Source organism: Prosopis cineraria, unplaced genomic scaffold (assembly GCF_029017545.1).
Source record: "Prosopis cineraria cultivar Desert tree isolate PC_DT_omini unplaced genomic scaffold, ASM2901754v1 PC6, whole genome shotgun sequence".
Classification (NCBI taxonomy): Eukaryota; Viridiplantae; Streptophyta; class Magnoliopsida; order Fabales; family Fabaceae; genus Prosopis; species Prosopis cineraria.
In genome coordinates this window covers 5885766-6027047 of record NW_026555337.1, presented here as the reverse complement: position 1 = coordinate 6027047, position 141282 = coordinate 5885766, and the positions used below count along the sequence as shown (strand labels likewise).

The following is a 141282-nucleotide window of genomic DNA, read 5'->3' as shown; positions in this document are numbered from 1 at the left end:
TTGTTATTATTCTTGAATCATACATTTGATTTTCAGAACATCTATATTAGTATAGAATTTAATGTTGAAATGCATGTGATTTTAAAAATTCGACGTATGTGAAAATCAGAATAAAAGTCTTCCTTTTCTTTTCTTTTACCGACACTTATTTTCAACCCATAATAGCTATTTGCATCAATCCATAATAATAATGTCCGGATCAAAGGAATCTGGTAGGAAATTGGAAAGGTAGTTTTGCAGGAGGGAAAAAAAAAAAGGAAATTCGAAGAAGGACAAAGTCGTAAATTTGGTTGGCAAACAAAGAATGGTTGCCGCGTAATTATTTGACAATTTAATTTAATGTTTTTAACTCCTCGCAATAAATCATAGGCGCCTCCAACTTTTTATATGCCGTCAAAGCCCCAAAACTCTCTCGTGCTTGCTCCTAGATTTTCCTTCTCTTTCTCATCGTTTCTTGCGAGAGAAAATTAGAATAAAGGCTCCATACTCAGTCAAACTCCTCCAATTGCAACCTTCCTCTTCCTCTCAGAGACCAAAGATGAAGAAATCTGGACTCCTTGCAGCCTACGTGGCAGCTGCTTCCGCCACAGCAGTCTCTGTTTCATCACCCTCTTCCTCCGCTTCTCTGCAGACTCTGCATCAGGTATTGAACTCGGCGAAGGGTTTTGATTTTCTTTCCCCGAAAATTTCACCCTATCTTGGTTAAAATTGAGGTTCAGAACATTGCGATCTGACATATCTTTGATGGATCTTTTCATTGATCTGCGATTTCTTCTTCTTCCTCTCGTTGTAGGATGCGACGGTTCAGAGGAACCAAGAGAACTCATCATCGGCGAGTTCGTCCTCTGCAGACAAATTTGCGCCGAGATTTGACGGTTTGCGATTCATTGAGACATTGGTGACTGCCCACAGATGAATGAAGCGTTGTTTCAGCGCAAGGCTTGTTCTTGATTTTTCTTTTCCTCCTCCTCGCACTTGATCTTCTGGGTCATGGGGTGTCTGGGAAATTGATCCAGGGGAAAGATTTCAGCCTTTTACTTGTATTTTTCCCGTGGGATTATTATTATCAGTAAGATTAGCGAAGCAGAGAAACTGTATCATGACGGGTTATGGTGTGGTGGCATTCTTCTGACGAACTTGTGACTCCTCGTTTCTCATATGAAATGAAAATTTTCCTTACTAAAGCATAGATTTTCTCCTCTCTTCCTTGATTTCAAACTCAATCTTTAAGGTGGAAAAATTCTATTTATTAAAGTTATTGTTTTGCGTTCAAAGGAGAGGTATGTTACATGAGTCTGGGTAGCTAAGCTAGCTAACGGTTACCCAGAAGCTGTTGATTGCGACTTCCAGGCTGCACTACACTTAGGCCCATAAGAAGCTCCGAATTTGGATGTGACAAATGGAATAGCGAATATTGAAGGTTATACAATTATGGATATGAAATTTCGCTGTTATTTTTTTTGGACCCGGGGGAACGAATGATGGAGATACGTCGCAGTTTTAATTTAATTTTACGCCAAGGAGATGTGTTATAGTTTGGGAATTAACATTGGAGGGAATAATATAGTGGTAGGATATTCAGATTGCAGGTCAATTAGAGAGGGAGTTTCATCTGTGGGTAATATTCTGTGGGGTTCAAAGGAATATTCGGTGTGATGTAATGTGCAAGCTCCTGGCTCAAGATTTTCCGTTTTCCCTCCCCACGGTACCATCTCTCGCGTTCTTCCAGATTAACTGTGGCGCATCTGATTCCAGAAAAAAATGACCATATTTTGGTAATTAATTTTTGAACCAGTACTGTTTGCAATACTTTAGTTTGTATTGCTCATTTTGAACTCCGTTGAAAATAGAAATGCAAGTGGGTTCACAATTTTTTTTTTAATAAAGAAACACGTGGGAAATGAAGGATAGCGTGGGGAGGAGGCAATTATCGTTGGCTAATGAATTAACTTGGTGATCATGCAATGCTTTTTCGTGAGAAGGACGCAGGAAAGGAATCTGAAGACCAAATTCATTTGCATTTGAGACCCAACAATCTTTATCTAACCAAGCATCTCCCCTGCTTTCAGGGTATTGTCCTCTCTTTTGTTGTGCAACATGACATCAAGATTTAGTACTTCTAACTTAAATTATTAAGATTATCTAAAAATAAAATAAATTTTTAAATTTACTTCGCAAAGGGCAATTTTGGAGTATATTGGCATGGCCCATGACAATTAAAAACATGTGAAAATAACCTGAAACTTTTCAAATAAGATCAAGAATTAGGATTTCTTAAGAGGTAAAAAAACAAGTTAAGTGCCCGTTTGCATAAGGTCCATAATCAATTATATAAATCAAAATTATGGTTTTGATAAAAATTATCCAGCACCTTTTTTGAATAATCGATTATTTATGTCAGAATCACGTTTTGCTTTAACCCAGAGAAAGTAGCTTATCATATTCGATTTTATCGTGCTCATTTATTTCTTGTCAGAAATTTTTTAGTTGCCAAATATACCCTCCAGTGAGTTTCAATACCCTTTGAGCCTCAATGTATCTTCACTCCTGCGGGGCATCGTACTCCAGTCTTCAAACATAACATCAATATTTTGATAGAATGCTTTCAGAAAGTCGACCAGATATTGCGTTTTTGGTTCCTTCAAATTTCAAAAAGATGATTAAGCATTTCTATTGTGCTATAGTGAACTTAGATAGTTATTGTTGCTATTTTTTACTTACATTAAATTATTAATATCATGAAATAAAATAATTTAATTTTTATAATTAATCAAGTATAGATATAAATATTAAATGGACTACTATTATACATGTTTTATTTATCGAATAGAGTTCAACAAATTAAAAAATATTATATATAAATTTATTAATATTTGTATTTTAAAAAAATAATGTCTTTTATGGTAATTTGTTTTCTAAAATTAATTTTGATTAAATCATTCAAACATATTCAATTTCATCAAGATCAATTTTAAAAAATATTATTCAAACACGATCACGTTATAATATAATTAATTATAATTATAATCTAATATGTCAATTAATTTTTTTCATAATTAATTATACCCAATTAAAATTCAAACACACTCTTAAGATATTTACTCTATCTAATCCTATTTATAGGGCAAAAATAAAATTTTTTTATCCTATTTATAAATTACATCATTAAATTATCATTACAAATTATCTATTTTTTTTCCATTAAATATTGGAGAGGTAAAATATTTTGTTAGAATATATATATTTAATAGAGATAAAATTAAAAACTTCTTAAATTTTTAAATAGAATTAGTAAATTTTAAATTTTTTTTAATTTTAATAAAATATATTAAAAATAATTTATAAATAAAATAAGAGGATTAATAATACTTGAATTTGGATGAAAGGATAATAACAAATATCACATTGGTCAAAAAGTAAAGCAAAGACAAATTTCTGAATTAGGGTGAAACGGTCCAATGAATCCCACGCATGCCCCGGGTGAGATTGAATAATGTTAAAAGCTTTCGGTCGTTGATTCTGAAAAAAAAAAAAAAAATCCAAGAGCACTTTATTTTGTGAGGAGACTGTGTCTCACGTATTCACCTTCCAAAGTGCGAATTGTCCACTTGCAGGGTATTTGATTGAATTGGGAATCATCACAAAGTTCACAACAATAATGAACAGAACCAAACTTTCTTCCATTTTAATTCTGTCTTCCCCTCCCTCTCCTTAATTCGCTTTCTGTTTTCTGTTCCTTTTCTTACACACAATCTGGTTTTCCCAAATATAATCAATCCAACACGGGAACTTCCTTGTAGCCCCCACTATTCATAGACTCTAATATTTGACTCTTAACATCAACTTAGTGAGGCTTTGTCCAATTGGATGAAATCAAGCCATGAAACTTGCAGAAATAAAGGTACGTGATTGTACGCCTCACACGACTGGCTTGTTTTGTTTCGCTCGTGTCACGGCACGTGAATCTTCCTTCTAGTATGCAACAAGGAACAGACTTGTTCATGTTTTCTGGACCAAGACATGTGAAGCTTCTTTTCTTGGCTTGCATACTAAAACTCTTAAATATTTTAAATTTGTTTCAGTTATTTATTTTCTTTTTGAGTTTAATATTTATAAATTTGATCACTTACAATTTTCTAAATTATCATATTATTTTTTTAAGTTTTATAACATAAATTAACTTTTAAATTAATTTGACATGTAAAGTATATTAATGACTTGATATATATATGTGTAGCTAAATATGAACACTTTAGCTGCAGATTAATTCTAATCCGTTACATTGCATTTTGTTCTTTTATTTTTAAAAATTTGAGTCTATTTTTTCTCACCTAAAAAATTATATTCTTTTTTATTAATTTACATAGTTATCATCAGCATATCGTTATCCATGTCAGCATATTTTAATAGCATTACTTCTTCTTTAAACAATAAAAGGTCAAATTAATAATTGGAGCAAACAAAATCAAGGGAGCAAACTGATAAAAATTAAACTTAAATGACTAAATCAATAATTGAGATAAAATTAAGAGATTAAAAGTTTTATTATTTCTTTTTTTATTATATGACGAAATAAACCACTTGATTGATTTTTTTTTTTTTTGACAAAGTTCAGTGACGAAAGAAAACTTGTAGGCCAGATGATCACGGTGAAGGTGGTCCAGGAATTTTCCTCTATCAAGCAATGTGCATTTTTATGAAATAACGGTACATGCAGGTTTCAATAATCTTCGGTGACTTCATTTTCTAGTAGAGCACCCAAGGGTGGACATTTTTGCTTCAGAATTTAAATTTGAACGCTTCAGTTCATTAATTAAAAGGAATAATTAATGATGCATGCATGTTGAATTATTAATTTATCTATTTTGCAGAACAAGTGGACAATTTTATCCAATCTTCCAATAACTTCCTTTTTTCATACTTATCCTATGGGAGAATACCCGAGTGTTCCGGTCAAACCGGAAGTGGTTAATGACGATACCAGGAAGATTTAACCAAAATGCCATTCGATTTGCTTTCTTTTGAGTCGTCCATGCTACATCAGCCATTGACAAGTCCGTACCTGGATCATGATTTCTGATAGTTTCAAACTCTGTTTCTCAGTTTTTGGGGTCAAGGAAAAGGGGGGGGGGGGGGGGAAAACCCTGTTTCTCTGCTAAATGCTAATACTAATGAAGATTCTATAATGAATGAATAAATATACCTTAGAGTTTAACTCTTCAATATGACTACCTGTTTTCAAAATAAACATCTAAGAATATCAAATTTACTTAAAAATATGTCTAATATGTTTACATATCTATTTGTAATTGGTATGATCTAATTTCTCCAAGAATCAATTCAACAAAGCATAAACTATATTGTAATATACTATTCCAAGCAATCTTGATTTGAAAACATCAACCCCAGCAACAAAGAAACTTGCCTTTGCAATGAGACTTGTACAAGAAAAAATGGCATCAATAAGTAGTAGTACAGGGGTTATTTTTCCATTTCAGCCATTCATATTCAGACCAAGTGGAAGAGGAAGAACATGGCCATGAAACAAGAAGCGAGCATAAGCAACAGAGAGTGCTTAGGAGCAACCAAGTTACTACCATTGCTAGAAGGAGTAGGACTGGCTGCATCAACTGATCGACAATCAAGACCTTCGTTGCCTTCTTTGCACTCGTTAGCAAAGAGGCCAGGAGGGTATTTTCCATAGATGTTTATGTAACTGAACATCACTGTAGCACAATCTGTCGTCATGTCGCTTATCTGATCCGCGAAAGGGCAGGCAAATTGCTTGAAAGCATTGCAGCAAACAGTGGGTGGATACAGAGGTCCCTTGCATTGACTTGTAAGGATTGTGTAGTTCTGGTTTTGAAAGTCCACGGTACAAGCTGCAAGACCACGGTGTATCATCATGGGATAGCTCATTTATTAGAAAATGTCTCAAGAGAAAAGTGCGAGTGGTCATTCAAGTGCTATGCTTGACTTGCAAGTAAACTTCAAACTATATGTCGTCTTTTGTTTTTGGTATTGCAGGGGTGTCCAGGAGAGTTTACGCTCGCTTTGGAAAAACCCCTGTGACCTAAACACCTAAACTAATATACCTCTTCGGGCTGTTGTTCTAATGTAAATTAAACTGTAACAACAATGCGTCAAACCACAGATTGCTTGTTGTTTTTGCCATACGTGTTCTCATCACCAAACTGTTCTAGTTCTTCCCTTTACGTTGGATTTCAACCTACATGCTTCAGGCTCATACACACAAAATATCGAAGCAGCATGTCTAAATTTAGAAAATCAATAAGAGCTTGAATGAAGAAAAAAACAGAGAAATGCTTTCGCTGTAACTGAAGCAAAATTGACATCATAGAATGTTGCTTCCTGCAATATTCCAGAAGAAGAAGAAGAAAAGAAAAAGATCCTACATTGTGATGAAAAGTAATATTCAATCAGAAGAAGCGGAAACGATATCGGAACAACAAGCCACGTTAAAAACTATTCCATAAGAACTAGCATGCTCAGACTGATTTGTGTTTGGCAAGAACAACGTCACTATAGGTTCCTGAAAAAAACGTCAATATTCAAAACACATTGCTACATCTCGATTGTCTGCATCTAAGCTAAGCGTAAACCAAATTAGAATTCAACAAACCACAAAGAGCTCAAGGGAAACAGAAAGCCCCAAAGAAAAAAACATGAAAAGGCATTACCTTTCTTAGCCTGGAGGAGAGAACGACCTGTGTATGCCCCAGACTCAAATATATCCTCTGTAAACATAAAAATTGCCCAAACAAAAATTACTCACTAGTTACTGAAAAAGATATCAAGTTCGACAAAAAGCACTAGAAAATGGAGTCACCCGAAAGAAATGGAGCAGCAGAGGCTAAGGCGATGAAAAGAAAGGAAGAGAGAATGAAAGAGAATGCAGCATCGGAAGCCATTTTCTCTTTGTTGGTTGGCTTCAAATATGGACGACGAGGGTGGGGCCGAAATCCGCAAAGGGATAGTCGGGTCACTCTCCCCTCCCTTTTGGGTGAAGGTTCAAAGGAATGAGAAAATGGCTTTCTGTGAATTGAAGGTTCAAAGGCATTGATGTGATGGTAAGGATCAAAGAAAGAAAGCGCTTTTCGTGAGGCTGCCAAAAACTTGAATGGCTGTCCTTGCCTCTTAATATTAGCATTTGGTTGTTATCAGTCAAATTTTAGTTCTTGTTTTGCCCCAAATCAAACTAGAAGCGTCCCGCTTATTGGACTCTAATATCCATCATTCTTTAATGGCTCCAACTTCCAGGATATTCACATTCACCTAAAGGAACATGCAAATATGATATCTGTAAATTATAAAATACTTGTTATCTTTTGTTTTGGTTGATCCATCTTGTGCCTCGTCAATATTATTGTGGATATATAAACTTTACAACTTATAAGTCAAATAATATTATATATATATATATATATATATGATACGCTAGAAAATATGTCCAGTTATTTTTATTTTTGTGTTTTTTTAAAATTATCAATACAAAAGTTTAGATTAGATAAGTTTAAATCAACTTTCTTTTTCTAATATGAGTCGCCAATTATTGTGACCTATATTATGAAGTTTGAGGTATTCAGTATTTAAAGCCATATTATTTCATATACCATTCAACTTTAAAAGGAAATGCTCTGAAAATCCCACGCTGCATTCCAGCCTTGCGCTTCTCGACAAACAGAGGGTGGTGTTAACTATTACCCTTTTTGAGTTTAGGAGGGTAGAATACTGTTTTTAAATATATTTAATCACTATCTTTGATAAAAATAAATATTCAATCTTGAACTCAAGACTTGGCTAATTAGATTTCCATAACATTGGCTAGAATAATTTATCATGTGGATGCAGTGACCATATGAACTTTGAATTTCATTGGTTCCATATTGGTTATCATCTGGTGTTATTTGTCGCTTGAATGTCTATTATGCTTACAATTAAGTTCGAAAAATAAATTTAAGCATGCAACCCTGTCCCGTAAAAAGCTACAAACAACTGAAGCTTCACTTGTAATAATGCAAAGCACGCAGATCCTGGAGAGCTTTATCAAACTTGTATTTCGCACGCAATAGAAGCAAATGATGGTACACGCTTAAAGTGATTTTTGCAGGTCGTAACTAATATCATAACACAGTCGTATAGTTCTATCAAGGAATGGCAAGTGTAGGGAAGATTTAGTGGGAGATTCTTTGAGCTGAAATTGAAGGCTTCAATTTAAAACCTGTATCAGATTTAGATATGGAAAAACTGGAAGATTCCTGTCATTCATAACATTCATTAACCACCACTTCCAACATGTCCCTTCCTTGTTCCTACATGTACATGATTAACAATTTCCTCATTTCCAAAATTGCAAGAGGGCATGTTGCCCAAGTTGGTAGAGAAACCTGGTTAGATCTTTTATCTAATGTTACTGGTATGTCTTACTTTCCGGGTTATGGACCTGCCCATGCGAAGGCGACGCGTTGTTAGGGCTTCTAACAGGACTGTTAAAGTATCTTCCACTGCTCCAGCCTGTTTATCCAATCCAATAGAGTTAAACTGTGGAAGAGATTGAAGCTCAGAGAGAAGGCCAGCAGCAGCACCTGCAGTGCAGGTACGATCCCAGGATGGTTGGGGCCTGCAATTGAATTGAAATACCTTAGATAGTCATGAATTACAATAAGTAAAGAGATTATAACTAAGATAGGAGAGAAACATTTGGGGGGGGGGATTATTAACACTTTCTCACCGAAGTTTATGCATGGAAGAAGCACCCGGAGTCAAGGATATACAAGGAAGGTCGTCATCTCCCCATATAGACTTTGCTCGGTCCTGATGAGAATAAAAATTCACAACGTAACATTTCAGCATCAAAAGGGCTACTTGGTTAAAGGTAATCCAACTTGAAGTCATTCTATCAATTAGAAAAGCACATCTATACAACAACAACAACAACAAGCCTTTAATCCACCTAGGTGGGGTCGGCTACATGGATTGCAAGACGCCATTGTGCTTTATCATTTATCAAGCTTTTAAGAATATTATTAATTAAGAGATCGCGTTCAACAACTTCCAAGAGTGTTCTCTTAAGCCTTCCTCTACCCCTCTTAATCGGACTCAAAGTTATATGTTCCACTCTTCTCACTGGTGCCTCCCTTGGTCTTCTTTGTACATGCCCAAACCATCTCAACCGATTTTCTACCATTTTTTCCTCAATAGGCGCTACCCTCACTTTTTCGCGTACGTGCTCATTTCGAATTTTATCTTTACGTGTATGTCCGCACATCCATCGTAACATTCTCATCTCTGCTACTCCAACTTTATACTTTTGCTGTCCCGTTAGAGCCCAGCATTCACTACTATATAACATTGCCGGTCTGATAGCAGTGCAATAAAACTTTCCTTTAAGTTTATTAGGCACCTTACGGTCGCAAATAACTCCTTTAGCTTTTTTCCAATTAAACCACCCAGCTTGAATCCTATGTGAAATATCTCCACTGATTTCGTCATCATTTTGAATAATGGCTCCCAAATATCTAAACTTTTCCACTTGAGGTATAATTTGATCTCCCAATTTTACTTCCAAATTATTGTCGAATAGTCTCTTACCAAATTTACAATATAAATATTCCGTCTTACTCCTACTCAAACGGAAACCTTTCGACTCCAATGTCCTCCTCCATAACTCAAGTTTGCAATTAACCTCTTCTCTTGTCTCTGCTATAAGAACTATATCATCTACGAAGAGCATACATTTGAAAATTTACCATTGAATGTGTTCCGTCAAAACATTTCAAATCAAGTTGAACAGATAAGGACTCAGAGATGATCCCTGATGTGATCCAATCTTTATAAGAAAATCTTTTGTTTGACCACTAGGCGTTCTTATACTAGTTTTTACCCCCTCATACATATCTTGTATGGCTTTAATATAAGCAATCCGTACTCCCTTTTTTTTTCAACGCTTTCCAAAGCACTTCTCTTGGTATACGGTCATAAGCTTTTTCCAAATCAATAAAAACCATATGTAAATCTTTATTTTTACAATGATACTTTTCCATTAATCCCTTTAGTAGATAAATCGCCTCTGTAGTTGATTTACCTGGCATAAAACCAAACTGATTCTCAGAAATATTTATCTCCAATCTCAACCTGTGCTCAATTACTTTCTCCCACAATTTCATTGTGTGGTTCATGAGTTTAATCCCTCTATAGTTAGTACAATTCTGAATATCTCTTTTATTTTTATAAATAGGAATTAATGTATTTCTCCTTCACTCATCAGGCATTTTCTTGGACCGTAAGATCACATTAAATAACTTGGTTAACCATCTCACCCCTTCTTCACCTAAACATTTCCACACTTCAATAGATATACAATCAGGTTCGTTGGCTCTACCATCAGATCTATATCACTGACAAATCCAACAGATCTCTCGTCAATGGAGTGTGAATTCTACGCTCCACAGCTTTTAGATTACAATCAGGATAGTAAGAAAGCTTCTTGAACAATTTTTTGCAGTAGCAATTTGTGCATAACGGACGAATATGTGATAACTAACTACATAACAAATGAGTACAAGCCTAGCCAGATTTTAACAGACATGATCTCGAATGCAGTCTGTAAGAATAATCTTGGATTTAATACATATTTGAAAGGAATGCATGTGTTCTTAAATACAAAGGATATTATTGCGCATGGATAGCATAAAATGAAGCGGCTATTCTGCTTGCACATTCTTCAAGTTAACCTGCTAACTTTTAAATTCCTGGAAACTCTGGCCAACTACAAACTTTCATTTGCCATTCAACAATTATAGAACTTACAGTAGCATGAAGTTTTATCCTATCTCAGTACCTAACAAACAGGAAAAAGATAATGGTCCTATTCGGCTAGGACTCAGTCAAGAAATCCTTGTAAACAAAACAAAATGATTGCTAAATTTACCTGGAGACGCCTGAACATTGCTGCTGAATTGCTCCATGTGCCATCAATTAAAATGAAATTCAGAGTTTTATCTTTTGTCTGCTTTGAAGCAAAAATAAATTCATTACCGGCTGCAGTCTATTAAAAGTAACAATAATTTTTTTTCCAATTAATTAAAATTAAACTTTACCTTATTACAGTCCTATGCCACACACTATATAGAAAAGATATTCCCTTCACATAACCATCCACCTACCAGTTGTAACTGTAATGCCAGGCGTCCACTTTATTTGAATTTTTAGTTTTCCCAGGCCTTAAGGCAGCGTAACTCTATTCTTAAATTATGAATCATCTGTAAATTCTTCATCATGCCTTCCTAGAAAATCTTCAAGGGGCGCATCCGAGTGCAACTTAATATCAAATGATTTCATTATATACTGAAGTAACTTATTTTTTAGCATGGAATCTGCCAAGGAGGGTGCAGCTAAGGTGCTAGGAGGAGTTTCAAGCACCAATAGATCAAATTTCATATTTTCTCATTTGCAAGAACCTGATAATATGATATTCTATTTGATAGGTTGAACAGAGTTACAAAAGGCGGGTTGACAACTTGACATTCAATATACCAAATACTGAAATGAATTTGACCAGATTAAAATAGAGTAAACTACTTCATGGTGCACTCCAACACACCACTCAACGGCAGATATAATCAATACTCTACCTAGAACATAATTCTGGAAAAAAAAAATGTATACATAACCTTTGCAAGTGTGACTTCATAATTTCCATTTAGTTCCTGACGAAATGCATCTTGAACTGATTTTACTACTGCACTCTTGTTGGGATAGAGGCACCAAACATTGTCTTTTCCTGAATTGATAATAAAGCAAACGCCAAAGCAACTAAACATAAATCACCAGAGTTGGACAATGACAAGGCAGAACAACAAAATTTAATCACCTACTTGTATCCAAATGAATATAATAATCAAGTTTAACCTACTACCACAAGAGATATTAGACACAAGAAATTGTATATGAACAAATATTAGTTCAACATATCATTTGACTATATCATAAAACAGCTACCATAAGCATTGTTCAATGATTACTTCAAATTGAGAGACCTGCCAGTTTCAATGAATTCCACATGATTTCTTCATGTTCAGGAATACCAAAAAGGCACAAAGTTGCTGCTTCAACGCCAAAGACTTGCCACAATATCTTTCCAGTGTTGTTTTGTCGCAAGAAATCCTGCAAATGATGACAAAAATGTAAATGTTTCTAAGAAAAATGAACATAAAAGATAATGGTAAGAAAATGACCAGGTATAGTTAAACCTTTGGATGCATATACAACCAAAATCTTATTCCAGGCCACAAAGAACGAGATGTGACTTTTGAACACATACAATCCTCCATAGGAAGCCAGCACTGCGTCAATTAATAAATAGCCAGTAAGTGAAAATTTTAAAAAGAAAAGGACGATGCTTGATGCATCATCATTCATCAATATCATGTTCTAGCCACTGTCACGTTTAAACCTTCTGACATAGGTAACCCCTGCTTCCAAGCAAGCGACATGCTATTTGTCGAGCTGCGTAGAATTGAAGCTTTTTTTCCGAATCACCTAGTGCTTGATAGGTCGCTCGATGTTTCTTATCTTCTTGAGTTCCAATATTTCCCTGAATTACAACAGAGCTTCCAGAAGTAAGAAGTTATTCACAAAAGGGAGGCATTCTTGAATTGAAACAGAGTTGATATTTCCTTTTCACTCCCAGAGTTTCAGTAATACGTCATACTGAAAAACAAAGATAATAGATACCATCCTGCATTACCCTTTCAATTAGTGGAGACTAACATCAATGAAATAAGTCCAAGTTGTGGGGTCTTCCTAAGCTGACATACTCATTACCGCTAATTTTAGTTCTCCTACTGAAAGGCCAAAAACAATAAGCTACAAAATCCATACTGGTAGAAACTTCATGTGAAATAGACTTAGATAGCATCCACTAAGAGAAAATCAGGGAGAAGTATATAATCGCAATGCTTCAATTGCAATACCTGAAGTTTCCCACCAACACCACCAAAGCTCATGTTGGCGTCAACTTCTTTCTCTAAAGCCTTCAAATCCCCAACGATCTCCATAACCATGGAGGGCAAAGGGGAAGTGGTGCCCCATCCCTGCCACTCCTGCAATGTGATAGCCCCTTCAGTTACATCTCCCATGCGAGAACGAGCAGCAGAAGAGAACGTTGAACGCGATTTTCTTCGTCGGGGGTCAAAGTGGGTTCTGCTCCAAACAGGGAATTTTAGAGCTGTTGGACATTTGACGAGTACGAAGGCCCTGGTGGCTCGGCCAGAGGCGGATAGCATCATGAAAGAGAGAAAGCCAACACACTCTTCCTTCCTGGTTCCCTTTTTTTTTTTTCAGCATTTCGTTTTGTCCACATATATTGGGCTACGTGGCCCAATTGTTGGGCTTCATCTGGGCTCAGTTGTGTCAAACACAACGTTGAAAAAACCAAAAAAAGAAAAAAGGAATCACCATCCTAGGCTCCGAGCATGGAGAAAATTTGTCTAATATACAAATCATTTTGGAATCTCAGTAGAACAAATGTTTATATTTAGTACATGATAGTGTCTCAAAAAATAATAATTTTTTATAATTCATTTGTATAATAGGATAATTTGTTAATTACTTTCTTTCAATTTTATTGTTTCACAATTTTCTATTAGTAAAGTGTTACACGTGAAAGAGAAAATATTTTATAAAGATAAAAATTTAATAAGCTTAAATTGAAAAACTTTATCCTTTTCATATTACATGGATAATTTAACTACATCTCCTAGATTTCGGCAAGACAATTAGAAAATTGGAAAAATATATTAGATCACATAGAATCTCAAGAATTTGTCAGATAGAGTAAATTTTATATTTATACATTCACGCTGATATGTAAATTGGAAAACTCATCTATATAATTCTTGATGCAATACATGTTGTTATGTGATTTTTTTTTTGAGAAAATATCAACCATGGACCACCAAAGGAAATTTATACCATTCAAGGATTAAAAGATTTAAAATTTTCACTACACTTTATTACTTCTTGAATGAAATTAATTTTTTACATAAAATCACTAAATATTGCCACCTAAATTTAAAATAAAAAAAAAAAGTTACCCACATTGTTACTAGAGCTCTAGCACCAATGACACTTTTATTCAAGGATAATTGATAAAAATTGTCAATGGAGATTTGATCTTATAACCCCTTAGTCATAAAAAATGTTAGGTGGTTATCGAACCACCAAACCCATTTTATTATATATGGCAAGAAAAATATAAGTAGCAACCCAATTCTAAATCACTTACATATTATAACATAATGGTGTTTTATTAATTCCTAAATGGTACTTGTTAGTTTAGTAATGTTACATATTAATTTGACATAATCAATTATAAATTGAGAGTTTTAAAACTTCATTCATTTTAATTGTTAAAAATTCAAATGTATTATCATTTATCATGAATGGGTTGTTGTCAAAATACAAATAAAATTTATTGATGAATAACTAACACATATAATTAAACTTATCTCGTTAGTTTTTCTAACTTGTTAAAAGTTTAAATGTATTATTGTTAATCATAAATAGTTTGTTGTCAAAACGTAAATAGATGTTTGTTGATAAATAACTAACACTTGTACAATTAAATTTTTCATATTTTTTTTAATTTGTTAAAATATGAATGAATTATTGATTAATTTTAAATGAGTTGTTGTTAAGGAAAATGTATTACATAAAAACAGAATAAAAAGGAATGGGACAATAATTGGGCGAAGAAAAAAATAAAAAGGAGCGATAGGTACAACCAAATTTGTTGACTCTAAAAAGAATTGAGAAGAAATGAAGATGGAATGACGAGTCAGTTATGACTTTGTTGCAATTGAGAAGAAAATTTGCTGATTATTCCGAAGGCTCAACATCTGAAAGCCTACTTTGGTTGAAAGATTGGTAAAATATCTTTCAATAGGATGACAGCTTGATCAATTTAATCTCAAACCACATGCATGTTCATGGACGGTAATGGGAAAGAATGCCGCAGATATTTGATAAAAGAGAAAGAGACTTGGCTTTTTTTCACTACCTCCCCTCTTCACTTCTTCTCCAGTTTCCATCTCAATCGTTGGATTTTTTTTAAATAAAAAAATAAATATAATAATAATTTTATAAAATATTAAATTTTAACCGTTTAAAAATAAATTCAGTAGTGGGATATAAAATAAAGAAAAAGTAAAGAATAGAAGAAGCGGAGAGAAGCTGAGTCCCAGAGAAATTACAAGCAATATGATGATGTTCCCAACACGATTAAACGACATGATCACCGCCCTCCGACTGATTATCGTTAATGATAAAAAGCAGTCGTACGACGATTCGTTCGGGTAGGTTTACAATTCCAACATCAACCACGAGCGCTTGATATTTTAATTATATTATCGAGTTTGTCAGACTTTTCTTAGTTGATCAAGTTTGAATTTGTGGTTGTGCCATGTGTTTCATTCTTGTTAGCATTTTCTAAGAAGCTTGAATAAATAAATGATGGGGGGCCCTTGAATTCTGGTATATCAATTAGAAGATGCGAAATCAGGGTCACTTTTAGAAGTTAGATTGGTTGCATTTTCTACAGCTGTAACTACAACACGCACCTTTCGTGGCTCTCGTATCGTATCGTATCAATCAATCATGGGGACCCAAAGTTCAGTCGTGGGAGCCCCCGAGAAACTCATCACGATAATCTATTTGGTAATTGTGGCATAGTTATTCATTCTGGTAATTCAATAATTTGGTAAGATTTTGTTTTTGTTGGAATTACGCAACCGTCCTTAGTGGGAACCGGCTAATTACATCAAATTAATGAGTAACAATTCTGTATATTCCAGTTTAATGAAATTTGATCAAAAATCAAGAATTCATTTTGAATTAATTACTAATTGAATCTAATTTAGGAAGTTTATCTCTACATTATTAATGTGAAATACTCTCCTTATTTTAAATTATAAAATATTTTAGACTAAATTTTACGTATCAATAAATTTCATTAAATACTATTGATAATATTATCTTTTTAAAATAAAAATATATTGAAAAGAGAAGTGATGAAAATTAATTATAGAGAGAGAAAGAATAATATTAAAATTGATGTATTTAATAAAACTTTAATCTACTTAAAATATTTTATATTTTGAGATAAAAAAATTTCTTAAAAATGTTCTATAATTTAAAATGGAGGGAGTCTTTCATTACAATAATTCTCTTCATTACGAGAGAAATTTATGATGATTGAAATTTTTCATTTTATAAGAGACTCATAGCAATGGTTGTTTGAGTGGATTAGGGAAAAACTTTTTTCGATGTTCGCTCTTCTCTCCCTCTTTTTCTCCCTCAAAGGTGCATTTGTCGTGCATTTTAGAAAGAATCTACGCCCAGCTTTGGCATGACTCTTGCTAACCCGAATTCATTTATGTTTTGGATATTTGTTCTATGTCCTTCAGTTTTTTGACACATCCTTCAATTTTTTATCTTCTGGATAGCTATTAAAAATAATATTGATGCGCCCATAAAAAATAAATTTGAAATTACACTGTCGGATCATTGCTGTGTCATGGTCATCCGATGGAATTTTATTCCCTCGTTTTTTGTCTTGTTCCTAAATATTGTCGCCCAAGAATCATTCTGGTCGGAGAGACACGTGTCTCCTATACATATATATAGATCCTTGACAATCATGCAAAAAATCATATACATTTGCACAGGTTATAATTAAAATTGGGTTTTTGCGATTGTTATTGGACTTCCTTTTATATACACGCAGGGTAAAATTACGCATGCATCGTATTCTATGTTCTGTTATATTTATTTATTCAAAAAGCTTTCAGATTCTAAAATTTTCGCTAGTGATTGTAATTTTAATTTAGACGCAAACACGCACGTGTCAAGACTCATTTTAGATGTGACGATTCTGACATGCGTGCATATTTGCTGGTAATTTTGATGAGTATTGTATGTATAGATAATCAAGAATTGAGAATAAGGATAAGACTTGAGAGTGTTTAAAAGGGAAACTTAAAGTGAAGGGGAAGAAAGGAACAAAAGAAAGTGTTAGCTTTGGGGACCACCTGCCGACCTTTTTGATGATTTCTGGGTTAAGAGGATAAGATTTGGTGATTAATTACTTTATTTATATGTGAACACTAACTAAATAATGCATCTGCGTAATGTAATAGCTTGGAACCCAAATGATTCTAATCGTGCCTCATGATCGATGGATATTCTAAAATTATCAATCTTTTTTGCCAGATAAAATTATCAACTAAATATTGCAAAATCGGCACTAATTATTTATTCATAAATTAATTGTCTGCATGATAGTATGTTTGTTTGTTTGTTTCTTTTTTAATTTTTTGGTTTTGTCTCTTCCTTTTGCTAATGATAATTAACTTCCCCCACATTAAGAATGTTGTTGAATCCATTCACAAAGTAAATATAAAAAACATAAGAAATGTAGTTATGTATAAAATCTACCGCACACAAATCCAAACCCTCGATACTTTCATACTATAAAAAAATTGAAAGAATATTTTTCTTTTTTGATGGCAGAAGAATATTTTTCTCCTGCTTGCCTATTTTGTTTTTATTTAAGAAAGTATTCCTTGTAATTAATTAATTATATTTTTCAAATTTGAGATTTATATTTTAAAAATTATTTTTAATACGTGGGTCTTATCCTATAAAAATTCCTCTACGTGACATGAGCTGGGCCCTCGTGTACTCGCCGGTTGCAAAGGTCAGATTAATTACACTAATTGAAAAAAATCAATATCACAATTGAAATCCTCTCAATAATCAATAATGGAGCATGCTGAATAATAGTAGGAGTATTGGTAGTAATAATTCAGAAGAAAAGATAGATGCCTCAATTTGTTTAAATGAAACAGAAAAAGGATTGAATGAAAAAAAAAAAACAGAAGTGATATATTGTTGGTAAATGAGCAAATTATTTTTTAAATTTTATGTCAACATGTCTAATAAAATCATAGGCGTACAAATTATTCTTTTAATTTTTAAAAACTATGCAATCTTATCCTAGCCATTAATAAAAACTAACTTTAATTGTTAATCGAATAAAAAAATGGCAGAAAATAATCAATTTTTGTCCCTTTTTATAATTATTGGGTCATTTTTTTATAATTTTTATATTATTTTCTGTCACTTTTTAATAAACTAATAGTTAAAGTTATCTAATGTTAACAAGAAGGGCTAAATTATATCATTTTCAAATGTTGAGAAGATAAATTGGACAATAAACCAGTTTATGGCTTACGGTGTTAATGAATTTAAAGTTTAGATAATAGTTTACTCATTTGTCTTGGTTTATTTACATCCCAATGTAAAAATTAATAACATAAATAATAATCATAAGTCATATCCTCTTAATAACCAATAATAATTGAGAAGGACAAAAGGACTGAAGACACGCTAGTTTCCCTTGAGTTTCGTCAAAGTTTCCGAGATCTAGCTTCTATTTTTTAAAAAATTATAATTTAATTTAATTTTTAAATTATTTTGGGATTTATATGAAAATAATTTTAAATTATTAATCTATCCCGGTACCATAAAATTCTTAATTTTTTTAATCAAGTTTCGGTTAAACGAATTCGGTTCAAATATGTTGAAATTTTGACTTGTTCTGGAACTTATCACTTTCTCGGTTCTTAATAGTGCTTCTAAATATAAGCCATTTTATATACGTCTTTTTGGGTATTTACTATGTCATTCTGGAAGGATAAATATTAGAACCTATTCAATTCGAAAACCATTTTAATATATAACAACTAACCTTGCTTGTCAGTTTATAATAACATGGTTAAAAATGAAAATAACTTTTATTTATTAGCATCATGTGAGTTAGTTTATAATATCTTTAAACATAGCCACATCAATCTACAAAAGCAGTTTAAAATTAATGACGGCACGTCATAATATACAAAAATAATAGAAAGAGATAGTTTGAGAAGGCTAGATGCCAGAGCCAGGCTTAGCTAGGTTCCAAATATGAATGGTGCAAACAAGAAGAATTTTTAACAACACAGGGCTAAACTTCCCAAGAATGGCAACGTTATTAAATTTTGAATAAAACTGATTTGGTGAACAAGTGAACGGAAATTACCAACTCATTTAGCCATTACTTTCAAGCATCTCAAGTAGTGGTGGAGGTTATTGTAGAGTAGGTTCAATGGATGATATCTTTTTAATGCCAGTTCATGTCATGCTAACTTTGCATTTAAGAGAGATTCGTGTAACGCTTCAACAAAGGACCATCCAAGTAATTAAAGGATGATATAATGTCATGTTTTGATCCATGAGAGAATTTAAATTTGAGTTTAAACCAAATCTCTCGTTTAGATATATGAAAGTTTATGAATTTAGCTTCAATTTAGATTTAGATATCCATGTTTTGACATAAATCATTTGTAATTTTAAATTTCTTTTAAATCCTAATCATTTAAAATTTCAACTACTTTATGGATTTAGCTTCAATTTAGATTTAGATTAGATATCCAAGTTTTGTTGTAAATCATTTGTAATTTTAATTTTTTTAAATCCTAATCGTTTAAAATTTCAACTACTTTGATCCTCTTGTTAATTATCTTCATATTTTTATTATCATTATCTCTGTTTCTCACATTTCCTCTCATCTCTTGTTCTCTTCGCTCACTTATTGAAAAATGGATGTTACTTTGAATCTTTCATTTTTGTTTTAAATCTCATTAAATTTTTTTATATAATCCAAATAAAAATTTTTAATATATAAATTTTTAATGTAAGATTTTAAATTTAAAATTCAAATCCAATTCAATCAAACCAAAACCTACTTCAATGTCATGGGATCTAGATTTTGTTTGTGAAGACTCTTCTTTTGATTGCGAAGGCAACGACTGACTTTTAAATTTTAAGAAAAATGACAGTTAAGTTGAAAAAAAATGATAGTTAAATCCTGACAATTTTTTTTTTAAAAAATTATTTGTAAATATCGATTTAAATAGATAAAAATTTAAAATTTTTAATTGTAAATAGGATATTTAAATTTTGAATATAACAAGTACTCATTATGTTAAAAGATGTAAGTTATTTTTAATTGAACACTTCCCAATAAAGCACTCCATTCATCTCAATTTATAAAATATTTTTAAATAAAATTTTACATACTAATAAACATATTTAAATACGTTGCCTCATCTTTTTAAAATAAAAATATAAAATTTTAAAAATACCTATTGTTTAATATATTGAAAAGAAAAGAGATAAAAATTAATTATGAAGAGAGAAAGGATAATATTAAAATTAATGCATTTAATAAAACCTTAATCTACTCAAAGTGTCTTATATTTTAAAACAGAAAAACTCCTTCAAAAGTGTCATATAATTTGGGACGGAGGTTTATCTTTTTATATTTACCCTTATTAAATACTCTATAATAAATATAAAGCCATTCATTAATAGGAGTACTTTTAAAAAAATACAATAATTACACCTCGAAAAATTAAAAATATTTTACATTTTTTTACATATAACTCCTTGAAAAATATCTTACATTTTTGAAAGGGAGAAGCAATTTGCAATTCAAATTCCTTCTTATAACTATTTGAATTGATATTTATGATTTATTTTACAAAATTTTTTATCAAAGACTTAATTATTATTAATTTATATGTTGGAACTTTATCATCATTCTCCCTTAATTTTAATAGGACAAGATTACAAGAAGAGCAACAAATAACTTTTTTTAAGTAGTTTTATTATATATACAAAAATTGAGAATTAAACTCCAAATCTTTTACTTAAGTTATACAACCCCCTTATTATTCACAAAAACTTGTGTTTGTAAATAGATGTTCATTATTAATGAGTCAATTAAGTTAGCATTGAGATGGAAGATACATAAAAATTACAATATATATAAAAAAACAAAATTTTAATAATATCATGTGATCAAAAAGTTAACAACAGGAAAATTTATTTAATCAAATATATCATAATTTCCAATTAACTAATATATTTATTAATTCAAATTAATCTAACTAAAATTAATCTTTTTATCAAACCTTTTCAATAAAAATTAATACACACGTTATCTCAAAAAGATATCTCTTCCCTTGATAGGATAATATTTATCGTTATTTAATTTTTATACAAACATTTTAGGAAATATTAAACGGGTAAAAAGTTGTAAAATTTAGTGAACAGTATAATGTATTCCCTTCAGTTCCATTTATAAGGCACATTTTAAAAAATTTATTTAATTTTGTTTATAAGTCACAGTGCAGCTTAGGTAATATTTAAAAAGTATTTTTAAAATTATTCTTCATAATAGAAAAAAAGTAATATTATATCATTTTTTAATTTGTTATATAGGGGTATATTTATAATTCAACACACTTTTATTCCTTATATTTTTTTTACATTGATATTGATAAGGTTAGTAAAAATGACTTATAAAAAAGACTAGAAGAATAATGGAGTATAAAAAAGAAAGGAAAAATATAACTTTAAGTCTCTCCACTTTACTCGAGTTTTGTTACAGATTCTTGCACTTCTTTTATATTCTAAATTCCTACACTTTTATTTTTTGATATTCTAAGTCTCTATAATACTATTCATAGAGGGATTTAGAACATCAAAAAATAAAAGTATAAGGATCTATAATATTGAAAAAAAGTATAGGGATTTATAACAAAATTTGAATAAAGTGCAGAAACTCAAAGTTATATTTTTTTCAAAAGGAAAATGATAACATAAATAATATAAATAATAGAACTGACTAATAAAAATATTATATTGTTCATTTATGTTCATTATCTTTTTTTTTTTTTATCAAAAGGGAAAAAAATGAAAGTCATCGAAATCGTTTTGCGATGCTTGTTGTCTAACTTCAGTGTATCCACCTCTTTAATTTCGAGTTTCAATTCAACAACAACGAATTTAACTTTGTCACGGCAAGCAAATAAATGTCTGTTGAAGGCATCTTATAATATTATTAATTAACAAATTTGGACTATTGAAAATACTTTTAAAATTAACTAGAGTAATTAGATAGGACGTTTAAAATTAAATTTTGTTTCTTGAAATATCATGATCTCACGGTCAATATTTGAAATGTCTGTTGAAGGCATCTTATAATATTATTAATTAACAAATTTAGACTGTTGAAAATACTTTTAAAATTAACTAGAGTAATTAGATTGGACGTTTAAAATTAAATTTTGTTTCTTGAAATATCATGATCTCACGGTCAATATTTGAGATGTTGATCTTTCGCCTGGATGTGCAACTCTCACTAAATTCAAGGAATAAAATGTGTGACCAGCGAAGGATGATATACATCTTATTGGCCGCCCTAATTATGATTACGATAAATTCATGGTTAAGAAACACAAAATAATTTGATTGCCAACATATAACTCAGTGTTTTATGTAACATGTTCGGTGAATTTAGCTAACACAGGCATGTTGAGAAAAAAATAAAACATTGGAAAGTAACCGATACAAGTAATAGCTTTTATTAAAATTGTTTCATTTTCTGCGTGTATCACGTTGACGTGTTTTTTTTTTTTGGCCGGCGTGTATCATGTTGTTGTTAAAGCAATGGAACCCAGGCACTTTTTTTAAACTGCTTAATTTCTGGAAACAAAACATGATGTTCATGTTTTATATAGTACTATTTTTTTAATAAAATGTTTTATAAAGTACTCAATCTAGTTGTTAATAAAAGGTAATTTTTTGTTGGCCAAAAAAAATAAAATGCAAATTTTGAAAGTTTTTTTTCGGTTTATTTATCATAGTTTGAATTCTTAGATTGCTGGCCAAAACAAATTCCTAAACACTAATTTACTATCAGTATGAGTAATTGTTAAAAAAGGGGGGTAATGCAAATTTTAGCCTCTTATATTTACATGAATTATTAATTTAGTCCCTTACATTTAATTTTAATCATTTCAGTTTTTAATGTTTTCTTTAGTTGTCATGCTAATTATCTAAATTTTAAAACACAAATCAGCTCTCAAAATATGATGATGTGTAAATTATATTGCTAACATGGATTTTGCATGTGGATACATCATAAATGAATACACATTATCTTTTTATATTCTTATTTTTTTAATTTCTATTTTTCCTTCTAATTTCTAATCGGGTTTACAAAAAGTTCCATGGAGACATCCTGTACGACAAAACATTATAGGGGAAAGCACTATCATAAAGCAGTGTGATCATTAATGAAATGGGGGGGGGGTCAAAAAAAAAAAATTTCATTGCCCCTTGATTTTTTTTTATTTTGTTTGTAAAAAATGAAAAAAATTAGCTTTAATATCTCATATTTTAGGTGATTTTAATTTTGGCCCCCCATATATGTATTCCTAGATTCATTATCGAGTGGGATGGTCAAAGGCGTTCGACGACACAAAAGTGAACTACAGCCTTTAACGATCACAATCCTCCTTTATTTCTTGATAAGTAGTTCAAGATCTCCATAATCATCAACACTCATCAAAATTAAAACTCAGTCGTAACAGAACACAATAAGGTGTAATATAACAAAAAAAAATTATGGAGAATTTGTCTGCATATTTGCCTTCATAGTCTCTCGGAGGAATATGAGTGACGCAAATTCAAATGCAAATACTTAGACCCAAAATATTTGCTTTTGGTTGGTCTATGATTTTGAACCAGAAATATTTTCAGTCAAGCTCCGATCCATCCATTAATTTGCTTCTTGGGTAACTCTGCTTGTTGATGAAGACAATCAAAATGATGAAGAAAGACGAGAAAACAGACTTGAAGAAGGATCAAAGGCAATGTTGATTTTCAATAGATAAACAATCTTTCATAAAATCAATGTTTATTTTCACTAGAAAAATTTATTTCGTTAATTACAGGAATAATTTATTTCAAATTTTGTAATTTTAGACATGATTGTTATATTTAATCAACGTTCTTTAATTATTTTCTATCATGTTTAAAATGGGATGGAATACATTAAAGGGGGGCACTGTGCATGAACTGAGCCAAAACAAAAAAATTTATGCGGAGTTGTTAACACGGGGCTGCGCCAGCATTAAATGGTATGCGAGGCACATCTGTCTGCGTGACTCTATCTATTTATAATTCTTACGTACTACACCCTTACCTTCTTTATCCCCTCCCCACGATTTATATTACACTCCTTCTGTTATTAAATACTCCCTTGAAATCAAGGCCATCTCCTTACACCAATTTCAAGAAACATCCATAATCACACAATAAGAAGCTAAAAGATCAATTTTAATCACATTTATAAAAAAACCAATCGATATATTAATTTTTTAGCCTATAAGGTTTTAAGAGATTATTTTAATATTATTTGTTTTGACATCCTGCTTATTGACTGTAGAAACTTTATGACTTTTGATATGATCTGATTTTAGTCTCCTTGTATAATTTTTTACTGCGACCATGTATTAAAAAAAAACTACTCCCTTAAAATAAAATATTGATAACTAATTTATAATTTATGAAAAATGTTAGTTAAACTTTTGAGGATGAATCATGAATCTCAACTCCAAAAGGTGGTTTAAAAAAATGCACAGAGAGCGCGTTAACATTGGCTTAAAGCTAAATCAGATCAGTTTGGCTAAAACACATTGGGAGCATTGGAAACCTACTTAATTTGCTAATCTGCATACATGCTTAGACAAGAGCCAATTTTTTTTCCCAGTGTCTATTTATATCAGTAAATCAAACATATATTTTTTGGCATGTATGCTTGGATGAATCTTTAGATATAATTTTTGGCACGTATGCTCACTTTTATTTGTTATAAAGTTAATATAATTATTTTCTATTCGAAAGTTTCAAAGATATTTTATGAATTCCGTGCATTTCAAATCATTTCAATAATATACAGCTTCTAACACAATAGATATGAAAAAAGTTTGATAATACTCTATTAACCTTTGCCGATATTATTACATCCACTGTATAACATAATTGATAATTTCATTTTTCTTCTTTAAATTAGAAAATGTATCCCTTAAATGGAATCCACGTAGCTCACAATATCTAGTTTTATTGTAATCAAATCTTATAAGACATATAATTATATATGATTTTGACGGAAGAAATTTGTAGGATAATTCTTCTAAAAATACACTATAAACATGAAACCGAAACAAAAAATATAATTATGTTGAATATATTATAAATACCAAAAAAGAACATTATTCCCATTTTCCGCATCAATTTATTTTAAATGAATCTTAACGTTCTTGAATTTATTTAACAAAGGAATGTTACTATTTTTTAAATATACCAAGTGTTAATATTTAATATGCTTCACTCGATTGTCTCATGTATAATCCATACAAAGCATGGGAGTCAATCTAGTTCGTAACTAATTCACAATTTATGAAAAATATTAATTAAAAATTTAATTTCTTAAAAAAATTTATATCTTTCTAATTTTATCATCATTAAATATCATATATATAAGTGCTTTAATAGTGATAATTAAAATTTCAATAATGCATTTTTTTCAAAAATAATAATAAATGAAAGTGGTATAGTTGAAAAATAATTACAAAAATTACTCAATATTTTATATTTTAGACTGAGTAAGATTTTTAAAAAATATCTTATATTACAGTTTAGAGAGAGTGATGAGGTAAAGTAGTTTTGGCTACTTCATAAAATTAGATAAATTGGTTATTTGTATTTATGTGAAAGAAAATTTTGACACTTTTTCAAAAATAAGCTTAACGTTGGCTTAACCCACATTCATATTGATAATTATTTTTTAATCTTAAAATTGATTGTTTATTGAGAGAATGATAGTTAAGTCTTAACAAAAAAATAGTAATAGTTAGGCCTCTGATTTTTTAAAAAAAAAATCAGTTACAAATATCAATTCAAAAGTTGTAAATTTGAAAGTTTCAATTGCCAATATTATATTTAAATTTTAAATATAATAGTTAGTTCGTAATTGATATTTTTGTTTATAACTATTTAAATTGATATTTGTAATTTATTTTACAATTTTTTTTGTCATAAACCTAACTATTATTAATTGATTCTCTTAAGATTTTATTATCATTCTCTCTTGTTTCTTCAAACTTGATTCTCATTATTGATCAAATTTAGAGGTTGAGTTCAAATGTCATTTTAAAATTAAATTTAAAACCATAATATTATATATCCATATTCTATAATACAAAATAAAATATTTTAAAATTTAAAATAAGGCAGAGTCAATGTCTATTCTAATTCTATAGATACCTTATCTCTCATCGACCAAATCTCTACTTATATACACCCCTATTCAAACATTATCAGAAACATCAGAGATCTCACCATGCCCAATTAGGAGATAACTTTTGAGTACGTCTACAGAGAAGTTAATAAATGCACTAACCTAATGGCACACAAGGCTTGAACGAAGAATTTTGATATTTATCTATTTCATAGTCTGCCTACTGATTGTTTAAGTCTTATGGCTTCTGATATTACCTGATTTCAGTTCTTGCACAGTTTTACTGTGGCCTTGTATTAAAAAAATTAAAATAAGGTGTCCAAAATTCTAAGTTCAAAATAAACATGCTGAAGTCTAAATTTAATCTAAAGACATAAAATTGCTCAATTTTTTTGGGATTAAAATGAATATATACAGTAAGTTGTTCAAATCTAAAGCCTTTTTTTTGGTTTTTTGGGGCTCAAACACATTGTTCTGTACCATAATATCTCAATTTTCATAACCCCAATATGAAAAATAAGTTTAAAAAAGCAATTTAATCCCATCAAACTTGACCCGTATTTTTTATTACAGAAACTTAAATTTTATATATTTAATATATTTTTTACTCAATCAAATTAAGACAAATAAATAGTAATATATTAATAATATTAATAATAAGGGTTTTAACTTTCATGGCTACGCCGTTACTCACAATGACGGTTAGATTCTTTCTTTTTTGTTAATCTTATTTTATTAACATATTTTATATTTTAAGGACAACAAATACTTTTAGAGTTAGAAAAATAGCATCCAAGGACTATTGTATAAAATTTATATCCTATAAGGACCGAATGATTTAATAATAGCACTGCAACCTTTTGGTGTTTCTGACATATTAATTTTATAGGTGAAAGACTGAAATATCTCTCATAGTTTTTTTTTTAAATCTCACCGTTGTCGATGCCATCTGTCAGACTATCGCCGGCATTCGAACCACCATCAGTGGCGAGATCGCCGGAGCCCCTCCTACTGTCATGGTTGTTGGCGGCCATTTATTGGAGCTGGCAATATTTTAGTTAATAACTAAGGTTTTTAGGTGGCTAAAGGTGTATTTGATCCCATGACCCTTGGCTACCAAAAAAGTTTGATAGCCAAGCCCTTTAATATATATATGGCAACAAAAAATTATAAGTAGCAAACTAAGTACAAAATCACTTTCATGTAATAACCTAATGTGTGTTGTTAATTTCTAAATAGAACTTGTTATTTTTGAATGTTACTTGTTAATCTGACATGAATAATTATAAATTGAAGGCTTTAAAATTTTACTCATTTTACTTGTTAAATGTCCCAATGTATTATTGTCAATCACGAATAGATTGTTATTAAAATCAAATGGATACTTGTTAGAAAAATTGAAAGGAAGGATTAGTATGTGTTAATCATTCATGAATAAGTATCCATTTGATTTTGATGACAACATATTCATGATTGACGATAACACATGGGAACGTTTAACAAGTAAAATGAGTGAAAAATGAGTGAAATTTTCAAGCCCCTAATTTTTAATTGCCTATGTCAGATCAACAAGTGACATTTGTAAAATAATAACAATTCATTTAAAATTAACAAGAATCTATTATAGTTTTAACAAATTAGAAAAAATGATAGGAAAAATTTAGTTGTATGTGTTATTCATTTATTAACAAGTATCTATCAATCTATTTGTGATTACAATAATACATGGGGGTGTTTGAGTGAAGTTTTAAAGCCTCAAATTATAATTGTCCATGTCAAATTAACAAGTAATATTTGTAAAATAATAATAATTCATTTGAAATTAACATGAATCTATTATGATTTTAACAAGTTAAAAAAATAATAAGAAGGATTTAGTTGTACATGTTAGTCATTCACTGACAAGTATCTGTTTAATTTTGACAACAATCTATTCGTAATTGACAATAATACATTAGACGTTTAACAAGTAAAATGAGTGAAGTTTTTAGGGAGAATGACAATTAAGGACCTCTTAAGAACATTAATCCCAATTATAGATTGTGAAATTTTAAAATCATAGTTAAGGACTATGGTCTTTAATTGTGATAAAAAAATGTAATTTGTGAAGTAGGATTCACTAATGCGATTTGAAAATTCACTAACCCAACTTAAGAAAATTACTAACGTATATTGTAAAAACATGAAACCCCACTTGAAAATGAAATGTTTAACAAAAAAGCGCCACTCGAGAATTTACTAATTAGACTTGAAAAAATTTATAATGTATATTGTGAAAAAATGAAACACTACTTGAGAATCATTAATAAAAAGTGACTTGTCCAAATTGATATTTTTTATTAAACAATTGATTCCTAAGTAAAGTTTTATATTTTCACAATATACGTTAGAAATTTTTTTAAGTCAAGTTAGTGAATTCTCAAATGGTGCTTTTTGTTAAACAATTGATTTCTAAGTGGGGTTTCATGTTTTCACAATATACGTTACAAATTTTTTTAAGTTGAGTTAGTGAATTTTTAAGTGGCAATAATGAATTCCACCTTACAAACTACATTTTTTTTATCACAATTAAGGACCATAGTCCTTAACTGAAATTTTAAAATTTCACGTTCTGTAATTGGAATTAGTGTTCTTAGAAGGTCTTTAATTGTCATTCTCCCAAGTTTTAAAGCCCTCAATTGTAATTGTCTATGTTAGATTAACAAGTAATATTTATAAAATAATAATAATTTATTTAAAATTAACATGAATCTATTATGATTTTAACAAGTTAGAAAAAATGATAGGGAGGGTTTAGTTGTATGTGTTATTTATTCATTGACAAGTATCTGTTTAGTTTTGACAACAACCTATTTGCTATTAACAACAATACATTAGCACGTTTAACAAGTAAAATGAGTGAAGTTGTGAAGCCCTCAATTTATAATTGTTTATGTCAAATTAACAAGTGACATTTAAAAAATAACAATAATTAATTTAAAATTAACAAGAATCTATTATGATTTTAACAAGTTAGAAAAAAATGATAGGAAGGGTTTAGTTGTACGTATTAGTCATTTACTGACAAGTATCCGTTTGATTTTGACAATAATTTATTCGTGATTGACAACAATAATTACACGTTTAACAAGTAAAATGAGTAAAGTTTTGAAGCTCCTAATTTGTAATTGTCCATATCATATTAACAAGTGACATTCGTAAAATAATAATTTTCATTTAAAAATTAACAACACATATTAGGTTATTACATGAAAGTGATTTTATGCTTGGTTTACTATTTATAATTTTTTTGCTATATATATATATATATATTAAAGGGTTTGATGGCTTAGTGGCCATCAAGTTTTTTAAGTGGCTAAGGATCATGAGATCAAACTCACCCTTAGCTATCTGAAAAAACCTCAATTCTCGAAATAAAATGTTGTTGGCATAGGAGCTCTAGAGATAGACCACCAGTAATAGGGGCTTCGGCGACCTCGCTGTTGGTGGTGGTTCAACAGCCGGCAACGATAGGGGTTTCCTTTTTTTCAAACTATGAAGGGCATTTTAGTATTTTTGCCTATGGAGTTAATATTTCACAATGACTAAAGGATTGCAATGAGAGTATGAAAAAATTTAATTCTTGTGTAATATAAATATTGTATAGTGATCTTTGAATGCTATTTTTCCTTTAAAGTTGTCATATATATATATATATATATATTTATTTATTTATTTATTTTGGGTATCTATTTATTCACACCTAATACGTCTCATATCTTCAGCAATAAGTTACAATTTGGCGGCATTCATGGTGGCAGCCACGTTTTGCTCATTTCATGAAAGGAACTTAGGAATCAAGCTTCAATTTTTTTTTTTTGGGCCAAAACAAGACAACTTCAATTAATAATTCATAGTAAGTTACAGTTGACTTGCTCCATTTCTTTTTTATTTTGAACTTCGCCATAAAGGGTTTGAATTCCAATTTCCAATTTATTAAATTATTATTCATAGATTTTTATTAAATCATTATTTTATAATACATACATTTGGAAAACCAGCCTCAATAAAAAATGTCTTAGTTGAAGGAGGATTTGGTTATGATTGATACTTTAAAACACAATATAATACTTAAAAATAATGAGTCATTTGTGGAAGAAAATGGCTTACGAATCAATCTGTGTTTTTTGGGCTAACTATTTTGTCCTTTAAATTTTTTTCTTAATTATTAATCTTGTTCTTAAACTTTAATTCATAACAATTCGATCCATTTTTTTAAGTCCGTATAATTTTTTAACTTGTCTATCTCAACCTCGTAAATCCTTGATTTAATTTTTGCCTAGTTAAAGTTTATACACTAAATCAATATATAAGTGAAAAGAAGTTTAAGTACTAAAAGTTATATTATTTTATTATTACTAATTTTTTTTTGGGCCAGACAGTTTTTTCAATTTTACTATTATTACTATTATACCAATATTTTTATCTATGAAGAGGATGTGATCTCAACAAGTTTTTAGTGAAAAATAAAATAAACATAATTTTTTAAGGGGTGCAACATAAGGATTTTTCAGGAGGCACTCATTCTAATATTATTTTCGCCCAAGCATGCTTAATTGTGGAGTTTTGATGGAATCCTGTACATTTGTATTGGTATGATCACACCCAATAAACATAATTTTTTTTTTTTTTACATCTCATTGTTTCCATCCAAAACCCCAATTCCAAATAGTAAAAATATTTGGATTTTAATTTTTGATGGACTGAAAAGCATCTTGAGCTTTTAATTTCTCATTCTATATTTGCAATTTACATGTACAATAAAACATATGCAAATAATATAATGAATTAAGATTTGAATTTTTGCTAGGAGTAATGCTTACATCTAATATTCAACCATGTTTTGAATATAATTATTTTCAATATGAAAATATTAAAAGAACATGCAAACAAATATATATCCTAAGTTTATCCCTTAGGAAAGAATCATTCAAACAAAAAGTAAAGTACTCTATCTGGGTAGAAAAAATGGAGTTGAGGTATTTCATATAAATCAATAAGTCGACATAATTATTGTTGTTTGGCCAAGTTATAATTCAATACGATTGCCTTTAGCTGATCAGATTTTCTGAAATCATTTCATGAAAAATGTACTAAAATTAAACCCACCTGATACATACCGTCAGAATCAAGTAGACTCCCATTACCCATATGGCCTCATGTCCGTTTCTTTCTCAATCCGTCTGAGTTAGCTTCCCAGCATCCTATCCCGCCCATAACCACGCATTCCATCTCCACTAAAAGATCCAAACATGATAATAATATAAGCCATGTTTAGATAATAAAATAAAAGTATTATTATTATTGAAAATAAAGAGGGTGTAGTTGGGCAGGTAGCCAATTTTGGCCGTCTCCTTTAATTCTTATTTTATTGATCCGCTTCCCTTCTTCACTCATCATCTTCTCTTTTCTCTCATTCCTGCGGTTTCAGTCGTCGAAGCTTCTGCCTTTCTTTTGATTTCAGAGCTTTCAGCCTTCGACTAGACTCCTTCCCCATCAATCTGTAAGTATTCAGAATCCTTTATCTGGCCCTGTCATTGAGATACATAGTAAGAAGTGTAATTTGATGGTAACTTTTCTTCTATTACTTTTCTTTTATGCTTACCCTTTCAGCTCGCCCTTCTGGGTTCATCTGCGTGTCGGAATTTTCAATCAAGGAATTGTTCTTCTTTCGTTATTTTCGTAGAAAGCTTGGCCTTTAATGGAAGGAAACAACCCACTGCATTCTGATCCAGTTTTCTCTTTTTTCCCATTAAAGTCTATAGCTTGCCAAGCTGATAAGTTTGGTCGTGGTTTAATAGGAAAATTTTTCTGGACAAAAAGTTTTGTTTTTTGCTATTTGAGGTTTCCTAGGATTGATGTTTTCTTTTTGGCTTCTTTCCTTTCCGGGGTGTAGTCAAACACTTCTCCGTTCTTGAAGTTTTAAAATCCCTCCGTTAATTTGATTCTGGTTGTGGAAATCTCGAACCGGCCCGGCCCTTCTCCTCCGACATGGAGGTTTCTGGGTTCCCCCTCCTTCTCTTTTCTGTAAAAATGATATTCAGAAGATTATTTTTTGAGGTAATTTAGTTAGGCAATTCTGAGTATCTCTATTATATTCATTTTTCTCAACTCAGATTCGTTTCTTAGCAAAACTTTTCATTTGGCGATATTAAAAAAGATTGTGCAAGTGATGAATAACCGGACATTGATAACTAATGAAGACTGTTAATGTAGTTAACCCGGCAGATAGATAGATAGAAAAAACAGCCTTTTTTATTTGTCAAAAAAAGGTTGGAAGTTTTGTTGGGGTTAATTTTCAAGTTCTCCCTGGAGAGTTTAGATTCAACAGAAAATAACCAGTGTTCCTTTAGCTTATTGTGAGCTTAAATTCCGAAAAAACTGTGGATCTAATTATGGGATTACACTCTATCTTAAAAAATAAGTCACGATGATTGATTAAAGATTGAGTCATGTACACTCCTTGCAGATATCTAGGAACATAATGATCCCGATTGAAATTTATGAACCTTTTATGAAAATTAGTTCAGTGGATGCTATATTCTCTCGCTTATGCATGGAGATGATGAAGCTTGACATTGCTGAGATTGTGGCTTTTGGTTTCTTTTGACATAACCAGTTGCTTTTCTTAGAGAGAGTTGGTATATCATTGTCTAGCTCGTCTTTGTTTGGAAAACTTCTTCTCTTCCACTCATAATTGTTTCTTACATAATATACTGACTTCTAGGTTTTGTAAACTTAACTTTATTAGGTGGATTTTCTCATTATAGCTTCATCCTTGAAACTGTTTTGGTAGTTTTGTTGGGCAGTATGTTTTAGGTGGGTCCTCCCTCCCTTGTTCTGGAAATCAAGTAAATGTAAACCTTGACTAGGCAACTAACATATTTAATATCTGTAATATATCTGGACCGAAACAGATAGCAGGCTCTATTAAATGAAATCCTGCATACACTGCAGTTATTTATTACCAGAAACAGCATAAATTTAGTTAGGCAACCTTGAGATTTGAATTGACTGGCAATTTGATGAGAAATTTGAAGCTCATACTGCTTGTGTCAAAACAATTTAGCACCATTATTGTTAGATCATGTTTGCCAACTCTTCACTTGTCAAGGAACGTTGAAACTCTTCATTTTCTGTGAACGTCAGCAGTGTTGTAATATCGCAATTCAAACATTTAGGTTTCATCGCACAAGGTTTAGTATTTTATATTGAACACCAATTTTATAGAAAGTTTTACTCAAAATGGTCAATTATGAATGTCCAATTCTATAATGGTTGAAAATGAGCAAACGTTGGATGATTGAACTTTGTCCATAAATGTGCTTTGTGAACGGTGTATTCACCAGCTTAAGTTTCTATATGAAGCGATCTTTCTCAGCTAGAAATAAACTAACTGCTATACCTTGGTTCTGATTTTGTAGATGAATTTTTGAACATTTTATCCGACATTGTACTTGTGAATGTATAGTTATTCTGTCATCAGGGACACCCATGATTCTTACATTGTATATATACTTGTGCTTTTCAGATTAGCACCCAAAAGATCACATTGTAAACCCAAATATGGCTGCCCTTGATCAGTATTTTGAGGAGGCTGTGTCCCAAACCGATTCCTTTGGTGAAGATAACTCTTACCCGGAAAAGTGGGAATCTGGGACAGATTCCACTGCAGGTTCTGAGAGAAATGACTCTAATGGCTTTGATTGCAATATCTGCTTGGACTCTGTGCAAGATCCAGTGGTCACTCTTTGTGGTCATCTCTACTGCTGGCCCTGCATTTACAAATGGCTCCATTTTAACAGTATCTCCTCTGAAGAAAACGACGAAGAACAGAGTCCCCAGTGTCCAGTATGCAAAACAGAAGTTTCCCAATCCTCACTCGTTCCACTCTATGGCCGAGGCCAAACCACAAAACCTTCCAAAGGTAAGTCCCACCATGTGGGGAATATGATTCCACAAAGACCACATGGACCTTTGTCCATGGTTGATCCTCGAAGATCATTTAGTGCTACTACTAGTGCAGTTCCCCAACCCTCTTCCCAATTTTATCATGGCCGTTATCCTTATTATCATCCTCAACAGTTCAACTCGATCCCAAGCAGTTCCACCTCAGGAATGCTTGGCATGGATGGTGCGCTCAGAAACGCATTTGATTCATGGATTGGGGTGTTCGGCGAGATGATATATGCGAGAGTGTTTGGGAACCAGGTGACAGACGTATACGCTTACCCTAATGCATATAATCTGGCAGGGAACAGTAATCCAACGATCAGAAGACATTTGATGCAAGCTGATAGGCGACTGAATAGAATCTGCCTTTTCTTGCTTTGTTCTTTAGTTTTGTGTCTTCTTTTATTCTGACGGCCATTTTACTTTCTCCTTGTGTAATGCATACGTTCTTGTAAAGAATACATATTTACATGCATCATTCGAATCCAGTCTTATGATCATATTTTAGAGTTGCATATCAATGCTGAAATAAATTATATATATGTTGGAAATTCTATGTTTTAAGATAAAAAAGAGAACTATTTGTATATCCTTGTATAGGATTTGAATATTTATATTTCAACTTCTTTAAGCTATACAAAAATGGAGAAAAAGAAAAAAGATTGAAGTTCTTCTTACCCAACTTGCATGACAAAGAAAGAAAATGACTTATAATGGTGTGGGGGCAACGCGTGAGAAGACCAAAAACAGATGCATAGATTCTGCTATTGGCTGCTTTGCCTGATTTTCTTTGGTGGTGGACTTTCGTGACCTATCTCTTGAAGTGTGTTTTGGCCCGAATTCTAAGTTACATAAAGATCTTCATTTTCCTTTGGAGAAGATGATGGGATTGGAAAAACAGAAAGCAGCTATCAGGTGAGTCAGATAGAAAGTTAAGAATATTACCGGGAACATATGTTTGGACAAAATTAGGTTGTTGATTGGAGTTGATGATGATGGGGAACCTGCTAGTGAGGATGAGATACCACATGGGCGTTGCTAGTCCAAGAAGATAGGATGATTGATAGATAATGCTTCATGGCTTTTTATTCACTGTTTTTTTTTAATACAAAGCTACAGAAAACTCATGTGAGAGAAGAGTATAAATAGATCATATCAGATTTCAAGTGAGATCTGCATTGCAACAGTAGATAATTAAAAATGATGAGGTTTAAATTATCTTGAGAGGTCTGGTGAGCAAAAAAGTTAGCGCATTTAGTCGCTTCCCTAAATGTGTGGTCGAAAATAATGGTCCAATCTCTTATGACAAATTCTTTAATTTTGTTGATAGTTTCAGAGAGGGAATGATTGTCAGAAAGATTATGTTGAATGAGTGAGAGGGCTTCCATAAAGTCAAAATGTATGTTGATATCTTTACCAAAAAAATAAATGCATGTTGATATTAGAAACTCGCGTGTTTCAACGAAGTTGAAGTCCTTCTAAAATAGCTAAAAGTTTAGCCGTAATGCTGGATTGATAACTAAAATATTTAGGAAAACCTTTGATTCAATTACGTTTATTCACTATCTTCACATTTGATGTAAATTTGGAAGGCGGCAAAAGATTATATTTTAGATTATTTGGATCTTTTTAAATTTTTATCATTACTTTTAAAATTAATGATTTAAAAAATATGTATTTTATGTTTTATTTTAAAATTGAGAAAAATTTCTATGATTGAAATTTACTTTAAGCATCAAGTTCTGAAAAATAAAAATCTGTTCACAAGGAAGTTACTATACCTTGAAATTAAAAGATATTGTAATAAAAATTTGGTTTTAAAATCAATAAATTTATTTTTATTGAATTTTTTACCCTGGCTTTTATTGAACTTTTAAACTCATAATATTTGAATTCATTCTCATCCACACAACCACAAAGTAATGTTGAATTTAAACTGTGGGCACTCGCTAGAGTATGGAACAAGTCTTCAAGCTGATAGAGGACGCTCCGTCGTGCTGTCAAGGAACATTTACACCTTCAACCTGATGCTTGCCGGTTGTTTCCAAAAAAAAAAAAAAAAAAAGAGTAATGCTGAATTTCAATGCATATAAAAAAGTAATATTAAAATTAACTATTATTCCCTCCATTCAAAAATTTAAAACATTCTTAATCGAATCTTACCTCTCAATAAAGTAGTTATCTACTTTTAAACTAAATTTATTTTTTATATTTACCTTTATTAAACACTTTACAATAAATATAAAGTCATTATCAATAAGGATACTTAAAAAAAAAACAATGATTAAACTCCAAAAGACTAAAAATGCCTTACATTTTTAAACATCCAACTCTTTAAAAAATATTTTACATTTTTAAACGAAAAGAGTATTATGTTATCTCATAATTAGATAATTCTTTCCAATAAAATCACTTTTGAAATGTCTTATTAAGAGACTCATTCTAGTATTGATAAAAATAAGTCTAATTATAATTAGTTATGTTTTCTTAATCTATATTTGTATGATAGAGAATAGATATTATAATTAACGGATCTATTAAAATATAAAAATATTAACCTCAGAAAGTATCAGTCACCACTATTTATTAGGTTGATCCCTGGTTTTCTCTCATAATGGCCCATCCTGGTCTACAAGAGTTGAACTACATAATAACAGAATCCATGTTTATCTGAAGCCTTCACAAGTAAGAGCAATGGCCATAACTAGGAGGAACGTTTCAATCTTCAGTTTTATTCATACTTCCAATTGGTCACAGTGGACAAAGGCATACTTCATTAGAACCCTCAATTTGCAAATTGCAAGCAAGGGAACAACTGATGAGAATATTCTATCAAAAAAAACTAAATGTATCAGCTACTTCTAACATATCATACTCCAACCGACAATAGAAGCTTCGTGCTCAAGAATTTCTCTGCATCTTTTGAATGTAAAATTCAGTAGTTGTCGTCTTTCCCTCCGTCTGGAAGTTGATATTTTCTATCTAACAGAAAAAGTTGTTCCATGATAGCATCAGGGTTTTCATTTTGAACATAATCAAATAATCTATCATAGGTACCTACGGAGATAATGCCTTTTTGTCTACATAAATTTATAAGGTCACCAGCATATTCTGAATCGCCCTTCTCTTTCAAGTGCTTAATGCAGGCAGATAAAGTAGAAGGGTTAAGCCTCGATACTGGTCGATCTGCCATTATTGATTTCTTCACCATTTCCACACTTTTTTCCATATCATTCTGTTCCTTGTATCCATTTGCAAAATAAGCCCATGTTGTTCCATCTGGGTTCATCCCAAGCTTCAAATACCTACTTATAAATGCTTCAGCCTTATCCAAAAGACCCTTCTTACAATAAGCACTGATAAGCATATTAGGAATCCTCATATCAGAACAAGTGTTATCAGATTCCCATTCATCCAGAATCCTCTGAGCACCATCAATGTCATCCAGCTTCAATAATGAGCCAATCATAGAGACATAAACTGAGTTACGTGATTGTCCCAAGTTTTTACACATACTCCAAACACGATACACCTCTTGTTTGTTATCGATGGCAGCATACATATTAAGAAGAGTTTCATAAGCAATCCTCCTTGTCCTTGAGCTTTCAGTGATGAGACGCTCCGATCTCTTCAGCATTTGTAAGGCCTTCTCAGAGAGTCCAGCTTTTATATAAGCGTTTGCCGAAAGAGCATAGGTATGCCAGTCCATTGCTGCTCCTTCAGCTTCCATTTGCAACAGAAACTTCTCCATCTCCTCAACGTCTAAGGTTTTTGCAAGTGCATTCAACCTAATACTGTAAGTATATCTGTCGCAGAGACGTTTCTCTTTCATTTCTTGCATCAAAGCATCCAATTCCTCATATTTACCCAACCGACAATAAAGGCTTAACATGACATTATAAGTCAGTGCGCTAATGGAACTGCACTGTTTGATTTTCTGCATGATGGCCTCTGCTTTCTCTACATATCCATGTTCTGCATAGCAGTTCAGAAGAGCACAGTAGACCTTGGAGACTTTTGAAGTTTCTGGAATGCTGGAAAAATATTTCTCTGCTTCATCTAGCCCCTGGACTTTTGATTTCAAATCAAGCTGTATAGCAATATCTGCAGTGCGTAATTGGTTATTCATTTCATTGCTCATCCATTCCGACACCTGAGAATAAAACATGATTCCTTAGTTTTTTTTTTTTTTAATTTTAAAGTGTCAAGCTTGAGCGGATAATTGCCCTCTATCCAAAACAAGGAAGGTTTGAATATCAAAACTTGGAACTGGTGACATGAATGCATGCCATCAGGGTATCACATTTACACACACAAATACTTTTGGATTAGGGAATTTCATTTACCAATATAATCTTGTTAGCATTATATTTTGAAGAGTAAGTAATCAGCACTAGGCAATGACTTCATTTTTTTTGGGTCAAAAAGGCAATGACTTGATTTGAATAAAATATTTTCATAATATTACGTTGCACATGATCCTCTCCCAATTTTGTTTTTCTTTACTCTTCAGAAATTAGCAATTTGCCAGAATCTAACTAACTGAATTACAAATGGGCATTTTAATAATCTCTGAATTAGTTTCAAGGTTTCTCAATCAACAAGTACTACCTGAAGGGCATGAGTGAAGCGACGGTACTTTCGGAGCTGCTTGATGATCTTGTGGAGTTCCGATTGCTTGACCCGTCTGCCTTCTTCAACCCATTGGTCGAGCAAACGAGCCATGGATATTTTGGGGTCTCCAGACCTCGAAATGCGAAGGTGCAGAGAGTCAATATGAGGGGAATAACGAATCACGGGTCGGGTCGAGAAGGATAGAGACCCTGAAACCCAAGTGTTGCGGTAAAGATTCCATTTTGAGCGAATAAGCATAATCGTTCTTTGCTCTCTCAGTGTCTTCTAGGTTTTAGTTTTACTGTTCAAGGATGACGAAGCAAATCGTCGCGCGCTCGGCCGAAGTGACTAGGGGCAAAACACGAAGTTTTCTTCCCACTTAGGGTTGTTCATATTTTTGAATACAAGAAGGCAAGCTGAAAGCTTTGAGAAAGTTCACAAAGTGAGCCTCCAAAGTACTCCAAAATAGGTCTGCACAAAGGGTCGGAAGGCACTACACTTCGGCCTCATTTAAAATCTGATTTCTTTTATAAAAGAATTAAACTAGGTAATTTATAATTTAGTCTTATATAGTGGTAATTTAAAAATTAATATGATCGAACTTGATTTATAAAATTAAAAGACTAATTCTATTAATTCAATATTCATTTAGCTATTTTTTTTTCTCTATGAGGGGCAATGATCTACTTTAACTTAATAAACTAAATTAAGATAATAAAAATACTCACAACCATAATAAATTTATAATAATTTTCAACAAAAAAATATTGTAATTACAGTTTAAATGATTTAAATTTATAATTTCAATAAAAATAATACTTAACAAATTTCAACAACTCTACATTAGAACAACAATTTAAAAACAAACTCAACAAATTTTCATGCAATCATCTCCTTAGCGTCAATTACACTTAAAGTATTTGTAAAAAATAAATTAATTATAAATACATTAAATAAATTAATAGGACTGAACTGAACCAATTGGTGTAAATACCCAGTCTTTTGTCTAGTCTAGCCTGAAGAAATAGTCTAGTACTTTTAGTTTTTTTAGTCTTAAAGGACCAGTGTTTATATGAACGTATAGGATTAGACCATCTTGGGTTGAACCGGACTGTAAAACTTTTACACAACCCTACTCCAAACTAGATTTGGAATATGTTTTTATCAAATTCAATAAATAATTAGATTTTTAAATATATTTTTTGTTAGATAAAAACTGAAATCTAAATAATTATTAAACTTTTTATTTTTGGCCAAGACACAACTAAGATCAAATAAACAAGGGTTGTTTTATTTTTTAACTTTAAATTTGAATAGAAGCTGGAAATTCTATTTGATTTTTTTATTTTTTATAGATATATTTTTAAAATATGGTTTGGGTAGGTATTAAATATGAACATTTTTTTTTTCTTAGAATTCGAAGAAGTTCAACATGGTTACAAAGCAACATCCCTCATCATCTCGATAAAAAGGGGGATTTTTTTTATATACTTTTACATACATATGTGTGTGTATTATATAATAAAATTTATTACACCTCACTCTATAACAATATAATAAAGTGATTCAATAAGCTGTGATTTAATAAAAAACTATACCAGTATATTTTTACAGAAAAAATTTATACACTTAATCTTATATATATGTGTGTGTAAAGTGCTTGTTTTCAATTAAATTAAAACATCTAAATTGTATATAAATTATTTATTCTATAAAATTTTTTATTAATATTATTAATATATTAAAATTCACATGTCTTGATTTGATTGGATAAATACATATTAAATATATAATGTCAAGTATATAAATTTTTTCTTATTTTTATACTTCTTCCAATACTTTTTATAAAATATTGAATTATGTTGGTCAAGGAAATTGGTTAAAGTAAATGAAGTGTCTTAATTTTTTCAAAAAAATTAATTGACATATCTAAAACACTTTTGTACATGTGCAATTTTCTTTTTCTGCAATAAGTATGATTGTAAGTTGTATTATATTTATATGAAGTGAAACCAAGAGAATTGTGCGAGTTTGCTGATTCCCATGCCTTTTATGTGTCTGAAGCTGCTTTCTTGTGTGAATGCGTTTGAAGTTTTCCAACAAGAAGATTCATGTGCATGCTGATGCTGTCATGTCATCTGTGGAAACTCAGGTAAGTCAAGGCGTTCCCACAGTACTTTTCGAATGGGCAGACCATCGTTCTTAAGATGAATCTCTTCACATATGGAAAACAAAACAAATAAATGAACAAATCAAAATAATAACAACTTATATAAACGAACCTGGATAACATTCCAATCACACAAGATTCATCCTAAGCTTGCGTACAGTGTGTGGACACTTGTGAATGACAATGTCTCACCAATCTCATGTTCATCTGAATCTTAAAATTACTAACAATGATTGAGGATGAGCAATCAATTAATGTCAGGGCTGGGCCCAGTTGGGGGAACAGAGCCTTTGGGAAGCATGGCGGCAACGGTGGCCAGTGTCTCCACCTTGGAAAGAGGCCTTCCTTGGGAAACTGAAACCTGCAGAATCAGAAGCAGAAGAATGATCATCACCAACCATAGCAAGCTTCTGAATCTGCAGCTTATTTCTTGCATATCAGAGTTGCCCATCTTTCTGGGTTTACAGAGTTCAGAGGCCTAATGGTTTGTAATATATAAACCGGGGATCGGCAAAGACAGTTGACAAAGCATGGCTACTCCTGGGCCGGCAACAACTGGGATTTCGTCAAATGCTTCTTCTCCATGTCCTCGCCGGCAAGTCATTATTCTGCTTGTTTTGATCACAGCCACATCCCTTTAGATGATAATTCAAATGCATTATTTTATTTCTTCACGTGTTTCTTCAAATCTTGTGCAGTTGTGCTCCAAGTTCAGAGCGCAGACCATGGTCACGTTGGGACTCGGATAGGATGCTTAGTAACGGGAGAAACGTGGGTTGTATAATTAAATTCCGCATCTGGATGAAATAATTCAGTTTATACAGTTGTGAAACTACGGCTTGCCGTTGCCGGTTTGGCACTTTCTTGAAGTATAATTTATTTCATGCAGTTCGGCAGCTAGTAATTTTCCTTGGTTTTGGCGGGTCTTTCTCGGTTAAATTGGCTTTCATTCTTTTGATTTAATCGTTAAGACAGTCTCCAAATTGGTTTTCAATCATCTCCCTCTTTCATTCGTCATTACAATTGTTAGCATGCATAAATTGAACCGAAGATAATTTCCTTTCACCAGGTCTTTATATTCCACGATTTCTGTATACAACCTGGATGTGCTAAACAGAATTTGAACTTATTTTAATTTACCATAAACAAAAATAATTCTTCCGACAGGACAACCACCAATATGAGTTTCTTTCTCTAAATAACACCCCACCTCGATGGATTTGATATAATAATGATACTACTGGCACAAACATTCCCTCGTAAAAAAATTACCCGACATTTACCTGATTCCACTACGGAAGAAAATTGAGTGAATCAAATTAAAACAGAATATAGGGCCACGAATCTCAACGACCCAATAATCAATAACCCAAAGTTTCTGCCGCCGGGCTACAGATTGCCGGAGTATCCAGCAATGACTAGCCAGGAAGTCAGAAAATACTAATCACAAGACTCTAGTACATTGCGAGGTCAATGATCTTTTGCCCTTTGCTTTACCATGTACAAATATGTCAGCAACGTATTTTGACAGATGCCTTGTTAACAACAAACCAACAGGTATACACATTGTCTTATCAGGTAAGGCGAGCCTCTAATCCATCCACCTACCTACATGGCTACATCTATCCAAAGAGCCAATCATAGTTTTTAAGAAATACAGAATATGTGCATGGATGTACAACATATTATGGGTCACAGATCATGCAGGATAAATTTGAAGATGTCAATTGCCAAGATTCCATGGCTCTTGTGCTCGTGTCTAACTTTGCCCATCAGCACGATAGAAAGGCAGCAATTTTATGGGCTTCACTTTTTCCTAAGCAAATCGATCAATATAGATAGATCAATAAATGCAATATTGATTTTCATCTTAATGATACGCACAAACATTGAGTACCTGGCCTATTTCCTCAGATTGCGCAGGGAAGTGAAATCCAGTCGAGCAATTCTGCAAAAGTTCAGGACTTTTCATCCATTCTCTACGTGCATCACAAGCCTTTATTTTAAATTTGAACATCTGCCAAAATACCAAATAGAAATAGTGAAATCATAAATTCCAAACGAACATTTGCCTCGATGCTAACTGGCCTCCCATAAAAATAAAGGAAAGGGCTGAGGCTAAAAGATGATTCCAAAAGCTTCAAAGAAACAGAAGAAAACTAAAAGATAAATGGAGGGTTAAGAAAGGAGGAGTCGTGAAATGAGCAAACCTCAGACAAAGAAAAAGGTGCATGCTCCACCTGATCTCCATCAATGATGATACCTGTACCCTGGCACTCTGGACAGAACACAGAGTTTATTTTCCCCTTAGCAACTTTCACATCATATTCTTTTCCATTTTGACTAACATTTGCTCCCACCTTTCTCTTGGCTCTTTTTTTAACTTTTGGAAAGGCTACACGATTTGTGATCATGTCATATTCACACATCAGTATCCAGTGTACAAGGCAGGATGCATGAAACAAGTGGAACGCCTGCACATGATACTCGTGAAATGAAATTCCTTTTCCAAGTTTAGAGAGATGATGTTTAAATATCAGACTTTTTTGATCAAGCTTGATAATTACAAACATACATAACAAATTAAAGATAGCAAAATCTCTTACCCCAGTCCCATTCCGACTACTGCAAGCTAGTCTTCTGGTCTTCAAATTAAAAAGAGTTGCTACATCTTTACCAGGAAGCATTTTTTGTTTACAGATATCACACATCTTCTCTGCTGCTAAACGCTGCTGTCGTCTCAATTCTTTCCTTATAGCCTTGCTTGAAATGAACCTGGTATGGAGAAGTTGATTGTCAATATGACCCAGGGCTAATCTGGAGGTGGCACTGTTAGAAGCCGAAGAATCTTCAACTGATGAATCATACTGATTGCTCAAAGAATCACTAACATCCTCAGGGTCAGAAAATGATTTCTTTCTCTTTTGGCCGCTGCTGTTCTCAATCTCTGGTTCTGTCACTGAAGTAGATGGTAACAAGAACTTCAACTCCTCAAGCAATCCATTTCGACCCAAATCAGAATTGTAGGAGAAAATAATGACAGCAAAATTGTGCTCTGGAACCACAGAACCAACTTGATGACCATCAGTATCTTTTCCTAACCATTCACACCATATTCTTCTAATCCCATTCAAACCACCATCCTTCTCAAAGAACCTAGCAGCAATCTTTCCCAAACCCACTTCCCTAGCTTGTAAGTCAGAAGTTTTGTCCCTAATCAGTGCATGAGGAATCACAAGAGTATAATCATCACTCACTGCATCATCAGTTGAACTTAGTTGAAGGTCTGAATGAACTGCACCAGATTCTAAGTACTTTATGCTGCAATTAACTTCATCAACCTCCGCATGATTGTCATCACTTGAAATAAGATTTTCACCAAACTTCACAATAGCAAGACTGTTGTCATTGTCAGTATATTCCAACTGCCTCTTTTGCTTAGCATTCATATTTGGCAAGTCATCAACATTTTTAATTGAGGTGTCAAAGAAGACAATGCCATCATTAAAAGGCCACGGATTAGGTCCTAGAAGGGTAACTTTAGCAGTAGATAGCCTCTCCATGTGGAGATTACCTTTCAAGTGATCAAACAGTGCAGTATCACTGTAGCAGGGAGCAAGACACAGGGTGCAGAAATATATGAATTTTTTCCCATTTTCACGGAGGTCAACATAAGGATGCCCTTGGGATCTCACAGTATGTAATATCTTTCTAGCCAGCTGCTCCCTTAGACTACAAGAACTGGTCTTCGGAAACCCTAATTCCAACTTTCCAGCCATGAAAATTTCCAGTCCAAAAGTTCAAATCAAAACCTCAAGACCCAATGGACACGGAAGAAAACGCAAGTACAGCAAAAATTTCACTCAAGCCTAAAGGGATTTCGAGACTGATTTTGCAGACAAATGTTATGCCGGGTTCTAAACCCTAGGGAACCCAAGTTCCGCAGTAGAATTAAATATACTCTAAATTTTCAAAAGCAGACCTCCATTCGACACGGTAGCTACTTACATCCAAGTTTACACAAATATGACGAGACGAACGGCATCAATTGAAGAAAGTAATATACCAAGAAATAGTGGAGGAAGTATCCAACGATCGGAATTCGGAGTAGGAACAGCGAGCAACGACAAAAACTATGGAAAAATAAAGATAGAAGCCTCGGAGATAGAACCTTAACAGGCCACTGCCAAAGCACATATTCGGATCGTACACGGTATTAAATTATCAGGTAATCTCCGGGCTCTTCCATCTCCAGGAAACGCCTGAAAATCCATAGAGAGAACCTCAAGCGAGCGCGAATCCTCCATTGCCATCTCCATTTCCAGCAGGGGAATTCGAAATCGGAAGGCGTCTGGACTTTGGAGGGAGAGAGAACTAGAGAAAGTGAGAGGAAAATTAGAGGGAAGGAGGAAAATGGGAAGCGAGAAAGACAACTAATCTTAACCGAAATTTGAGATTATTTTAGAAGGGACGAGTATAAATGAAAATGAACGAATGGGATTAATTATTGACCTGTGATAGTGTTGAAATTAAGAAATAAAGTAATCATAATGGACGGTGATGATGGACAGAGATTTATCACGTGAAAGGGGAGACGGATAAGACATGAAGATCCGAATTTTGAAGGGAAGATGCTTATCGGCTATGCTCTTCTCGTTGTCGCCCACCAACATGATTTTTTTTTTTTGGGACAAAGTTTTTCTCCCATGAGATTATGTAACCGGCTTAACTTGCCCCCCTAGGACATTTTGGATGTTTATGCCCGTTTGGTAACATTTAATTTGAAGGAAAAATTAATCTTCCAATTCTTATAGTTTTTTTTAGCTTTGAAGCAGTTCCTTGGACTTTTTTCTTTTTTCAATTAACCCTCGTTTTTAAAACCGTTAAATGGATACTAACACTGTTAAGGAGTCTGTTAGAAAGATGTGAGGCGGCAACTAGCAGTGAATCTTTTAACACGATGGACTTTGACCAAAAATCCAAGTGGGAAAATGAAGCCATGTCTTTGGAAAGAAATTAATAAAGTGAATTTGTTGTCTTCTCTCTACCATTAAGCTTTACTGTTGTTATGAGCTTCGGGTGAGACCTTCTATGCTTTATTTTTCTGGGTAATGTGACTTTCTATTGTTTTTCGAAAAGTCCACGCACTTAGCTTAGCAACCTCCTTCAATATTTGATGCATCATTTTCACTCTAGCAATGCTCATAATCTTCGACTAAACACCCAACAAAAAACTTATTTTCAGATGCCAAAACAAGTTGATCAAACACCCAAAAGAAAAAGAAACTAATCAGAAAAACGAAGAACACCCAGCACCTACTTCCACCAACACACATTGCCAGTGAGAAGAAAAATAATAAAAAAAAGCCTTTGGGTGTTTTTCGAAAACCAAAATCTCCTCCTACCCGTTTGTTCGACTTCCACCGCTGCAGACACGGCGGATCAGTTATTAAATCCTTTAATTTCGATTTCCACCCACACAGATCGGCAAAATCCTTTACTTTTCAACTTCCACCCCCAACAAAACGATGATGAATCATAGTTTATGCACGCTGGTTAGAGCCCGTTAATTCATACTAAACAGTTTTATTCTTTTGGGATTAACATTTAACGCCTCAAATGGAGTAAACATAAAGGATCTGACAAAAATAAAAAAAAGTTTAGGGACCTGATTAAAAATTCGAAAAAACTATGAGGGTCTCTGAATTAATTTTCCCTAATTTAAATAACAGCAGCAATAACTTCTCAAAAATAACACCAACACTAAAGACAAACTTAAAATTTATAGGTATATGAAGGGGAAAAATTAAACAATAACATTGTACAATTAAAAATTATAGAAAATAAATACTAAGGACTTGTTTGAAATTGTCTTTGTTTTATTATTTTAGGAATTAGTATTTTGTAAAATATGTTTTAAGAATAAAAAATAATAAAAATATATGTTTTTCTCATTTTACCTTATTCATTGGAATAAAAATCCCAAAACACTTAAAAATATTTTTATTTTTCTATTATTCAGGATAATATTTTGCTTTTTTGTTCTTCAAAACGCTTTTTGAAAATATATTTTCAAACATATTTTTTTCTAAAAAATAAAAAACTATTTATAAAATAGATGACCAAACAGGTTCTAAAATTCTTCGCTTTGATAATTATGGGATATAAAGATATTTAATATGAGATAGAATACCAAAAGTTTCATTTTTGGAAGTTATGAATATTCACATAATTTAAATATTATAATATTTATAAAGTGTAAAAGAAAAGTCTAATAATCATTCACTTTGATTGTTTTTTTGTTTTGGGTCGAAAAAGATGATAAATTACTCCAAATAGAGAGTACAAGCTAAGTGAAAATTGTGTCAACAACCTCTCATCATCCACCACCTTCTTACAAAGAAGGAGTGGTTGATCAGAAGTCAAGAAGTGACTAGTTAACTAAATTCATAACTTTCATGGTAACAATGAGCAAAAAATATTGAGAGATGAGCAAGGGGGTGCGAGGAAGCTTTACCTTAACAGTAGGATAAGCATAGTTCCTGATTGGTAATTCGTAAAAGTTGTTTTTGTCCATTCTTTAAGATAAAATGCCGACCCCAAATATATTTTATCCACGCCAAATCATAAAATGCAATTTTTAGAAACATTATCATCCATGACTTAGTTATTTACCAATATAAAATTATGGACTTATTCTAATTTCCGTGACGACAATTATTATAAGCTTTAAACTATACGTTGATTAAGGGGAGGGTATTAGTTCAAATGCAAGCCTTATAAAACAATCATTAGTTCAAAAAAGTAACAGTTAGGTGGAAAGTTGAACAAAGGAAACAATCATGGTAATTGGTAAGACAATGTAGCAATCTTTATCATTTTGAATTGAAAACAACAAAAAATGAGAACAATGAGATCTGGAGTTTAATACAAATAGGATATTATTAAGGTGAGAGCATTGTACAAAGAATGTATAAGGAGGGAAGACTTTAGATTTCCAGTCCAGCAATAGGAGCAACCAAGGACACAACCAATGATGAACAACTGCAGAAAGCTCTCACCAGAGAAATGAACTGCACTGAATATTGCTGCGCTTACAGCAACTGCTTGTAGCCATTCCATGTTGGAGGAAAGTGACGTTAGCAGAAAGCCTCTATAAATAACTTCTTCCAGAAGGGGACACACAATACAGTAAACAATGACACAGGTCACTCTGGATATGGCACTGCTTAAGAGGATATCCTTCAGTATGGAGTTGTTGACAGGCTGCATGTACGTGGTGGAAGTTGAAGTCCAGAAAATCACAAAAAAAAAAAAAATCTCATAACTTCAAAGAAGAATTATAAGGAAACTTCTGAAGAATGTATCAGTGATGACCAGAAATTTCACACACTGTGGTGTCAAGCAGATAGTATACAATCAGAATGTTTTCGTACACTATGTTGTAATAATTCTTGAACAAGCAAAATACAACTATTTGATACCTCTGAACCCAACCTGAAATGAAATATTTAATATTATGTGAATGCATGAGAATCTTCAAGAATTAGCAACTCAGAAAAGGCAAGGGATCCTGTCACGTGTCATCACCTAGACACTTGTTCAATATTCAGAACTCAGAAACAAGGCTTTCAGTCATTCACAACAAATAGAAATAGAAGATTATAAATATTTATGTTACATGGTTCAACTCTGACATTTGTGATGTCATAGAGATGACAGGAGGATAGTTAACAAATGTGGAAGATAATTAGTAATTGACTCTGCAAAGCAAAAGACGACGACTAACCTTAGAGCCAAATAACCTGCTAGCAACCAGTGATGTTAGAAAAAGCAGGAGGACAAGAACTCCGAATCCCACTGCTGATGCCAAAACCCAGCTTCTGGTTCCAAGTGATCCGTTATTTTTGAAGAAACTTGAAAACTTATACTGTGGCTTAGCTGTGTACTTCAGTAAAAGCAATGCTCCATTAAGCTCGAGAAGTTGAATGAAAAGAATTGCCAAGATCTGCATCCGTGAATTTAAAGGAGCCTTAGAATATCTGTTTAAGGTATGATTCAGATATTTCATATCAAAATTAACGTTCAGATTTTGAAGCTAAATATATCAAGATTGAACCATTTCTAGTATTTTGCATAGAACAATGAACAGAAATTGCATTGAATACTTAAAAAATGAGTCGACCCGATCAAGACACTGGTTCAAGAATTAAATGATAAAAAATGTAGTCGAATCATGATTAAACTAGTCATAAACAAAGTAATTTACTCATTTGGTCCTATTTATAAGGCACTTTCAACAGGTTTCACCAATACTAAAGAAAATATTAAAACTCACTAACTCTGTCTTAAAATTTAATAAGTTCTTAACTTTACCCTTATTAAATACTCATACTTCAATAACAATTTTCTCTCTCTAACATTCAATAGAGGATAAAAAAAAATTTGTCATGAAAGTGTAATGACGTGATTTACAATAACAACAATAACAATAAGCCTTATCTCACTAGGTAGGGAATGACATGACTTATAAAAAGGATAAAAAATTTTTTTCTCTCTCTGCCCTATAAATAGTACCAGAGAGAGAATTAAATTAGACTGGTTTAACAATTTAATGATTCCTATACTATGCTACAACACACGGTAAGAAGTTGAGCAGAGAAAAATCAATCAAATAACTGGTTATGGCCCTATCTATGCGTAGTTGTGAATTCAAACTCTTAGCAACATAAACGGAATATAATACTTTCAAATCAAGAAACGAATGAAGTAACCCAAACAATAGTAGAACAGTGAGTATTAACACTCGCGTTGCGTGATTAGAAGAAAATATAGAAAAAAGTTGATAACATCTCATTTTTCATTGATTTCTTCTTTCTCAATATACATTACGGAAACAATTGCTGATCAGTAGCCAGGAAAGCAACAGACAGAAAAACTAACCTCAGTTTGTGGAACAAGACGATTCTTCCCTATTATCTGGGCAACCACAGATAACCCTCCAAAACTCAAAGGAATATGCAGGTTGAATATGTAGAAAGCAAGAGTGCTCCATAGGTTTCCACCCTCCCATGGACTGTCCCCTTGCAATACTGAGAATCCCTATCACAAATTCACAATATGAAATAACACAGGCCCCACAGCAAATCATAACTATCTAACGCGTTTCAACATAGCCGAGGCATTTTGGCAAGTCTACACATGATAATCCCAAGTAATACCAAAATGCATCACATCCGAATTGGAGCAGCACCGAATGAAGAGTCTGACGAAATAACAAGCTAGACTTTCTTTCTTTTTTTCTTTTTCAATATATTTATTTACCTGATAAAGTCGATTCCCTGGAGTGGTTTTACTCCTTTCGCAGAAGATTTTGAAAGATGGGCGATAGCCGAGAGTGGCACTGCGTCTGATTTGTAATGAACAAGTGAGCCGATTAGAGGCTAACAGAGAGCAGTGAAGCGGTTTAGTGAATTGCCTGCCGAATTTAGTGCTCTCTGAAGACGGCGGTGAAGAATATAAAGGCGGCCATTTCACCGATGACATCTTCCCCTTTTTTGTTTCAAAGACAGGAAACACTGCCCTTTGTGTAGAGGGCAGTAGAGGCAAAGAAGAAGAAATAACTGAAGGATTCCGAGTTTGATATGCTTAAATTGGAGCGGAAGGAAAGGATTAGAGAGGAGACGCAATCGATGGGACCCACACGCCAAATCATTCCGTTCAGGATGAAAAAGGAAGCGAGGCTAACCATCGAAACCAATACCAAAGTAATCCGAGAACCTTTCTTTCTCTTCGAATCGCTCCTCTTCAGGTAGGCCGGCAGAGGGGGGATCTGAAATTTCTCGGAGGTTGGTGACGATGGAGAGAATCCATGTCCAAGACAATCAAGAAGTAGAGAGATTCTCAACGGTTACACCATTTTAACGATGGCATTTGTTTTTGCAGGGGCTTCTGCAGCAGCGGCATAGGGGAGGAGTAATTATTCGTCTTTTATATTTATTACCTCTTCTAAAAAATTATATATTACATACATTTAATTCAATTATTCAATTAATTTTATCAAAGTGGAAGCCTTGAACTTTTTAGCTCATAATACTCGGTGGAGAAGGCTTAAAATGCTTGTTCTGTGGGGAAAAAAAAAAAAACTCACCAACGAGCTGTCATCAAGTGTGTGAACTATTCATGGCGACAGGTGCCATTGTAGAGCTTCATAGAAACTCCGGCGACTGGGATATGATAGTGGCAGAGATTGTGAAATTGGAGAGAGAGATATTTCCAAAACACGAATCACTCGCTACATTCTTTGACCAAGAACTGAGAAAGAAGAACTCTGGATTGCTTTATCTTGACGTAGATGGCGAAGTTGTAGGCTATGCCATGTATTCTTGGCCTTCTTCCTTGTACGCCTCTATCACAAAGCTCGCAGGTTTCAACTTCCTCGTCCTATAATTTATTTGGAATTTTGCATCTAAATTGAGTTTCCTACTTTTCATGTTGGGTCCTGTACTGTTGCTTCAACTTGGGTCACGCCCATAAGCTGTTTGATGAAAATACACAGTAAAAAAGGATTGAATCTTTAGATTGAAGTTATCTTGCTTTCTTGGATTTTTTATGTTATTTGTAACGATAGAGATTCAATTCAACCGGCCTTATCCCCACAGTTTCCTAACCTGGGTATTACATATTGTGGTTTTACTAGTGAAGGAGCAATGGAGGAGGCAAGGCCATGGTGAGACTCTGCTAAAGGCGGCAATTCAGAAATGCAGAACAAGGAAAGTCTCACGCATATTGCTCCATGTTGATCCCACGAGGACTCCAGCCTTGACACTTTACAGGAGGCTAGGCTTCCAGGTTGACGCTTTGATCGAAGGATACTACTCCTCCGATCGAAGCGCCTATAGAATGTACTTAGATTTGGACGCCAATTAATGCACTGGCTAAATAAGCACTTTTTAATGTACTGGAACTAGTTTATGCTAGCTCTGTCGTAATTTTCTGTATGAAGAATTTTTGAGGATTTTAAGGTCAATGTTGAAGAAAAATTTTCTTCCCCAGTTTTTTAAACGTGGATTGTTGTGAGAACATGTGAAAAACAAACTTCTCACTTCTAGGGTCGGGAACCATGCCTTCGTTTGTTCGTACTTCACACTATGATTCCTTTGCTTGAGCGTCCCGGCGGAACAATCTATACAATCTATAATGATAAAAAGGTTTCAAAAATAGAATGGCTGTTGCTGCCCAGGATCGAACTGGGGACCTTTAGTGTGTAAGACTAACGTGATAACCACTACACCACAGCAACTTGGTTGATTCTGTATCTAAGATGTCAGATATTTATTTCATATTTCTTTTGAGATGTTATTAAAAAAGAAAAATCTCAAATTTTTAAATAAAAACTCACATGATGAATTTTATTAAATATATTTAATAATTTTATTTTAAAAAAATAAAAATAAATTTTTTTAAAAATATTGATTATTTAATATATTAAAAAAAGATAAATATTAATTATAAAAAAAAGGATAATATTAAAATTAATATATTTAATAAAATTTTAATTTATTTATTTTATATTTTAAGGTAAAAAATATTTTAAAAAATACTCTATAATTCGAAACGAGGGAGAAAGGACTACATTTCGGACCTTTGTTGGTTGATGGAATTGCAAAAAAGGTCAAAACCTCTTTCGCATTTTATGTTACGCAACGGGCCCTGGATTTGATTAAGGGTTTCTTTAATTGTTTTTTTGTTAAATTATTTTTCAAGCTGGGAAGCCAAGGTTCTTTGCTGATTCTGACGAATTGAATTTCGGGAAGAAAATGGCGAGTATGGTGAGGAGCTGCATTCAATCGTTATTGAAGCTGGTCAACTCGGTCATTGGAATGGCTGGGTTAGCCATGATTCTTTATGCTGTATGGATGATTAGGTATTGGCAGAGAGAGACAGGCGAGCTTCCCTTTGGTGGAGATTCTGATTACCCTTCTCCCTGGTAGGAATTTCGTCTTTTTCGTCTCATTTTTTTCTTGTTCAAGGTTCTTCTAGCGGTGTAAAGAGAAAGTTTAGGCCTCATTCATATATTACCACTGTTTGGTCAAATGATTGGTAATCGGGGGAAATAAAAGAAATTTCCATCCTTGGACCTTAATGATGTTCGAGGCAGAAAAATTAGAAAATAAAAATTCTGATTTAATTAATTCATATAAATTATTTTCCTCAACATTTCGCTCGTTAAAGCAACTATTGATCAACTTGAATCCCATATTCGCTTTTTTATTCACTTCCCGGTGGTAACGGGATGTCAGAGAACTAATAATTTTGCGGTGGTTGCCAATAAGCTTATTTGGTTGAATAGGAATACTGGGACTGGATGGGGTATGAATATTAGATTTCTAGTTCCTATTGACTCATCATGAATGAAATACTCTTTTCAATCAGGTTCATTTACACCTTCCTTGGCCTTGGAGTTGCTTTCTGTGTGATCACTTGCAGTGGTCATGTTGCTGCTGAAACTGCTAATGGATGTTGCCTTTACTTGGTATCCTTTTCGGGAAATTATTAGTCAAAGATGTGACTGCTACTTTCAGCATCCCTACTTTAAAAATTGCTTTAGAGCTTGGGCTTGTCCACCAAAATAAAAATTTCAGTATGTTTTTCTTTCTTGTCATTACGTCTTTTTTTTTTTCCCCGCAAACGCTTCTACTATTTTGGGATAAAAGCTCTTGGTCTCTGTTCGATCACCTTTTCTATTGAGTTCTTAAACAAAACAGATGAGGTGTAGCCGTGGAGGATAAAATGGTTGTTGTCAAATATCAACTCATAATTGTTCCCTTACCTTTCCCTGTCAAATATCAACTTTTCTGTTGATATCACCTTTATGGTTTATGATGCGTTCCAACATTTCACATCTTGGATACTTGAAATTTTAGAGAAGGTGATGCTGAGTTTATAAATGTATAAGGCAGAACATAGGTGCTGTATTTTAGACATATACTATTTGATTCTCCAATAAATGTGTAAGACGTGTGTATTGTTTTAAGCTCTCCACGATATGATTGATTGCTTCAGAAAAAGTTTGTATATTTTGTTTTTTATAGACAACTTGGTAGCAAATACCTAGGGAACTTTTTAGTAAAGAAGAAAATTACTAAGCAACACTTTGTTTAGTTACAAGCAGGAATATTTTTTATCAGTAGTCTTGTTAACTTTTGACTCAGAATGAGCACATGATGCTGTTACTTTCCTCTTCATCTTAACTTATAACAGTATATCTTGTTCATCCTCATGCTCCTCATGCTAGAGGCTGCAGTAACCGTTGATGTACTTCTAAACCGGGACTGGGAGAAGGTTTGTCATGACACAAACATTTCTTGATAGCATGTTTTGTTATTTCAGTAGTTTTGTATTAGTTCTTATTCCGTGGCTGTATTAGTTGATTTATGCTGTGTTATGATCTCTTTTTTTTTTGCCCTTCCTGTGTTGTGATCTCTTTTGACTTCAAAATTGAAAACAGGACTTTCCAAAGGATCCCATGGGAAATTTTGATCGGTTCAAGAATTTTGTTAGGTCAGACTTTGAAATGTGCAAATGGATAGGCCTGTCAATTGTTATTGTACAGGTATATATCTCTCTCCTTGTTTTGCTCACTCTCTTGCCTTTAGATTGTGACACTTCAGTGAATCTCTATTGCGGAATCTTAACTTTGTAGTCAACTTGGTTACTATATAATATATGCTCATTCAACTAGCAGGGGCTTAAAATTGTTGGGTAAATACTTTGTCATTTAAGATAGAGTTGATTTTGCATGTCTTTAAAATTAGAAAATTGAAATCCCACTGTTCTATTGTTCCTTACAGAAGTTATGCTTATCTTTTATTGTGCTTGTTTTGTTCTGCTTAGTTTTTAGTTACTTGGATTCATGTATTCATGATTAAGAAACTGAAGTGGGTTCATTATTACTAAAACAAATGGAAAATAACATCATGTCTCACATTTCTGTGATCTGTATCATTGTCAGTGCTGTTCATGGCCAGCTCTAGTATATTTCATTGTGTACTTGGTTACTTTTGTGTATGATCAACTTTAAAACTTGAGAATTATTATTATTCTTACTACCACCACCACCACCACTATTATTTTGATGATGATCAATCTAACAATAGATAGCTGCCTGTGCCTTCTGCACGCAGGGGCTCTCTTTATTACTGGCAATGATACTCAGAGCTCTTGGACCTCATCAGTATTATGACAGTGATGATGAATATGCTCCAGAAAGAGCTCCACTCCTGAACAATCCTTCCTATCCACCTCCATATGTTGTTGTTGATCCTGGATATGGAGCAAAGAGATGATGGGAAGAATGTAAAGATTAGTGACAAGGTAAAATTAATTTTAGTCTCTTGATTGACCATCATTGATTTTTCAAGGTTCACCAATTCTTCCTTCATATTAGATATGTTAAGAAAGATTTGTTTATATTAGATTTAACTTGGCGCCACTTGTCTCTGAGTCTGGATCAATAGATAAATTACTAGAAGTTTGAAAAAGATTTCATAATCTGATTGTATCTTGAAGTTGCTACTTAGTGCGTGGGAAACTCAACTTCTTAAAAGACTAGAAACTTACTTATAGATGTGACAATATAACCTGTAAAAAAAAATTGAAATTTCTGTTGCTTTTGTCCTAAATAATATAGGAATTACGAGGATGGTTATTGTTGTTGTTATTATATTGTTTGTTAAGTTAAAATATTGTACAAATAACTTTCTGAAGACTGGAGAAATTAGAACACCCAGGAGCTAGTGTGCACATAAAGTATTTGCTACTGCGGGTTTTTACATGTTATTTGCGGGAATTTATAGATCTTGCTGATGAAGCATATTTTCATGACGATCCAATACCCCCCCCCCCGGCCCAGGAAAAAAAAAAAAGGTCCAATGAACAGAAATGAAAATTATATGCAACTCTACTCAGTTGAATTCTACTCATTGGCTGGCAGATTAGACCATTTGGTGTTTACTGCAGTTCCCTTATTTGACTGTTTCCTTCTTTCTTGAGTTGTCGTAATCTTGTTCAGTTGGACCCCCAGCATTTGGAGTTTGTTGCAGGAAGGCAAACCAAGTCTCTTTCAGATCATCAACTGGAAATGGAATAGCTACTGAATTGATTGGAGAAACCAAACTATTAATTACAAATTTCATACACCATACTCGTGGCTTTTTCATTCTCTTTGTTGCATTGTATTGATCCGTGTCTTGTTGTGAATAAAGTCCCGAACCTCTTAAAATCTCCCTGCACCTTCTGCTGAAAGCAATATAGCTAGTAGCTGGATGTCAGACCTACACGTGAACAAATATTCTTTGAATAACTTGTTCGCAATTCCATGTTTTCATTATGACTAGAGAGTTAAGGGCATGATATATGCCCGCAGCACCCATGTGAGTACTCGAGCTAGTGAATCACCTTACAGATGTTTGTTTCATTTTCGAAAAAGTGATAGGAATTATGCCTCGATGCAATTAAGGCTAACCAGCTCAGAAGCGAAAACTCAGAATGTGGTCTGGACAACCCGTAAAGTCAATTGAAAGCTTCCTTTGTGATAGCGAAGGAAGATGACTAGGGAAGCTTATACAATCTGGCGTTTTCTTTTCAACTTAACTTTATTAAAAGCAAGATTCAACTTTGAAACAAATATCAAGCATCATAAGTATCTTTATATCAGGCAATACTGTGATGAGGAAATTGAAGGGACACACAACAGAGGGGATATCTGAATTGAATCTATATGAGAGCACCAAGAAATTTACAGTTAATGCAATTTATCTATTTCTAATAACATCTCCGGAGCGGATTCACAATTACATGCCTTAAAAGCTGCTTTAAGTACCACTTCAATTTTTTTACAGTAATACTGCTTTGGCATGCCGTTCTGTTTCACGAGTATTGGGAATAAAACATGAAGATCACATTGAACTATGTGAACCTCAAGAATTGCATACAAGTGTGAAAGCTTCCATGTTGTCCACCATGGACAGTTAAGCGGGAAAATCATACAAAAGCGACGAGATTGTGCGCGCGCGCGCGCCTGGCTCAAAAGCACATGTTGCAGTCAAACAAAATCTTTTTCCCCATCAAGTTTCGCAGTTTCGCTTACTTTGATGCTACATTTTCAGAAGCTGTGTGCTTCTACACACCAGATTTGCTTATCAACTCACTCCGATAATCAAGGAATCCAAGCAACGATATATATAATCGGGATGGTGAGTTAATTAAGACGTGTTTGTGTCGGTGGGAGTGTTATTTAATCATAATGTAGAAAAAATGTATATTCAATTAAGACCAATACGTTGCTGCTAATTGGAAATAAAATATGAATTAGAAGAAGAATTACTGGTGAAGTCCAGAGAAAAGTTGTCTGCCGGCCACTTAATTGTCTCATCCGTTTAGTGGAAGCTTGCAGAAAACTCAAAACGAATATAATTCTTTTGAAACTTAAGAGAAAATCACGTCTTAGAATTTTATACTAAGTAGTACTTGTTTTACAATTTCCATGACAACATTAACAATAGTGACTTTGCTACATAGCTCGTAGGCCTTGGATGTGTGACAAACGTACTGCGGATTTTCTTTTATTGTATGTTTGGTTAGAATTCGTCTCTCCATTTCTTTCAACCCAGTGAAGAGTGGAAAGCAAAATCACTTCCCTTCCCCTCTAACCAAACATACAATAAGAATTTCATTTCCAACTCACCAATCTACCTCCGTCTTCTCTCCTTCTAAAGCATATTTGATTAATAAGAAACTATCAGATTGAGCAGCGAATGACCGTACACTACAGAAGCACCAAAATTTGACCATGCTAAATTTACTCCATTAATGCCACTCTAGTTCGCATAGTGGCGCGTACATTTTACATATAACATAATAATAAAGGCTCACATAATGCGAATTTGATTTTGTGTCTATAATATGGATACATAGCCCACCAACCATTATGCATAAATACAATAAAAATATAACTGTGAGCGCCTGCGTGATCGATAGATAGATAGATAGGGCCACTATACCCAATAATTCACAAACTCGTCCGTAATTTTCTCAATTATAGACGTCTGAATCAACTCACTTGATGCGTCTGCGTGCCTCTTTTTTATATGCAAGAAAATCTCCCAAGTCTCATGTGTTTTTGTCATATTCTTAATTATTGAACCAAAATTGATTGATTAATAAAAAGCACATGTATATGTCAAAAATGAAAAGCTATCATGGTTTTGCCCCATTGGCCCCTTCGAACAAAAGTATAGCAAAAAAATCAAGAGAAGGAAAATGTATGTCATCTCTAAAGATAAGGAGCAACGAATTAATATACAAAATTGTGGGATAATACATATTCTTTTTACACAAAAACTATATACATTCTTTCATACATCAAATGACTTGTTATAATTTGCTAATACATACATATATATATATATTGATACCGATGAAAAAAAAAATTGAAGGAAACAAACAAGTCAACATAATGAAGTAGTACATTTTTTCATATGAAGGAGTGTGAATCGACGTCGATTTCCAGGAGCGTTTCATTTGTTTATTTATTTCTGGGGATTCGACCGTTCCATTAAAAAATGAGAATAACGGTAGGAGAGATTCTCACCAGCCTGAATTGACAAACACACCCTTCTACCTCAGACGTACAAAGCACACACTCGCGCACATGCGAAATTAACGCCTTAACTACTGGAGGGGCCCAACGTAGTGGTATTTTCTGTAAATAATCCAAAAACCGATGGATGAAGGTGTCATAAGAAGTATCCACCTAGGGACCCTGCTTCGCATTATATATGATACCCCGAAACCCCCTTAACGGTCTAAAACAGCAACAAGCGTCTCTGCCGCCATCAAACTGTCGGCAACCACCCAACTGCCCTTCTTCTTCTTTCTCGTATTCTGCGTTCACCCGAGCTCTGAAACTGTGGTGGCGCGCCACCCCAGTCCGCCCCATTACACAATGCAGCGCCACAGCAGCTCCGACGTGATTTTCATCTCATTGCTGATTCATGTTTTGCTGGTATACGCGGCTCAGGGGCAGCTTCAGCACCGGGTTTTAGACCCGCATTGGTACCCGGGCACTGCCACCTGGTACGGCGACCCCGAAGGAGACGGAAGTAACGGTAAGTCCCTTCATTTCGAACTTTGTCATTTAGTTTCATATTAATGGTTTTTCTTGAGTTGACTCAGCGGGTTGGACTTGAATGTGTGTTTGTGATTGTGAAGGCGGGGCGTGTGGATACGGGTCGTTGGTCGACGTGAAGCCGATGAAGGCGCGAGTTGGGGCTGTGGGTCCCGTGCTGTTCATGACCGGAGAAGGCTGTGGAGCCTGCTACAAGGTGAAATGCTTGGACAAGAGCATATGCTCCAAGCGAGCCGTGACGGTGATAATCACCGACGAGTGCCCTGGCTGCCCCTCCGACCGGACCCACTTTGACCTCAGTGGCGCAGCATTTGGCCGCATGGCTCTGGCTGGCGAGAACTCTCTGCTCCGAGACCGTGGTCAAATCCCAGTCGTTTACCGAAGGTATATTAATATTTCGTTACCAGTTTCTTTTATTTACTTAGCCAACAATTTGATGCTTGTTCCTTGCCATTTAAGACATGTTCTGTAATCTTTAAAAGTTTGTACTTTAGTTCTTAATTCTTATGTAACATCTCTGTATCACTTGAGTTAGTCAACAATTTGATGCTTGTTCCTTGCCATTTAAGACATGTTCTGTAATCTTAAAAAGTTTGTACTTTAGTTCTTAATTCTTATGTAACATCTCTGTATCACTTGAGTTAGTCAATTTTATATGTATATACTTTATATTTTATCACTAATTTACCCGAGTTTTAAGAGAGCTACTTGACTATAGGGCACATTTTCTAGACTTTATGGGAAGCCTGCTTTCTTTTTATAGGGAATACAGTGTATCTCTATTTTTATTGCCCTTTTCTGTTTCTGTTATCAAGATATTAATGGATTCTTTTTTTTCATTTTTAATTTCAGAACACCGTGTAAATATCCTGGTAGAAACATTGCCTTCCATGTTAATGAAGGATCCACACCATTTTGGCTATCTCTTTTGGTAGAGTTTGAGGATGGAGATGGAGACATTGGCTTTTTGCATATTCAAGAAGTGAGAATCTTCATAATCTTCTTCATCACTTACGCAAATTTTTCTTTGGTCTTTAGTTTGTATTTCTTTTCAAAATCCAAAATCACTCAGAGTAAAGAAAAGAACTTCAGCTGCATGTCTCAGAGAGAATCAGATGCCATTACAGCCGAAACTTGATGTCTAACATGACAGATAAGAAAGTGACAACGTTTCTTCTCTTTTCTTTCTCTTTTGTGTGTGTGTGTGTGTGTGGGTATTTTCATAACCAGAATGAGCACTTTATCTCTTAAACTAAAGTGCACAAACGCATAGAATATTCCATCTTCAAGAAACTGCTTGAGAAGTGTTTGCAGATTTGACTCAGAAACTTGCCTGAACGTGCACAAAAGCATTATGGCCACTCATATATTCTATCCACTAAAAAGGCTAAATGAACATGGCTGGTTATCTTATAATGCATGTTGCGATTAAACAATTCCAACTATCGTGGACTTGTCCCCTTACATCACATGCACTGCCCTCCACTTCCATTCCATCTTTCCAAAGATAAAAATAAAAATTAGGCAAATACAGAAGATAGTTGAACATTACATGTAAATATTACAAAAAAGAATGCCTATCTGTCTTTCATTTAAAACGGTAAGTAAAATTTCTCTTTTTGAAGAAACATGCCCTGTTTTTCCTGCATATCTAATGAACTCAAAGCATGCATGTGATCATGGGATCAATATATATATATATATAATTTGTGTTTGGTGGGTCCTGGATATTTATACCTGTGACCAAAACCAAGTATTGCTGGTTTCATATTAAATAATGAGACTGATTGTTTGCTTGTTTGGAATATTGGAATTGGCAGGCAGGGTCTAGTGAGTGGCTTCAGATGAATCATCTATGGGGTGCGAATTGGAATATTATTGGAGGGCCTTTGAAGGGACCATTATCTGTGAAACTAAGCACATCCACTGGGAAAACACTATCTGCCAGAGATGTTATCCCTAGCAACTGGGCTCCAAGAGCCACTTACACATCTCGTCTCAACTTCTTCCACCATTAACAGCACTCAATAAGCTCCTTCCTCAAGGGAATAATAAGCAAATCAAAGAGTTTCTCTTCTTCTATCAATTATTTTTGTCAGGAAAAGTTGCTGTGGAAGTGCACTAGTGTGACAGCGCTTCCGCTGGTGTATCTGCTTTTTCTTGTTTCTCTTTTACCCTTCTGCTGCTTGTGTACTTACCTTTTCAGATGTAGCCCTCTCCAAAGAGGAGAGAGAGCTGTGTAGTAGTGCATGTGTGTGTGCAGTTGTACTTCTGGTCCTAATTAATGAAAGTTGAAGCTTTTAATGTGTGTCATGGACTGTCTTGATGATGAAGGGACAAGCCCTGCATAGTGGGTCTTTGCTTACTGATTATTGTTTGCTTTAATTGTTTTCCTTAAACTGGAATCCCTTCTTTTTAATCGAAGAGTGTTGAGAAAGAAGCTTCAAATAAGCTTAACTAACCATCATATACAGTTAACCCTGCAATTATTTATGCTTGTGACTTCTTAACAACGTAACAAAGCCAACAGAGGAAGTTATTAAGTGACCAGTTTCACTGATTGTTATTTATCAATCAAGCAATAGAGTTAAATGATATGTGCAATTTAATGAGGTATGGGGTAAGCATATGATGCTTGGGGGTTCAGAGCAGTTGAAATTAAACCATCATCAAGAAGGTTGGTAGATGGTGAGTGGTGGACACAGGAATGCTATGACTGTGATAACCACACGTGTGATGTGCATGCTTCTTGAGATGCTTGTTATCATATTACAAGTCTCCCAAGTCTTGATGTCTCGATCCCTCTAGGTAGAAGTATAAAGTAGACCTATCTTGGGTTCACCTGGAGAAAATATGGGTGATTGTGCAGACGGTTCGTGCCTGGAAAAATACTATGGCTGATTCTTTGACACAGAAAAAGAAAGCAGCTGGTTTTGCGTCGAATGGCATTTTAAAAATTTTGCGAGATGTAAAACTTGTAATCATAACTTATCTTTGTTTGGGATGGTTAAGATCATTTGGGGTTTTGGTGGTTTGTGGGATTGGCCTATATTATTGGCCCGAGTGACTGATTTTGTAACTTCATTGTAAAAGCCTTGTTGCGTAATTTTCTCTCTCTCTCTCTCTCTCTCTGTTTTTTTTTTTTTTATCAATTTACTCTCTTGCTTAGTGGCTTTAAATCAAGGGCGTCAGGCTTAAGAAACAGTTTGGCCCAATGACTATGATGAAAGATTATCATCATCCTATGTTTGGCATTAAAGCAGTTTACATGTACATTTTTTTCAGTTTTATTAAGCATAATAGCAGTACTTTCTTTCTTCTTTTTTGCCCGGGGGGTCTGCAGAATTTAGCAAAAATAAGTATGATAATATATTTGGTGAAAAATTCTTGCATGAACTTAACACAATAAGTCATCCATACTATGTTTAATAAAAATATGGCTGGTTGTTGATGTTCCTGTTAAATTAAATAAAATATTATTTGTCATTATTTTTATTGGCTTTATTTTTGAAATAGAATTTCTCTTTAATTTCTTGTCTTTTAAAATTAATTTATATTTACAATCATATGATATGTTGTGTTTTCATTAAATAGAACATGGATGGCATGGTATATGAAATCCATGCAAAAATTCGAATCCACGTGGAGAACAAATATTGCTTTGAGAAAAATCAATATTATCATATTATAAAATTAGAATGCCTAACACTATTCCAGTACGATAACGTTAAGTTTTGTGCTATTTTATTTTTTTTCAATATTTTTCTTTTTTATTATTAAAAATTGACACCCCATTGCAAGGTATAATTATAATACAATCAGAACATAAATATGCTTTAAAAAAAATCCTTGAATTGAGATACAATCAGAACCTGTAAATTTATCATAAAGAAAAAATAAAATAAAATAACAAATTATATAAAATAATAAACCCGCGGACTGCGTGGTCACTAAAAAATATTTTTTCGAAAAAAAAAGATACCAGATATCTCGAACTCGCAAAATCACTTTTTCTATTTATTTTTGAGAAAATAACAGCCAAGGACCACAATTCAAAATTAATATCAATCAATAATCAATTGACTTTAAAATTACATTACAACCTTTTTATCCTTAATTGATATTAATTTATTAGGTCAAAAAATCAAATTACTCTTAAAGTAAAAAAAATTCACCCCCGTTGTCATTGCCACCTAACCCCCTATTAGTAGAGGGGTCATCGACTATAGGTGACTAAAGCTCTGGCATCAGCAACATTTTTATGCAATAATAATTGATTTAGGTGGTTAAAGTAGGGTTTAATCCCATGATTCTTTAACCACTTAAAAAGCCGCTAACCACTTCTATATTTTAACATAATAATGTATTGTTAATTTCTAAATAGCACTTATTATTTTAATAATCTTACTTGTAAATTTGACATGAACAATTATAAATTAAAAATTTTGAAATTTTATGCATTTTATTTGTTAAAAAATTGAATATGTTGTTATTAATCATGAATAGGTTGTTGTTAAGCCTCAATCAAGTACTTGTTGATAAAAGATTAACATATACAATTAAATTCATCCTATCAATTTTTCCTACTTTCTTAAACCTGAATAAATTATTGTTAATTTTGAATGAATTATTGTGAAAAACCTAAATGTATACTTGTTGATAAAGGAATAATAATTGTACAATTAAGCACATTTTATTCATTTTTCTAACTTGTTAAAACTTGAATAAATTACTGTTAATTTAAAATGAGTTTCTGCTAAAATTCAAATAGATACTTGTTGATAAAATACTAATACGTACAATTATATACTTATCTTATATGTTTTTATAACTCATTAAAGTCCGAATGGACTGTTGTTAATTTAGAATGGCTTATTGTTAAAATCCAAACAAATACTTGTTAATGAAAGCCTAAATAAGCAATTGTTAATTTTGGATTAATTATTATCAAAACGTAAATGGATACTTAATATTAATGATTACAAGTATAGGTCTAATAGGACAATTGTATAAACAACAAATCATTTTAAATTAACAATAGTCCATTCAGACTTTAACAAGTTAGAAAAATTGATAGGATAGGCATAATTATTGTAGATGTTAATCTTTTATCAATAAGTATCCATTTAAGTTTTAACACCTTCTCATTTTAAATTAACAATAGTCCATTCATGCTTCTAACAAATAAGAAAAACGAATAAGATAGGTTTAATTTATAAAAGTATTAGTCCTTCATTAACAAGTGTAGATTTCGATTTTCACAACAATTTATTTAAAATTAATAACAATCTATTCAAATTTTAACAAGTTTTAAAAACTTATAGAATATACTTAATTATACGTGTGAGTCCTTCATCAATGAGTATTCTTCTGGACTTTGACAGCAAGTTATTTGTAATTAACAATAATACATTCAAATTTCTAACAAATAAAATATATGAAGTTTTAAAGTTCCTAATTTATAATTATTCATATCAGATTAATAAATAATATTAATAAAATAATAAGTGTCGTGCAAGAATTAATAACACGCCGTTATGTGATAACATGGAAGTGGCTATAAGTTTGATTTGCTACTTATATATATATATATATATATATTGCCATATATAATTAAAGGACTTTTTAGGTAGGCAAGGGATCATGAGATCAAATTATCCTTTAGCCACCTAAACTAATTATTCTCCAACGATCAACTGTAGGTAACTTTGCCGGTGGTAGGGGCTTTGGCGATAGTGGGGGAGGGTTTTTTTTTATTACTTTAAGAGCAATTTAATCTTTTGACCTAATAAATTAATATTAGTTAAAGACTAAGGGATTGTAGCATGATCTTAAAGTCAATTGATCCTTAACTAATACTCCCTTCATTCAAAAAATATAAAGTATTTTTAACCGAATCTCACCTCCCAATAAAATAATTACCTACTTTCAAACTAACCTTATCTTTTCATATTTATCTCTATTAAATCTCTTATAATAAATATAAAGTCTTTATCAATAGAGATACTTTTGAAAAAAGAAATAATGATTACACATCAAAAAATTAAAAATATCTTATAATTTTAAACATTTAACTCTTTAAAAAATATCTTAATTATTAAACGGTGGGAATATTAATTTGGTATTGAGATTTTTGGCTGCTATTTTCCTTTATTTTTTCCCTGTTTCGTTATACTAAAACGGATATGAAAGTGCCGCCCTTCATGTCCTGCGTTGCATCCAAAATTTCTGTTTATATGCTTGCTTCTACGTTCAATAACTGGGCTTGATTACATAAACAAATAGAGATTAGAATTTTATGATTCTGGAAAAGCTAAACCAACATGCTGATTAGTAATCTTAAGTGCCAAGAAATCCAAAAAAAAAAAAGCACACTAACAAAGAAGCCTAGTCCTCAAAACCCCGCATGTCCTGTGAAACAAAATGATTAATAAAGTGCAGCTTTCCGCTTTCTGTGTCCGCCACAAGGACGAAGCCGCAAACCCTTCCCCCTCGAATACATCCAAACAATTCCATGCTCCTAAGTCCTAACCCTCCCTTTGGTCGGTTAAAAATATTGGTAGAATAATTCCCTTGATCCTTGCAATTTGTTTTTGTCTAGATAAATGTCTATACACTTTATTTTTAATTTTTTTTATTTCTACACTTTCTTCCATCTATAAAATTAGTCTTTATATTTTTAAAAAGACATTGACGTGATATAAATATTGTTAATCATACTGATATATCAATTAATATTATTAATTTTATATTTACGTGTCAAAATAATACTAACATAAAATTATTTAATAAAAAAATTAAAAAAAGTTATATTAAATGAAATAAAAAGGCTAACCCAAACTTTTTAAATGATTAGCAAAACGGTCAAATTCCATTGAGACTTGTTTTATAAAAAATTGCTTATTAAAAATTTCATATCAACATTAGTTTGACATGTAAATACAAAATTAATGGTGTTAATTAATATGTCAGCATTATTAATATTATTTGTATCACATCAATGTCTTAAAAATGTAGGAACTAACGTTATTGATGGAGGAAAGTGTAGAGACTTAAAACATAAAAAAATACAAAAATATATATAAAAACTCGAGCAAAATATAGATATTGAAAATAATTTTTTTAAATATATATATATATATATATACACACATACACATTCTTGGATCTCACACATTGTCTACTAACAACTTATATATATCAAGTTGATAATTATTGCTAGTCGCCAATATATTGAGTTATTAATTTGATATTTTTACGCTCGTATTATAGGTAAATTGACGATGGTAGTATACAAAATTTTTTTTCAAATGTTACAAGTTCAAAAATATTTTCTATTATATTACAAATGAAAACTTAATTTCTATCAAATCAAGTTTTAAAATTTTTTTTCCCGACACTTTGTACTAAATTTGATTTTTGTCAAATCTATTTCAATACAACCATGTAAAAAAAAAAAAATTGTTCAAGAACTTTGTCATCTTGTTTTTTTTTTTTTTGCTGGAGAGCATCAAGTATTATGAACTATAGATGGTAATTCAAGCTAACCTGAATTAGCTTGAAAAATCTTGAAATTGAGAGTTTAGATTTTTTTTTTTTAACTTCTGGTTTATTTGGATCACCTAAATAAGAGCAAACCCGAATTGGCTTGATCCAAATACCTAATTTTTTTTTTATTAATATGGAATTAACTTTCACCTCAACTTTCACTTAGTTTTCATGAACCCTCTTCTTGACTTTTAGGTCACTCATTTTGCACTCCTAATTAATTGAAGTATTTATGTTTTAATAATTATAGGTTTTGAATATATTTTGAAAATGTTAAATATTACTTTCATTTGATAGTGCAAAATGTGCGATGGGAAGTCTTGAAGGGTGAGTGAGACAGATTTAGAATACCAAGTGTTTTGTGCCAAAAAAGAAGAAGAAGAAGAAGACAACAACAAAGCTCTTAAACAATTTTTTATTTCATTTTACATGGTTATATTGAAAGCGGCCAGAGATAAACTGATTTTAATACAAAGTGTCAAGAAAAATAAATTTTAAAATTTATTTTGATTTAAGTCAATTTCTCATTTGTAATATAATGAAAAATGTTTTTGAACTTGTAACATTTTAAATATATATATATATATATATATTTTAGTATAGTGTTATGGTCAATTTGCCCATATTATGCAAAAACTTGTAAGATATTTGAGAATGTTGTGTTAATGACAGTAACTCTCCCAACAAAATTCCCCGCCTGAAAAGTAGTGAGAACGAAGAAAAAGTACGAAAGACAACGAGGGAGCTAGCGGCCTCGGAATAAGCAACAAATGGCCTTACATCTCGGCCTCGCAGAATGTCCCACGGTTGAATCTAATCTCTTCACAGATGAAAAATGTCAAAGCTTCTATCTTTATCAAGATCAACATAATTTGCAGCCGGGAAAAAACACGCTTTTCTTCACTGTTTGGTCCACTTTCGGCCCCACATGAAACAAAAGCAGAACACAATTAGAGTTTGAGGATTTCCATTTTAAAGTGATAATCAGATTCATAGTCCTACTGTCTCAGATGGGTACTCTTCAATCTACACTATTCTACTTGATTTTGCTACATTCATGGAAGATTTCAGCTAATAAGGACGGAGAATGGAAGTCTGCTACTGCAACATACTCCAAAGACAAAGATGGGTCGCTCATTACAGGTTCTTCCAAGTTTTCTTGCTCTTTCTAGTCTTATCATCTGTAAAATCAAAACCCTGTTTTGAAAATGTACTAGTGCTTGGATTGCAGAAGGAGCCTGTGGGTATGGAGACCTTCACAAGGCTAGCTATGGGAGATATAGTGCTGGGTTGAGCACCATCTTGTTCAACAGAGGGAGTACCTGTGGAGCTTGCTATGAGATCAGATGTGTAGACCACATCTTGTGGTGCTTGATAGGAAGCCCATCTGTAATTCTTACGGCCACAGATTTCTGCCCTCCAAACTATGGACTTTCAGCAGATTATGGTGGCTGGTGCAATTTTCCAAAGGAGCATTTTGAGATGTCAGAAGCAGCATTTGCTGAGATTGCCAAGAGAAAAGCTGACATAGTGCCGATTCAGTATAGAAGGTAAACCCAAAAAGAAAAGCGATTCAGTAAGGAAGATTGCTGACAATAATTTTCTTATTGTTTGAGAAACCTGCTGGGTTTGAGGGATGACTTGTTCTGTCAATGTTGTGTGCAGAGTGAAGTGTCAAAGAAGTGGTGGCCTAAAATTTACAATGACAGGTAGTTCTCATTTCTACCAAGTCCTGATTACCAATGTAGGGTTGGATGGTGAAGTGGTTGCTGTAAAGGTGAAAGGATCAAGAACAGGGTGGATACCAATGGCCAGGAATTGGGGACAAAACTGGCATTGCAATGTCAATCTTCAACGACAGCCTCTGTCCTTTGAGGTTACAATCATTGGTGGAAGAACACTCACATCTTACAACGTTGCTCCAGCAAACTGGCAATTTGGACAGACATTTGAAGGAAAGCAGTTTCAGCAATAGAAAATTCAGGAGTCTGATTCCTAAGATGGAAAGTCAAGTATGACTCTTGAATCAGTAAACAGAAAAACAAGCTTACTCGTATGTTTTCTTATGAGTAAGAAATCCAAACTCAGATTCACCAAGCATTTCTATAATTTTATGAAACACGGATTCAGCTCCAGTGGTTTTTTTTTTTTTTTTGGGGGGGGGGTTGTGAAAAGGGGTATACCTTCCGAACAAAAGTTGATCTCTTTTGCTTAACCTTCTCGGAATCCATTTTTGTTGCTTGAGCTGATTAATTTTTCTTAACTTGTCCACTTTCTATAGTTTACATTACTTGAGCTGATTAGTTTTTCTTATCATGTCCACTTTCTATAGTTTACATCCTTAGACCCTCCTCCTTCATGATTAAGGCAGAGTTTAGTAGTAAGTGTGTAGTTTCAGGAAAAGAAACTCCATCAGTTGAACCACATGGCACTTTCTGCTTAAATTCTTTTCACAGACTTGTGCTAAAAATTAAGAACCACCCTGATACTGAATATATCCTAAGAAAATGCCAAAAAAATCCTGAAGAGGGAAGAAAGAAGCCTGATGAGTAAACAAATTCAGCGATCACCTATAATCTACACCAAATGGTTTTTCCATACATAACTAGTTTGTTATGAAGTCTTAATTTAGGATTGCCTGTTTGTCCATCGGATACTCTTTCTAACATTTGAACTAAATCTGCAAGTATATAATAGACATTATATAACCGTGGAATTGTTCGAACCCATACTTTCAATAGAAAAATCTTAAATGTGATTCTAGTAATTGGTTTTAACCTTTTATATATTTTTTATGTTTTGTTATGCAAACAATTAAGACACAAAACCTTGTCAAATAACAAAAGCATTTGATTCAAGGACCTTCTAGCTAAAGGAAGGGGGATGCTATACGCAAACAAGGGAAAGTGAAGAAAAAGATTACTTTGCTTATAAATGTCAAAGAAAGAAGACAGAAAAAACAAAATTGCATCTAAAGCCTATGAATCTCCGACCATAGATTGGAATTATGCTCTTTACATGCAATGCTGCAAAGCTTGAAGAATATGCAAATGGCTATGTGCTTATTCTCAATTAACATTAGCACAGAATTTAGCGAATAAAAAAAAATTTGTATATATATGTGTGTGTAAAAAAGGAATTACTAACAAAAATCGAGTTGTTCATCACTGAGCCCCTTCCGGTTCAGAACCAATGATGATTTGGTCGCCCTCAAGTACAGCAGGAACATCTTCTTTAAGCACATTAGGTGCACCATTTGCAGACCCATTTTTTGCAGGAGAAGCAGGTTTATTTTCTACAGCAGCCTCAGATGCAGTTGGAGTTGAGCTTTTACCTTCCTTTGTTTCTTTTTTATCATTTCGATCTTTGACAGCTTTAGCGTCTCTGCCTTCTTTAGAATCTTTTGCATCTTTACCATCCTTGCCCTCTTTGGGTGGGGGAGGCATCATGTGAGGAGGAGGGTTCTGTTTAAGTTTGGAAATCATTTGGCGCATTCTTGAAAGATCAGTAGGTTTGCCAGGCTTTGGTCCCTGAATCACAACAACCGAAGGCTTATTACTCTCAGATTCTTTTTTACATCTTCTCTTCTCAATATTGGGGACCTCACGAGGAATGATTTCTGCTATCGCTTTCCAGTAATGTTTGTGAGCTTCTTTGTGAAATTTCTCTTGGTTGGCCAAGTATAACTGCACACATACTCATTGTCGTTATTTTGCACAAGAGCAAGGCAAGGCGCAATGAACTAATGCTGTGGAGTAGAAGAAATGGAAAAAACAAAGGCAACTAGTGAAGATGCAGGAATTAAGAATCAACTTCACTAATTCTACCTTCTCTCTTTCCCTGTTGTTGGCTTTGTTTGTCTCGCAATTGAGTCTCCTTTTCTCATGGAAAGATTGCTTATATTCATCAGCTTCTTTAATAATCTGATTCCGCATTTCTTTTTCTCTCTTCTCCTTTTCGTCAAGATATAATGCATTTTCACTGCATTGTACAGTCAGAAAAGCCAATCCCTTGACGTAAGATAAAATGTGAAGAGAAAAGGAGCGTATGACAATTATCCTATATTCATTACCATAGAGATCAAGTTCTAGCCAGCATTCCGAAACTCCTCACAGTCAAATATTAGCACTTAAACAACTACTTTCCTACAGCACAAGGGGCCACCTACTGAAAGCAAGAACTATGCTACAAACAATATCACTAAATCTTCAAAATATTCTTCTAAACGTAAACTGCCTTGTCCCAGAACCCAAAGACACTATCCTGGGCGCAGAGCTCCTGGTTTACAACCCACAGAACAGCCCAAACGTTATTATAATTTTTTTTTTTTCAAGAGAACAGCCCATCATTTATGTTAACGCCTTTCAATTCAACCCCATTCAACCCATTATGACATTTACATCTGACCCGGATTACAAAACTACAGGTTAGGTTCTGTTTATCAACCTATAAGATGCCTGTTAAAGGGGAAGCAAATTATAACAGATCTCGCTTAAAAAACCTTTATTAACGTAAATCCAACATGAATGAGAATGACAACGGTATGTGATAAAACGATTTTCCTTTGTGGCTTTCTTTGTGACTAAAAGAAAACACAGAAGCAATATGAAATCTTCCGTATTCCGTGAGCTTTTGAAAACCTGTTCATTATCCAGCATAACAAGAATTGAAAGAGATAAAAGAAAGTAAATACGATCAATGATGAGATCCATGAAATCCCACCGTCGCCATTCGCGTCTTGCAAAACCTTCCTCCTGCATTTGGCCCGGGTCCGGGAGTAAAGGGCCATCGGAAGTGAAGATTTTATCGCTGCCATTTTCATACACATTTCCCGGACCATTCGTCTCAAGCCCGGACGGTTCAAATGGCGACGCATAATCAGGGTTGGGCGTCGAAATCCCAAACCCGCCTTCATTTGCAGAGTGTACGTTCTCACCATAGTTGACGTCGTCCATGCTGAGGTGGCGGTGGAGGTCGGCGGAGGGGCCAAAATCGCTCGCAGGTGGGGGTTCGCTGAAAACGTCAGAAGCAGCATACGTGGATTCGTAAGGCTGAGACGAGAGGCCCGGGTCGAAGCCCGAATAACCATCATCGTCAAAGGGTTGCACTGGCGGCGACTGATGTGGGTGATCGTCTCCGTCGTTACCGAACGAGTCGAAGGACGCCATTTCTGAAATCCAAATCTCTCTTTCTGAGTGGCCTATAGATGTGTGGGGAGAGAGAGTGAGGATTTTCTGGAAACTGATAACGTCGAGTTCGGATCGAAACTCTCAGCATTTGACGAACGACGATGAGGGTGGGAGAGACTTGAATATTCAAACGCGGTTATATACATGCATCGTAAGAGACCGCCACGAGGCTTTGTTCGTTGATCATACCCACATCATTCTGCGTCGTTTATACTCTAAGAATAGTATCGAGAAAATATAATTAGCCACATCAAATCTTACTGGTTTTCTATATTATTTATTCTTATGACTCCGAACAAATTTACCCCTCAACTATATTTTATATATTAAGCTCGTATTCACTCTGCACATTTCTTGTCTAACTGTATCTTGGCCGCTACACCACCAGCTCACAGACTCAATTTGTGAACTTGGGATGTGAAAGATACCAATCGCCATATTTATCTTTCTCGTGAAGCAATGTACAGACGGTACTCATAACTCATCCAACATCCGTGGTCCATGAACATAGAAATTTTGTTCGAGTTCTCCAATAAAAATGAAACTACAGAAATGCCTTCCTTTAAGATGAAGTAACGATGTCTCGAACCAAAAAAGATGAAGGAATGTTGACATGTTTGCTCAACAGTTGGTGGATCTGTCAAATTCACCTGAAATATTTCATAGGCAGAGTTGAAAAGCAAACATACCACCCGCCATTTTTATGGACTGTGCTGCTCTATTTATATAATATGGTAGTGTCCAAAAGTAAACATTTTATTATTTTTAAATTATTTATTTTCATTTTAGATAGTTTAAATTATTTAACCAGTTTTCAATTGTAGTATTGTTGATAAAAGAAACAGTAGATCTATAATCATCAACGATTCTGAGCCGCCAATGACCAACCACGAGTGATGCGAAGCCTCATGATTGTTGACATTGCCCTTACCTTTGAAAGAGAGGCTTGAGCATAATACTGGTGTTGCAATTCATTCACACCACGTTGCTTCTGTTCATCGCTAGGTTGACTGCTAAAGCAATTTATATATATTAACACACTTGAATAGCACTACAGAGTGTATTTTGGAATGACATAAGAATCAGAATGTTAACCAGAACAGCTGGAAGATTAAGATACAGATAAAACACCATTTATACGACACAATAATATTAGGAACAAAGTACGACCCTGCCTCAGATGATTTTGCAGTTGAAGCCATTGACTTGTTTTTGTCTCTCTCTTGTCCGGCCAACAACTTCGGCGTCGAGCCTCAGACCAATACATCATACACCTGAAAAACGGGTTTAATTTAGAAGAGCATGATAATGCTCATTACCATGAGTTTTCTGAAGCAGAACTAGATTTCTCATTTAAGAAAAAATAGAGAAGTTACGCAATGTGCTTCCATCTGCATCAGAATCAGAAATTCTTGAAGTTCGTTTGTCTGACTGAGGAAAACCAGAATACAACTTAAAATATTAATAACTCATGTTGCAACTGGACCTCTTATCAGAGATGTTGCTTACTTTTAGTTAACAGTGTTGATGAAATAATACAGTATGACTTCAGAAGTTAGCAGGCATGCCAAATTCAGGTTATGATTGTAAATAAGCAATGTGTAATTCAGGCTGTAAATTTATAGAGACTTACTTTGATGTCTCAGAATGGTCATTCAGAGTGATACAAAACAGAAAGTACATTAAAAACTGATGCAGCAGATCCAGACTAAGGTTAGCATAAACCAAGGTGTAAGACAGATATATGCTTTGAATTTTTAAACTGATCACAAATGCAGATCCAAAGCAAAAATGTGGAGCAGAAGCTGATATATCAGTACTAATCTTACAAAGAATTTCAATATTCAGTTCATCCTTTAATGTAGTACGTACAAATTATTTTGCTATAATCTGTCACAGAACATCTCACATATCTGCCTAAAGCCAGATACATATACAGCGATTACAGTATAAATGTAAATTAAAGAAATTAAAGTAACTTTGCAACTAGGAAAGGTTTGAGTATGTATAAAGATAGCAATTTGTTGCTCATTTTTCTTGTTCCCTTTTATCCTTTATGAACTCAATATACTAGTCTGCAGATGATCATCCATCCAGCAAAGTTCTCCGAGGAATTGCACATGTAAGTTGCTAAGATATATAACATGCAACGATATCACATCTTCTTTCAAGCCAATCACAGGGCCATGTCATGTGGAAAATATAATTGCAGCAAAAAAAATTGTTAATTTGTTGAACCAGTTTTGTTCTGCACGAGCTGTTCAACATCTCCTAGCTCCATTTCACTCCGTTGCCCCTCATATTCCTTCTGAAATAGCAACTCTATTTGCTCCAATGACTTTCCTTTTGTCTCAGGGACCAGTTTGTGGACAAAGACAACAGAAAGAACAGAAATAGCAGCAAACAGAAAGAATGTTCCGCCAAAAGTAATTGCATCAGCAATAGACAGGAAAGACATGGCTACAATGCCACTGCAGACCCTATTACCCACAGCACCAAGTGCTGATGCTTGAGCACGTACTCTTAGAGGGAAGATCTCAGATGACACGACCCAGCAAACAGGTCCTAATCCAATAGAAAAGAAAGCTACATTCCCACAGACAAAAAGAATTGCCATCACAACCACAAATGAACCTTGTCCGAAGAAAGAAAAACTTGCACCTATGATGAACAAGCATACTGTCATCCCAATTGTGCTAATATAGAGCAAGGGCTTCCTTCCAAGTTTGTCAATAAGAATGATGGCTACCAATATAAAAATGGTCTTTGTTATACCTACAGCAACAGTAGCTGCTAGGAGTTTTGAATTATCCTCAATCCCAGCTGCTTTGAAGATTTCAGGACTGTAGTACACAGTTGCATCTATTCCTGATATTTGTTGAAAACACTGAATCCCAAACCCGGTCATGAGCATCCGACGAAGGGGAGGAGAGGGAGATAGTAGTTCACGCCACACAGGTTTCTCCTTATCAGAATTAGCAAATTCAGCAGCCTGCTGTATTTCTGCAAGTCTCTCCTCCACTTCTTTCTCATCTTCATTTGTATTCAACAGCACTTCTCTGGCTTCTTCAATTCGGTTCTTCATCACCAACCACCTTGGTGACTCAGGGATGACAAAAAGAGCAAAGCCAATGAAGACTGAGGGAAGTATTCCCACAGCAAGCATTATCCTCCAATTTATGTGTGGTGAAAAGCCAGCAAACGTATAATTTGACACATAGCCAAGCAAAATTCCAATGTTTATAAAAATCTCAGGGAAGCTAGTCATAGTGCCTCTTGTGACGTTTGGTGATATCTCAGCAATATATATTGGCGATATCATGACTCCAAAACCTATTCCAATTCCGGCAAAAAGTCTTCCTACCATAAGAATTGGAAAGGAAGGAGCGAGAGTCATAATAAGTGCGCCAGTTTGAAAGACAATAGCAGCTAAGGCCATCGTCCATTTTCTACCAATAATATCGGATGTTCTTCCACCACCTAGACTACCCAGAAGAGAAACAATGCTCAGAATACCGACCAGAAATTCTACTTTCACCTCAGATATCTTCAGATCTTCTTTGATAAATATAATTGCTCCACTCATGACACCTACATCTGCAGATCCAAAAAAGAAAAAGAAAAGGAAAATAAACTCTATCAATATATTACGTATATGACTACAGACCAGGATCAGAAATAGAGATTGAAATTAAAATGATATTTTTAACAATTTCACAAACTATTAAGCAGAAGTAGGAGAAAGTCAAAGCCTGGAAACGTTGGGTTGAAAACCTCTTTCACACTTTTAATCTCTGCTATCTTGGACATTAAAATTCGCAGATGAATCAGAAGAAGGGTACCTCTTTCCCACGAATTGTTTTGGCTATGGCGATGTTTCTATAGATTGTTCATAAAATATAACCGAATTGGTCTCGATAGGCTACATAACATGATAACAAAGACATGATGGTGAACAGAAGGCTTGACAAAAAGCATTGACAAGATGAAATGCCGAACTACATGATAAATGGGGCAATAGCAACACCCAAATCGAAGCAATTTTTTTTTTTTAAAGGATCGGAAAATGATAGCATAGCATTACCATAGCCCAGAAGGACATTGTTGAGGGAAGCAAAGACAGCACAGGCAAAAACATATTTCCTGGTACTATTCCTCCTATCTTGTTGATATTGTTGGTGCAAAACATCATCGGAGTCCTCAGGAAGCTCGGGGTGCATCCTCTTGTATTTGTTCTTTGCTCCCAGCGGGATTCCAGACAACACCATTTCGCCGTTCCCATTTTCTTGGAACCCCATATCGGCTTTGCTCTCGGTATATGCCCACAGTCTTGCAGTATCCAGAGATGGTGTTCTTGGACTACTGTGGCATACTATGGAATGGGATTTTAGATCTGAATGAAAAGAAAGATGCGGAAATAGAAGGACAAGGCTTGGCAACAAGAGGGACCTCGCTTTTTGACAAGAAAGCAAGCAAAGGTGACCCGGCTACGTTCCAATCCAATATTTGCAATTTTTCTAAAAAAAATCTTACGTTAAATGTGCCTCTGAAGACATCACAAAGATTTGACTTCCTACTTTTCTTAAGCTTAAATGGCGCTTTCCAGGCAACAGCTGTGCTGCTTCTCTTGTGAAAAATATGATTAATTGTTGCTGTCTAGCTTTCTGCCGTGAATTAAATTAACAATCAAACATTAATATTTAAGTTATCCCCGTTTCCTACGCTTGATTTGAAGATATTATTGTACTGTGTTCAAAGAATTCTTTTTTTTTTTCATTGTTTTGTCTTTACTCTGATGTCTGATCCCAATTGACTAATCAAATGCATTGAAAAGTTGGTAACCTGACGTGGAATCTTGAAATATTAAACTCTCACGTGGAAATAGCGAATTAGCGATCAGAAAAGAAATATGGGGATTATTTTGGCTGGTTGGTATTGTTATTTATTATATTATTTATTATATTTGGCCTAATGTGTAAATAAAGATAGTGATATTCTGGCCAAAAATGAAGATAGTGATAAATTTGAGCATGTTACCTAAAATTAAAATTAAAATTAGCATGAATAGTAAAAGCTTTCGTTATTTAAACTCAGGAATTTAAATGTTAACCTTTGTTTATGTAGTTACTTAGTAAGAAAATGTCTATTTTTTATCTTTAGTATCTTGGAGTAGATAATATCTATTAACGGCATAGCCTACTTCATGTGTTATGGAAAAAAAAAAAAAGAAAATGTCAAGACTCATGAGAGTATCATTTAAAAAAAAAATCAATTATAATCATGTTAAATGTTTTTAGGAAAATGATACTGATGGCTGAATATATATAAGTGTCTGCCTACTTAACATAAGTGCATATAATTGTTATTGTTAAATATTTTGTATTTTGCATTTTGAGATGATTAAACAGTAAAAGGGGTAAATTGTAAGTATGGTCTAAATTGGACGTATAAAAAATAAATTAATTAATTATTCATGAGGAATAACAAATTACCAAGCATGTCAGAGGTATTGAGTTTTAATTGACAATAAAAGAGTCCTTGGGCTCTTTTACCACAATTTACTCAAATGTAAAAGATATAGAATACTTGATAGAACTAGTGTTTGATTATTACTAAAATGTTACGAAATGTAAATGATTATAAGTTTGGATTGAAGATAAAAATAATTGATAAATCTAAGAACCATGGGTGCAAAATACGAGTCTTTTGAGTGCTTTCTGTGTCCTCTTTCATGATTTGGTATTCTATTTATAGTGACAAAGTAATGGTAACTTCTTCCTTAAGGTTTGGAATGTTTTTACTAACAATCAGGGATTTTACAAAACTCATGATACGGTCTCTAATCACTGTTTTTCATTTTTGATAACCAGTCCGTTTTGTTGAGATACTTGGTCACAATGATGCTATTCCCACAAGATTTGAGATCGTGTCTTTATACACCAATAATCCACATAGTGTGTTTGCAATTGGAAAGATTTCAACATGCCTATCTAACCATGACTTCACATTGAGCTCGAGACTGGCCCCTTTGTTTAGATTGTTAATTGGGCTTAATTCTTCAGTTATTTAGCCCATATGATTTTATGGCCCATTCAAATACTTTGGCAAGTGATGTTTCATATTTAGCCCAAACATTAATTAACTGTGGCAAACTTTTATATTTTTATCTTTTTTTTAATGTTATCACGCGGATCCAACCTTGTTGATTTTTTTATTTTATTTTTTTGACCTTCAGCCTTGTTGAAATTGAAAGTTTAAAACAATTAGAAAAATTTTTTGCCAAAAAAAGAAACTAGAAAATTTCTAAGGAGAAATTCACCTTTCTTTGTTTTTTTTTTTTTGTTTTGTTTTGTCTTTAAAAATTCCAGAGTCTCCATTCAATGCTCATCAGCTAATGGGCTGATCTTTTACTTCGAAATGATCCATACCATTCATTTTAAATTAATTTTAAATATTTTTAAAATTATAGTTATCAAAATAAAATTTATAAAAATTTTAAAAAATTAATACTAAAACTGGATTGTCAAACAATCAATTTATAAAATTATAAAAAATCTTAAACATAAATTAATATAGATTGTTCTGATTTGAAAAGCTTATAATATGTTGAACTTTGCCGTAAATATTAGAATTCATAATTTCTCCTTCTGTGTAAAACTTTGTGGCTGATGGAGCCAAAACATGGATATACTTTTACTTTCATTGAACTTTAAAATTCCAAATTCATGGCTTACGAATTTTAAGCCAAAAACTTTTGCCATGTAACTGTTCAAGAGATTGTGTGGCTTTGATTATTCATAAGTCATTAGAAAAAGTCGTTTTAAAAAATAAAAAATGTTGCTTTTTTTTTTTTTTAAAGTCACTGATAAGATTTGCTGCCCATGCCGCAGATGCATGAATTTTAATAAGTTGTTATTTTTTTTATCATTTTTTAATCCAGAAGATAATAAAAATACAAACATCTTGTTTTATTGAAAAAATAATAATCTAATTTTTATAGTTTTAACTTAATTATAATTTAGTTTATAAACCTAAATTTGATGCAATTCAATCCCTATAATTTTGGACAATAAATTTGGCAAACAGTTAAATGAGGGGAAAAGATGGATAGTTTTGAGTGGGAGAGGCAAACAAAAATGACTTTTTCAATAAAAAATTTTTATCATTTTTGATCATTTTTTAATCCAAAAGATGAAAATGTAATTTTATTGATAACCACATATCCACGTTAAGTTATAATCTAGCTTCAACAAAATGAATAGGAAACGAGAAAGAAATGTAAAATAATAGGGTAAAAGATAAATTTGTAATTTTACTATATAACCATGTTATGGCTATAGTGACCATATAAAGAAATTAAAATAATAGGACAAAAGATTGATTTGTAATTTTACCAAATACTCCTTTCATCTCAATTTATAAAATATTTTTAAACAAAATTTTATATACAAATAAAATTTATTAGATACACTTTATAATCTTATTTTTTTCAAAATAAAAATACAAACTTACAAAAAATGTCCTTACCATTTGTGAAAGAAAGTTAGAAAGCGAGGATTATTAGGCTTTCTCCTTAATTTAATCTTATTTCTAATTTGCTTTTGGTTATTATATATGTTTTATCATCTCAACTCCTAATAAAAATTTCTGACTTCATGGCTGAAAGAATAGATTATGAAAGATAATTTAAAAAAAACTTCATTAAAAAATTTTATTTTTTGTCAAAGTATTTTATATTTTGAGATGGTGAATCTCTCTCAAAATGTCTTATAAAATGAGATAAAAAGAGTTTTTTATAATCTACATGATGAATTATAAATTATATCCTCGAGGGCATACATAATTATGGTTTTTTGTGTTATAATTATAAAAAATATATATTAAAATATTAAATAACTATATTTTATGCTTTTATGCCTCGTGCAATGCACAGAATATTAATCCTCATTTTTCGTTCAAATTGGATAAAAAAAAAGGAGGAAAATATTTTAATGAGTTGAGTTTTTTTAAATTTTTCTTTTTTACAAATATGTTATAAAATTTTACTTGAGAAGTGTGAAAGGAAAAAAAAAATAAAGAATCAATTAAAAACTTTCTAGCCACGATTCTCTTTTTTTCTAAAATTAAAGTCACTAAAATTTAAAATGTCACTACCCTATCTTTTTTTTTGATCCGGACAAATCATAAAAATTAATAAAAGTTAAATTACGAGTAAGTATTAATTTGATAACTTTATAAAAGTAATAGTTTATAGAAAGGGTGAAATAAATTTGTATATGTAGTTATAGATAAATCATTATAATAATGAAAATAACTATAACATTTTATTCACACCTAACATATTTGTGATTAGAAAATAGAAATAAACAATAACTTGTTTTATCATAAATTTTGTTATCTCATATATAATCAAATATAGATAACAATTCATTTTAATCTATGAGTTGTTGTGTCCATATAAATTACAATTCTAAAACATACTCTCTACATTATAAAATATAAGGTATTTTTTAAAAAGTTGTATGTTAAAAATGTAGAGCATTTTTAGTCTTTGAATGTATAATTATTGTCTTTTTTTAAAGGTGCCTCCCTTGAATAAATAAATTCATAGTTATTTTAAGATAAAATATCCTATTAAATGGGGATAAATATGAAAATATAAAGTTAATTTAAAGACAAGTAATTACTTTTTTGAGGTAAGATTCGATTAAAAATACCTTATATTTATTAACGTAATGGGGGGAGTATATCTTGTTTTAGAATTTTTTTTTTTTGAATTGTATCAACACCTTATTTTGTTTTAGCATTGGCTAGAAAGCATATAGAAAATAATAGGGGGATAAAAATTAATTCCTATTGAAAGAAGAGCACATATTTAATGTCCAACTATACCTCAAATATAATTACCTCCAATATAAAAATATTTACAAGCAATAAAAAATAGATAACAATTTGTTTCATTTATGATATCATGTGGGTACAAAAAATATAAATATTTGTTATATTTGATCCCCACATAAATTAAGATTCAAACAGCATATTTTAGTTAAAAAGTTATTACTTGTAAATATAAATAACCACTTATTTTATTTAAAGATTTTTTATCTCGGTGCATATGAAAAATGTAATAACAATTTTTAAATTTAAGTATTGTTTGGCACAATTTAAAGTAGCCCTTCCAAAAATAATTTTCCCACTCACACAATTTTTTATTGCTGAATTTTTCACCTCATCAACAACTTATTTTACTTTATAACTTGTCATTTTGTCTATATTAAAAACATAAATGACATATTTTATAAATTAAATTTATGACCCTCACACCTTGCTATTAAAATTTAAAAATTAAAAATTAAATTGTAACATACATAAATAAAAAAATATGTTAAAATACTATCATTCAACATAGATAATAACTCATTCTCTCTTATAATTTGTTACCTGATGCATATTTAAAAATGAATGACAAAACTTTAGTTGCTTATGTTTGTCGCGATAACAATCTAGTCCCTCAAATTTATTGTTTGAAAAAAAGGTAATATACTATTAAAATTTGCTAACATAGATGAAAAACATTAAATTAGTGGCTAGTGAATTGATGATAAAATCAACTTGACTCAAAGACCAATTTATTTTCATTTAGCCATATGTAATAAGAAAAATTACATCTATTAGCCGTTGCCCAATTTTTAAAACATTTAGTCAAGTTATAAATATACAGGATTTGAGACTTGTGCGTGTTTTATAAATTTTATGAGACCTCTTGATAATAAATTTTTTATATGGAATGTAGATGTAATTTTTCCTATATACTATATCAAATCATCAGCATACTTTAAACATTAGATTAATTTAAAAGTAAATTTTTGTTCCAAAACTTAAAACATTAAAGTGTCAAGTTAAGAAAATGCAAGGAATTAAATTAATAAAAATTAAACTTGAAAAATTAAATCAACAATTAAGAAAATATGAGGGATTTAAAGTTTCGTTATCCCTTTAAAAATAAACAACATACTTTATTCTAAAATTTGTTACCCATATGTAATATCTTAAAATTTTTTTAAACAATTAACTCAACCATGATAGAAAAGTCTCTACTATGGTAAACAAAAGTCAACTAATTTTTTTTAAATAATTTTATAATTTAAAACACTACTATAATAAAAAAGTGCTACTATTACCATAATAGAAAGGGATGAAAAATAGTGTTAAAAACTACTCTACCTTTTAAAATAATTATTATGCTAAAAATAGGTTCCACCATGGTAGAAAGAATTAAAATAAATAAATCTATAATGGAAAATAGCATTAAATTATTAAATTTTTATTTTTAAAATTTGGAATCTCAAGCGTCTAAAGACAAATAAGTGTGAAAGACTCAAAAAATCTCTTTTAAAATTGAGAACATGATAAACGTAGTAGATTAGGAAATATAAAAATAGTTATGCATTTTAAAATCTTATAACTACCTATCAATCTTTCCAAGTAAAACAAAATAATTTTTTATACTGCTAATACACATCTTCAATCATAATTAGGTTACAGTCACTCAATACATTTTACATTAATAAAACCAATGTAGAAGCATTTAATAACTGGCTTAAGTTTTTCACAAAACAAAATCTCAAATAAATTTTAACCTCCTACATGTCATTAAGTAAAAATCACATTTTTCCAACTTTGTACTCCCACAAATGCAAACCACAACCAAAATAAATAGCTCAAGCAAGTTTCCAAACAAGCTAATCATATAGCTCATAATTATATTAATTTAAATCATTTAAAATAAATTATATATTAAAGTTATAGTCATCTAAAGTGTACTAAAAACAAAAACAATTTGAAAGGCATGATTATATCAATACATTCATATAATTATCAATAAATAAAAAGTTTTAGCATTAGCAATATAACACATTAAAAATTATATATAAAAAGTATTTAAAAGAGACAGTGGATATACATTAATAAATCTTAGGAGCTCCTTCATGCACCACTCATGGCTTCTCTTTTAAAAATTATTAACCACGTAATGAAACTAAAAAGTCCCAGTAACCAATATCAATTTATAATAATGTATATAATTACTTAAATGTGTGTTTGTTAAGTGAAAAAACAGCAATTATATAATTCAACAAAGATACAAGAGATATTATAATACATGATAAACAATCATCTATCCCTTTATTAATCTTGAGTCGTAAATCTCGCTCAATGCTAAATTTTTTGGTCAAAGGTGGATTAGTTCGAGTTCTTACAAGCCACCAATTGGGCCTTCAATAAGAGCGTACCATGCAACATAAAAAATATAACAAGTCTCCCAACGCCTCTCACGAATCAAACAATTACATATCAATATTGTGAAATTATACAATATTATAGTCTTCACAATTTTTTTATTTTTAACAATATTACAGTATGACATCCCACTTGACAAAAATACTTCAAAGTACATACTCACAATTTCATAATTGTTTTTCACAAATACAAAAAAAAAATTCTCAACAACAATTCATAATTTTCTCAATAATCACACAATTAACATGAAACAACACTAATCACAAATTAAAGCATGATCACCTTGTATCTTTTTCTATAAATTATTCCTTGTAGTTTCTTTTCTACCACAACTTTCACCAATAATACAATATACACACAACATATTATTTATAAATATTAGTTTCAATTATTAAAAATAATAAAATAACTCTAATCATATAATTAGAGAGTATAACATAATTTTTAATCCCATTATTAATACAAGTCTAAAGTTAGTACCCTCAAGTAAAATTTCTATTTCCTCTTTTAATAATTCATAAATACTAATAAGCTAAAATCAAATTCTAAACTAATTTTTATTATAAAAATATCCTTTTTTATTTCATAAATTTGCACCTAAAAATATTTAAAATTGTAAATTTAGTCTCAAGTCTAGAATCATTATTTTATAGCCATAATAATAATATATTTCTCATCCCAAATAATTATCTAAACATTAATAAATTAACATATATTTTTAGATTTAACCAAAATCTACTTATATGAATTTAGTGTTTAACTCATAAGCCTCAAATTCAAATTTTATTAATGAATTAATTCTTTAAAACATTTATTATATTATTAACAACATCAATAATTATAATTATTCATCATAAATTCGTTCCTTTTTTAAACTTTAAATTTTCTACCATCACAAAATTAAAAATTAAAGAAGATAAATGATTAAAAAAATTTTAAAACACTCATATAATTTTAAAAAGTTTAAAATCTCACCTAAAATATTTTAGTATGGAGCTTTGAATCAAATTATCCTCACCATCTTACGTGCACTCTGTTTTATTTTCGCTCTTCTCTGTTCGCCGAAGATGAGCAAATGGAAGCAGGAAGGAAAAATGAAAAAGAAATTGTATGTGATATTTCAAAAATGGTGTGGGTTCCATGCCCTTTTTTTTTTCCCTTAACGCACAAAACCCCCCCCCCCGGGGTACGTACACCTATACTCCGTTTCCCCCACCCCTTTTCTTCTTTTTTATTATTTAATTAATTAAAATCTCCCTCTCTCTCCCCCCCTCTTTCATAATTCTTTTTCTTCTTTTCTAATAATAACAATAATAATAATAATAATTTCTAAAATTTTTAATTAAAAATTATATTGTGAATTAAATTTAATAATTATCTTTTACTAATTTACTTACTTTAAATATTTTATAAAATTTATATTATTTTAAATTAACTATTAAAATTTAAATTGAAATGTTATACTATGAATATTAAATATATGAACAATTTATTTTAGTTTAAAGTTTATTGTACTAGGTAATAAAATTAAAAATATATCTCACGTATAAAAAATAAGCTATTTATTTTATAAAAATTTGTTTTATTCTGTAATCTATTATCTTGTGCATGTTGACCAAGATTTTAGTGGATGTAAACTAGAATTTTTATAATTTGTATAAATTAAAATTATAATTTTAATCATAAGTTCTCCATTTACATTTTTATTACTCATTTGACATTTATCACTTACGATCACACATTTAATGTTGGCAACTTCAATCTTTTAAAATAAAATTTTAATTTTTTGTTTGTAAAAATAGTTGGATTACTGTATAACTATAATGATTTGTCTAAAATTTGGATTCACTAAATAGCCTAAATCTAATCATTCAATGAGTATATCAATTATATATATTGAATTATATTAATGTTTGAAAATTATCAAAATATATTTTTATAAAATTTTAAAATAATTTTCAAGATTGAAACACTCTTCACATTCACTATTCCCTTAAAAATATATTACAACATTCCAATTAAATCAAATTATTGTTATCGTGCCATGTGTGATACTGATTAAGTGATAAGATTTGTTCTAATCATTAAATCCAAATCTAATGTATATCGCAAAATCACTATAGTCCTATCGTAATTCACTGACAAATTTTATTATATATTTCATCCATTTTTAAATATAAGTAAAATTTTCACATGGCTTGTTGTTATTTTTTATAAGAAAAACAATAATTTTCAAAAAGTAATTATGACTTCTTTTCTTAATTACTCTTCACTAAATGATAACATCACTAAATTGGGGAAAAATAAAATGTTAATCACAAATATATCTTAATCCAAACTTTTTAATTTCTAACATAATTATTAGGATTAATTAATTTTTTAAATTGTATGAATTGAATAAAAATTTTCTTATATATAAAAGTGAACAAGAATAAGTTGATTGATTTAAATAATAAAATATTTTATTTTATAATTTATTATTTAAATTTTATGCTAGATACAATTAATTATCCTTTACATATACAAAATATAAACAATAAATGATAAGTCTCCAACATTTATAAAAAAAAATAAATCTCATACATATTACTTTGTGATGAGCCTCAAATCTACTAGTAGTTTTATTATGGGTCCCACGCCTAGTTTTCTTAATTTTTGCTATGAGTCTTCTGTGAACTTAACATGTAAGCGTTAAATTTTAGAAAAATAAAAAGAAAAAATGATGATTCTGTTCATCCAACAATAGATGAACAATACCATCATAATACACTTTACTTATAGATAGAATAGATAGATTTTTTAAGTTAAATGTTATTTTTAATCTCTAAACTATATACGAGAGATTGTAGATATATAAAATTTAACTATAAGTTAATCATGTCTCTCAATTTTAAAGATTTTATTTCTCATCACTTTGTTATTTTCTTAGAATTAGTTAATCCTTAGTGAACCTTATATTATATATTTTAATATTTTTTATTATAAAATATTTAAGTTGAAAGAAAAATGACCGCTCGAATAGAAGTTTAGGACAAAAATGATCTTTAATTTGATAAAAAATATTAAAAAACTAGTGGGATCGACTATTAACTAACGAAAGTTAAGCGTTTTTAATATCAAGGCAATAATGGAAGGAATCTTTAAAGTTGAAAAATATAATTAACCTATAATTGAGTTTAAAAATATTTATAATATTTTATATATAGTTTAAAAATAAAAACGACCTTGATTCCATATTTTTTGCCCTGTAGAAAGAATAGTGTTTCACTCTACATATAACAGTAATTTTAATAGAAATTACAAAAGGTAAGATTTCAGTGGAATCTACCAAAAGTACGATAGTCGAGCAAATGATACCAAGTCTGCGGCAAGGGTGCGGAGACCAAGTCATAAGCACGTTTAAATTAGGCAAGTTGTAAGGCATTTCTAGATATTGATGGGATTAGTTAATTAACTTATACTATAATATTATTTTATTTTAGTTAGCACTTTACTCAAGTCAATTAGAGCAATAGGAGATTATTTTACTTATTGTCGACAATCAATTAGTAACGATATGTCAAAAAATTACAATATAAATATCAAAACTATAATAACAACTTTGCATCTAAAAAAAATCTAAAATTAAATTGGAAATAGCTTCATAAACAAATCTATACGAAAATTTAATTTTAAGTCAGACAAAAAGATAAGAGGCCATTGAGTTGACTTAAGCCTCTTTTTTTTTTAACCCTTTGTTACTGCTAACAGTTGGCCTAAGCTTTAATTATAAATAAAGATTAACCCTTTTCAATTAATATTTTAAAAACCAAATCAAACAATAAATTAAAAAGGTCATTGGGTCACACTTCTTATAGTTTAACTTGTTAGACACTTAGATTGATGATCAAATTAATGACATAATAATTAAATAAAAATAATATTTATGTACATATATATAAATAAAATATTAAAAATAATGACAATATCATTCTTGTTTAAAAATTGGTTGGTCATAATGTATTAAATTTTAATTTTTCTCTTCTTTTATATGTATATCTTTTATTTATTTTATTTGTTAAGAAAATGAGTTTTTAATTTTCTCTACAATTTTATTGATATAATGTCAATAAACACATTATACACTCAAGTTTTTATTATAATAACCTTAGAGTGAGTTGACAGTAATATTTTTAAATTGAATAAAAAAATTATTACTAGACTAAGAGGAAAAAAGATATTTGAAATGATCCAACTATTTTATATTTTGAGTTTTTGCCAAGTTTTCAAAACTCGTCCAAGTCAAAGTGAACTAATTTGAATGAATTACTAGAATTAGTTAAATGGTTGAATCAGGCCCCTTTATTTATCAAGTAACAACTCAATCAATCTAACCATTTAGATTAGTCTAAAACTTAAAACATTGATATTTCTAATAAATAAAAAAAGGAAATTAAAAATATTGTTTTTGTTACAAAATACAAAATATATTTCACCGTTTATTATAAGATTTCCACCGACGACCTACCTTTTCTTTTCTTTTCTTTTCTTGACTAAAAGAGAGGCCATTTTATTAATCACCAAAACAAAATATTACCCACACTAATTCACCTGTAAAACTAAAAAAGAGAGAGAGAAAGCAGATAAATCTAACAATCAACCTAAAGAAACAACAATATAGAAAGAAAAGGCTAATACAACCTACCTACTTATCAAACAAATATTAACTTATACCAATGCGCCCCCACACCTGAACAAAAATAACTAGAACTTTGTCCATACCTTAAGCCTTCAAGATCCTTAACCAGAGCCAACATCAAAGAGAGTAGTGGCTGAGTAACCCATCTTTTCAGTACCACACCTCCCATAATCAAAGCTGCCAACTCATCTATAACATTATTGGCCTTTTGATTCACTAAGGACATTTTGCAATTACTAAAGGATCCCTACAGCACAAGACACTTTTAAAGTATATCAGCATAGCCCCATTCACATCCCTTATCCTCCAGCTTCTTCACTTTCTTGAATAATACTTGACAATCTATCTCAAAAAACAAGCTCTTTCCCATAAACTTACTCCTTAAATCTAAAACTTTCCAAAGGCCTTAACATTCAGCCATAAACGGTGCATCAGCATTCACAAAATAACCCAAGCCCCCAACAAAACCACCCACATCATCCCTCACAACAATACTTATAACAGCTTTACCACTTTTATAACAAAAAGCAGCATCAAAATTAATTTTCACAAACCAGCATTAAGAACGGCCTATATAATTGAACCACATAGAACTTGAGTTATCTTAAAGCTCATTTTCAAAACATTTTTTTCTTTAAAATCCCTTACTAATCTTATTGCCCTTGACAAACACCCCACCTCATTAATATCCGTACCTTCCATTACAATGCTACATTTAGTCTTCTAAATTTCCTAATAGATACAAGTAAAAAAAGCAATATCAAAATCTTTAAAATTTTATTTTCCACCTAACCATCCTTTCGACCATTTATCAAGCCTAGCCATTTCCAAATTTATCCACCTTTAAATCTAGTGGAGATCTATACCAACACAATCTAACCCAAAGATAAAAGAACAACATATGCTCCACAGATTCTACTGCGCTACACAAATTTCCCATTTTGGATCAGCTGCACAATTTCTCTTGTACAAAGCCTCTTTTGTAGCTAAAGCATTATTTGCTACCCTTCACATAAACTGATTCACCTTAAGAGGACACTTAATCTTCCACACACCGTTCTATAGCTTCTTTGAAGCTTAATAAGAGCTACTCTGCACATCATTATTCTATTGTTTCTCATATTCATAGCAGCCTTATAACCCAACTTCATAGTATAAACCCCATCCTTACTCCTCAACCATATAAACTCATCTTCCCCTTCAACAATAGGCAGTCTTATGCTCAAAATTGTCTCTTCATCTTCCTTTGTAAGCAAGCTATCCATGTTCCTAAAATCCTACCTTCTATGTAATCATGTCACTAACTTTGAGTTTCTTCATTTCATCATTCAAGGCATGCCTTCATAAAGAAAATCCATCAACAGTAGGTAACCATCTATCTTTAAACAAGCTCACCTTATCCTCCTTATTAACCTGCCAACAATAGGTCTCTTCCATATAAAATGTTAGACCATCCTCAAGAATACTTATGTCCTTTTTTTAACTGAAGTAAAATCACCCTTAGGAAAATATGAACCTTTCAAAATCCTATACCAAAGATCATTAGGATTTTACAACAAATGCCATGCTATTTTAGCTAAAAGTGCCAGATTAAATTTCTCAAAATCATGAAATCCCATTCCACCCTCCCTTTAAGCCTTACTCCTGTGCTTCTGGGATTTCTAATTAATTTTACCCTATTCTTCTTCTGCCCCTACCAAAACCTAAAAATTGTACTATCAAAGCTAGCACATACCTTCTTAAGGAACTTAAAGCATGACATGGGGTAAATAGGAATGGCATTTGCAACTACCTTCACTATAACTTCTCTTCCAGTAAAAGACAATAGCCTTTGCTTCTAACCCTATAGTTTCATAACCAGCTTATTCTTCACACATGCCAAAGCATCAACCTTAAACCTTCCCCATAATATAGGAACGCCTAAGTATTTCTCCGGATTCTCACAATCTTTTATGTGAAGAGATTCAAACACTTTACTTTTTACCTCATCTCCTACATTCTTAGAAAAGAAAATACATGATTTATCAAAATTGATAGCTTGCCCTAATGCCCTACAGTAAGCATCCATGATTGATTTTAACAATCTACAATTATTCCTTTTAGCATTAACAAAGAATAAAGCATCATCCACAAAGAAGCAATGTGAAAGCATAAGACACTTGCTTGCAAGCTTAATACCCTTCAATCTTCCCATATCCACATACCATTATATCATAGAGGAAGGAATGTCTACTACCAATATAAACAAATAAGGAAAAAATGGATCTCTTTGTCTTATTCCCCTTTCCATCTTCAATTTAGAAATCTTCTTTCCACCAACTACTAAATTCAAACTCACATATTGAACACAATCCATGCCCTATTGAAATCTATTCACTTTAACATCCATCCTTCTCATTACTTCCTCAATGAAAAACCACTCAAGCCTATCATAGGCTTTATTTATATTTGTTTTAACATCAATTTCAACCTTCTCACCCTTCTTTTTATTCTTCAAATAATGGAAAGCCTCATGAGCAATAATATTATTGTCATGAATCATTCTATTAGCTACAAAAGCCCATTAATTGCCTGAAATAATTCTCAATAATAAACCTTTCAATCTATTAGTTAAGATTTTGGCAATCACTTGGTAAGCAAAGTTATAAAGCCTAATAGGTCAAAATTGTCCCACACATTCAACATTTCTAATCTTTAAAATAAGCACGACATTAGTATTATTCAACTTCCTTAAACAAACACCATTATTAAAAAAGTCCATAACTATATTAATAACAACCTCATTCCAAGTCACTTGATAGAAAAGTCCAAAAAAGCCATCTGGACCTAGAGCCTTCAAGCCACCCAATTAGAAGACTGCATCTTTTACTTATGCAACCAAGACTTCACACATCAATAACTTATTATCCTCACTAGTCACCTGTTTCTTAACAAAATTTAAGACCTCTTTCATTTTTAGATTACCATTGGAAGAAAACAGTTTATTGTAAAAATTAGTGAAGGCCTCATTTATCTCCTTTTCTTCCTCCATCCACATTCCTCAATTATTTTTCAACTTTGTCATGTTATTCCTTAGCCTTCTTTGAACTGTACATGAATGAAAAAAAATCTTGTATTTCTATCTCTAATATTCAACCATTTGATCCAAGACCGCTGTCACCAAAATTTCTCCTCTCTATCTCAGGCTTCTTCAATCTTCATAATTAATTCCTCAGCCCTTATTTTTCCCTTAACAATCATTACACCTTTTCTACACTCTTCTAATTCTCCAGACAACTTTTCAACGATTCTTCTAGCATTAGGAAAAGCCTTTTTACTTAATTCATCATGAATCTCTTGTAATTATTCAACCTTTCAATCAATTCCTCAACTTTATTACTTTCTTGAATATCAATGACATTCTATCCATCCTTAACCACTTGTAAAAATTCCTCATATTCAGTCCAAACAACTTCAAATCTAAACATTTTATCAACTGGTGAGTAATTGTATTCATAATCCACCAACAACATATGGTGGTCTGAACTAAGAGGCTTAATATGCAGGACCACAGCCTTAGGAAAGGCTTCACAAAACTCCACATTAGCTGCAACTTTGTGTAACCTTTCCTTCATATGACCCTCCCCCACACGCCCATTACTCTAGGTGTACCTAGCCCCCTTAAACTCTAAATCCATTAGCCCACAATCATATGACATCAATTGAAAATTCAAGGCTCTCCTCAAATCCATCAGCCTCTTTCCTAATTTCTTAAAACTTGTAAGGATATTATTTAAATCTCCTATACTTAACCATGTACCACTAACACTATTAGGTATACTCTTTATCTTTCTCCACACTATCTCTTTCTCTTCATTAATAAAAGCACCATATATAAAGGTCATATAATTAGGAACCTTAATCACAGTCAAAGAAAGACTTACATCAATGATATTCTTGGATGCATGCCAAACATTTACATACACATCTTTCCTCCACCACAGAGCCAAACCCCCACTTTTATCTCTCGACTCCATATAAACATCAAAATCCATAAGGCACTTCTTGTGAATTTTCTTCAATTTCTCATTTAACATTCGGGTTTCTATTAGGAAGATTAGTGAGGGATTATTCTTCAAAAACTCTTCCCCAATTTATGAACTATTAAGGCTCTTCCCATACCCTAACAATTCTATAAAATAAGTATCATGGCAACTTAATGGCTGTTTGAGGCCAGTCACCACTACCTTTAGCACAATTACCTCTTCCACCCCCTTTACCATGAGCTTTAAATATAAAATTTTCATTATTATAAAGATTTTTCACATTCATCATATCTTCTTCATTAACACTCCCTTCCTTATTTCGGTTGTCTACTTTCCTCCTTCGTTTTTGACTTCCCTCTCACATCCTTGCCTTAACTTTTCTTAGATTATTGCTTTGACCCAAGCTCACATTCTCCAAACTTATCTTTCTTCATTTCAAACAACTTGAGCCCAACTCCTTGAAAGCCTCTCTCTTAATTCCCAACACCTTTACTTTCTCAATAACCTTATTAATCACTTTCTGCATATAAGGCATAATGGCCCACTCATTCTCCTTAATATCAAATGCAAGGTGCTCATTTGATTTACCAACACAGTTTTAATCTAGGCCATTAATATTAGCCCTTATCTCTACTTCCTTACACATATTATCCTTCCATCTATTGGGCCCTTTTGACAGAGGCCCAACCTTTAAATTCCTAACACAGTCAACATCTTTTTTGGGTTAGTTTTTTTTTATTCTTCAAACCTCTAGCTTGACTATTCATTCTTGACTGACTTTTTCTAGACTTCTCTCCCCTCATTTGAATCACAAACAAATTGTTAGATATTGCATCAGATTCACAGGTCTTCTTTCTAACACTATCATCTTCCCCTTTCTTGATCTCTTTCTCTCCATGTCTTTTAGTTTGAAAAGTCTCAAACTACCCTTCCTTTACCAATCTTATCACCTCCTCCTAAGTTCTGACATGGTTAGCCAATAGCTATGTTCCATACCTTGGTTTATTAAGACTTACCATAAATATCAACCACAGTGAACCATAAGATCTTAGTTTATGACCAATATGACCACATTGAAAAAAAAATTCTATAATGTTTCATAAGGTATAGAGCACCATTTACAATCCACATTTCATTTTGAAATCCAAAATCCATTAGCTAGTGGTTCCTTCAAATCCAATAGCATATAAACACACAAGTAAGTTCTCAATAACCTTCTACCATGCCTCGAATCTCCTACCATTACAACTTCTCCCACATGATTTCTAATCTTAATCACGCTCTCAACATACATTGCCTCCAATAGAATATTGTGTAGCTGGATCCAAATTGGACTTCTCCTAAAATATACTTCATTAAATACATAAAATTTCTTGTGCTCTTGTATGTTTAATAATTGTCCATTAATCGACCAAGGCATTCCTTTAAGAATTTTTTTGGCACTCGTCTTCATTTGAGAAGGTGAATACAAAAGCATTGCAAGCCACATCTATAATCTCAAATCTATCTTTTAGATTCCAAGCCTTTTGTAGAATTGTCTTAAATGTAAGACGATTCACTTCCTTCTCAACAGTTAGTTTCCCAATTAATGTCTTTCTACAATCCTCATCCTTCCACATGAAATCATCAATTACTTTACCTAAATGACTACTTTCGCCTGATTCCATCTCATATTGCCTTACACTTATCTCCATCGTCATCCTCCACACCTCCGATCAATCCTCACTAGAGTTGGGAAACAAGCAAGCCCAGCCCTTAAAGGTTCAGGCCTTGAAGGTTAGTTTCCTAAAATTCTTTTAAATCTTGAGGCCTAGCCCTTATGTAAAGGGCTCAGGGCCGGACCTATAAGTTCAATTATAAAAAAATAAAAAAACTAATATTATAATTTGATTAGAATATGTTAAAATTAAACATAAAATAAACCAAGGTAATTACTCTAGTTAACTAAAAAAAATAATTACTTTGATTAAACTTGATAAGAATCAGAGCACCCATATAAGATAATTAAAGATTAAAATATTAGCCGCCTAACACCTACGGCATGATAACAACTGTGAGTGGAAAGAAGATCATGAAAGGTGTAAGGGAGAGTAGATGCAATATACGTGAGGGTGACAGGGCAAGGAAAATGTGGGAGGGAGAGCTAAGTGATTATGAGTAAGGCAGAGATTAAAAAGGAGGTAAGGATAACCGACGGCTAACAAGAGAGCAGAGATGCTGAGTGAGTCAGAGATAAACAACAACTGACGGGAAAGCAGATAAGTGGCTGTGAAATCTTCAATCTTCAAGCTAAGAGAGTGAGTGTTTGGATCAAACAAAGAAGGTTGAAAGAGTAAAAGTCAAGAGATAAAAAATTAGTGAGGTTTAAGCCTTATGTTTTTTCTCTATATACCGTTTTTACATATATTGCAAAAAAAAAAAAAGATAACAAGGCTTAAAGGGTCATCCAAGTTCAAGTTTATTTTTTTAAGGCTTATCAGGGTTGAGCCTAAAAGCCCAATTACTTTAAAACCCATTATTTTTCAAGCCTGAATCCTTATTTAAATGGGCCTATAGGCCCGACCCTTTAGGAATGGCCTTTATTTTCAACTCTAACCCTTACACACTTGAAACCTCACAATTCTCACGCACTTAATACGTAGAGAGTTATAGAGCTCTCACCGAGGAGAGAGTCTTTTTGTTCTTTTTGATAGCCTACCTTTTCATGACCAACTCATTTATGAAATCTAAATAAAGTTCTATCATTTTCCTCTCCTTTTCCACTTATGCAACATCAATTCGGCAATTTCAATAATTTTATTTGAAGCTCTTATATTTTTTAAAGGCTAAAATAGGAAATGGTTATATGTCGTGAAATTTTAAGTTCTTTAAACGAATATAAGTTCTTTTTATGAAAATAATTGAACTAAAATAGACTTTGCTTTTTTTTTTTGGCAGCTTGAAGTAACTATTTATTTAAACTAGTCAATGGCATGATGTAGATGGTGGATTTATTAACCTTGACCAAGAAAAAATAATAATTAAAAGGGTGTGAATTAATTAACTCTTACATTGCTTCGAATGGATCAAAGTTTGGAGGAATCGTAACATGCATACAAACTTCAAAGTCAATGGATGGAACAAGACATTCTAATTCTAATTTTTTTTTTAAAAAAATGAGGTATTCTATTTAAAACAGAAAAAAGCATTTTTTTTTAGTAATGATTTGCGTGTTAGGAAGACCACGTGAATTATTTGTTTACGAAATTTTCGCCCCTTGAAAATAATTCTTCTTTAGCGTAAATTGAAAATTGATAAATACAAATACAAGTGCTTTTTTTTCAAAAAAGTAAGCATGTATTCAAACTGTGATGTGCAAAACCAAGCCTAACAAAATTAACCCCATCGGACAAATCCAGCGGAACTGAAGTGAACTATTTCTCTTTGATTTGATTCTTAAACCCTCTATGGTTCTCTTCTTAACCTTTTATCTCCCCAATGACATGGGCTGCCGACAAAGCCCAACAGTGTCTCCCGTCAAAAGTACATACGTACAACTGCCATGAACTTTTCTAAGGAAAAAGAGATTGAAGAGGTTTTGGCCCAAAACAACTTTTCCAAGGAAAGCCCACTTTCGCTTAGATGTTGTTCGGCTACTTTTTAAAATTTTAAAAGTTGCAAATTAAGTCTAACGAAATGAATTAATTTCTCACAATATGAATTAAATTTTAAATTTTGACTTAAAAAAGATGCTGATATTTAATTTTTTATTATGTTTTAAACAAGATTACCTATCTTTAAATAATGGATATCTGTAAATAATAAAAAAAATTCAAAAAATATTTGAGTATTATCAAATTTTAATATTTTGTACGATGTTCATATAATCATTAGTAATAGTAATAGTAATTTTTCATGAGTTATGAAAAACACATATAATTAAATATTTAGTGTTATAGTTTTTTAAAATCTAGAATGAATTATGAATAATACAACTCATCTCATTTTTATATTATATTGACTTACGGTAAATGTTTCGAATTTGAGTATTTTGAGAGGCAACTTTCTGTTAACGAAACCAAAACCAAATCACTCACTCCGTTTTTATAAGTCAATCTTTAGCCAATTCATATGAATTAAAAAGGTTCCTTAAATTTAGTTTAAGGGAAGATGATAATGAAGGATCCCCTAAAGGCATCAATCTTAATTAAGGATCATAAAATATTAAAATCTCAATAATCCTTAATTGAAATAAAACACATATCTAACTTATAAAATTTTCCTTCACAAAAATACTAAAAGATAACAAATTATGTTTGTGTTTTTTGTTATCTTTGGATGCAAAAAATCTAGGCAAAAACTTAGTGAAGTGGATCATTATTTAGGTCATTATCTTCTCCCCTCTTTGATAATAGGTCATTATATGTATTACTTTTTTTTACATCTTCTCCCCTCTCATGTGCGATAAATCTATATGAGAGTAAATTTTTTGTGCCCAAAAAGAAGAACAAAGAATACAAACATAAGTTGTTATCTTTTAGTGTTTAGTGAAAAACAATTTTATGAAGTTAAATATGTTTGTTATCTCAATTAAAGACCACGATTTTTAATTAAAATTTTAATATTTTATAGTTTTTAATTGAAATTAATATCCTTAGGTCCTAAATTATTTTTTTTTCCCCTTTGTTTAATGTTCCATGATCTAATTTTTACTTATTTATCTCAACTCTTCTTCGCACCCCAATTACTCAACAATATACATATTATTAAGAGTTCTAATGAAAGACAATGATAACTGTTTTATGGATTTTATAAAATTTCTTTTAAACAGAAGCATGAAAAGTTTTTAAAAGATCACTGTCAGGTGAGAATAAATAGAGAGAGTACTCGTTGCTCCTTGAAACAGGAAGCACGAAGTTATAGTTCGAGTAAGGTAGTACTTAATTGCTCGTACACGACAATGAGTCAATGGAACTGAAAAATGAATAGAGAAGGGAACCACAAAAACGTCTCCTTCTGCCATGCCCATGCTCTTAACTACAAACTAGTGAACTGCCCACCTGAAATCTTCATAAGCCTCAAGGGGCCTGATCTCGCCTGTGTCCTGAAAGGCCCGGAAACAAAATCATGCAGTCCTATCACTGCAGAAGCTTCTGGTGTGTCAGCTGTATCTAGCTTACACAAGATGCAGAGTTTTGAAGTTCCAAAAGGTTTCATTTTTTAAAGGGAAACATCCATCTTCACAGGACGAAGCGGAACAACAATCTGGTCCTGTCTTGTCTTCTTGTCTCCGAGCACTATTCATTAACATCATGAAATTCTTGCTGGCTTGGATTTCCAAAAGGAAACTGTGACTGAAACAGAAGGTTGTTGGTGGGGTCTAAATCATCCCACACAGGGCTCTCAGGTCCCCAACCTTGTGGAATCGCATTGTACCAAGCTTCCATGTCTCCCAAAACCAATTTCTGCTCCTCTGAAACCCCTTTCTCTGCTGCATTATCTCTAGCAACTTCTTGCTTCTCTCCTGCTGGTTCAGGCTGCTTTGAGGAGGAGGAGGAAGAAGCAGCAGTTGAATATGGAACTTTATTGAGAAAGAGCTCGGGGAAATTGAGCCGAGCATTCTGTCCTCGGAGCTTAAAGGCCTGGCGATCATAAGCCAGAGCAGCATCTTCTGCAGTATCAAATGTGCCTAACCAGAGGCGATTTCTACTGTTAGGAAGACGAATCTCAGCCACCCATTTGCCCCAATGGCGTTGCCTGACTCCCCTGTAGAGCTTAGTCGTATGTAATGGTGGAAGCTGCTGCTGCTGCTGCTGATGATGATGATGATGCTGATCACGTTCTGACTCTGATGCTAAAAATGGTGGGCATGCGAAAGATTTCATAAGTTGATTATTCGTGGTTGCAGATTGGTACGGAGATTCATCAAGGGCGAAGGGAAACGTGATTCCTGAAGAAGATGAAGGAGGGCAAGGCACATTGAGAGAAGCAGAGGGCTGATGCAGGATCTGACTCTCCGGCCGATTTGAGATGGAAGCTTCATCAAAAACTGGCTTCCATGGTTGTCCCTCGAGCCTCGAGTCTGGACTTTCTCCGATTGGAGTACCATCAAAATCATTAGTGAATCTATCCATCCGATAAACAGAGACCTTTTAGGTGCTGTAAGCAGAGAAAGGAGATGGATGGAGAAGCTGATCAAAACGAACCAAGTCCAAGACTCGGAGGACCCAGCTTCAATGTAGTCAAAGAATATAGCAGGGAAAATAAAAGAAACCAAAATCGAATTTTGAAATATGGGTTCTGAAGATTTGGAGAGCCAATTCAATCAAATCAAGTACTCAGAGCAGAACCCGAAAGTAGGGAATGGAGAGATTTCTTGTTAGAGGCATCGAGGGAACAGGGGAGAGACTTATATAAACGCCGCATGAAAAGAAGCAAATAGGAACAAGTATCTGTAGTAATAATAGGCCAAGACGCTAAGTTGTGATCACGACATTTCAGACAGTCACTCTAAAATTTCACAAAATTTCTCCCTAGTTTTTTTAAATATTATTAAAAAAATATGATGCGCATACCTGAGATGATTTCCGTAACTTGGCTCCCAGTATTAAGTCATTAAAAAAATGAGAATCGTCTAGATACGGTGGTACTATGTTTTATGAGCCTGCACGTCGTTCTGAAAAAACGATATAAAATTATTTATTATATTCAAGTGTTCTTAAGTTGGATGAATAAACCTATGTACTTTGTGATGGCGTGCTCTGGCTCCCAAATGCATGCAATAACTGTGCAGTAATACCATTTTTTTTATTAAATTCTCTTTCACCCCCACTACAAGCAGCTAGAACGAAATATTAAGAAAAGGATCTCATAGTTTCTTTCTTCTTCTTCTTTTTTCACAAGATCTCCAAGTTTCAGAAGTAGCTTAATTAACAGTGACATCGACCAGGGGCTAAAAAGTTCATATACATGGCATCCTAATTAATCACTGGTTTGCCTTACATGAAGCATATTTACATACTAGAAGCTACTTATAAGATTGTTTGTCTGCAAGTAAATGAAAATTCTGAATAATTTGACAAAAGAAAATGGGTTAAGATACATTGTGCGTGTGTGTATGTGTTAGAAAACTTATATATTTTAAGGATAAAACTAAAGAAGTCGCTGGTCAAAAAAACAAAAAACTTAAGAAGTCACATTCTTTCACTTCCGAAGATTCACTTTCGGCAAATACAAGAAAGTGTGCGATGCTGCTCGTTAAGTCGGTGAGTCGGTGGACTATTTTCAACTATCTCGGCAGTACAAATATCCCATCATAACTATCACGTGCTATTTAATCACATTGGCCTGTTGGCCAAAAAAAATAAAAAATCACATTGGCCTCCTAATTAATTATTCATTGTCCTGTTTTAATGATTATCTTATATCTAAGTAATACAATTTATTTGTTTTAGGAATATTATTCACATTATTTTTTTTTTTGGAATTTATCGAATTCGCAAACCATGAGTTTTGGTTCAACACTTCAATAGATCCGTAGGCTTTCCTTCGAGTTGTATTTGAAGTCCCTTTAATTTTATATTTCTTTTTTCTCTATCTTTATACCTCCAATTATTTGAATTCCTATTAATAATATTTCCTCTAATCCGACATGCATATGTAATAAGTTTTTGGACATATCAGAATCAGACAGAAATTGTCGGTGCCCACAATTAGTATATGCATAGCGTCATTTTATCAAAATATGGGAAAATAATTTTTTTAATCTTTCAACTCTTAACTCATTTGTAATGCAATCTCTCAATTATAATTTTTTATAACTCAATTCTTTAATTATGATTTATCGCGATTCAATCACTTAACTTTTGATTCATTTATACCTTATCCTTTTTTCAATTGTTTTTAGATTATCTTCATCAAATAAGAAGGATGAAATAAATTAAATGCTCATATTTTGCTCTAAAATACCATCATCTTGTTCTTTAATGGGAGATCTAAGAAACATAAAAAAAAAAGAGAACTAATAAGAGTTAAAAGACTAAATTATAAATGAATTAAAATTTGAAGGATCGAGTTATAAAAGAGTCAAAAGTTAAGAGAATGAGTCATAGCAAGTCATAATTAAAGAATTGAATTATAAAAAGGTTAAAAATTAAAAGATTAAAAGATTAATTTTTTCTTAAAATATTTTAAAGTGCATAATAATAATTTGGCACATTCTATTGTACACCCCATGCAATGGTGCCATTATTTACTCTTGAAGTGATTTGCAACTATCTTTTAGAGTATTGTGACAAGAAAAAGGATCATCACACTCTCATCAGCTAAATATTAACATATTATTAGTACACTGTGAGAAGATTATCAATGCGGCTATCCTGTCGAAAAAATGCATTTCAATACGAACTTTTTCAGTCAATTTTGTTATAGCATTCTCTTTAACAGGCAAGTGAAACTGCTTGCTGGCAGGGTCGAATTCGAGAGCTATACCTTAAAGGATGAGCGTACCATGACTAAGCCAAAAGGTTTGGTCAATTTGTAGCATTTTGACAAAGTGGATATGTAAATGAGAATCTATGTACAAGATTCCCAAACAATTTAACACCACACCTAATCACCCATGCCATTGAAAAAATATAATTTTAGCTCCTTGTGCTTTGCTCGAACTTTACTATAAATTTTTGCATTTTTTAATGTTTTAGATTCTTATATTTTTATTTTTTTAATATTCTAGATCTCTATAATATCGCTCATAGAGGGATATAGAACACTAAAAAAAAGTATAGGGACCTAGAACACGTAAAAAAAAGTGTACGGACCTATAATAAAATTTGAGCAAAGTGTAAAGATTCAAATATATATTTTCCCATACTATTATGATATTATCTTATATATTGCGTAAAGATGTAAAGTGTATGTTTGATCCCTTAGTTTCATTTTTAGTACTTTAATTTCATTACTCCTTCATTCCAAAATTGTTCTTTTAGTTTTTTTTTTCTTGTTCCAAAACTGTTAATGTTTTAACATTTCAATATTGGATTTACTCCTTCACAAAATATTGATTAATTTCTTTTTTTCCAACTATACCTAATTTATTCAACTATCTATAGTTATATTTCATTATCTCTTCTTCTTACTTTTGAATGGGGATTACATGAGGGTATTTTAGTCCGCGTGGAGTAATATTTTACATTAATCAATGATTTATTAATCCATATGTAAAACCTTAAACAACGATAGATTTGGGATGGAGAGAATGTTAGGTGTTGCTTATCAACAAGTCAATTGCATGTTGCTTCAGTTGTCCAGGCAGGCATTCCATTCTAATCTGACTTCAAATTATAATTTGTTTAAGTCTTAGACTTATAATTTCTTTTTTGGTGAACAAACTTATGATTCTTTAATAAATTAATATTAATTATCGACACTAAGCATGTAACACATGAGTTAAAAATTATAATATTTTTTGGAAAAAATAATCTTTTAGTTCTTCAATTTTTAACTCATTTATAATTCAGTCCCTCAATTATAACTCGTTATAACTTAATTCCTTAACTTTTAATTCATCTATAACTTAATTCTTTAACTTTTATTTATGCTCTTTTTTATATTAATTTAAATTTCACATTAAAGAGCAAGAGAAGGATATTTTAAAGCAAGATATAAACATTTCTTTTATCCCTCTTATTTGATAAGGATAATCTCTTAAAAAAAACTTAAAAAATAAAGAATAAGTTATAAATAAGTCAAATGTTAAAAAATTAAGTCGCAATAAATCATAGTTGAAAATTGAGTTATAAGTGAATAAAAAATTTTTTCTGTTTTTTTTTTCCTTCTTATATTTAAGATATGACTTGTGAGGAGCATATTAAATAGCCAAAACGGCAAAACCCAACAAGGGAAATCAACACAATAATGCACAAATAAAACCATTTGAATGGGAAAATACAGAAAACTGGATATCGTACGCGTGCCCTATTCTGCTGATGTTGTTTCTAAAATATCCGAGGTGGTCACTTTGTTCTGGAGATGTTCTTTCTTGAGAGAGTTGAACTTGGCAGCTATATTGTCATAGTCTGGCAACTTGGGATGAACATGGTTGGGATATTCAGACGGACATGAATAAGTCCTCACCATCATGTCCCTGTGAGCTTTCTGGCGTTCTGGGGGCATCGTCGCAGCTCTTGCAAACGCTTCTGGTGTTCCATTCTTCTGCTTTTCTGTTTGATTGCAATCTGGGTACGTGAATACATTATACACTACTCTCTGAGGGACGGAAACCAATTTCATTCCCTTGTTTGATTCTTCATTCGAAACTGGTTTTTCTTCACTTTGTACAGGTCTTGTGACTCTGTCTGGATTCACTTGTAACGCTTCCAAACAGTCTCCATCATCATCATGAGCTGAGCAATAGCAGGGGTGGTCCAAGCTGCAGGCATTTCGTTTCATTTCTGAGGAATTATGCTGCTTCAGTATCTTGTGAGCGCAATCTGCTCGTCGAAATGCTTCTGTGAAATGCTTTTGGGGCTTTAAGCGGTAACCTGAGCAAGTCCTGTGAGAAGAGGTATTTCTTGATGGTTTATGATAATATATCAAGCAGCCAATATCCATTATGCATTGGTTTTCAAGTGATGCTGATCTTCTTCTTGATCTTTTCTCATGTACCTTCTTGCTCTTTCTGGAGCTCCTCCTGCTTGACTTGTCGCTTTCTGATCCCAGTTTACCTAAATCACTTTGATGATCAAAACGCAATCGACTTTTTTCTCTGAACTTGAATAGGCCTTGGTCATGAAAGGATCCATCTTCTGACACACAAAACTGAGATTCCTCTATGATCTTATCATATTCTACCAATTCTCTTACGCCTTTTAAACGAGGAAGTAGCTTGGCGAAGTTTCGCATTTTCTCCATCTTTTGTAAAGGAAAGCTCTGAATATAAGGGAGATATTTCTGAACAGTAGAAATTATTGCAGAAGCATCAGCTACGTTAGATTCTCGCAGAAAACAAGAACTAGTTGGCTTGAACAAGAACTTCTTGATAGGCGAATCAACACAAGTGATTTCTTTCTGGATCTCTTCAACCTCTGAAAAATGTATCTCGGGTCCTGCAATTTTAGCATCTATTGGGCAACCGTCTTCCTCAACTTGATATTCTTTGGTTTCCTTCTTCTGTGCAAAAGAGTTGACTATAAATCTAGCACCACTAAACAAGATAAACATATATAAAGATTAAATGTGAGGATGGATCTAGAGGAGTGAGCCGCCTTCTCTGTTTCATGTGTGTATTTACCTCTTCAACCTTTAATATGTAATCCCCCCCCCCCAACCCCTAAATAATATAAAGAATCATTTTCTTCTTCACAACACATATACAGTGGCTAACAGAAAATTACCTGCATTTGTTGCCAATCAGGGTAGTACTCAAGAGCCAAAAGCTCTGGGTGGAGGCAGTGGTCTCTAGCTATTTCATCAACTACTCTGTACTTGAGATCATCCGGCACAGACTTCAAAGAGAGGCTCTCTATTAACTGTGATTTTGAAACATCATTCACTATATAAATACACATTAATTGACCAATAAAGGCATCAAACTTCAGGGGAATTTTTCATTTTTTTTTTTTATCAATTGGGAAACCTGATTGTTTACAAGATTCCCAGGAAGTAGCTCCACAGCAGCAGTTGCAAACCTCTGGCCATAACGCTGTCCAAAGAGCTTCCTGATGACAAAAAGCTCAGGAACATCCCCAATCCTTGCGGATGCAAATATCAGGCTCGAAGCTGCTTCATTGATGTCGTTTGGACAGTCCCTGTTTTTGGCAAGTTAAAGAAGTTAAAATCATTGTCTTGAAAGAGAATCGAAGGAACCAGTTTGATCAATGTTTAACTGTGTAGCAAGTCGTACTTGTGCCTTCGGATGTAGGAGAGTTGGCTCAGGATAAATTCACAGAAGTGATCCAACAATTCATAAGCTGCTGCTAAAGTTTCATCTTTGATTAGCTGCTCCACCTGAAATCCATAATATTTTGCAAAGATTCATTGAATAAATAAGAAGAAGATCAAATTGCATGAAATCCGGAAACTACGCAACTTGGTTCAGTCAAAACCCACCTTCCAATCCAACATGAACTAAGCCATTATTGTTCTTGATAGAAAGATTTCCTTCTCTTATTTAAACAGAGGATATGACATGAGGGACTAGAGAGATAACGAACAAGCAACGATATAGCGTCGCCGACGCATGTAACACTTGCCGCGAAGCTTTAAACTTGACATTGAAGTTTCAATTTTTTCTGTATAATTTTATCTATGTTCATTAAATTCATTCGTGTCCGATGCATGTGTCATTAACATACCCGATTGACAGCAAAATCATGATGGTCACACTTTATAAGCTCAGCCACATCTTCCCGTGACTGCCTCCCTATTGCCTGCCTCTTGTTCTTGAGTAGCTTGAGCCTGCACCGAGCTCTTTTGATCACCTTTTTGCTGAAACGCAGTTAATCAATCATATACAAGTTATCAGAAGAGGCAGAAGATGAAGAATAATAAATCCGTCAAGTTTTCAACTTTTGTGATCAAGTTACCATTTTGATGCCTTGGACCACCCGAACAAGATGTGCAACATGCCTAAAATGAGACAGAGATCTGCGAGTTCATTGGGTACGACGTAAAACAATCGAGAATTATATTAAGCAATAGAGTTGGAGCTGGTTTAGTTTTGCAGAGAGGGAAATAAAAGAAAAAGGAAAGCTGAGAAGGCTAGGGATGAGGAAGAAGGAAGAATAACTGAAGCGACAAGACGGTTGAGTGGAGGGCTGTGGAGGAGAGTGGGGCTGAAAGAGGGTCCCTATGAAGAAGGAGACAGTTGTGGTCTCGTTGAAAAACTTCCCCACTTCACCAGTTCCTTTGTGCACTTGTCGTCTTCCTATTAAACCTACTTTGAGATTGCAAGAACAATGTGGTTCGGATAAGATTATTCTCCCAGAAAAGAATTTCATGTGAGATTAAGTTACTACAATTTTATGTTTTGATTCTGTTATTTTTGGTAATAAAGGGTTATGTTTTTTTCCTAATAAAAATATAAACATCATGAAAAAAAAATCCCAATTTGATGTCTCATTCTTAGTATAGATCTGGTAAGATTATCAAATTAACGAGCCTTTTTTATTTTCAATTTTGCAGAGACTTTTTGGGAAATCAATGAAAACCGAAAAGGTCTAAAAGGGATCGGAGGCAAGGCTAGACGAGGAAGCTGATTTAATGGCCAATAGATTAATTAAAGTAATTGATTATATTTTGTGGTAATTAAGGCGCTCGAAGATAATGATGACCACTGTGAATCCACTACGTGGTTAATTGTTCAATGGACTGATGATAATTATTGAATTGGTGAATTGTTTAGCCAATAAGTTCAGCACAAAGAACCACTCATTTATTAAAGTAATTAAACCAACTTAAATTAAATCTCTTCCATGGAGCTCTAAAATATTAAAACATAAATTATAACGAAGCTTACTTATCGATATATCTTAAATAGTATTCATATTCATATTAATTAGGGGGAAAAGTAGCTTACTCTTAAAATTTCGGTTGGTTAGTTGAACTAAGAAAAAGAAACAGATCAACAAGCAGGCTTTAGCGAAGATTAGGCCCACGAGAGATCTGAGTCATTTGCACAGATCCTTAAACAGCAAGCGCTGACAAACCAGCTATGCTTTGCAAAGTTCTCTTTTTGGCCAGAGACGACACTGACATGATGGAAGCGTGACTCTATCTCTGTTCACTCTCTTTCGTCGTGTAGCCTTAAAATACTAGAGAAAGAAAACGAGAGGCTTCAGTGGTGTTGGTATTTTTCGTCAAAGAAACTGGTAATCAAACCCCCACTTCGTCCACCTCTCATGTCACGTTCTCATACCTTCCTCTCTGTTATAAACATGTAATTCTGGGTTGGCCACCCAACTCATGTTCCGGTTCCAGTTTAGCTAAGTGGGGTCCTTAACCGTGGACATACTAGAATACTCGAGCGTGATTTCGAAAGCTAGCACGAACCCAGGTCATTCACTCACTCTCAAACTCCCTTTTTTAATCGTGTCATTCTCGATTAACACGTGAGAAAGTACACTTATTAGTTCACAATAACCCGACAATCACCGACTTTTTTAATCCCACGAAGCATCATATGATGCATCGATGCTGTTCTTCTCTGAATTAAATGCACTCTAGGTGGTGGTTGTTATGCTTGTGAGAATGTTGTGTTGGGTAGTTTTGTTTTGCGGGCTATGCTTGATGACTTAATAAAACTAATGGATTGGATGAGGAACAAGGTTTGTCAGAGCAGAATATTTTTAAGGTTGCAGAGTTATTTATTCAGATGGATCCTTGCATAGCAAGGCTTCCCTGTAATTGCCCTCATAAATAAGTGGGACAGAAAACTGAGCTAGTTTAGAAGAATATTGTGTCGCGTAATTAGTCATCCTAGAGTTCACTGGTATTGCCGAGTAAATATACTTGCATGTCTTTAAATTCCCGATAGAGATGTCACATATTTAATTTTGTGAACTGAATCTCTTTCAATGATTTTGCTTCCTGTATCTGTGCTTTGAAGCTTTGAACAGTGACTTGGTGGGTGGATGGTCTTAATAAAAGATTTTGTCTTTGTTTTCATGGGGAACCATGTTTTTCAAAACATACACATTGAGGGAAAATTTTTGCCTTTTTGCCAGTGGAAGAACATCAACTTTATAATTCCTCATCAAGGACTCAAAAAACTGTGTTCAAGTTCCAGTAATTGAATTGTGAAACTTATCGAGTTATTGTATTGCTTGTTAATTATGCAGTCAATAAACTCATGGGAGCACAATTTCTGACTTTGGTTTTTCTCAGGCTTTCATTTAAATTCTTCTCGACCAAACACTAGAACTAGCACCTAGTGATTATATGAGTTCTTGATTGTTAGCACCTAGTGATTATATGAGTTCTTGATTGCATTTGTTGCTAGGGTTTGCATTTCACGAGTCCCTTAGAAGTTATCTTGAATCATCACAAATTCACAATGATGCACCACCTCAAGTGGTACCTGCTGCAACTGCATTACTGTCTGGATTGAAGATCTCTCATCTCACAAGCTTCTACAGTTGTGTGACTTGAATTCACTCTCTCAACTTGTTTAGATTTACAACTTAAACCTTACCAGGTGTCTGAAACTCTTAAACTGACAATTAGTGTAATAAATTAGCTTAATGTCATTGTAGACCTGGACTATGAAAAGGGCACTAATGGGCCATTTACATTGGCCTTGGCAGAAGGGATGAGTAGGGAAGAACTGAAGACATATTGATGGAGAAAATGCTGACAAAAGTGGATGAATTTTGTGAAGCTTCCCTCTTCCTTAGTGTCTCTCTTCTTCCCTCTAGCCATGAACCCATGATTGTTGAATTTCTCTCATCTTACCTTCTGTGACTTCTTTCCTTTCCTTCTTGTACTCTATGGCTGCTCTATCCTTTATGCTTCCTTATTTCTATCATTATGAAGCTCTATGATCTTTCCTTCGAAGCTATCAAATGTAATTGGATTTGGAATTGTTATTGAGCATAGTTGAATTGTGTTTTATCATTGAGTAAGTTTTAGAGTTCATTACAATTAGCAAGATAGAAATTTGCCTCGATTTGGATAGGTAGGATGTTTAATTTAACGAAAGAGACAATCATTGTTTAATAATCAGTGGTGATTCTGTCATAATTAAGATAAGATAGACCTCACACATCATCATATTCAGATGAAAATGAATTTCTCAAGAGATGTCCTGTAATAAATCGGTCGTAGTATAGTAATTTGTAACTAAAAAATGAATTTGATGTTCTCTATTTTTTGTCCCTCATTTCTCTGCATGAGTCTGCCATTTTAGGATTCCCATCGTCTCAGCGTTTATTAGATACGGCTACTTCTGTTCCAATCATCGTAACCTCTCTTTATAGCTGAAGAAGAAGAAGAAGACTCATTAATTCTCAATGTGAAAGCGAAAAGCTTGAATTTCTTCTTCTGTTCTTTAAATGTAACGAGACTCTCGGTAACAAGAAAAACATTCATTCTTCTTCTCCATATTCAAAATTTGATGTTACAGCGTTAATCTTCTGACCTGGATGCAAATTGTCCACGGTCAATTTGAATTTGACAACAATTGAGATTTCCTTCAAACGTGTGCTGTGGATCACGATCGTCAAGGGAACGTTCACTTTGACATCCAAAGGAATCTTCTTTTCCTTCTGATCATGCATCAAGTCTTGTTGAGTCTGGGAGTCAATAGTACTCTGACCTTTCAGCCTCACATTCATTATGGAGATGTTCTTTGGAGGTTGTTGGAAACTCGAGATTTGTCCACTACAGAGGTGGTTATCGGAATACATTATTATCACCGAATTGTTGTCCCCATATTTTAGGGCAATCTGTTTGTTAGGATTCTGTGCTTTTAAAATGACATTGAGTTCAGTGTAGACCTTAGTCCCGTTGGGGATATCGAATTTCTTGACGTTGACATAATCAACCATGTAGATAGGAAGTTGAGGGTTCAAGAAGAAGACGAGAGAACCGAGGGTGGCATAAAAGAGGAAGAGGAGGAAGAAGAAGACGCAATAGCAGCAACAGAAGCACTTCATACAACTGTACTCACCGGGATGGTGGTCGAGTTGATGGTAACGAGGGACATTACGGTGGCTAGAAGGAGGAGTAGGCAAACCATCAGGGTCAAGAACAGCGTATCTTAGAGGGGCACCCATGGTGGTGGATGCCGATGAGTGGATGGATGACCAATGATAGCGGCTTCTATAGAGAGCACCTCAGAAGTAGCTGGCGGCGACAAATCAAGGATGATTACCCTTTTCTCACCTGGGAATGCTAAGAATGCATTCTCATGAACAATGAAGAAAGTCTTTTTTTTTGGGTCATTTCTTCCTTTTCTTGATCAAAGATGTTGCTTTTGAAGGGGAACGAAGTAGTTGCTCTACTTTGAGAAAGTTAATGGCTGAAGATTTTGCTGCGTATGGATGGTCATATAGCCTGACGGTTGTCCAAACTAGAATTTGGGGGACTCATTGTCTTCGCGATAACTCATTCTTATTTTAAGCATAGCCCATATGGTTGAAATTTTTCATTTCTAAATATATTTTTTATATAGAAAAATCACAATGAAAGGCCTATGAAGCATTTTATTTATAAAAAAAGATTAAATGATTTTGAATTTACTCTGCAAGATTAAAGGATTAAATTGTTATTTAATTTTAATGTGAAAAGATAAACTTACTTTGTACTCTTTTTTTAACAAAAAAAAAAACTCTTCATTGTCGCCAGTTGTTAGAGCTCCGATGTTGATGGCTAGACCACCTACTAAACTGGCCATCGCAGCTTTAGCGCCGATGGCCAAACTGACCAATGAGGGAGTCAGGAAGGGGTTTGAATCTACACCCTTTTAGCTACTAAAAAGATAGTTAGCCATTAGATCAATAAAGTAAAAATAAAGTTAAAAATATATATAAAGATTTATATTATATAATTGAAAGAAATTGTTAGCCTAATGATTAACTATTCTTTTGATGGCTAAGGGAATATGCAGTCAAACCACCCGATCACTTTAAAAAAATTTAATTTGTCTCTCTCACTAATCCAATGATTGGTATCGAAGCTTCAATGGTTGGTTTGATGGTCGGTGACAGTAAAGAGGTTTTTTAAAAAAGTGAGAAATAGTTTTGTCTTTTCTCATTAAAATTTAATCACAATTTCACCCTTTGATTCTGCAGAGCAGCAAAGTAAATTTAGAAACATTTGATCTTTATTTGTAAATGAAATGTTCCAGAAGTCTTTCACTGTACTTTTTCCCTTTTATATTCTAGTAATGGGAGGGTTTGAAATATTTATCTCCACCTTGATGGCCCTGTATATACACTCACCAAAACCTGCTCAACCAAGCTATCATGTGCCAAAACTTAAATTTTGATCATTATCTATGTGTCACCATATTACCATTCTTTTATCTCTAGCACTAACATTCATTTGTAGAACCAGAGCTTAGTGAGATCCAACAGTCCAACACTCAAGTCAATTTTCCTGCCCTCCAATGTCCTCTCCTATTTTGTAGGGTGTTAGAAAAACAGGGCAGTTTGGGATACAATTTTAGATTATGGTCCCCTAGACCTTCTAGTTAGATTTTTCTTATTATTATTTTATTAGCTTAGTGAACTACAATTTCATAAGTTTGATGTAACTGTTTTAAATTGCAAATCATATATTCTTTTCGTACAGGTAATAGTAATTGTTTTTTTTATTGTATCTAATTTTTTTAACATTCAATTTTTTCTTGAAAAACGTGAACAATTTAAAAAAAATAAATGCGAATAAAGAGTGGAAGAATAAAAAGTTATATGAAATAAAAAACAACAACATATTTTATGATTTATGAATATGCGATATTCAATACATTTTTGTGTTCAATTCATAATATTCTGATATGTTATAATTGCATTAACAATTAATAATGACCATAAATTTATTGTGCAAGGGAAAAACTGTAAAAGCAATGAGTATCAATGATTTCAGAAGCGGTGGCCAAGGCCAATTTGAAATTCGCAGTCGCTTTTCACTTTTATGGGAATGCAAAGTATCACTGACGTCGCAGCCACATGATGCAAAGCGAAGTCAGGAAAAGGATGCACAACCGCGTGAGCCGTGTTCAACAAAACACCCTTATTCAACCATTAGGATCGCTTTTAAATTTGACCCGATTGACTCTGACAGTTTTAAGCAAACTGAATTTAACTCAGAAACTGAAGCGGCTTACTCCCAGTTCAAAGCAAAAAAACAAAATAAAAAGTAATTTAAGTTAAGTTGTTTAAATTCATAATTTTTTTAATTCTTTTTTTTAATTTTTAATTTTTCTTTCACAGTGCAAACTTAATTTTTGATTTCTCCTTTTACCTTTACCTCCAATTCTAACAATTTAATCTTTGATATTGAAATTAGAGACTTGTGAGTTGTGACGTAATAATATGCTTTCAGTTCCAATAATTTAGACATATGGCCTTTGATGTTGAAATTTTAAATATCATTAATAAATTAATATTTTATTTATATATTTATGTATATAAATATTAATTTTATTTAATTTTTATGCTACAATTCGACTCTCGGCTTAATTTGTTGAAGTATAAGAACCACGACTTGTTGTTCTTTCTAATTCAACGTCCAATTCGGATTTCAAATAATTGCGTGGAATTTCAGTTTCAGGCTAAGGTCGTGTGTTTTACTAAAACGATGTTATACGCTTTACCATAACAATGAACTTGGTTCGGTGCTTAGGTTTCCGTCGTTTTCCTCCCTTCACTGCAGAATCCCGTTATGCTATTTCCGTCATTCAATTTCAAACCAGTCTGCGCAAAACTTTACTGAAATTATTCACCTTCAAAAAAATTTCAAGTTGCCTTGCTTCAGTAATTCTTGCGATCTGAATTGCCTTACGATTGCTAGCTTGCTGCCCCAATCACACAAGGTACTGTATTCCGGGATCATCCACCAAAGAAACTTTGAAGGTAACATCGGATTAGTATTTAATATAAGCATTATCACTATAAATATATACACATAATTGAAATTCGAAACCACCCTCTAAACTACTAATTAACTGCTTGCTTATTACGGTCATAAAGCCACAGAAATGAAGTGATTTCCCAGAGAAGATGAACTATCAAGCAAGAGGGTGATTCTGAAGACAACTAATTTAACTCCATAACTAAAAACTCAAGAAAACTGCGAGCCTGCAGCATCAATCGCAGTACATGAACTGCCGCGCTGCGTCTGATAAAAGCAATCAGGGCCAGAAAGTTTTGGTGTTGGAGGAAGCTGGGGAGGTGGCAGAGATGGCGGACTTAGAATTGCAGGATCTGAAAGAACCAGTTCGCATGAACACAAGAACAGAGGTTACCATTTTCTTAACCTTAACAGCGACCTTCTTGAGCTTAGGAGGCGAAGATGATGAAGAAGAAGTGAGTTTGGAATCTGCAGGGAAATCTTGGGAGAAGGAACTTAACCTGTAGGTGGTGAGAAAGATTTGCCTTTGCTTGGCTCTCCTGCGTCTGTAGCTGACGGACTTGAGGCCCAGAGGCTCGTATCTATACCGGCGGCTAAACGTCATCGTGCCGTTCCGGACAAGCGTCGTCATTCCTGTTTGCTCCCAACTCACGCACACACCCTCTCATCCCAAAACCTATATTTTGGTCCTCTTTTATATTTCACCTTCTTCTTTCCCTTCCACTATCTCACTTTTTTTTGCCCTCTCTTTTCTTGTGTGGCCAGTTTTTTTCATTGGACTGTATTAAAAATTAAGTCGTTCGTTGACCGTTGACCGTTGATTCTTCGCTTCCTTCCCTGGCGGGCTCTTCTTTTCACTCGTAAATTTTCAGTGTTCAGATAGTAACGTTATAGCGACAATCTAGTGAATTACACTCAAGAGACTTTGTTAAATTAGTATGGAGTATGAATACCCACATGTTTAAAAAGTGAAAATGGGTTGTTGTACTATAAACATTAAAACTAATATATAACTGAATATTGTCACTTCCATGACTTGAACATAATAATAATCTGTTATAATATATTTTTTTGGTTTTGCGCATGGATGATGATTCATCATATATATATATATATATATTTGATTCAATTTTAAACCACTGTTTTTTTGTTTTTTTGTTTGTGAGAGAGAGAGAGAGAGAGAGAGAGAGTGGCCGCATTAACCAAAATGGACGGTGTCAAGATGTCATATGCTAATTGATTAAAATATATTCGTCTGGTATGATGACGACATTGAATATGTATCCTATTTTGGCTTTGGAAGAGGCCAGGGGATGTGTTCAGGTGTATTTGGGCAGGTAATTGTTTAAGTTTATTGTTTTATCTATCCAAATTTGTAATCTCCAAATGTACACAAATTGATAAAAAAAGAGTTGCGAGAGAGAGAGAGTGTGTTAATATACTTCTATTTTTAATTGTATGATTATGTTTGGATCTGATTGTCCGTAATAAAATTCTATCTGGAAAACAGTTTTTATCATAACAAGGTGAAATAATAGCATATTTTATCGCAATTTGTTCCGCAACAATTACATAATTATTAAGCTGACACATGATGTTAATTTTTAGCATAAAATATAATTTTTGTTTTAACATGAAGTAACATTAAATTAAATATATTTACTATTTAAGACATGCATACTGTGTGAAAATTGAAGTTTAAAATATTAATTGTACTATGCTACAAGAGCTAAATAGAATTCTACGAATACAAAACAAATCATATATATCAAATGCAACTTATTGTAGACGTACTTAATACAGACAAGGTTGACATTTGACAATAAAGTAATTTATGAATTAGAGGCTTCCATCGACATTGGCGTGGCACAATGAATTGGGAATTCGAGAAAAGCTGACTCCTCGATAAAAAATGGTGGGTAGAGGAAGTTTCTGTGCGTGTCGCACTTGTGGATTATTGACTTATTCAAAATTGTGTACCATTTTCTTTACTCCAGACAGTAAATTAATATTCTTTCTGGAAGAGCGCTTCATTAAAAAATGTATATCTTTCCCATACTATTAAAAAAATATAAATTAACAAAAAAAATTAGTGAATGATCGTTTATTATTCTCTCAAATATCAAATCAGCTAGAAAATTAGTGAAGGATATTAATTTTATAGCTTGACTTAATATTAACGAGGAAAATAGTAAGGGAATGTCAATCCCTCTCTAAAATAAAGGAATCAATAAAAAAAATAGTGAGAGACTATTTAATGAAGCAAAAAAGACAAACCCAGATAAAAGGCCCAAGAACCAAAACAAGTCCAAGTCTGGTTTATTCACAAGTAAGAGCAAATGCATTGTATTAAGACCCATACATTTTTAGGACTATGTTAGTTATCATTTCATTTATTCTTTATTGTTTATTATTCTTGCTGGAAAGCATGACCGGTAACAACTTTCTGTATATATAATGAGTGGCTGCTCCTCTTGTCATTATCAAGAGTGAGCCTTATAACAAAAAACACGATTTGGTATCAGAGTAGTGAGTGAGTGCCTTCGCCATGTCCACTGTCCTAATTCTTGTTACAATGTCCTCTCCACTTTACACATCGCTTTCTTCATCCACAGCATCCTTGTTTTCTTCTTCATCAACATCAATGGCTTAACACCAGCACTTTTCCTCCATAAAACTTCATTCACACGATTGATACACACACAGTTGTTTAGACAAAAACAGTTCCTCTGCTAAGTAGCCTTAATCAAGCAGGATCGATCAAGTTGGACTGTTCCAACTTGATCTTCTAGCATAACTTTATTTCCTTAGTACTCTAAGGTCATTGCCTCGAGGGATTTATGATAGGGTTGAATCCCAGTTTCCCTGAATTCATACCACAAGGAGATGTTATTATTGTTAATCCTGAGTTTGCAGATTGGCACTCGACTGATCAACTTATTTATGGTTGGATTCTTGGCACCTTGACAGCTGAGATTGCATCTCAAGTTCTTCATTGTTGCATGTCTGCACAAATTTGGCATGGTGTTTCAAATCTAGTTTGGGAGAACAGTCGATAGCATTTAGTTTTTGACCTAATAATTTTTCTGGTAAGTCTTCTCAGGCAATCATCCTCCATAGCACAATAGACGAGGTAGAGGAGGATGTGGCAAATCTCATTGTTGTAATAATGGTAATAAACCTGTCTGCCAACTCTATAGACGAACAGGACATTAGGTTGAAGATTGTTTCTATCATTTTGATAGAAACTTTATGCCACGATCCCACACTAACAGTGATTCGTCTACTACATACTATGCTACCATTAAGACAGTGCAGGATCCTGCTTGGTATCTTGATAGTAGTGCTTCTAATCATGTAACCAATCAAACAATTAATGTGTCAGGTCCACAGGCTACGACAGGTAAATTAACAGTATGAAATGGTATTGGACTGAATATTTGTGGTCATACTCTAGGGTATTTGTCTTGTTCACCTCATGAAAAATTGTTATTAAAAGATGTTTTAATTGTACCTTCTATTAAGAAGAATTTACTCAGTGTATTTGAATTAGTTATGGATAATGACGTGCTAATTGAGTTTTACTCAGTGTATCTGAATTAGTTATGTTCTAATTGATTTTGATCTGACAACGGGAAAGGTGTTGCTTAGGGGTGAACGCAAGGATGGATTATACAGAATCAACGTAGACCTAGAGTTACAGTTGCAGTTTGATTGTGAAAATAAAACAAAACCAGTTGTTTATCTTGTTGCCTTAAATACTTAGCGTAGGAGATTAGCTCATGCTTCTTGTAGGACTGTTAAGGAAGTTTTGAAACATTGTAATATATCCTTAAACAATAATACTACCTTTGAATTTTGCAATGCTTGTCAGTATGGAAAATCACATAAACTTTCCTTTTCGATGTTCGAGTCTCAATCTAAAGCACCACTGGAATTGATTTTTATAGATGTTTGGGGAGTTGCACCAGTTCAATCAAAATCTGGTTTTAAATGCTATATCATTTTGTAGATGATTACAGTCGATTTACTTGGCTTTTTCCTTTGCTTTCTAAAGGAGAAGCTCTTTCAGCTTTTATTCAATTTAAGAAATTAGTGAAAAATTAATTTGATAAAAAGATTAAGGTCCTGCAAAGTGACTGGGGTGAAAAGTTTTATAGTTTTACAAATATTCTTGAGGAATTTGGGATCTTATTTCATCACCCCTGTCCTCATACTTCAGAGTAGAATGGAATGTTAAGAGAAGACATCGATATATTGTCGAGGCAGGTTTGAGCATGCGAGCTCAGGCATCTATACCTTTACATTTTATGAGGGAATCTTTTATGAATGCTATTTATGTGTTCAATAGGTTGACTATACCAATTTTGAATAATATTTCACCCTTTGAAGTACTTTTTAGCTCTAAGCCCAATTATAGTGGCTTTAAAATTTTTAGTTGCGCCTGCTTTCCTTGTTTACGACCATATAATCATCACAAACTAGAATTTCACAGTGAAAGGTGTACGTATATGGGACCTAGTCCAGCACATAAAGGATAAAAGTGCATGAACTCCTCTAGCCGTATTTTCATCTCTCATCATGTTATATTTAATGAGAATGATTTCCTATTTGGAGGATTCGACTCAACCAATGCTCCTTTAACATTTCCTATTCATTCTTAGGAACCTAATAGTATCCTCTGTTTTGATATTTCTATAGCTGCAACTCGTGCATGTGAAGTCTCACGTCCTGAGGTTGATGACGATGATGATGGTGTGTCCCTATTAACTCGTGTGATGCCGTCTCATACTGATAATTCAATTGTTGAAGGCTCCTTAGTTTCACATATGACGTCGTCGCCTGCTAATGCTAATGGTCCATTTATTGAAACCTCACACGGCTCCAGTCCATCTCATGCATTTCCAAGCCCAAGTTTAGTTCCTCAGTCATCACCTCTTACAGACTTTGATAAATCAACCTAATTAGATACTTCAATACAAATGAGTCCAACCTCCTCTTCTACCACAAGTGCCCAACCTCTTCCAGTTAGACCTCATGTTCCTGTTGAAAATGTTCATCACATGGTCACACGAGCCAAAGTTGGTATCATTAAACCCAAAACACCATTCATTAGCCTGGTGCAATGTGATCCTTATTGTTTACAAATCGAGCCACAATCTGTCACTTATGCTCTTTCTCTTACTTATTAGAAGAGTGCTATGGAAGCTGAGTTTTCTGTTTTGATAATAAATCATACATGAGATCTCATACCCTCTCATCCTTCTTATAATGTGGTTGGCTGTCAGTAGGTATTCAAACTAAATAATTCAGTTGATCGCCACAAAGCTTGTCTTGTAGCTAAAAGGTATCTGCAAGAACCTAGTGTGGATTATGGGAAAACTTATAGTCCTATGATTAAACCTTCAATAGCTCATGTCATTCTTCATCTTGCTACCTCTCACAATTGGTCCGTGCATTAACTTGCTATTAACAATGCTTTCTTAAATAGTTACCTTACTGAAACTGTCTATATGGCACAACCAGAGGGATTTGTTGATGTTCATCATCCTCATTATGTTTGTCACTTGCGGAAGGCATTATATGTGTTAAAGCAAGCTCCTCGTGCCTAGTTTGATCGGCTACAATCAACACTGCTTTCTTGAAAATTTGTTAACAGTAAGAGTGATACCTCTTTGTTTTATTTTTTAAATGCTAAACAGATTATTCTCATTCTCATTTATGTTGATGATATTTTTGTCATGGATAGCCATCTTCAAAGTATGCAGCAATTTGTTCAAAATTAAATGATTTATTCTCTCTCAAAGATCTTAGTCTACTTTACTATTTTCTCGGATTAGAAGTTACACAAGATCATACTAGTTTTTATCTGAGTCGAGCAAAATATATAAGTGATTTACTTGACAAGTTGAGTCTGGGAAATCTCTCTACCTGCAAAACACCAATAACTACTGGACACACTCTTTTCAAATATGACAGTGTTGATCTGACTGAAGAAAATGGTAGATCCTGTGGGCAGATTGTTAGGGCTATACAGTATTTAAGCAATACCAAACCTGATCTTGCTTTTGTTGTCAGCAAGCTGAGTCAATTTCTATCAAAACCAACATTTCATCATTGGCAGGCACTCAAACATTTGCTAAGGTATCTACAAAGTATACTCAATATGAGCTTGTGCATTAAAAGGTCAGAGTTCCTTGACTTTGTTACTTATTCCAATGCTAACTGGGCCTCTTGTCTTGATGATCGACATTCAACTAGTGGATATTTTGTTTTTTATGGTGATACACTAGTTTCATGGTCTTTCGAGAAATAATATGTTGTAGCTAGATCTAGTGCTGAGTCTGAATACTGATCTTTAGCTCACACCTCAGCTGAGTTATTATGGCTTCGTTCTTTAATGTCTGAACTTGGCTTGCATTCCAAACATCCTTCCATAATCTGGTGTGATAACATCAGTATTGCCTCTCTGGCATCTAACCCGATCTTTCATGCTCGCACTAAGCATATTAAGATTGATACCCATTTTGTTCGTGATCTTGTTCTGTCCAAGCAAATATTAATTCATTTTGTGCCTACTACATATCAGTTGGCTAATATGATGACAAAATTGCTATCATCAGCTTGCTTTGTTTCTCTTAGAGACAAACTTGGACTCACAGTTGTGGTCTCTCGTTTGAGGGGGAATAATGAAGCAAAGAAGACAAACCCAGATAAGGCCGATACATTTTTAAGGCTGTGTTACTTATCATTTCTTTTATTCTTTATTATTTATTATTCTTGCTAGAAAGCATGACCTCTAACAACTTTTCATATATATAATGAGTGGCTGCTCCTCTTGTCATTATCAAGAGTGAGCCTTGTAACAAAAACTGTAATTCTATCAATCTCTCTTTAAAATAAAACAACCAGCGAGGAAAATAGCGAGGGACTACTAATCCCTCTCTAAAATAAGAGAATTAATAAGGAAAATAGTGAGGGATTGTCAATCCCTTTCTAAAATAAAATAATTAATGAAGAATTCTATCCTTAGCTAATTACTGCAAAAAAATTAACTTTTGGCAATGAATTTTAATTATATGTTTAATTGTTTTTGTTTAAAAATTAACTAAAATATTCATAATAAAATTATTTAATATTTAATATATTCTTTATTTTAAGTTGATTTTCATTAATGAAATAATATTTTATTAAAATATAATGTAAAGAATAATTTAAATAAAATATAAATATTTTTAACACATTAATAATTGAAAATAAAATTTAATATGTATATATGTGTGTATTTTTATAATATATTATTTGATAAAATATAGTTAAATAATATATATTTAATTTTTCATATAATAACTACAGGTGCCTTTCAATTCAACTGGCAAATAAGGAGAACATAAGGCTTGAAAGGTATGAGGTCAAAGATTCAAGTCTTGGGTTTGGCATAAATATAATGAATATATCATATGATAAGGAGCAAGTGACATGGCATAAGGTGGACAATAATATGTCATGAGTTGTCACACATGTGGCGGGTGATGGGGCACAAGATGGTAGTAGCTAACATGACGGTTGATGAAGCATGAGGTTGTTGGTGACATGTCACAAGTTAACGCACACATGACAAGCGATGTGGCATCACCATTTTTAAATAAAAGCATATTTAGCGAGGAATTAGTGAGGCACTAATCCCTTACTAAATTACCAAATTTTGAATAATATTAGCGAGGGATTTAGTGATGAATTCAATCCCTTGCTAAATTTAGTGAGCCCTTTTTAGCTATGAATTTAGCGAGAGACAAAATTTCTAACTCAAACACAATTTAGTTAGAAAAAATAGCATCAATTTAATTTTTCCAGTAATATCATTAGTTAAATTATTGTCATTATAAAATGTGTATATTGGCCACTGTGGCACACTATAAAATCAAAACTCAAGAACTAGGTCAAGTTAGCATTAACAATAGATATTCTTGTCAAGTAACCAAGAGTCTAAATTCTAGCTCTTTTATGTGTAAGAACTTAATTAATTGAAAGGGGTTTGTCCTTTATTATGACAAGTAACTTAAGGCTTGGTTTGAATTGAGGGAAAAGTAGGAAGAAAATATGAAAGGAAAAAAAAAAGTAATTTCAAAAATAACTATTTTTATAATTTTTTCTTAATTTTTTACTCTCTGTTTTTCTTTCCATTCAAATAAATGGAAAGAGATAATTTCTAATGTCAATTCACGCGCCAAAAACAAAAACACACACACGCGAGGAAAGAATCGAGGTTAGTGGAATAGAATGAAGGACCATTTGTTCATATCCAATCTACCGTTGAAAAGGACCCACTAAAATACTGGAATGGGCCTACTGGGCCACAAAGGACATGATTGGGTGGTATGGACCAATCGTTTCTCTTTTTTGGGTAGGCCGCGCCAAGAACCAAAAGTCAAAATACTAAAAGTTTAACTTGAAATGAATTCAACAACACTAAGTTAAACAGTATAAACAGTAATAAAGATTCTCAAATGGCGCCAGGAAAACCATAAAGTATTTGGTAATTTTATTTAACACGCGCCATCTTGTGAGTTATATTTATCCTAACAAACCACGCACCGCATGAACAAAAAGATAAAGATTCGGAAGCAGCAAACGAAAAGGGCTTATTAATGAGAGTCACGTCAGAACTCAGAACAAGGGAAGCTATTTATGATCCATTGATGAGTACAAAAACAAAGAGCAAGGCCGGGCTTGGCGTGTGCATTTATGTATACCATGCTACATAACCAAGCTGAGTGAGTGCTCACGAAAAAGAAGCACCCTCAACACTCGTTCTCTTTTAATTCTCTGCTTCTTCCACGGCACAACGCCACCTTCAGTCCTGTGATACTTGCTGTGCATATAGATGACCAAACACTCTTTCATGTGAAACTCTCTTATCACTCTTCTCACTTTGCCTGTGAACCAGCTCTCTCTTTCCCAGACTCCTATAAATATATCATCTACGCTTTATACATCCAATAGTCTCAACAAAAACGCTCATAAGAATTACAAGAGCATCACGTACAATGAAGATCTCTGCAGTTTTTCTTCTCCTGCTTTTTGTTCCGCTCCTCATCTCAGCAAGGCACATAATTCCCAGCTCACTGAATCCGCGTAAGTCTTCCATTTCACTTCATCTCCAGTTTGATTTGTTCGTTAATTCGTCCTCCGACTTCAAGTGCATGCATGCATGTTTCATACATATTCGAATCATCGGTTAGGTAGGTTTATGTACTTTCTTTTAAGATGTGCAGTGTGGTTTATTTCATGCAGAGGGAAAGACATTATTGTCAGATTCAGAGGGAAGAAGAGAGATGAAGGAGGACATGATGAGAGTAGAGACGAGGAAGGTAAGAAAGAGAGGAGAGACAGTGGAAGAAGTAGCAGGGTCGAGGTTGCCGGATTGCTCTCACGCGTGCGGCTCCTGTACGCCCTGCAGGCTAGTCATGGTCAGCTTCGTGTGCGCCACGCTTGAAGAGGCCGAGACATGTCCCATGGCCTACAAGTGCATGTGTCATGACAAGTCCTACCCTGTCCCTTAGATTCACTTTGAATACATCGCTCTCTACCTTACTAATTAATGTTTGTTCATTTGCTTTGTCTTTACCAAACTTTGCAACCTAATCAGATATATATCAACTTTTTCTTGTTGAGAAACATATACTGTGCCCGTGCGTGACTTGTAATGCCCCCATTTTCTTAAATTATTATACAAACAAAAAATATTACATATACTGATATAGTTGGAAATTAACATATATAACGCAATTACCTTTGTTTATCATTCCATGCCAATGTATAAAAGAATTCCCTTTTATTTTTGGGAGCAAAAACCAATGCAAAAGAATTCGATGGCACATGGGAGACAGAAAGAATAACAATAATAAGAAAAAGTCCACATTACTGGATATCCCGTAGTCAGTAATGGATCGTCACTGACTGTGCGTGTGCTGTGGAGCATATTTGCTCTGCCTAGCTAAGGGCTAAAGTATAAGAATTAGGGAAAATTACATTTAAATTTTACTTAACACAGATAATTACTTTCAAATATATTGACAATTAAGCTTAAAAAAATTAAAGTATTCATTTAATTTTTTAATTTGACACGATATTTTATTTTAATTCTTAAATTTTATAAAATATTTTTTTAATACCTTTAACCCCGACATTATTAGTTTTATCTTAATAAATTTATACATTAAATTTTTAAATATTAATAAAATATTATCAGACATATTAAGTTTAATTTTTTAAAATAATAATGATTAATATAAAAAAGTTATTTAAAAGTAATGATGGTATCGTTAAATGACTAAAAATATATTTTTTAAAATTAAATGATTAAATTTAAATTTTATATAAAGTTAAAGAATTAAAATATATTTTAACACTTAAAAAAATGATAACATAATTAATTATTAATAAATTTAAGAGTAATTAATTATATGGAGTAAAATTTTAAAATAATTCTCCTAGAGAATTAAGTGCTCATCATCTGCCACCCCACACAGGATCCGGCAAACCCCAATTTCAGGAACAGACAACGAGATTTTACTATTATGTTGACTGTGCTGACACGCCAATAATTTCCTTTAATGTGAGGGAATAATCAGAGATCGTTCAACTTTCGTTACTTGTTTCCCGGAAAAATCTGACTTTATGAATTGCTCAGTTTACATGTCAATCATTTTGGTAATCAGTTGGATCGCAGCCTTTTTCAAGCTTCGCCGATCACGCAACATTCAATTGCAAAGTTTTTGCAAGTGTCATTGTTGATTACTTGGATAATTGATGGTACCATTTCATCGATAAGACTTGATGAGCATGAATCGAAGTCCATTTCTTCACTGTGCCCTCTATCTGTCATCTACAGTTCAGTTACGGTGAAAACGTGCTTGCTTTATCATTATTTTCCCTGATAATAGTAACACTGCAATTTTTATTTTTTTGGTTAATACGTAGGGCTTTGAGCCATTCGGCTTTATCCACCTCCGTTAACTGAAATGGTTCCTCTCTATTCCTTTTTTTTTTTTTTACCCCTGAAATTCCCTTGACATGCGATCTTCTCCATATATTTAATTGTCTATTTAGTTTAAAATAGCTAATTATAACGTTAAAATAAATATATTTTTTATTTAATTATTATAAATAAGCATAGTAATATTATTTTCAAAGAAAATTTAAGTGATAAATACATGTATAGCCATTAAATCAAATAGACCGACGACATTATATATAGAGAAATGCATTAAAAAAATGAATAGATGTATCAAAAAGTTATAAGTTTGCTTTGAACATGATACCATGTGTTTGGACTAAAATATGAAATGTCACTGAAGTAGATCACAAGACTAGTTAGGTTGAGTAACTAAAGTGTCAGGTCCAATATGAATAAAAGGGGCTAGCCCCAATGCTCGATAAAAGCCACAATAAATAAATATGTCAAAATTTTGTTAGCTGCAAATATTAGACCGTTGGTATGAAAGACACGATCTCAAATAATGTCGAAATCTATGAACTTCACGCCTAAGTATCTCAGTTAAACGGGCTAATTATCAAAATGGAGAGCATGGAATAAAGACCATGTCATGAGTTTCGTGAGATTCCTAATTTTTTGGTAAAATATGCTAGGTCTTAAAGAAGAGGCCACAATCACTCTGACACTATAAATAGAAGATGAAAATACGGAAGAAATTAGTTAACACTCAATCAAAAACTCGCATTTTACACTTTTTAGTTTTTTGGTTTATCAGTTAATTTTTCAATTTAGACTTCTAACTTTTTCACATTTCAATAAAATCAAACACTTGTTCTATTAAAGTCTTGTATTTTTTTATATCCAAATGAACTGTGATAAGGAAGTTTATGACTCCTTTGTTATCAATTAAGACTTAACTTCTCTGACACACCTGGTATTTATTATTCACTATGAACATGAAATTACACATTACTTGTAATTATTTTACTCTTCCAGATTTTGTGTCATCTTTCGGGTTCCACCCTTCCCCCTTGTGGGTCTTTTTCAAACCCCAATCCCGCCACCTACATTGCCAGAGACATGTATCATGGGATACCACAATTAAGTCTTTGTTTGGTTTTTAATTTATCAAAATTCATCTATTAAAAATTCATTTAAAAAAATAAATTAAAACAAGTTAGTTATTATAATGAAGTTTGTATTTAAATATATTTTTTAAAATTTAATTTAATAAATTAAAATTTATGTAGAATAATAATAATTTATATTTTTAAAATGTAATTTTAAATATACAATGATAAAAAGAACATTAATTTATGATAATTTATAATTCTTGTTATACAAAATTACAAATATAATATATTAAAAATATAAAAAAATTAAAATAGTATAAAATTTAATATGTTAAAATAGAATAGAAAATATAAAGTTTGATATGTTGGAAAAATCACATAATAAATTGTTCAACACACGTTAATATTGAAAAATAACATGATTAAAAAAAAGTATATGATACATTTTTTTCAAAAAAATTTTATCAATTTAACAAATCTTTGTTGGTTAACAAAAATTTTAAATAACATAAAATTTTACAAATAATGAAAGTATAAAATGTAAACATTATAAATAGCTAAATATATATATCAATGATAAAAATTAACATGATTAATTATTTAATATACAATGCTAAAGACTTGATCTTTGATTATTATTTAAATGGTTATTATATTTTAAAGAATTAAAAATATTTTTAAAATAAAAGAATAATAGATTATACTTGAGATATTATGATCAAATTACATCTTATTTTTCAAATTTAATTTTCAAAAGCTTCTTTATCTTACATTCACCAAATCCATTCTCACTAACATTCTCAAAACCCTCTTAGGATGTACATTTATCTCTTTATTTTATTTTTTTGAGACAACATCTCACATTCTAAAAGTGGGAAAGTACTTCCAAATGTTAAAAGCAAGTTACCCAAACACACCCTAATTCTAGCTTTGGGAGGTATAAGAAGTACACACCATATCTAATTAGTTCCATTCATTTATTTCTTTTTTTAATGAAAAATAATTTTTGGTCCTTACTCTCTTTGTTTTTATTTATAGGAGAAACTATCACTTTTTACTTATTTTTTTATATAAGTAAAATTATTTATTTCAATAAGCATTAATTATATATTTTTTAAATCACCCTTCATAATTTATATTAACAAAAAATAATTAATGCTTGCTTATGTTGATTAACATAGGGTATTTTAGTTTAATTTTTTATTTTCAAATATAATTTTTATGATTAACCAGTTTTTTTAAACTGTATGGTATAGATTTTTCTCTTATATTAGGAATATAATTTTATTGAGTTTTGCTTTTAGTTTCTGTATTTTTTTAAATATTTTCAATCTTTATGGAGACAAAAATATTGAAAAAATTGAAACTATAGAAACCTAAAATATTAATGTTACTTAAATTTTTTAAAATTATAAAGATTGAAAATATTAAACAAAAACTATAAGGATTGATGCAAAATTAGATGAAATTACAAGCGTTAATAATTTTATTTTTCTTTTTTAAATTTATTTTTTTGGGCTCATTATTCTATGATTCTATCTACGTGTTCCGTAGGAGGCAGGAGATTACTTTTGTCTTGTATGTAAAGGTGCCGTCTTGAAAAGCAGACGGCAATGCCAGGCAGAGCAGCGACACCCACCCTGCCTTCTCCACTTTTCATACCTTCTTTACAGCAACAAGTGACCTTTAATTTCCTAATCTTTTTAGCCCTTACCTCTTCACCCTTCTTCACTTCTACTTCTAGGATGCCCTTCAATGTTATGAGTAGTTGCCACTTTTATCTCTCACTCTCGCCCCCCACCCCTCCTTCTCTCGCTCGCTCGCGTTGTGGATACGGAGAAAATCAGTGTGCAAACAATATAATAGCTTGGAATGATGGGAGGTTGAATTATAGGAGGGAGGACATGAGTTGGTTGGGTGTGCAATCATTTGTCGCCCATTTCTTCAAAAGGTTTTTGTCTTTTTTTCCCCTCTTGCTTTTTATTTATAAAAGAAAATGAGAGATTCTTTTGCCCGATTTTGTTCCCCTCATGAGATTGCGGAAGCGCAAACGATGTTTTCCTTCTTGCTCCTCTCTTCACAAAGTAAATCCCATTATTTTTCTGAGTTTTTCTCATAGAAATGCTTATAGTTTCGAAGACTAGTAGAATTGAAACAGTGATGTAGTACTCCTTTTTCTGGCTGTTTTCCCTCCTTATTGTAAAATAAAGATATTACATTTCTTCTTGCCAAAGTAAAATTGAATTTTTCCAGTCTGCATTCTCAACAAGGTATTTTTAAGCACAGTGACTCAGTGAGCAGGTTTCAACTGAATCCATGAAATTTCTCAATAGAGTTGAGATTTTGGCAGATTGATGGACTGTTCATATTCTTGTTTGTTTCAATGCTCTTGACCGAAGGTGCTCTGAAAATTTAAATGCAGGTTGATGAGGATGAACCTTATTGGAGACAGAGAAAGGAAGATGAAGAATTGGAATGGTCACACAATTCTACTCACCTGATATCTCATTTGGCTCAATGTCTTAGTAAGTAGATTCATCCCTGGATTTGTATTGCTCCTATTTTCTAAATTTCATTTCTCTTATCAAAGCAGTAAGTTGATTCAATTGATATTGCATGTCAGTCATCATAATAGGTTTATTGATTGCTGCTTTAGTATGTTATCCTTTGATCTATGAAAATTTGGTTATCCCTACATCCTCAAGGAGTTAAGTTTTTGCTTCTGACTGTTTAATTCTGAGTTCCAAAATAATTTAAGCTTGTATATGAAAATGAAATTATCCTTTTTGTTAGACTTTTGATTCTCTTCCTTTTCCTTTTCGAACAAAGAGAAAAGAAAGGTCCTTTTGCTTGTGTTGTTCATCTGGGCTTTACTTTACTTTTGTGGGAAACTCTTGCAAAAGAAAGTTTTCTAGGCCACTTCTTTCTTCTACTCCTGTTTTTTGCATAAGAGCACAGAACATTTTTGCTGATGGTGAAAGAATTATGTTTGTAAGTGACCCTTGCTTTGACTAAGTCTCCTAACAACTGCAGACAAACTCAGCAACTTAAATGTTAACATTCCACACCTCATCATTATCAAAGATTCTTCTTTTCTTTTATTGCTGATCCACATGTTGCTCGAAGTAGCTAACGCTATGGTTGGATCACGATCATGGATAGGAGGATTCTTTCATCGTTCAAGTGCAAAACGTAATCACAAGTTTGTTGACCATCCCTTGAGTCCTCTTCAGGTATAAAAGCAAAAATGAAATGATGTAGTTGGTTTCTTTTATCACCTTGTATTCTATTGTTGGATCGGATCATGAATATAATCAATACGTACAAAACAGTATTTGTGTCATGATATTAGTTTTCACATGTGTCTGGCACTGGATAATTCATGACACATTACGCTAATGGAGCAGCTCATTTTAGTACTTGGTTGGAAACTAGATATACAATTGTGTTCCTAGTATGACTCTTTTTGTCATCACAAAATCAAGGAACTAAAAATGTTTTAGTTTTGTTGTTAGGAACAAAGGCTTCAAAGGCTTCAAGAACGGCTGCAAGTGCCTTTTGATGAGACTCGCCCTGATCATCAAGTACTTACTTATATACAGTGCTAGCTTTTCTTATTTTAAAATAATCAGCAGACATGCTTACACACCACCTTATAAACTGTGTAATAGTTTCTCTTATTTTATTAAACAGTGAGTTGTAACTTTTGAACCATAATTAATTATCATTAACTTTCAACAGGAAGCTCTGAGAGCATTGTGGCAGTGTGCCTTTCCTGATGTTGCTCTGAAGGGATTGATATCTGACCAATGGAAAGATATGGGATGGCAAGGTCCAAATCCATCAACTGATTTTAGGTATTCCTAATGAATACTGAAATGGAGTTAAAAAAAAAACAATTTTGTTCCTCAGAAAATGGTCAATCTATCAATCCTAATAAGACTATCTCAACTGAATAAATTCTGGTATTGGATCTTTTATGATAGGCATCCGTTTTTGGATATATAATGAAACACATGATACATATGCCAAGTATATGAAGCATTGATATTTAGTTTCATTTAATGTCTTTTCTGGGCCCTAAATGCATTGATGCTGAGATCTTGACAATGTCTTGTTACAACGATTTGAAAGCAAGTGTTCATTACCTTAATATTTTCCTATTCAAGTGTATTCTGTCTCATATCTTGCATGCCTCAGGGGATGTGGCTTTATTTCACTCGAAAATCTGCTGTTTTTTGCAAGGACATACCCGGTATGCATTTATATATATACTACTTTGTGCTCTTCATTTTTCATCTTAGTTTTTTTCTTTTTTTTTTCTTTTATCTACCGTTGTCAACAAGAGGAGTCTGTACTAATTTTGTGACTTCAAAATGAAGGCATCTTTTCAGAGGTTGTTGTTCAAGCAGGGTGGACATAGAGCTACATGGGAGTACCCCTTTGCTGTTGCTGGCATTAATGTATCATTTATGCTGATACAGATGTTGGATTTATGCTCTGGTTTGTGAGAAATTGTCTGATGAAATTTTTTTCCTTTATCAGGAACTTAAGATGTTATCAAGTTATTAGGAGGTAATAATATCTGTTACTTTTTTCCTTGCAGTGAAACCTCGTTGTCTTCCTGGAATTAATTTTGTCAAATTATTAGAAGGTAATGGTGATGCTTGTCACAGTCATTGTGTGGAATGCCTCTTTATATTGGACCAACCATTGTGGGGTTTCCCTTATTTTCACTTCTGCACTTATAAATGCCATCGATGCTTGGTGCTGTAGAAGATGAAGAAGCATACGATGTGCTATACTGTATAGCTTTCGAGATGATGGATGCTCAATGGCTGGCTATGCATGCTTCCTACATGAACTTCAATGTAATCTCTCTCTCTCTCTGCTTTCTGCATGCCTACTGGCACTGCAAAAAAGAACTGAAAAAATAAAAAAACCATGATGAAGCAAAGTTTCGAATTGAAATTATGAAAGAGAACTTTAATAGTAGGCTCATTTTTTACAATCTGGAACTGTTAATCTTGGAAGGCTTCATCAGAAGATCCTTAGCAAAATAGTGGCCCTGCATTGTTTCGGAACTTCAAGAACAAGATGAGAGTCAGGATTCATCACTCCAAATAAATGTCCTGAAGTTCCTTTCAATTCTCTCCTTTCCTGTCAGAAACTTCTTGTGATTCAAGCTAAAGAAGACATTGTGGATTCAAATTAAAACAATTAGATTGTAGCAAAAACGTTCACATGTGCATTTTTGGTAGGCAAAAATTTAAGACCAAAGTAGCTACAACTTTCAAGACGGAGAATGCATTGCAATTAGTGGAAGCCTACTGACAAATCAAGGCGTTTGGTTTTCTTTGTGATCAATTTTGTTAAATGGATGGAGTGAAAAATTCACCTTAAAACACATAGAGAGCATTTTTTATTTGGAGTTTTCAATATTTTTGAAATGGAATTCAATGCATATACTTAATGGGTTCAGGATGTTTTACAAGCAACAAGGGTGCAGTTGGAGGAGGGTTGTGTTAGGCCATCAACAGCCAATGTAAAAATTTGTTGAATCTATCATGAACATGGACAATAGACGTTATAATGTTAATGCTAGGTCGTTGCCCGTAAGTAACGCGCTGCATGGCTCGAGTACAGTGATAAGTGAGTTAGAGCCGCTGCATCGGCGCCCGGATGTAGTGTTAAATGAGCAAGGGCTACCGCGTCATTCTGGACGCACGCGGCTAAAGAAGTTAGTCCATAAGAGCAAAATTAGATTTGGTACTTGGAATGTTGGGACATTAAATTGTAAATCTGTAGAGGTTGTAGGGGTTATGATTCAAAGGAAAATCAATATCCTTTGCTTGCAAGAAACAAAATGGCGTGGAGAAGGAGCTAAGGATATTCAAGGTTTCAAACTTTGGTATACAGGAAAAGTAAGTGCACGCAATGGAGTAGGCATCATTATAGATAAGGAGTGGAAGAAGAACGTTGTAGAAGTTAGCAGAATTGGAGACAGAATTATTTCTTTAAAAATGATAATTGGACGTGAGACTGTTAATATTGTTAGCGCTTATGCGCCGCAAGTCGGGACAGAAGCCAGTCTTAAGGAATTATTTTGGGAGGATCTGGAGGGGTTGATTCGACACATACCACAGAGTGAAAAGATTTTTATTGGAGGAGACTTTAATGGGCATGTCGGGAGGGAAGCTGGTCAGTATGCGAGGGTGCATGGTGGTTTTGGTTTTGGAGAGCTAAACAATGAAGGGCAAACTCTTCTTGATTTCTCATTGGCGTATGATTTTAAGATTGCCAACACTTGTTTCAAGAAGAGAGATGAGCATCTCATCACTTACAAAAGTGGAGCCTCAAGGTCGCAGATTGATTTTCTTTTGGTTAGGAACACAGATAGAAAACTTTGTAAAAATTGTAAGGTGATCCCTGGAGATGCTGTAACGACACAACATAGGGTCCTAGTCCTTGATGTGTGTATTATGAGTAAAATCCAAAAACGTCGACAAGTAGTAACACCAAAGATTAGGTGGTGGCAATTAAAAGGTGAGAAGCAAGATATTTTCAAGCGAAATCTTTTGGATAAAGGAATTTGGGATTCTCAGGGAAGTGCTAACATCATATGGGAGGATATGGCTAAAAAGATACGGGAGGTTGCAAAAGTAGTTTTGGGAGAATCGAAAGGTTCTGGTCCGAGAGATAAGGAGTCTTGGTGGTGGAATAGTAGTGTACAGGACAAAATCAAGTATAAGAAGAACTGTTTTAAAGCCATACATTTGTGTAACAATGAGGAAAATTGGGAGAGGTACCGTATGGCTAAGAAGGAAACTAAGAGAGCTGTGGGTGAAGCTCGTTCCAAAGCTTTTGAAGAATTTTATAAGAACCTTGAGACGAAGGAAGGAGAGCAAAATATTTATAAGATTGCCAAGAGTAGGGAAAGAAAATCAAGAGATCTAGAACAGGTAAGGTGTATTAAGGATGAAGAGGGAAGAATTTTAGTTACAGATGATGAAATTAAAAATAGATGGGAGACTTATTTTTCTAAACTTTTCAATGATGGAGAGGATTCATCTAGTAACTTGGAGGATTTAGTAACTGGTGTAAGGAGAACAAAATTTGTCATTCTATCGAAAAATACGTGATAAGGAGGTAAAAGAAGCTCTTAAGAAAATGGCAAATGGTAGAGCTAACGGACCTGATTGTATATCTATCGAAGCGTGGAAATGTTTAGGTGAAGAAGGGGTGAGATGGTTAACTAAGTTATTTAATGTGATTTTACGGTCCAAGAAAATGCCTGATGAGTGGAGGAGAAGTACATTAATTCCTATTTATAAAAATAAAGGAGATATTCAGAATTGTACTAACTATAGAGGGATTAAACTCATGAGCCACACAATGAAATTGTGGGAGAAAGTAATTGAGCACAGGTTGAGATTGGAGACAAGTATTTCTGAGAATCAATTTGGTTTTATGCCAGGTAGATCAACTACAGAGGCGATTTATCTACTAAGGGGATTAATGGAAAAGTATCGTTGTAAAGATAAAGATCTACACATGGTTTTTATTGATTTGGAAAAAGCTTATGACCGTATACCAAGAGAAGTGCTTTGGAAAGCGTTGGAAAAAAAGGGAGTACGGATTGCTTATATTAAAGCCATACAAGATATGTATGAGGGGGTAAAAACTAGTATAAGAACGCCTAGTGGTCAAACAAAGGATTTTCCTATAAGATTGGACTACATCAGGGATCATCTCTGAGTCCTTATTTGTTCAACTTGATTTTAAATGTTTTGACGGAACATATTCAAGAGGAAATCCCGAAATGTATGCTCTTCGCGGATGATATAGTTCTTATAGCAGAGACAAGAGAAGAGGTTAATTGCAAACTTGAGTTATGGAGGAGGACATTGGAGTCGAAAGGTTTTCGTCTGAGTAGAAGTAAGACGGAATATTTATATTGTAAATTTGGTAAAGACTATTCGAAAATAATTTGGAAGTGAAATTGGGAGATCAAATTATACCTCAAGTGGAAAAGTTTAGATATTTGGGAGCCATTATTCAAAATGATGGCGAAATCAGTGGAGATATTTCACATAGAATTCAAGCTGGGTGGTTTAATTGGAGAAAAGCTAAAGGAGTTATTTGTGACCGTAAGGTGCCTAATAAACTTAAAGGAAAGTTTTATCGTACTGCTATCAGACCGGCAATGTTATATAGTAGTGAATGCTGGGCTCTAACGGGACAGCAAGAGCATAAAGTTGGAGTAGCAGAGATGAGAATGTTACGATGGATGTGCGGACATACACGTAAAGATAAAATTCGAAATGAGCACATACGTGAAAAAGTGAGGGTGGCACCTATTGAGGAAAAAATGGTAGAAAATCGGTTGAGATGGTTTGGGCATGTACAAAGAAGACCAAGGGAGGCACCAGTGAGAAGAGTGGAACATATAACTTTGAGTCCGATTAAGAGAGGTAGAGGAAGGCCTAAGAGAACACTCTTGGAAGTTGTTGAACGTGATCTCTTAATTAATAATATTTCTAAAAGCTTAATAAATGATAGAGCACAATGGCGTCTTGCAATCCATGTAGCCGACCCCACCTAGTGGGATAAAGGCTTGTTGTTGTTGTTGTTGTAAGGGTGCAGTTGGAGAAAGAGTTGTGCTTGGAAGACCTTCACAGGATGAAAGATCTTCCCTCATACAATCTCTTGTACCATTGGCAATAGCTGTTCTCTTCTTTCTCTGCTCCTCTCTTCAGAACCAGAAACACGTTCAAAACTTGTAAGTATTTTTGACAGCCACATGGATAATATCCATGCTGAACTGCTGGGAAAACGGGTTGTATCTGTCTTCTTCTCCCTCAGTTCTTTGCATGTACAGCTTCTATTTGATAAATGAGCTAATTACGTTGAGGCTAATCTATCCATTTGAAATACCTCTCGCAATGGAATCAGAGCCTAAGCTGTTCAGTGAATGACTATTTTTCCTTGAGCATGCATGGATATCCACTTATGAGATGGAATGAAAAGTCCTTTCCAATTGTGCTTCTAGAATGAAACCTTTCAATAATGCGATCAGTATTGAGGCGTTCGCCCTTGACAAATCAATGATTGTGAGCGTTCTACGTGGTTTAACTCTTTCCTTAGCTGATTCATGGTCCGTTGATTTAATCGGATGTCTAAGAAAATTTAACGTCACGACAGTCATGGCGTGTGAGTAATTGGTACGCAAATCACGCTCGGGATGTAGCTTTCATCATCATGGCCAAGTAGCTTTCATTAGTTTCTTGCTAATCAACTTTGCTTTAAAAAAAAAAAAAAAAAAGGTTTCTTACGAATCAACAACTATAAAGAGGCACCTTGACATCTTTATATCAATTATAGATCTAGTGGGTCTTAAAACAATTAAGATATTAACGAGCCACATCGACATTTTTACAAATTCACATCCAAGATTTATATTCAAATACCGGTGCATCACACATTTCTTTTCTAAATTCACCCCCTCATTATAATGGTGAAGAGATTTATTAAGATAAAATTACAAGTTAATTTTTTTCTTGATATTGCAGGGGTATTAATATTACATATTTTTAGCTCTCCAAGATTTGTATGAACTTGTTCTGTGTAGTTTTTAATTTTGATCCCCTCAATCTTTAATCTCGGTGCCTCCATGAATACTATGAGTTATGATCAAGAATTCAAACTAATTTTAGCAGACTTTATATCTTAGTGTATATATGAAAAGTGACTTTCACGTGGGACAAAATGGATCAATTTTTCATCCTTTACTCACGTCAATTAGACAAAGGGCTCTACTTTTCACATATTAGAATTGGGACGAAAGAGATTTTAAAAAATTAATTAATTTAAATTAAATTTTAAGTGTTAAATTTTAAAAATTTATAACTTAATTTTTTAATTTTGTAATTGAGTTGTGATGAATTTACAATTAGTATTTCAAATTTTAATAAGAAAAATAATTTTTTTATTCTTCATCCGTGTTAAAATTTAAAAAATAAATTACAAATTCATCACAATACAATTACAAAATTAAAATATTAAGTTGTAAGTTTTTAAAATTTAATACTTGAGATTTAATTTAAATTAATTTATTTTTAAATCTCTTTATCATTCTTCCTATTAAAATATACGTCACAAACAAATATGCTCAATAGGTGGGAGTTGACAAAAATTTGAGAATGATATAGTTGGCCAAAAAAAGCAATTGAGGATGGTATGATTTTATCACCTCTTGTCACAAATATAAAAATGTAGGACTTCAATTATTTCATTGCCTCACCCTTACATATATGCATATATTATATATCTTCTAGAATTCGCATGGCCTAAAACCAGAGCTTTTGTTTTTTCAATCAATAACTACCCCATTACCCTACCCCACCACTAAATATATATATATATATATATATAATATGATATGATATGAACACAGGGGAATGAATAGTGCACATGCAGTAACGAGACAAGAATTTTAATCCCCCCAAATATACTCCTTCACTTTGACCTCTTGAATGCCTTAATATGTCCATTGGCCAAAAAAAAAAAAAACATGTAATATTTCAAAAAAGCTAAAATCTATCTTTGTCCTCTAATTTTTACATTAGATTTTGGTTTGGTCCCTTAATTTTAAAAAGTATTTTTTTAGTTCTTTAAGCCTAACACTATTAGTTTTAAATAAATTTTTTGTACCAATTATTATTATTTTAAATAATTAAATTTAATATGTCAACATTTGAGAATGTTTTATTAATAACTAAGAGTTTAGTGTGAGATTTTTTATAACCGTGTTAGGTTACAGGACTAAAATATATTTTTTAAAATTAAGAGTTGTATAAAATTAAATAAGTAAAGGTATAAGGTTGCCTTTACTAATCTAATTCTCAACCAAACACATCATCAGTAATAATTGAGACTAACTCAAAAAGATTATTCAACCATGGTTAATCATTTAAAAGTAATTCAAAATCTAAAGTTATTTCCTTCAACAATTAGTATCCCAAGTTTAAGCTTTACAAAACAAATCAAATATGACATTATTAAGTAAAAAATGAAGTATAAATAAGTACAGAAGTATGGGATACCATTTTGTAGTCAAAAGACTTAAAACTAGTTAAAAAACATTAATTGAAAGTGAAAATAGAGGAATGCGCTAGTGCTTGGCTTATTCTTTTCTGTGTCACTTGCCAAACGCACTACACAAAATTTGACAGCATTGTGTTGTCATATGACACCATCCAAAGGTAGCTTCTAACACACCTTAGTTCTCTGTTTGACTTCTGATCGAGGTGATTTAGGTGTCTATAAAAAGCATTTTTCATAAACTAGTTAGTGGTATGAGTTTTACTTTTAAATAGTTTCACACGAAAGAGTTAGACACTTGAATACAACTTTCCCATTTTCACACACTTTTACATAAGAAGGGTATTCAAAACTTATCACATGTGCTAAAAGTTACAACTAACATTTGAACCACACTCGATAAATTTAAGACAATCTGTGCAACACACCACAGTTACAATAATATAAACATACTACATCTTCAACCATCAACTCTATAATAACAAAAACAAAATGGGAGGTCCACGTTGCATTTAAATCATGATATTCCTCTTTTTTTATTAGTTCCATAAATATCTATACTTATACTAGTATTTTGGTGTTATCACAAATAATCCATGTATATACAGCAACTTAAGGCTTAAAAATACACCAATTCATCACTCAAATAACTTAGTACAAATATAATAAAAGAATGCAACTCTAATTGATCAATATCAGTCATAACTTACACATAAATTTAAAATAGAGAGACGATATATGATAGAAATGTCAAATTCTTAAGTCTTAAAAGTCTTCCCTTTTTTCACATCTGAGTTAGGCCTGTAAGATGTTAAAAGAGAGGGAACAGTACATCATTTAGGAAGTGAGATACATCTATCCTATGCAATTGCTTATTAAATGACAACTTAACATGTGCAAAAACTTATAAACATATAAATTCCTCAATCTGCAAGAAAATCACATTTAACCACACTAGAACTCAAGTAATCAAATTATCATTTTTTCTCACAATCATTTTATAATGCGCATTGCCACTATAATAGCCACCATATGACAATAGCAAAAGTAAATATCACAACTTGCCATAAATTTAATAACTATGTGACACATTAGATAAAAATGCATGACCTAACAATCATTGCATCCTCCTTATACTTTTCAATTAAAACTGTGAGCTATGATTTAATTAGAGCTCCATCCAAGTGAATAAACTACTTAAGCTCACCAATAATGAGGAGTGACTCTACTAAAATGAACATGCTATAAAATATGCTTACTCATTTCATATATTTTCACACACAATTATAAGCTCATTGTAACCACACAATAAGTTATCATATAGCATCACAATTACATTCACTTATTACACACAATTCTCGTTCTCATACACTCATATCACATTCACTTATTCTTCACTTTACTCATGTATTGTACTCAACTCACATATAATGACACAATCATCCCATCAATTATCAACTCTTTTTTGAACACATAATGGTGATATCTCAATTATTTCAAATTCAAACAATCACATTTATCATTAAAAATGGATTGATCAAGTGCACATGTTTTTTTACACATATTAACAATTATGCAAACCATTCATTCATATCAAATAGTTCATTTTTAAAAGCATAAATCAATAAGCAAATAATTATACAAAAAATATTTCACTCATTACCTCAAAGTCAAAGCTTTACCCCTAAAATAATTAGCTTCTAAGCTTGCTCTCAAGCCCAAATGATGCATGGACAATTAATCTATAATTACTCAAATCTTCAATTATCAACATCACTATTTACACAATTAAAACTCTTTATCCAACACTTTAAATATCCCAAATCCCTTATCTCTAGTATTTAGGCCTAACTGTTGTATGCATGAGTTGCCTTTAGCTCCCATAAGCTTCATTAAACTCTTAATTTGTCATTAATGGCTTTCAGCCAACTCCAACAACTATAATAAATAGTAATTTTGGCCATTAATGCATCCTCAACTACCAAAGCATGTAAACCCATAAATCATAGGTTTAAACACTCCAAGCAATTCTCATTAACTTTATTTCAATCAATAGGTTCGAACTCATAACTTTTATAAACTAAAAATAAGTTTTCAAACACAAACCTTAACTCAAAAACTCTCAAATAAGGAAGGGAAAGGAAAAGAGGAGCTTGAAATACCTACCTTTGATGTTATAAAAGCTTCAAAATACTCCCAATGTCTTGAACATCCAAGTCCTAGAAAAGCTCTTCTAGTGCTCTAAGTATCTCTCCCTTAAATTTCTATTTCTCTCTCTTTTTCATGTCTAATTTGTGACTTATTGTTGTCAGATTTGTTTTGTGTCCCACAGCGCCTATCACACATGTCACAATGTATGGCATAGAGATGGTTCATTTAAGTTTTATAGCTAAATGCGCCACAAAACACGACACACGTGCATTAACATTTGATACAAAATCACTCCTCCTTGTTTTTCTCCCCTTTTGAGGTTTAGGTGACCTAACTCCTCTCCAAACCCAAACCTAAAGACAAAAACACAATCCAAAACATTCATTAATCCTTTCTGACCACATACTGACAATAATTTTACTTAACTATCCTTAATTAGTTTGATTAATTAGAGGTTAATTTTTATGATGTTACAAAAGGTACACTTTAACTTTTCAAAAATCTATTCTTTCAATCTTATTCTTGTCTTTATGTCAAACCTTGTAAATAATTAATTAATAGTTGAAAATAAATTATATATGATGTGGTCTGATATGTAAAACTAGATTTATTTCCGGTTAGATGCAAATAAATAATTTGTTATACAAAAAATAAAAAAATAAAATGAAAATTTAAAAATTCTTTTAGTTTACTTATAATTTAAAGTAAAATATATTGTCCTCCCCTCTATTTTATCTTAATTTATGATATCTTTTTTATTTTTTTAAATTCTGTATGAACCTACTTCAAAATCAATAATTATAAAATCCAGACTTTTCTTCTATTTTTAAATTCTCATCTTTATCCATCCAAATATTAGTTGAAAGTTAAGCCACATATGTTAGGTTAAAATATCTCTTCTTAAATATAAATATTATCTAAAAATTATTTAAGTTAACCTCAAAACACTTAAATGATATATTGTTTTAATTTTTTATTCATATGTTAAATTTAATAGTTATACATACTTATTTATTATTTTTAAAAATTTAAATAGATAAGTTTGATAAAATAATATTTCAAACACGCATATTAAAAAATCTTAATAAAATAGGAGTTTAATATAATAAGAGATTGATTAGCCAATATATTTATGTTTATTTTTATTTAAATTTTATAATATTAATAAAACACTATTAATTATTTTTAAAACACTTAGCCTTATATTTTATTTTATAATTTATTTTCGTATACACATAGAATCTAAAAGTAACAAATTATTTTATTTAAAATTTTATACTTTGAGTAAATTAAATTTTAAAATAAAACCCATCCAGTTACCTCCTACTTTTTATACTTTTTCTAAATAAAATTTGTAAGTTTATATCATATTTAACACTTATTATTTTTACTAAGAATCTTATATGTATTGTCAGTTTTTATCATGGATCCTACATAATATTTCAAAATATAAAGTTCTTATTATTTTTTATACCTTGTCTAAATTTTTAATATTTACAAATTAAAAATTTGTGCAGCACAAATTTTCACCCTATGTGAATAAGTTTTATTAATTAAATTACAAGTCCCACATCACATTTTTTAATGGGAGCTCCCACGCCCACTTGTCTTTAAACTTTAGGAAACAACTTCTATTTTTCATAATGCTACCCTTATGCACATAAAAAATATATCAATATTTAAAAAAAATCTCTCACTTCCTGCAACTTGAAATATAATTTAGCTCATCCCTTCGTTAAAATTTCATTGCCTCATGTATCACCTTAAGAAAAATGAAACATTTACTATAAGGGATCTTGCTATTATTTTTAAATCATATATGTATGCAAAAGTAAAAATAGATAAACATTATGTATAAATGAAATGATAATTTTAAATTAAGAAAACAATATAATTTATATTATAATACTATTTATCAATAATATGTATGAACATTATAAAGAATACAATGATGACAAAATGTTGAGGTGTGCAGTGGAAGATAAGTTCATGAGAGAATTTCATCCTAGGACCATGATGGGTGCATTTTTTTTCAATCACACCCAAATATTTATGAAATAACACTGCAGGTTTCAAAGACTCGCATGAAATTAAGTTTCATAGTGAAATAACATTATTACCTCCAGTGTTTAAACAAGAGTAAATAACATTTGAGAGAAGTCATGTATATTCGTAAGTAACATTACAGATTTGACAAGCAATATTAGACAATTTACAAGTAATATTACGTTCTACAAGAGATGTTAGTTGCACAAATAATATTCAAAATAATAAGTTAAATTATGATTTTTACAAATAACATTAGTAAAATAATAAGGCAAGTTATAATTTTTACAAGTAATATTGATATAATAATAAGTCAAGTTTGGTTTTTACAAGCAATATTATTATAAAACAAGTCAAGTTATGATTTTTACAAGTAATATTATGAGAATAATAAAAAATTATGTTTATTCTATTAATGTTACTTGTAAAACCCATAACTTAACTTGTTATTCTCCTAACATTACTTGTAAAAATTGTAAGTTAACTTTTTATCTCAACAACGCTAATTATAATTGAAAGGCATTTTGGTCATTCATTCAACAAAATTTATTTTATTTTAGTATTTCAGAACTGCAGTGAAATTTCATAATTTTTGAGACCCAATTGAAATTATATCACATCCAATAACCGTTAATGAAATTCTCCCCGAGTTCATTAACATTAATATTTTTTATAGATTTTCAAATCATACTCTAATTTTACATATAAGTAATATAATAATAGATTTTCTACCTTGTGCATTTGAAGAATATGAACTATAACTTTTTTCATTCTCACACAAATTATTTTATGATTTGTTACCCCATGCTAATAATAAATATACAAAAAAATTTGTTATCTCAAGCTATTTTTATCCCCATTTAAATTTGAATTTAAGCACGTTTTATTTTATAGTTTTTTATTTCAAAATAAAATTTGATTTTATAAATAACAATTTGCTTTATTTTAGATAGTAAACTCATACTCTCTCCATTAAAAAATGTAAGATATTTTTAACCTAATCTCACATCTAATAAAGTGGTTATTTTTTTCAAACTAGAACTATCTTTTTATATATATCCCTATTTAATATGATATTTTATTTTAAAATAAATATAAAGTGATTTATTCATTAAGGATACTTTTGAAAAAAAAGGCAATAATTATACCTTAAAACACTTAAGGATCCGTTTGGATTTTAGTTGGGTATAATAGATTATAAAAATAATTGATTAAGTGGTAGATTTTAATCATAATTGATTATATTATAACACAATCTATTTGAATACTGTTTTTCTAAAATTAATTTTAACAAAATTAAAGATGTTTGGATAATTTAATTAGAATCAATTTTAGTTATATAAATTACTATATAATTTAATTTTTAAATACCAAATATCAATTTTTTGAAGATGCAAAATTCAAATTTTATTAAGAAAAAAAAGAGAAAAGAAGAGAGTTTAGTTTTATTTTTATTAAATTATGTGCTTTTTTTGTAATTTTTGTTTGGGCCTGTCTTTGTAATTTTTCCCAATATTTTGGACAAGCTTCTCCACAAAAGCTCTGATTCTCAACTTTCAGAAATAATTGATTTTTAGCCTGAAAATCGATTCCCCCAAAAAGTGGGTGTTTGGATAATTTTTTGGAGAATTAATTTTTTGAGCCAAAAATCAATTATATTTGCTATCCAAACACACTGTAAAATGTCTTATATTTTTTAATATTGAATTAGCTTACATTTTTTAATGTAGGAAAGGAAACAACATTCTCATCTATATTAAGAATATATACAAAAAAAATTTTTATTTTAAACAAATAACTTAAAAATTTGTTTCTCCATGCATTTTAAAATTAAAATACAAAGAATAATTTATTATTCTAGACTTCTAGTACGTACGTGTGTTATCCTCGCAGAAATTAAAATTTAAACAATAAAATATTTATTTTATAAATTGTCACTTAGATTTATATTTTATTGTACAATTTATTATTTTATACATGTAAAATTTAAAAGTAACAAATTATTTTGTTTAGTATTTATTATTTCAAGTAATTAAATTTTAAAATAAAACCCATCAAGTTACCTCCGTATTTTTTATACTTTTTTAAATAAAATTTTAAATTTTAATGCATATCTTTTTTTTGAGCAAATTTTAATTCACATCTAACTCCTATTATTTTTACTAAGAATTGTATATACATGCTAATTTTTAACATGAATTTTACATGATCTTTCAAAATATAAAGATCCTATTTTTTTATATTTTCTGGAAACCTTGATTAAATTTTAACATTTACGAATTTACAAATAAAAATCTATGTACAAAAAAAATTTCATCCTATGTAGATAAATTTTACTCCCTCGTTCAAAAATATAAATTATTTTTTAAGTAATTAGATG

General features: G+C 32.5%; 19 protein-coding genes and 1 non-coding gene across 36 annotated transcripts; 8 read left to right on the top strand and 12 right to left on the bottom strand.

Annotated features, from left to right (window-relative positions):
* Positions 1-382: 382 nt before the first annotated feature.
* LOC129313772 (uncharacterized) lies at positions 383-1184 on the top strand. Its single transcript, XM_054957147.1, has 2 exons — positions 383-643; positions 794-1184. Exons 1-2 carry the CDS (start codon positions 539-541, stop codon positions 914-916), a joined length of 228 nt encoding a protein of 75 aa, XP_054813122.1. The 5' UTR covers positions 383-538; the 3' UTR covers positions 917-1184.
* A 4131-nt stretch (positions 1185-5315) lies between these two features.
* Positions 5316-7174, bottom strand: LOC129314665 (GPI-anchored protein LLG1). The gene is made up of 3 exons (XM_054958162.1): positions 6851-7174; positions 6702-6758; positions 5316-5882 (listed from the first exon to the last, which is right to left on the bottom strand). Exons 1-3 carry the CDS (start codon positions 6930-6932, stop codon positions 5509-5511), a joined length of 513 nt encoding a protein of 170 aa, XP_054814137.1. The 5' UTR covers positions 6933-7174; the 3' UTR covers positions 5316-5508.
* A 1078-nt stretch (positions 7175-8252) lies between these two features.
* Positions 8253-13332, bottom strand: LOC129314305 (uncharacterized). Its single transcript, XM_054957710.1, has 8 exons — positions 12996-13332; positions 12476-12616; positions 12273-12365; positions 12060-12186; positions 11694-11803; positions 10952-11029; positions 8753-8835; positions 8253-8641 (listed from the first exon to the last, which is right to left on the bottom strand). The coding sequence occupies exons 1-8, from the start codon at positions 13308-13310 to the stop codon at positions 8422-8424; spliced, it is 1167 nt and encodes a 388-aa protein (XP_054813685.1). The 5' UTR covers positions 13311-13332; the 3' UTR covers positions 8253-8421.
* An 18304-nt stretch (positions 13333-31636) lies between these two features.
* Positions 31637-34767, top strand: LOC129312800 (E3 ubiquitin-protein ligase RMA1H1). Of its 2 annotated transcripts, XM_054955527.1 has the most exons (3): positions 31637-31817; positions 31928-32374; positions 33846-34767. In XM_054955527.1, exon 3 carries the CDS (start codon positions 33881-33883, stop codon positions 34676-34678), a length of 798 nt encoding a protein of 265 aa, XP_054811502.1. In that variant the 5' UTR covers positions 31637-31817; positions 31928-32374; positions 33846-33880; the 3' UTR covers positions 34679-34767. The 2 variants fall into 2 exon arrangements, with proteins under 2 accessions (XP_054811502.1, XP_054811501.1); XM_054955526.1 differs by lacking the exon at positions 31928-32374 and having other exon boundaries at positions 31639-31817.
* A 2205-nt stretch (positions 34768-36972) lies between these two features.
* LOC129313707 (pentatricopeptide repeat-containing protein At2g20710, mitochondrial) lies at positions 36973-39352 on the bottom strand. Its single transcript, XM_054957023.1, has 2 exons — positions 38879-39352; positions 36973-38420 (listed from the first exon to the last, which is right to left on the bottom strand). The coding sequence occupies exons 1-2, from the start codon at positions 39137-39139 to the stop codon at positions 37203-37205; spliced, it is 1479 nt and encodes a 492-aa protein (XP_054812998.1). The 5' UTR covers positions 39140-39352; the 3' UTR covers positions 36973-37202.
* A 2977-nt stretch (positions 39353-42329) lies between these two features.
* Positions 42330-45501, bottom strand: LOC129314418 (uncharacterized). The gene is made up of 4 exons (XM_054957862.1): positions 43658-45501; positions 43262-43525; positions 42949-43068; positions 42330-42867 (listed from the first exon to the last, which is right to left on the bottom strand). Exons 1-4 carry the CDS (start codon positions 44828-44830, stop codon positions 42811-42813), a joined length of 1614 nt encoding a protein of 537 aa, XP_054813837.1. The 5' UTR covers positions 44831-45501; the 3' UTR covers positions 42330-42810.
* A 2399-nt stretch (positions 45502-47900) lies between these two features.
* On the bottom strand, positions 47901-50597 carry LOC129314650 (uncharacterized). Of its 3 annotated transcripts, none has more exons than XM_054958137.1 (4): positions 50376-50597; positions 49995-50153; positions 48841-49059; positions 47901-48317 (listed from the first exon to the last, which is right to left on the bottom strand). In XM_054958137.1, the coding sequence occupies exons 1-4, from the start codon at positions 50595-50597 to the stop codon at positions 47976-47978; spliced, it is 942 nt and encodes a 313-aa protein (XP_054814112.1). In that variant the 3' UTR covers positions 47901-47975. The 3 variants fall into 3 exon arrangements, with proteins under 3 accessions (XP_054814112.1, XP_054814113.1, XP_054814114.1); XM_054958138.1 differs by having other exon boundaries at positions 48178-48548; XM_054958139.1 differs by lacking the exon at positions 47901-48317 and adding an exon at positions 48613-48648.
* A 636-nt stretch (positions 50598-51233) lies between these two features.
* Positions 51234-52115, top strand: LOC129314651 (uncharacterized). The gene is made up of 2 exons (XM_054958141.1): positions 51234-51477; positions 51751-52115. The coding sequence occupies exons 1-2, from the start codon at positions 51234-51236 to the stop codon at positions 51978-51980; spliced, it is 474 nt and encodes a 157-aa protein (XP_054814116.1). The 3' UTR covers positions 51981-52115.
* A 165-nt stretch (positions 52116-52280) lies between these two features.
* Positions 52281-52353, bottom strand: TRNAV-UAC (transfer RNA valine (anticodon UAC)). Its single transcript has one exon. It is a non-coding gene; the product is annotated as a tRNA-Val (tRNA).
* Positions 52354-52694: 341 nt separating this feature from the next.
* LOC129313616 (tetraspanin-19) lies at positions 52695-56492 on the top strand. Of its 3 annotated transcripts, none has more exons than XM_054956883.1 (6): positions 52695-53040; positions 53487-53586; positions 54315-54395; positions 54562-54666; positions 55238-55427; positions 56137-56492. In XM_054956883.1, the coding sequence occupies exons 1-5, from the start codon at positions 52871-52873 to the stop codon at positions 55397-55399; spliced, it is 618 nt and encodes a 205-aa protein (XP_054812858.1). In that variant the 5' UTR covers positions 52695-52870; the 3' UTR covers positions 55400-55427; positions 56137-56492. The 3 variants fall into 3 exon arrangements, with proteins under 3 accessions (XP_054812858.1, XP_054812856.1, XP_054812857.1); XM_054956881.1 differs by having other exon boundaries at positions 56125-56492; XM_054956882.1 differs by having other exon boundaries at positions 56106-56492.
* Positions 56493-58917: 2425 nt separating this feature from the next.
* Positions 58918-61551, top strand: LOC129313615 (expansin-B3-like). Its single transcript, XM_054956880.1, has 4 exons — positions 58918-59221; positions 59325-59625; positions 60094-60223; positions 61062-61551. The coding sequence occupies exons 1-4, from the start codon at positions 59059-59061 to the stop codon at positions 61257-61259; spliced, it is 792 nt and encodes a 263-aa protein (XP_054812855.1). The 5' UTR covers positions 58918-59058; the 3' UTR covers positions 61260-61551.
* A 5894-nt stretch (positions 61552-67445) lies between these two features.
* On the bottom strand, positions 67446-72584 carry LOC129312993 (clathrin light chain 1-like). Of its 2 annotated transcripts, XM_054955803.1 has the most exons (4): positions 71512-72584; positions 70617-70770; positions 69937-70475; positions 67446-67704 (listed from the first exon to the last, which is right to left on the bottom strand). In XM_054955803.1, the coding sequence occupies exons 1-3, from the start codon at positions 71955-71957 to the stop codon at positions 69954-69956; spliced, it is 1122 nt and encodes a 373-aa protein (XP_054811778.1). In that variant the 5' UTR covers positions 71958-72584; the 3' UTR covers positions 67446-67704; positions 69937-69953. The 2 variants fall into 2 exon arrangements, with proteins under 2 accessions (XP_054811778.1, XP_054811777.1); XM_054955802.1 differs by lacking the exon at positions 67446-67704 and having other exon boundaries at positions 69697-70475; positions 71512-72265.
* Positions 67687-69102, top strand: LOC129312994 (expansin-A20). Its single transcript, XM_054955804.1, has 3 exons — positions 67687-67932; positions 68021-68339; positions 68455-69102. Exons 1-3 carry the CDS (start codon positions 67800-67802, stop codon positions 68762-68764), a joined length of 762 nt encoding a protein of 253 aa, XP_054811779.1. The 5' UTR covers positions 67687-67799; the 3' UTR covers positions 68765-69102.
* Positions 72585-73751: 1167 nt separating the features above from the next.
* LOC129312992 (probable polyol transporter 4) lies at positions 73752-76482 on the bottom strand. The gene is made up of 2 exons (XM_054955801.1): positions 76063-76482; positions 73752-75575 (listed from the first exon to the last, which is right to left on the bottom strand). The coding sequence occupies exons 1-2, from the start codon at positions 76274-76276 to the stop codon at positions 74203-74205; spliced, it is 1587 nt and encodes a 528-aa protein (XP_054811776.1). The 5' UTR covers positions 76277-76482; the 3' UTR covers positions 73752-74202.
* A 20411-nt stretch (positions 76483-96893) lies between these two features.
* Positions 96894-98368, bottom strand: LOC129312494 (ethylene-responsive transcription factor ERF053-like). Its single transcript, XM_054955136.1, has one exon. The coding sequence runs from the start codon at positions 98090-98092 to the stop codon at positions 97256-97258; it is 837 nt and encodes a 278-aa protein (XP_054811111.1). The 5' UTR covers positions 98093-98368; the 3' UTR covers positions 96894-97255.
* A 3444-nt stretch (positions 98369-101812) lies between these two features.
* On the bottom strand, positions 101813-104829 carry LOC129312745 (uncharacterized). 2 transcript variants are annotated; one of them, XM_054955432.1, is made up of 6 exons: positions 104543-104829; positions 104312-104444; positions 103861-103964; positions 103606-103765; positions 103352-103486; positions 101813-103127 (listed from the first exon to the last, which is right to left on the bottom strand). In XM_054955432.1, exons 1-6 carry the CDS (start codon positions 104581-104583, stop codon positions 101934-101936), a joined length of 1767 nt encoding a protein of 588 aa, XP_054811407.1. In that variant the 5' UTR covers positions 104584-104829; the 3' UTR covers positions 101813-101933. The 2 variants fall into 2 exon arrangements, with proteins under 2 accessions (XP_054811407.1, XP_054811406.1); XM_054955431.1 differs by having other exon boundaries at positions 103594-103765; positions 104543-104828.
* Positions 104830-107830: 3001 nt separating this feature from the next.
* LOC129312989 (uncharacterized) lies at positions 107831-108669 on the bottom strand. The gene is made up of 3 exons (XM_054955799.1): positions 108452-108669; positions 108094-108335; positions 107831-107932 (listed from the first exon to the last, which is right to left on the bottom strand). The coding sequence occupies exons 1-3, from the start codon at positions 108490-108492 to the stop codon at positions 107886-107888; spliced, it is 330 nt and encodes a 109-aa protein (XP_054811774.1). The 5' UTR covers positions 108493-108669; the 3' UTR covers positions 107831-107885.
* A 2856-nt stretch (positions 108670-111525) lies between these two features.
* Positions 111526-112279, bottom strand: LOC129314383 (uncharacterized). Its single transcript, XM_054957818.1, has one exon. The coding sequence runs from the start codon at positions 112159-112161 to the stop codon at positions 111811-111813; it is 351 nt and encodes a 116-aa protein (XP_054813793.1). The 5' UTR covers positions 112162-112279; the 3' UTR covers positions 111526-111810.
* An 8267-nt stretch (positions 112280-120546) lies between these two features.
* On the top strand, positions 120547-121210 carry LOC129312821 (protein EPIDERMAL PATTERNING FACTOR 1). Its single transcript, XM_054955572.1, has 2 exons — positions 120547-120665; positions 120825-121210. The coding sequence occupies exons 1-2, from the start codon at positions 120578-120580 to the stop codon at positions 121091-121093; spliced, it is 357 nt and encodes a 118-aa protein (XP_054811547.1). The 5' UTR covers positions 120547-120577; the 3' UTR covers positions 121094-121210.
* A 4003-nt stretch (positions 121211-125213) lies between these two features.
* LOC129314262 (uncharacterized) lies at positions 125214-132672 on the top strand. 10 transcript variants are annotated; one of them, XM_054957648.1, is made up of 11 exons: positions 125214-125553; positions 126025-126127; positions 126729-126835; positions 127118-127186; positions 127344-127459; positions 127803-127857; positions 127985-128105; positions 128209-128256; positions 128379-128473; positions 129085-129117; positions 132255-132672. In XM_054957648.1, the coding sequence occupies exons 3-11, from the start codon at positions 126740-126742 to the stop codon at positions 132327-132329; spliced, it is 708 nt and encodes a 235-aa protein (XP_054813623.1). In that variant the 5' UTR covers positions 125214-125553; positions 126025-126127; positions 126729-126739; the 3' UTR covers positions 132330-132672. The 10 variants fall into 10 exon arrangements, with proteins under 10 accessions (XP_054813623.1, XP_054813619.1, XP_054813621.1 ...); XM_054957644.1 differs by having other exon boundaries at positions 126636-126835; XM_054957646.1 differs by having other exon boundaries at positions 125215-125553; positions 126732-126835.
* The last annotated feature ends 8610 nt before the right edge of the window (positions 132673-141282 follow it).

Coding starts and splice junctions, on each gene's coding strand:
- LOC129313772 (XM_054957147.1), top strand. CDS start 539: ATGAAGAAATCTGGACTCCTTGCAGCCTACGTGGCAGCTGCTTCCGCC. Junction 644..793: donor CTCTGCAGACTCTGCATCAG/GTATTGAACTCG, acceptor CTCTCGTTGTAG/GATGCGACGGTTCAGAGGAA.
- LOC129314665 (XM_054958162.1), bottom strand. CDS start 6,932: ATGGCTTCCGATGCTGCATTCTCTTTCATTCTCTCTTCCTTTCTTTTC. Junction 6,759..6,850: donor TGCTGCTCCATTTCTTTCGG/GTGACTCCATTT, acceptor TTATGTTTACAG/AGGATATATTTGAGTCTGGG. Junction 5,883..6,701: donor TCTCCTCCAGGCTAAGAAAG/GTAATGCCTTTT, acceptor GTGGTCTTGCAG/CTTGTACCGTGGACTTTCAA.
- LOC129314305 (XM_054957710.1), bottom strand. CDS start 13,310: ATGATGCTATCCGCCTCTGGCCGAGCCACCAGGGCCTTCGTACTCGTC. Junction 11,030..11,693: donor ATGAAGTCACACTTGCAAAG/GTTATGTATACA, acceptor GCTTCAAAGCAG/ACAAAAGATAAAACTCTGAA. Junction 8,642..8,752: donor TCTTCCATGCATAAACTTCG/GTGAGAAAGTGT, acceptor ATTCAATTGCAG/GCCCCAACCATCCTGGGATC.
- LOC129312800 (XM_054955527.1), top strand. CDS start 33,881: ATGGCTGCCCTTGATCAGTATTTTGAGGAGGCTGTGTCCCAAACCGAT.
- LOC129313707 (XM_054957023.1), bottom strand. CDS start 39,139: ATGCTTATTCGCTCAAAATGGAATCTTTACCGCAACACTTGGGTTTCA. Junction 38,421..38,878: donor GCTTCACTCATGCCCTTCAG/GTAGTACTTGTT, acceptor TTTTATTCTCAG/GTGTCGGAATGGATGAGCAA.
- LOC129314418 (XM_054957862.1), bottom strand. CDS start 44,830: ATGGCTGGAAAGTTGGAATTAGGGTTTCCGAAGACCAGTTCTTGTAGT. Junction 43,526..43,657: donor GTAGTCGGAATGGGACTGGG/GTAAGAGATTTT, acceptor TATCATGTGCAG/GCGTTCCACTTGTTTCATGC. Junction 42,868..42,948: donor AATCTGAGGAAATAGGCCAG/GTACTCAATGTT, acceptor CGATTTGCTTAG/GAAAAAGTGAAGCCCATAAA.
- LOC129314650 (XM_054958137.1), bottom strand. CDS start 50,597: ATGTCATCGGTGAAATGGCCGCCTTTATATTCTTCACCGCCGTCTTCA. Junction 49,060..49,994: donor GTCTTGTTCCACAAACTGAG/GTTAGTTTTTCT, acceptor TCACGGATGCAG/ATCTTGGCAATTCTTTTCAT. Junction 48,318..48,840: donor GCAGGTTATTTGGCTCTAAG/GTTAGTCGTCGT, acceptor ACGTACATGCAG/CCTGTCAACAACTCCATACT.
- LOC129314651 (XM_054958141.1), top strand. CDS start 51,234: ATGGCGACAGGTGCCATTGTAGAGCTTCATAGAAACTCCGGCGACTGG. Junction 51,478..51,750: donor CTCTATCACAAAGCTCGCAG/GTTTCAACTTCC, acceptor TGGTTTTACTAG/TGAAGGAGCAATGGAGGAGG.
- LOC129313616 (XM_054956883.1), top strand. CDS start 52,871: ATGGCGAGTATGGTGAGGAGCTGCATTCAATCGTTATTGAAGCTGGTC. Junction 53,041..53,486: donor TCTGATTACCCTTCTCCCTG/GTAGGAATTTCG, acceptor CTTTTCAATCAG/GTTCATTTACACCTTCCTTG. Junction 54,667..55,237: donor TGTCAATTGTTATTGTACAG/GTATATATCTCT, acceptor TTCTGCACGCAG/GGGCTCTCTTTATTACTGGC.
- LOC129313615 (XM_054956880.1), top strand. CDS start 59,059: ATGCAGCGCCACAGCAGCTCCGACGTGATTTTCATCTCATTGCTGATT. Junction 59,222..59,324: donor CGAAGGAGACGGAAGTAACG/GTAAGTCCCTTC, acceptor GTGATTGTGAAG/GCGGGGCGTGTGGATACGGG. Junction 60,224..61,061: donor GCTTTTTGCATATTCAAGAA/GTGAGAATCTTC, acceptor TGGAATTGGCAG/GCAGGGTCTAGTGAGTGGCT.
- LOC129312994 (XM_054955804.1), top strand. CDS start 67,800: ATGGGTACTCTTCAATCTACACTATTCTACTTGATTTTGCTACATTCA. Junction 67,933..68,020: donor AGATGGGTCGCTCATTACAG/GTTCTTCCAAGT, acceptor CTTGGATTGCAG/AAGGAGCCTGTGGGTATGGA. Junction 68,340..68,454: donor GTGCCGATTCAGTATAGAAG/GTAAACCCAAAA, acceptor TGTTGTGTGCAG/AGTGAAGTGTCAAAGAAGTG.
- LOC129312993 (XM_054955803.1), bottom strand. CDS start 71,957: ATGGCGTCCTTCGACTCGTTCGGTAACGACGGAGACGATCACCCACAT. Junction 70,771..71,511: donor GCAAGACGCGAATGGCGACG/GTGGGATTTCAT, acceptor TGTACAATGCAG/TGAAAATGCATTATATCTTG. Junction 70,476..70,616: donor ACAACAGGGAAAGAGAGAAG/GTAGAATTAGTG, acceptor GTATGTGTGCAG/TTATACTTGGCCAACCAAGA.
- LOC129312992 (XM_054955801.1), bottom strand. CDS start 76,276: ATGGGGTTCCAAGAAAATGGGAACGGCGAAATGGTGTTGTCTGGAATC. Junction 75,576..76,062: donor CAATGTCCTTCTGGGCTATG/GTAATGCTATGC, acceptor TTGGATCTGCAG/ATGTAGGTGTCATGAGTGGA.
- LOC129312494 (XM_054955136.1), bottom strand. CDS start 98,092: ATGGATAGATTCACTAATGATTTTGATGGTACTCCAATCGGAGAAAGT.
- LOC129312745 (XM_054955431.1), bottom strand. CDS start 104,583: ATGTTGCACATCTTGTTCGGGTGGTCCAAGGCATCAAAATG. Junction 103,965..104,311: donor ATGATTTTGCTGTCAATCGG/GTATGTTAATGA, acceptor TATGGATTTCAG/GTGGAGCAGCTAATCAAAGA. Junction 103,487..103,593: donor GGAATCTTGTAAACAATCAG/GTTTCCCAATTG, acceptor TCAAAATCACAG/TTAATAGAGAGCCTCTCTTT.
- LOC129312989 (XM_054955799.1), bottom strand. CDS start 108,492: ATGTCAACGTCAAGAAATTCGATATCCCCAACGGGACTAAG. Junction 108,336..108,451: donor ATATCCCCAACGGGACTAAG/GTCTACACTGAA, acceptor CCACCTCTGTAG/TGGACAAATCTCGAGTTTCC. Junction 107,933..108,093: donor CGTGGACAATTTGCATCCAG/GTCAGAAGATTA, acceptor CTTCTTCTTCAG/CTATAAAGAGAGGTTACGAT.
- LOC129314383 (XM_054957818.1), bottom strand. CDS start 112,161: ATGACGACGCTTGTCCGGAACGGCACGATGACGTTTAGCCGCCGGTAT.
- LOC129312821 (XM_054955572.1), top strand. CDS start 120,578: ATGAAGATCTCTGCAGTTTTTCTTCTCCTGCTTTTTGTTCCGCTCCTC. Junction 120,666..120,824: donor TCCCAGCTCACTGAATCCGC/GTAAGTCTTCCA, acceptor TATTTCATGCAG/AGGGAAAGACATTATTGTCA.
- LOC129314262 (XM_054957638.1), top strand. CDS start 125,633: ATGAGATTGCGGAAGCGCAAACGATGTTTTCCTTCTTGCTCCTCTCTT. Junction 126,128..126,635: donor TCATTTGGCTCAATGTCTTA/GTAAGTAGATTC, acceptor TAACAACTGCAG/ACAAACTCAGCAACTTAAAT. Junction 126,836..127,117: donor ATCCCTTGAGTCCTCTTCAG/GTATAAAAGCAA, acceptor TTTTGTTGTTAG/GAACAAAGGCTTCAAAGGCT.